Source organism: Bufo gargarizans, chromosome 6, assembly GCF_014858855.1.
Source record: "Bufo gargarizans isolate SCDJY-AF-19 chromosome 6, ASM1485885v1, whole genome shotgun sequence".
Lineage (NCBI taxonomy): Eukaryota > Metazoa > Chordata > Amphibia > Anura > Bufonidae > Bufo > Bufo gargarizans.
In genome coordinates this window covers 196927841-197072019 of record NC_058085.1, presented here as the reverse complement: position 1 = coordinate 197072019, position 144179 = coordinate 196927841, and the positions used below count along the sequence as shown (strand labels likewise).

At 44.1% G+C, this 144179-nt stretch overlaps 1 protein-coding gene across 1 annotated transcript; it reads left to right on the top strand.

The window, feature by feature from the left end:
* Nucleotides 1–59563: 59563 nt before the first annotated feature.
* On the top strand, nucleotides 59564–130523 carry ANXA11 (annexin A11). Its single transcript, XM_044296687.1, has 15 exons — nucleotides 59564–59672; nucleotides 76402–76462; nucleotides 77747–77841; nucleotides 79624–80091; nucleotides 80224–80311; nucleotides 87444–87538; nucleotides 101470–101583; nucleotides 101665–101755; nucleotides 101932–102011; nucleotides 104610–104666; nucleotides 107594–107687; nucleotides 111014–111109; nucleotides 120190–120248; nucleotides 121947–122069; nucleotides 128731–130523. The coding sequence occupies exons 2-15, from the start codon at nucleotides 76411–76413 to the stop codon at nucleotides 128788–128790; spliced, it is 1572 nt and encodes a 523-aa protein (XP_044152622.1). The 5' UTR covers nucleotides 59564–59672; nucleotides 76402–76410; the 3' UTR covers nucleotides 128791–130523.
* The last annotated feature ends 13656 nt before the right edge of the window (nucleotides 130524–144179 follow it).

Here is a 144179-nt window from a genome sequence, read left to right as displayed (position 1 = left end):
CGCCCAGCTACAGCACTAAGGACAGATTTAGCGGGATATAAATTTGAGACCTAGTATTTAGGCGCTGGGTGACAGGTATGGGTTTAGTGCCAGAATTAGACTTGGAAATACACAGTAGCGGGTGTGTGTGAAGTTATTCTGAATGACCCAATGTGCACCTTGAATATTATATACCCTTTTAGGGATAGATTTCAAATAGCTCTGATATAGCAGAAACCACTAAATTATGAAATTGCTAAATTGGGAATTGTATTTCAACCCAGAACAAGAAATGTGCTTGAACGGACACTAAATAACTCGCCCAGCTACAGCACTAAGGACAGATTTAGCGGGATATAAATTTGAGGCCTAGTATTTAGGCGCTGGGTGACAGGTATGGGTTTAGTGCCAGAATTAGACTTGGAAATACACAGTAGCGGGTGTGTGTGAAGTTATTCTGAATGACCCAATGTGCACCTTGAATATTATATACCCTTTTAGGGATAGATTTCAAATAGCTCTGATATAGCAGAAACCACTAAATTATGAAATTGCTAAATTGGGAATTGTATTTCAACCCAGAACAAGAAATGTGCTTGAACGGACACTAAATAACTCGCCCAGCTACAGCACTAAGGACAGATTTAGCGGGATATAAATTTGAGGCCTAGTATTTAGGCGCTGGGTGACAGGTATGGGTTTAGTGCCAGAATTAGACTTGGAAATACACAGTAGCGGGTGTGTGTGAAGTTATTCTGAATGACCCAATGTGCACCTTGAATATTATATACCCTTTTAGGGATAGATTTCAAATAGCTCTGATATAGCAGAAACCACTAAATTATGAAATTGCTAAATTGGGAATTGTATTTCAACCCAGAACAAGAAATGTGCTTGAACGGACACTAAATAACTCGCCCAGCTACAGCACTAGGGACAGATTTAGCGGGATATAAATTTGAGGCCTAGTATTTAGGCGCTGGGTGACCGGTATGGATTTAGTGACAGAATTAGACTGGGATATGGCCAAAAAATAAACAGACTATTGCTGGTTAAATGCACTTGGTGTGACAGCTTCACCCTGATGTAGGCTTTAGCCAAAAAACAACCACACCATTGAGGGTTAAATGCACTTGGTGACAGGCGCAGCTTGCCCCTGATTTAGTATATGGCCAAAAAATGAACAGACTATTGCTGGTTAAATGCACTTGGTGTGACAGCTTCACCCTGATGTAGGCTTTAGCCAAAAAACAACCACACCATTGAGGGTTAAATGCACTTGGTGACAGGCGCAGCTTGCCCCTGATTTTGTATATGGCCAAAAAATGAACAGACTATTGCTGGTTAAATGCACTTGGTGTGACAGCTTCACCCTGATGTAGGCTTTAGCCAAAAAACAACCACACCATTGAGGGTTAAATGCACTTGGTCGCAGCTTGTGCTGGCGCACCACAAGACACAAAATGGCCGCCGATCACCCCAGAAAAATGTGACTGACAAACGGTCTGTGCAGCCTAAAAACAGTGAGCAATTGAGGATCAGCAGCTCAATGATCCACAGCTGCAGATCGATCAGTTAATCAAGTCCTTTGGAGGAGTTAATCTGCCTAATCTCGCCCTACTGTCGCAGCCGCAACCTCTCCCTACGCTAATCAGAGCAGAGTGACGGGCGGCGCTATGTGACTCCAGCTTAAATAGAGGCTGGGTCACATGGTGCTCTGGCCAATCACAGCCATGCCAATAGTAGGCATGGCTGTGATGGCCTCTTGGGGCAAGTAGTATGACGCTTGTTGATTGGCTGCTTTGCAGCCTTTCAAAAAGCGCCAAGAAAGCGTCACAAAAGCGCGAAGAAAGCGACGAACACCGAACCCGAACCCGGACTTTTACGAAAATGTCCGGGTTCGGGTCCGTGTCACGGACACCCCAAAATTCGGTACGAACCCGAACTATACAGTTCGAGTTCGCTCATCCCTACTAATGAGGGCACTCTAGAAGGGAATTACTATTGGTGGGACTATGAGGAGTACTGTTACTAGGGGGGGCACTCATTTTTCTTCAGGATAGTATTCTGGGGTACAGAAAAGTAAGGAAGCTAAGATGTCTGTGTGTCACACTCTGCAAAGACGAGGCGGCTGAGAGAAGTGTCCGGACTGAACGAGGAAGATGATGACAGAGAAGATCTACATCAAAGGAGACGTCACCTGGGAGGCCCTGGATGTAAGAGGTACGTGCTGCTGTATAGCATGTACAGTAAAATATAAACAGTGCTAGTGTTTTCAGGGGGGGGGGGGGGGTGCAGTAGTTCAACTTAGAGAATTGGGCCATATGCATTGGTGCTTGGGCCCCGGATCTTTTGAGAACCTAGCAATGCACCTGCTACCAATATTGTCTTTTTTCGAAGATATATTGATGATCTGATGTTCATCTGGAATGGGGACCAATCATCTATAGAAAACTTCATTTCTCATCTCAATACCAATGACTGGGGTATTTCGTTTACAGGAATATATGACAACAGTAAAATAGAATTTCTGGACCTCGAGATCTTCACCCAGGATAACGAAATCAGGACATGTACCTTTTTCAAGAAGATGGAAAGTAATAGTTATCTTGACCTCAGCAGTACACACTACAGAAAATTGTCAAATATCCCATTTAGCCAATTCAAGTGACTTCGGCTGAATTGTACACTTGATGAGGACTTCACCCAACAATGTGATAACCTTGTCTCTGGGTTCAGCCAGAAGGGGTATCTAGAAAATATTATCTAAAGCCACTAAACTTACTCAATCGGAATGCCTCGCCCCTGCACAAAAACGAGGAAAAAACACTAGTAGCAATCCATATACTTGTAATTTTATTATAACCTACAATCAAAATCATGATGCTATCAAAGCCTTTCTGGGAAGGCATTGGCACATTTTAAAAAGAAACTCCATACTCAACCAATGTACAGAAGAGAGCGGACTTTGAAAAATATCCTTGCACCCAGCAAACTAAGACCAGTTAGAAATGCCACTAAGGACCTGGGTGTTTTTGCCCTCAAAGGCAGTTTCAAATGCGGCCATCAAAGATGCCTCTGCTGCAGAATGATATGTCAAAGATGAACCTTCCAGAGCCAAAATGGTGGTGAATCTTTTCCCATCTTGAGTTTCTTGAACTGTGATTCCACACGTTGCTTACTTACTGGAGTGCCCTTGTCGCTTACAGTATGTGGGTCAATTATAACTAGTCCTTTTAAGAGCAAAGTTTCTATTTTTGTTCCCAATCCTTTTTTAGTTGTGCTCATTCTCACTTCGTTTTTTATATACTAAACACCAACAAGCCGCTCTGCTAGACTGTATCCATCCTGAGGTGTGCTGCAAACAGCTGCGTCCTCAGCGTCATAGCAACGGCTCACGTGATCAAACATGTGACCTACTCTAGCTGCGGTCACGTGATTAAACATGTGACCTACTTCAGCAGTCTGAAAGGACTGCATATCCCGCCCCCCACATTAATATTCGTATCACATTACCACCAAGGCTGCGGTCACTTGATCAAACATGTCACCTACAGATTTATTTCATTTTATATAATAAAACAGTAGTAGTTTTTAAATAAAACACTCATTTTTGAGGAATCAATAGTTTGAATGTACTCTGCTGCAGTTGTTTTTTTATGAACTTGGCTGTTTAGGAATTCTGCCTTGGAAATTACGTGACTTCCCCTCCCATTGAAGGCAGCCCACAGGGGCGGTTTTTCTCATGTCTACACGCTATAAATACTCATCTCCTCATTGCACATATTATCATCTGTATAACTTGATGAAGGGGAACTGTTTATCCTCGAAATGTGTTGTTTTTATGTATACATGTGCTATCCTCAAATAAAGAAGGATTTTTATTTGAACATCACAAATACCTCCACCAGTGAATTTGCGCCTAAGCAGAACCTTCTTCACTACATGTGAGAGAACATGTCAGGGGTGGCTTTTTTGAGAAATAATGGTCGCTATGAATCTTCCATCAAGGCATCAGTTTTATTAAGGCAGTGCAATCTACTAAGCTGTATAACAGAAACTGTACCGCCAGCAACCATGGTGTGGGCGGGGAAAGGGACGGGCCTGCAGGCTTGTCTCATTCATCGTTTTCTACGCCTGGTTTAGGAGAAGAAAATGGTCTAAATGTAAGATAGCAAGGAAGCTTTTGCCTCTACATAACCACCACCAGTGCAAAGGCTTATTAACCCCTTAAGGACTGGGCTTATTTTTACCTTAAGGACCAGGCCATTTTTTGCAAATCTGACCAGTGTCACTTTATGTGGTGATAACTTTAAAACGGTTTAACTTATCCAGGCCATTCTGAGATTGTTTTTTTTGTCACATATTTTTCTTCATGACACTGGTAAAATGGAGTAAAAAAAATCATTTTATTTCTAAAAAAAATAACAAATTTACCAATAATTGGGAAAAATTAGCAAATTACCAAATTTCAATTTCTCAACTTTTATAATAGATAGTAATACCTCCAAAAATAGTTAGTACTTTACATTCCCCATATGTATACTTCATGTTTGGATCATTTTGGGAATGCCATTTTATTTTATGGGGACGTTACACGGCTTAGAAGTTTAGAAGCAAATCTTGAAATTTTTTAGAAATTTTCAAAAACACACTTTTTAAGGACCAGTTCAGGTCTGAAGTCACTTTGTGAGGCTTACATAATAGAAACCACCCAAAAATGACCCCATTCTAGAAACTACACCCCTCAAGGTAAAAAAAACAGATTTTACAAACGTTGTTAACCCTTTAGGTGTCCCACAAGAATTATTGGCAAATGGAGATGCAATTTAAGTAACAAAGCAAGGGTTAACAGCCAAACAAAAAGCTATATTTATTGCCCAGATTCTGTAGTTTTTAGAAAAAACCCATATGTGGCCGAAAACTACTGTACGGGCACACGGTAGTGCGTAGAGGGAAGGGTGCGCCGTGTGTTTTTTTGAAGGCAGATTTTGCTGGACTGGTTTATTTACACCATGTCCCATTTGAAGCCCCCCTGATGCACCCCAAGAGTAGAAACTCCATAAAAGTGACCCTATTTTGGAAACTATGGGATAAGGTGGCAGTTTTGTTGGTTTTTGGTTGCTCTATATTACATTTTTGTGAGGCAAGGTTACCAAAAATAGAAATTCTGAAATTTCATCTCCATTTGCCATAAACTGTTGAGGAACACCTAAAGGGTAAACAAAGTTTGTGAAATCAGTTTTGAATACCTTGAGGGGTGTAGTTTCTTAGATGGGGTCACTTTTATGGAGTTTCTACTCTAGGGGTGCATCAGGGGTTCTTCAAATGGGACATGGTGCCCAAAAGAAAAAAAGCCATCAAAATCTGCCTTCCAGAAACCATACGGCGTTCCTTTCCTTCTCTCACAAAGTTTGTACAGCTTCACGCCATACCTCGCCCGCTTAGAGGGAACATACTGGCGGAAAATGAGTCTCCCCTTGAAAGCAATGAGAGACTCATCAACCGCGACCTCTCTTCCAGGTACATCGGCCTCCAAACATTTGGCACCAAAGTGATTGATGACCGGCCTGATTTTGTACATAGGTAGGATCACCTTGGGGGGGACATGCTGCATTATCTGCATAATGTAGGCATTTCCGGATGGCCTCAAACCGGGAGAGCGTCATGGCCGTTCTGTAAAGTGGGGTCTGGTAGAGGACGTCCCCACTCCAGTAATGCCTTACACTGGGTTTCTTGACCAGGCCCATGTGCAGCATGAGGCCCCAAAACGTCCTCATCTCGGCTGCACTGACCGGAGTCCAGCCACCGGCCCTAGCCAAAAAGGAACCCGGGTGTTGAGCAATGAAATGTTGGGCGTACAGGTTTGTTTGCTTCACCATCAGGTTCACAAAGTGGTCACTGAAAAAAAGACTAAACTAGTCATATTTAGTGAAGCCCACTGTGGGAATCTGAATTCCTGCCCCTTTAACAGTGACCTCCACAGTGCCCTGCCCCTTTAATGCTAGGGCTACACGACGACATGTGTCACGTGACATTTTGTCTACTGATAGGGTATGGTATCGCACTGCGACATGTGACATGCTACAACTGCGACGCGACAGTCTCAGAAAAGTCCATCTTAGATGGATTATTTGCAACTGTCAAGTCGCAGTCACAGCATGTCACATGTCGCAGTGCGATACCATACTCTATCAGTAGACAAAATGTCACGTGACACATGTCGTCGTGTAGCCCTAGCATTAAAGGGGCAGGGCACTGTGGAGGTCACTGTTAAAGGGGCAGGCACTGTGGAGGTCACTGTTAAAGAGGCGTGTCCTTAAGTACCAGGACATTATGACGCACCGGTACGTCATGTGTCCTCAAGAGGTTAAGACCAGCGTCTAAAATGTCGGTCTTAATAAATGTGCCCCATATTGTTTCCTGCCCACACATTCCAGTTTGCATGACAGATGATGGAAGAGAGAACAGGGAGGAAGAGTCATCTGAGCAAGAGAAGCAGTAGCTGATGATGTTGATGATGAGAAATGATACAGTCCTACCTATAGATGTGGCTTGGCTCTTTCTGACACTTCTTGTCAATCTAATTTTTCCATGTGAGCAGGTGATGCTGCCTCATGAGCTGAAAAATAGCCTTTTTTTCTTTATGGCTATTACATCTGTTGCAAAATACAATGAAAGATCAATTGCACGTTTTTCAAGAATCCTATCATTGGAGCACATCCATCACTTACACAGAAACTGACCCACTGGGGTTGCCTTCTTAACTGGGGGATAATGGAAGGCTAAAGAATGCAGAAATGAGTTTGTTGCTTTGTCTTTCCTATGGACATCAGTAACAATGAATCCATGAATATCTTTTTTTTTTTAGGATATTAAAATTCAACTTGCGTTCCACTATATTTCTACATGAACTTAATATTGCGTTCATGTGCATTTCATTTTCTAAATCCCAGTTCAGAGTTATGTTTGAATTCCAGTAGCCTGATTGGGTGAGAATCAAGCTACTGGAGCTTACCTTATCCGGCATTGCTGTACCATTGACTATATTGGAATCCGGCGGTGAACCAGCCACTTTTCCAGCATAAATGCCAGGTTTCGGACAGACAAATACCACTGCATGCAGCCATTTTTGTTTGTCTGACAGCAGGCGTTTATGTTGGAACAGCCCGTCGGATCAGGCTACTGGATTCACAACATTACTGTGAACGTAGCCTAAGAAAGGTCTCCAGGTGCCATGTGGAGCCCTGCTAGATGAACAAAATATTCTCTTTATATATATAACACGAGAGTACTGCATCATGACAAGCTGTATTTTGTATTATCTCCCTTTCCCACAGCCCTAGGAACAGCTTATCATACATGGTGCAGAAGTCACCCACATACAGTAGCTGTGGCCTGGAGCTGCGAGAAGAGGACATCCTAAAAAAAAAAAAAGCATGTTAAATGCAAATTGTGCATGTGCAGCTGGCCTCCATTCATTTCTATGGTAGTGTCAAAAACAGTCAAGCACTTGCTCAGCTATTTCTGGCAGCAACTTAGAAGTGAATGGAGCGATGAACCGCACTTGTGTGGTGTGCTCGACGCTCATTTCTATGGAACTTCCAAAAATAGCCAAGCATGCAGCTCAGCTATTTTCGGTGCTCCCACGGAACTGAATAGAGTGTGGCAGTGCATGCACGCTGTGCCCTCTCGAACTTTGGGCTCTCCATTCTAGAGACAGTTCTAGGCCTCTGGGACTCACGCCTGTCTGATATTAGTGGCACATCCTAGTGATATGCCAGCAATGTCGAAGGCGAGACATCCCTTTTAAACCGGCTTAGCATATGTCGTCAGTATCAAACTGAGGTTCCTTGCACCCTCCAGAGGAAATTATTCTTGGGGACCAATTCCTATATTACTAATAAAGATTAATAGGTTTTGAATGATAGATATAAACCCTAGTGGCAAGTGATTAGCTACAAAGGCAGCTTCAGATAGTTTTTTTTTTTCCTCTTGGACCTTTGGGTCCCACTATGCCTTCAGTGACTGGGCCAACTGGAGAATCTTCAGAGACACTGCTGGGCTAGTGCGACCCTGTATGTTGTAGCTCTGACAAAAGATGGTAGTCTCAACACTCCTTTGTAAATAACAGGCTATAAACCTACAGATTAAGCCGTTAAGCCATTAATATGTCATTATGCCATCACTATCGTACTGGGGTTCCTAGCGTCCACCAAAGGAAATTATTCTTGAGGACCAATTCCTATATGTGTATATATACTGTATATATATATATATATATATATATACACTCACCAAAAGAATTATTAGGAACACCTGTTCTATTTCTCATTAATGCGATTATCTAGTCAACCAATCGCATGGCAGTTGCTTCAATGCATGTAGGGTTGTGGTCCTGGTCAAGACAATCTCCTGAACTCCAAACTGAATGTCAGAATGGGAAAGAAAGGTGATTTAAGCAATTTTGAGCATGGCATGGTTGTTGGTGCCAGACGGGCCGGTCTGAGTATTTCACAATCTGCTCAGTTACTGGGATTTTCACGCACAACCATTTCTAGGGTTTACAAAGAATGGTGTGAAAAGGGAAAAACATCCAGTATGCGGCAGTCCTGTGGGTGAAAATGCCTTGTTGATGCTAGAGGTCAGAGGAGAATGGGTCGACTGATTCAAGCTGATAGAAGAGCAACGTTGACTGAAATAACCACTCGTTACAACCGAGGTATGCAGCAAAGCATTTGTGAAGCCACAACATGCACAACCTTGAGGCGGATGGGATACAACAGCAGAAGACCCCACCGGGTACCACTCATCTCCACTACAAATAGGAAAAAGAGGCTACAATTTGCACAAGCTCACCAAAATTGTACTGTTGAAGACTGGAAAAATTTTGCCTGGTCTGATAAGTCTTGATTTCTGTTGAGACATTCAAATGTCCGAATTTGGCGTAAACAGAATGAGAACATGTATCCACCATGCCTTGTTACCACTGTGCAGGCTGGTGGTGGTGGTGTAATGGTGTGGGGGATGTTTTCTGGGCACACTTTAGGCCCCTTAGTGCCAATTGGCCATCGTTTAAATGCCACGGGCTACCTGAGCATTGTTTCTGACCATGTCCATCCCTTCATGACCACCATGTACCAATCCTCTGATGGCTACTTCCAGCAGGATAATGCACCATGTCACAAAGCTCGAATCTTTTCAAATTGGTTTCTTGAACATGACAATGAGTTCACTGTACTAAAATGGCCCCCACAGTCACCAGATCTCAACCCAATAGAGCATTTTTGGGATGTGGTGGAACGGGAGCTTCGTGCCCTGGATGTGCATCCCTCAAATCTCCATCAACTGCAAGATACTATCCTATCAATATGATCCAACATTTCTAAAGAATGCTATCAACACCTTGTTGAATCAATGCCACGTAGAATTAAGGCAGTTCTGAAGGCAAAACTGTTCCTAATAATTCTTTAAGTGAGTGTGTGTGTATATATATATATATATACATATATATATATATATATATATATAGACAGGTGAAACTCAAAAAATTAGAATATCGTGCAAAAGTCCATTTATTTCAGTAATGCAAATTAAAAGGAATTGCATTACTGCAGCTTAAAATTTGAATTTTGTGAAAAGGTTCAATATTCTAGACTCAAAGTGTCACACTCTAGTCAGCTAATTAGTCCATACCCCCTGAGCAAAGGGTACCTCAAAATTGTGACTTTGGGGTTTCATAAGCTGTAAGCCATAATCATCCAAATGATATCAAATAAAGACTTGAAATATCTCACTTTGCATTTAATGAGCCTGTTTCATATGTTAGTTTCAGCTTTTAACCCCATAGGGACATAGCCTTCTTTCACCTTAAAGGGTTTCTACCACCAGATTTGGTCCTATTTAGCTAACTGACACTAGCGATGTGCTAGTGTCAGCAGTCCATAACAGTGTTCTTACTTATCATCTGTCTGCTGCCGTTCACCTTAAAAACGTACTTTTATAGATATGCTAATGAGCCCCTAGGTGCTATGTGGGCGTCATTAGCACCTAGAGGGCTCCGTCCACTAACCATTTCAGCCGCCCATCACGTCCCTCCAGCCCGCCCCGCTCCTGTTGATTGACGTGAAACTTCTCAGTATCTCGTACCAATTCCCGCGCCTGCGCCGTGCGCCGTGCGCTTCTGTATTCTTCCGGCGCCGGCTTCCTCACTGCGCCTGCGCCAACTACGTTACAGTGAGGAAGTCGGCACCAGGAGCGCGGCATTCACTCACTGCGCCTGCGCCGAATACAGAAGCGCACGGCGCAGGTGCGGGAATTGGTACGAGATACTGAGAAGTTTCACGTCAATCAACAGGAGCGGGGCGGGCTGGAGGGACGCAATGGGCGGCTGAAATGGTTAGTGGACGGAGCCCTCTAGGTGCTAATGACGCCCACATAGCACCTAGAGGCTCATTAGCATATCTATAAAAGTACGTTTTTAAGGTGAACGGCAGCAGACAGATGATACGTAAGAACACTGTTATGGACTGCTGACACTAGCACATCGCTAGTGTCAGTCAGCTAAATAGGACCAAATCTGGTGGTAGAAACCCTTTAAGGACCAGGCCATTTTTTTGCAAATCTGACCAGTGTCACTTTAAGTGCTGATAACTTTAAAACGCTTTGACTTATCCAGACCATTCTGAGATTGTAAAAAATCTTTTTTGCATAAAAGAATACTTCTGCCGTTTACAGAAACACCCCATATGTGGCCGTAAACTACTGTACGGCCACACAGCTGGGCGTAGAGTGAAAGGTGCGCCGTTTGGTTTTCGGACGGCTGATTTTTATGGACCAGTTTATTTACACCATGTCCTCTTTCAACCCTCCCTGATACACCCCTGGAGTAGAAACTCCCTAAAAGTGACCCCATTTTGGAAACTACGGGATAAGGTGGCATTTTTCTTGGGACTATTCATAGGGTACATATGATTTTGGTTGCTCTATATTACATTTTTGTGAGGCAAGATTACCAAAAATTTAAATTCTGAAATTTAATCTCCAATTGCCATTAACTGTTGAGGAACACCTAAAGGGTTAATAAAGTTTGTATAATCCGTTTTGAATACCTTGAGGGGTGTAACTTCTTAGATGGGGTCACATTTAGGGAGTTTTACTCTAGGGGGGAATCAGGGGGGCTTCAAAAGGGACATGGTGTAAAAAAAAAATGCCATCAAAATCGGCCTTCCAGAAACCATGTCGGTGCCATAGCAGTTTTGGCACCGTTTTTTTTTACCGTGTTAATCTGGGGGGGTTAGGTCATGGGGTATTTTTATAGAGGAGATTCTTACGGACGTGGCGATACCTAATAAGTCTATTTTTTAACATTTATTTAGGTTTTAGACTATATTATCCTTTTTGATACAAATTTTTTTTTGTATCTCTAAAGTCTAAGAGTCATTGTTTTATTTTTATTTTTATCCGATTATCTTATGTGGGGGCTCATTTTATTGGGGGCTATATGACATTTTGATCGCTTGCTATTAAACTTTTTATTATGTAAGGTGACAAAAAAAATCATTTTTTTGCACCTTTTTTTTTTTTTTCCTGGACCGTGTTAATCTGGGGGGTTAGGTCATGGGGTATTTTTATAGAGGAGATTATTACCGACGCGGCGATACCTAATATGTCTATAAATTATTTTAGTTTTTTTGGGTGTCTCAAGTCTGAGAACCAGTTTTTTATCTGATGTCAGTGCTAAATTGGGATATAAATTTAGTACTCCATGGAAGTGTGATACTCCCTGAGGCCTCCTGCACACGACAGTTTTTTTTCACGGTCCGCAAAAACGGGGTCCGTGGGTCCGTGATCCGTGACCGTTTTTTCGTCCGTGGGTCTTCCTTGATTTTTGGAGGATCCACGGACATGAAAAAAAAGTCGTTTTGGTGTCCGCCTGGCCGTGCGGAGCCAAACGGATCCGTCCTGAATTACAATGCAAGTCAATAGGGACGGATCCGTTTGATGTTGACACAATATGGTGCCATTTCAAACGGATCCGTCCCCATTGACTTTCAATGTAAAGTCTGGAGTTCTTTTATACCATCGGATTGGAGTTTTCTCCAATCCGATGGTATATTTTAACTTGAAGCGTCCCCATCACCATGGGAACGCCTCTATGTTAGAATATACTGTCGGATATGAGCTACTTCGTGAACCTCAGATCCGACAGTATATTCTAACACAGAGGCGTTCCCATGGTGATGGGGACGCTTCAGGTTAGAATACACTACAAACTTTGTACAAGACTGCCCCCTGCTGCCTGGCAGCACCCGATCTCTTACAGGGGGATATGATAGCACAATTAACCCCTTCAGGTGCGGCACCTAAAGGGGTTAATTGTACTATCATATTCCCCTGTAAGAGATCAGGGCTGCCAGGCAGCAGGGGGCAGACCCCCCCCCCCCCCTCCCCAGTTTGAATATCGTTGGTGGCACAGTGTGCGCCCCCCATCGGGCCCCCCCTTCCTCCCTCTAATGTTAGAAATCGTTGGTGGCACAGTGTGCGCCCACCATCGCCCCCCCCCCTCCCTCCCTCTATTGTATTAAATCGTTGGTGGCACAGTGTGCCAACCACCATCGGCCCCCCCCTCCCTCTATAGCAGTAACAACATTGGTGGCAGTGTGCGGCCTCCCATTCCCCCCCCCCCCCATTATTGGTGGCAGCAGAGTTCCGATCGGAGTCCCAGTTTAATCGCTGGGGCTCCGATCGGTAACCATGGCAACCAGAACGCTACTGCAGTCCTGGTTGCCATGGTTACTTAGCAATAGTACAACAGTAGAAGATTCATACTTACCTGCTTGCTGCTGCGATGTCTGTGAACGGCCGGGAGCTCCTCCTACTGGTAAGTGAAAGGTCTGTGCGGCGCATTGCTAAAGAACTGTCACTTACCAGTAGGAGGAGCTCCCGGCCGTTCACAGACATCGCAGCAGCAAGCAGGTAAGTATGAATCTTATACTGTTGTACTATTGCTAAGTAACCATGGCAACCAGGGCTGCAGTAGCTTCCTGGTTGCCATGGTTACTGATCGGAGCCCCAGCGATTAAACTGGGACTCCGATCGGAACTCCGCTGCCACCAATGATGGGGGGGGGTTCATGGGAGGCCGCACACTGCCACCAATGTTGTTACTGCTATAGAGCTATAGAGGGAGGAAGGGGGGGCCGATGGTGGTTGGCACACTGTGCCACCAACGATTTATTACAATAGAGGGAGGGAGGGGGGGCGATGGTGGGGGCACACTGTGCCACCAACGATTTCTAACATTAGAGGGAGGAAGAGGGAGGGGCGATGGTGGGCGCACACTGTGCCACCAACGATATTCAAACTGGGGAGGGGGGGGTCTGCCCCCTGCTGCCTGGCAGCCCTGATCTCTTACAGAGGAATATGATAGTACAATTAACCCCTTTAGGTGCCGCACCTGAAGGGGTTAAATGTGCTATCATATCCCCCTGTAAGAGATCGGGTGCTGCCAGGCAGCAGGGGGCAGTCTTGTACAAAGTTTGTAGTGTATTCTAACTAGAAGCGTCCCCATCACCATGGGAACGCTTCTGTGTTAGAATATACTGTCGGAAATGAGTTTTCACGAAGTGAAAACTTAGATCAGAAAAAGCTTTTATGCAGACGGATCTTCGGATCCGTCTGTATGAAAGCAACCTACGGCCACGGATCACGGACACGGATGCCAATCTTGTGTGCATCCGTGTTCTTTCACGGACCTATTGACTTGAATGGGTCCGTGAACCGTTGTCCGTCAAAAAAATAGGACAGGTCATATTTTTTTGACGGACAGGATACACGGATCACGGCCTCGGCTGCAAAACGGTGCATTTTCCGATTTTTCCACTGACCCATTGAAAGTCAATGGGTCCGCGAAAAAAAACGGAAAACGGGACAACGGCCACGGGTGCACACAACGGTCGTGTGCAGGAGGCCTGAAGCAACCAATAATGCAGAGGCCCGGATGATCGGGGCACGTGTCACATTGAGTTGTGGTGTCCTTCCGTATACCCCCCCTGTGACACACTCTGTACCTTTTTTGGGTTTGTCCCTTCTTTCCAGTATGGGGGACCACACCTGGAAAGTGTTGGCCAGGGACGATCCGGGCGCCTACAGTTCCCGAGGTACTCCGGCCTGCTCTTTCCCGGTCCGAAAAGATCAGGGCCTTGAGGACTGCCACATAGAACTGGAGGAATGTCCCTGTGTTGCCAGCGCTCCGGGACAGCACAAAAGAGTTGTACATGGCAACCTGTACCAAGTAGACCACAACTTTTTTGTACCATGCCCGGGTTTTGCGCATAGCGTTATATGGCTTGATGACTTGATCAGAGAGATCAACTCCTCCCATATACCGATTGTAGTTGACGATACAATTGGGCTTGAGGACCGTTGCCGCGGTACCTCGCACAGGGACAGGGGTGATGCCGTTACCATGAATTGTGGACAGCATAAGGACATCCCTCTTGTCCTTATACCTGACCAGCAACAGGTTTCCAGTGGTAGGGGTACGGGTGTCACCCCTGGGGATAGGTACACGGAGGGGGAGGGCCGGGAGGCCGCGTTGATTTTTCCGCACGGTCCCACAAGTGGACGTGAATCTGGCGGCAAGGGACTGGAACAAGGGGATACTGGTATAAAAGTTATCCACGTAAAAATGGTAACTGGGTTTCTTGACCAGACCCATATGCAGCACGAGGCCCCAAAATGTCCTCATTTCGGCTGGGCCTGGCCAAAAAGGAGCCCAGGTGTTGAGCAACGAACTGTTGGGCGTATAGGTTCGTATGCTCCATCATCAGATTTACCAGTGGGTCACTGAAAAAATGACAAAAAAAGTCTGGATTCCTGATTGGCCTACAAAATCAGGAATCACGGGCTCGTATCGCTCTGGGCTACACCAGACTATTTCACCGGCAGGGTGCTCCACTGGATTTTACTGGTGGGCCGGAAAACTAGAACGAGCCCCAGAGACCCGAATAACCCGTAAACGCAGAAAACCGCAGGTCTGAATTGACCTGCGGTTTTCTGCGATCGCCAACATGGGGGGGGGGGGGGTCACAGGACCCTCTGGCACATTTAGCCCAGGTGCCTGCTCAATGATTTGAGTAGGCACCGGGCTCCGATCACCGCCCGCCGGGCGGCGGTGATCGGACCCATACATGACGTACCGGTACGTCATGTGTCCTTAAGAGGTTAAGTTGCATTACTGAAATAAATGAACTTTGCACGATATTCTAATTTTTTCGAGTTTCACCTGTATATATAGAAGTACGTATATATGTGTGTATGTTCCGCGATCACTCAAAAACGCAACCATAAATTTCAACGAAACTTGGTATACACATCCCTTGCTACCTGGAAAGAAATTTTGTGGGGTATCAGCTCTCTAGGACGTACCGTTCCTGAGATATTCCCAGAAAATGACCTGCATTAGCCAATACAAGCCTGCAAGTCTTTCTTGTCATATTCCAACTGCCATACACACGGCCATATTTCCCTTATCAGCCAATAGAAGCTTGCAGGCCCTTAGTCTCCACATACACACATTTTTACTCCAGGTTTCCATAATAAATCAGCCATTTTTCTTCACTGCTATGGGTAAGCTTTAGGCTAGGGCTACACGACGACATGTGTCGCGCGACAATAAGGGCACAATACATAGGGCACAACTATACTGTCGCACCAATGTCGCATGTCTACTGATAGGGTATGGTATCTTAGATGGATTTTTTGCAACTGTTGTGTCGCGGTCACAGCATGTCACATGTCGCAGTGCGATACCATACCCTATCATTGGACAAAATGTCACGTGACACATGTCTTCGTGTAGCCCTAGCATTAAAGGGGCAGGGCACTGTGGAGGTCACTGTTAAAGGGGCAGGCACTGTGGAGGTCATTGTTAAAGAGGCGTGTCCTTAAGTACCGGTACGTCATGTGTCCCCAAGAGGTTAAGACCAGCGTCTAAAACGTCGGTCTTAATAAATGTGCCCGATATTGTTTCCTGCCCACACATTCCAGTTTGCATGACAGATGATGGAAGAGAGAACAGGGAGGAAGAGTCATCTGAGCAAGAGAAGCAGTAGCTGATGATGTTGATGATGAGAAATGATACAGTCCTACCTATAGATGTGGCTTAGCTCCTAGAATGATGTCTTTCTCACACTTCTTGCCAATCTAATTTTTCCATGTGAGCAGGTGATACAGTGCCATATAATTAAAAGGGTTGTATCATCTCAGACAATGGGGGCATATCTCTAAGATATGCCGCCATTGTCTGATAGATGCGGGTCCCACCTCTGGGCCCGCACCTATCTTGTAAACTGAGCCATGAAAGTCGCGGAGGGCATACCATGCATGCACAGTCGCCCTCCATTCATTTCTATTGAGCTGACGGAAATGAATGGAGGGCGGCTGTGCATGCTCGGTGTGCCCTCCTTGGCTTTCATGGCTCTGTTTACAAGATCAGACAATGGGGGTATATCCTAGAGATATGCCCCCATTGTCTGAGATGATACAACCCTTTTGAGATCAGCCCCTCCAATACAGTCCCATATAAATAAAATTTTCAGTTCCCTTCTGTCAGCTCCTCCAACATACAGTCCCATGTAAATAACATCAGCCCCTCCAACGTACATTCCCATGTAAATAACATCAGCCCCTCCAACAAAAGCATGTTATACGCTTTGCTGGTACTGTAATACGCTGCGGTTTTTCAACATGAGAATCTGTGGAGAAAAAACATACGTAATCTGAAACTTGTGCAGGTAGCCTGGGTGGGGGCCAAATTATATGTATACAGTCTGGGTGGGGGCCAAATGAAATGTATATTGTCTGAGTAGGGGCCAAATGAAATATATACAGTCTGGGTGGAGGCCAAGTGAAATATATATAGTCTGGGTGGGGGCCAAATGATATATATACAGAGCGAGTGGCGGGGAGGGGGCAGGGTAATAGGGTTTCGGGTTAATAGGGGTGGGGGCTCCAAACCAAAGTTTGCCCTGGGGCCCATAGACCTCTAGTTACACCACTGCTAGTGAGCGCTTCCATAATGGAAGCGCTTACTAGTCTGCAGGAGGAGGGGGAGAGAAGCGCTGTACAGTACTTACCCCTCCTCCTGCTCGCTCTTCTCAGGGCCCGCGCTGCTGTGTCCTGGCTGCCTGCAGCATCAGGACATACAGAGAGCACTCTGACCTGACGCTGCAGGAGGTCAGGTGACTGCAGTGCCAGTCCTGAGAAGAGAAGACAGCCAGGACAGGGAGAGTGGCGACAGGTGAGGTAAGTTACTTTATTATTTTACAGTCTGTTCTGATGTATGATATGGAGGTCTAATGGGGGGTCTGGAAAGGTCTAATAGGGGTCAGGAGGTCTGACTGGGGGAGTCTGGAGGTCTGATTGGGGGGTCTGGAGGTCTGACTTGGGGGGTCTAGAGGTCTGACTTGGGGGGTCTGGAGTTCTGACTGGGGTCTGTAGGTCTGACTGGGGGTCTGAAGGTCTGACTGGGGGGTCTGGAGGTCTAATGGGGGTCTGAGGGTCTAGTGGGAGTCTGGAGGTCTAATGGGGGTCTGAAGGTCTGATATGGGGGTCTTGGCTGATTTCTGATATTGGGTCGGGGTCTTACATGGAGGTCTAATGGGGGTTTGATCTGAGGTTTAAAACTGGGGTCTTATATGGGGTATGACATAGAGGTCTAAAGGGTGTTTGGTCTTAGATTGGGGAATCTCATTTAGGGTTTTATAAGGGGGTCTGATCTGAAAGGAAGGGGGGATTTTTTTGTTCTAGCGCACAATATAAAAGGGTGTTTTTGTACTGATGCACATCTGTGTGGTACCAGTATTTTCAGGGGGACTGTTTCTACAGGAAAGTATTGGGGAGCACAGTGGGCACAGTATTGGGCGTGGCAGGATGGGGTGTTGAGAAGGTGGGAGGATGATGAAAAAGTAAGAAAGTAAATTGTTTGTTAAACTCTGCAGAGACGAGGCGCGGCTGAAAGAAGTCACCATGGCGGTCTGGTCTAACAGGAGAAGAAGAGGAAAAAGAATCTCTACATCAGAGAAGAGGTCACTGGATGTAAAAGGGAATATGTGACACTGTATTACCCTGTATGTTCTGTAGCGCTGTATGTAATGTTTTCCAAGTATGTCTTTAAAGTTGTTGTTTTTTGTGTGAGCGCTGCCTTCTCTGCTCTGTTTACCTGCTCATTACTGCAAATGCTATGGGGAGCAGGTGAACAGAACAGAGAAAGCAGCTCTCATATGAGTGCTGCCCTCTCTTCAAACAGCTGGGGTCTGGGGGCACAGAGGGCATTACTACTATGGATGGGGCACAGAGGGCATTACTAATATGGATGGGGCACAGAGGGCATTACTAATGTGAAGGGGGCACAATGGGCATTTCTACTATGGAGGGGGCACAGAGCCAGAGGGCATTACTACAATGAATGGGGCACAGTGGGCATTATTGCTGGGAAACATCCTAGGCACGCCACTCCGCTGGACACAACATATTCAGCACTGAAATGCCATATCTGCGGAAAACTTGCAATTTTCATTTTGCATTGTCCCCATCTCATACATTTCTGCAAAATAGCAGTGGTGTCAAAGTGCTCACTCTACCCCTTAATACCTTGATGGGCAGCGTTTGCAAAATGCAGTCACTTCTCGGGGGCCAGAGTCTCTACAGTTGTCAGCACAAGCGATGTAATTCACATTGGGCCTCAAATGCGTATGGTGCTCTCTTATTCCTGAGCCCTGTTGTGTGTCCAGGTATAAGATTAAGACTACACATAATGCGCTTATAAAAAGTAAGCACTGTATAATAAGTGGGGTGACTTTTCACACTGGGCATAGCAAATTGGGCACTGAAGTGGCCTATCTGTGTAAAAATAGCAATTTTCACTTTCACCATCTGCTGTGAATTTAAAATGTCACTACACCCATTGGTAAACACATGTCGAGTCAAAATGCTCACAGTTTCCAAAATGGGGTCACTACTTTATTATTTCACGGCAGACCCTCTGTAGTTGTTAGCACAAGATGCGAAAATCACCACATTGGGCCTCAGATGCCAATGGTGCTCTTTTATCCTAGGGCTACTTTCACACTGGCGTTTTGGTTTCCGTTTAGGAGATCCGTTCAGGGATCTTACAAGCGGTCCAAAACGGATCAGTTTTGTCCTTAATGCATTCTGAATGGATAAGGATCCGTTCAAAATGCATCAGTTTGGCTCTGTTCCACCTCCATTCTGCTTTAGAGGCGGACGCCAAAGCGCTGCTTGCAGCGTTTTGGTGTCCGTCTGATGAAACTGAGCCAAACGGATCCGTCCTGATACACAATGTAAGTCAATAGGGACAGATCCGTTTTCACTGACACAATCAGGCACAATAGAAAATGGGTTTGTCCCCTATTGACTTTCAATGGTGTTCCAGACATAACGTTTGGCTATGTTAAAGATAATACAAACGGATCCATTCTGAACGGATGCAGACGGTTGTATTATCTGAACGGATGCATTTGTGCAGATCCATGACAGATCCACACCAAACGCGAGTGTGAAAGTAAAGTAAGCCCTATAATATGTTCATGCAAAAGATTAGGGCCAAGTGTAGGGTGTGTATAAAACCAGGAAGCATGGCATAATAATAATACAAGGGCTTGCATTTCACACACTGAGCACAACATATTGGGCACTGAAGTGGTATATCTGTGTAAAAATTGCAATTTTCACTTTACACCAGCTGCTGTGAATAAATTTTTGCAAACACCTATGGTGTCAAAATGCTCACTACACCCATTGGTAAAATCTGTGAGACGTGTGGTTTCTAAAATGCGGTTACTTCTTGGTGGGTTTATTTTTATTTCACCCCAGAGCCTCTGCATTTGTCAGCCAATGCTGAATAAAACACCAAAGTAGGCTTCAAATGCACATGGTGCTTTTTCTCTACTGAGCCCTGCAGTGTGTCCATACAGCAGTTAATGGGATGTTTCCGTATTCATAAGAAAATGGGTAAATTGTGTTCCTGTTATCCATCGTGAAAATGCAAAGTTTGGGGCTAAAACGACATTTTCTTGTAAAATATGTACCGTATTTTTGGCTTTATAAGACGCACCTGATGATAAGGTTTTTAAGGAGGAAAAAAATATTTTTACCCAAAAGGTGTGCTTTTGGTGGGTTTTGAACTAATGGTGGTCTGTGGATGACGCACTGTTATAGGGGATCTGTGGATGACACAGTGTTATGGGAGAATCTGTGGATGACACTGTTATGGGGGATCTGTGGATGACACTATCATGGGGAATCAGTGGATGATACTGTTATGGGGGAATCTGTCAAGGACACTTTTATGGGGGGGATCTGTGGATGACACTGTTATGTGATTATAACTCCCATCATCCTAAAGAATACACTGATGTACTGTAGGTACTGTACATTGGTGTATTCTTAAGGATGAGGGGAGTTATAGTCACATTAAATATGAACACTGTCCAGGGACGGTACCAATATTAGCTTACGGTAACTGATATGACTACCGTATAACCCCCTTTATCCATAGGAATCCACCCATATACTGCAGTATATGGGTGGATTCCTATGGATGAGGGGGGTTATAGTCATATTTAATATAGACACATGCCAATTACAGAACAGTCCCTGGACAGTGTTTATATTACAAGAAAACGTAAGGCAGCTCTCACCTGCAGTAGTAAAATCACCAGAGGTGCACGGATGCCGCTCCTGGATGCAGTATATACAGTAAGAAAAAGAAGAAAATTCAGCTCTCTCCGGTGAAAAAATGAAAAACTTTAATCCAGCAAGTTTAAAATCCATACAGGTGTACAAATAGCAGTCAACGCGTTTCAGACCTCAGAGAAATATGGGTCCTTCCTCATGACAAACGTGTTTATGAAATGGGAGCTCCCTCTTAAGTAGCACATACTAACCCCAGGCTGATAGGTATCACCTGGGAGGTGGAGACCCAAGGGAGCTGGATTTTCTTCTTTTTCTTAGTGTTTATATTACGGTAGATATGACTATAACCCCCATCATCCATAGGAATGCACCCATGTACTGCAGTATATGGGTGGATTCCTATGGATGAGGGGGGTTATAGTCAGATTTAATATAGACACATGCCAATTACAGAACAGTCCCTGGACAGTGTTTATATTACGGTAAATATGACTATAACCCCCATCATCCATAGGAATGCACCCATGTACTGCAGTATATGGGTGGATTCCTATAGATGAGGATGGCTATAGTCTTATTTAAAATAAAGGTAAGTAGCAAAGCCGGTCAGCACTCGCTCAATGCACACTGTACTGGAAAAGGAGCCACCTCCACAATCCACATATATTAATGAACAGTTGATAAAGGCATGTTTGCCGAAATGCTTCCTGGTTGTAGAACATATTCTGGAATAAACTGAATTTGCAAAGACACAGCTGCTGGGATTCATTACTATCTGTTATTTAAAATAAACACTCTCCAGGGACTGTTCTGTAATTGGCATGTGTCTATATTAAATATGACTATAACTCCCCTCAGCCATAGGAATCCACCCATATACTGCAGTACATGGGTGCATTTCTATGGATGAGGGGGGTAATAGTTGTATTTAATATAGACACATGCCAATAACAGAACAGAGTTTATTTTAAATATGACTATAACTCCCCTCAGCCATAGGAATCCACCCATATACTGCAGTACATGGGTGCATTTCTATGGATGAGGGGGGTAATAGTTGTATTTAATATAGACACATGCCAATAACAGAACAGAGTTTATTTTAAATATGACTATAACTCCCCACATCCAAAGGAAACCACCCATATACTGAAGTACATGGGTGGATTCCTATGGATGAGGGGGGTTATAATCATATTTAATATAGACATGTAGGGAGCTGATTAGTGGAGGCGGGGGGTGGGTGGGGGGAGCAGGACGTGCTCACCAGCTGGATGGCCAGGCAGCACAGAGGAGAAGGGGTTCCTCCTGCTGCGCCGGATGTGGTGAGTGAAGGACGTGCGGGCTGGCGGCAGTACTGTAATGACCGGTGTCACGCACAGGGAGGAAAACAGGGAAAGCCCTGCCTAAGGGAGAGGGAAAGGTGGTGACCCCTAACTCACCTTGCGGCTGGCACCTGACTGCCCTGACGTCCCTAGACGGGTTCCTCACCCGTGCGGCGATCACGTGCCTAAACCCTGGCTTTCCCTGAAATGAGCCCTAGATAGTGAACGGGCCGGTGGGATCGCTAGTCCTCACCACTGCACTAAGAGGGAAACACCAGGGAGAGGACAGACAAACACAGACAAACACAAACACCCAGGTGGACGACAACAACTGTCCACAAAGGTCCAACAGGGATCCGGAGGGTAGCGTTCTGAATCAACAGTCAGAGAACGCAGCAACACAGCTCCAGTGGGTCAGGATAGATGTCCAGGCAGGAAGCTCTATCTCTGGCAACCAGAGAAGTGTGAGAGAGGAATATAAGGAGGTTTGGGAGTGCTGGACAAGGAACAGCTGAGGAGAAGGAGCTACGGATCCCTGAGTGAGCCAAAAGGGTTTGCAAAGCAAACCCAGAAAGCTACCATAAGGAAAACAGCCCTATCTTAAATAGAGCGTGCAGCCAACCGCTGCGACTTCCTGACCCCGGGTATAACGGAGTCAGGCGTGGTTCTCGATACCCTCGTGACAGTACCCCCCTCTCTACGAGGGGCCTTCCGGACACTCAGGACCAGGTCTCTCAGGATGAGAGGCATGAAAAACCCGAACTAACCTGTCGGCGTTTACCTCAGACGCAGGAACCCACATTCTTTCCTCGGGACCGTAACCTCTCCAATGCACCAGATATTGAAGAGAGCGGCGGACCCGACGAGAATTAACAATTTTGGATATCTGAAATTCTAGATTACCATCCACGACAACAGGAGGGGGTGGCAGCGGTGATGGTTCTAGAGGTGGAACATATTTTTTTAGTAACGACTTATGAAAAACATTATGAATTTTAAAAGTCTGAGGTAACTCCAGGCGAAAAGCCACGGGGTTGATGATGGCTACAATTTTGTAAGGGCCAATAAACCTAGGACCCAGTTTTCAAGAGGGAACCTTCAATTTAATATTCCTAGTAGACAACCACACATAGTCATTCACTCCTAGGTCCGGACCTGGCGACCGTCTCTTATCAGCCATGCATTTGTATTTACCTCCCATATTTTTCAAGTTAGCTTGCACCTTCTGCCATACCGATGAAAGAGATGACGAAAAACGTTCCTCTTCGGGAACCCCAGAAGACCCCCCCCTCTTTGAAAGTACAGAATTGGGGATGAAAACCATATGCACCAAGAAATGGTGACTTGCCAGTGGATTCCTGACGACGATTATTTATGGCAAACTCAGCTAACGGTAAATATGATGACCACAACTCTTGGTTTTCAGACACAAAACATCTTAGATATGTCTCAAGGTTTTGGTTGGTTCGCTCAGTCTGTCCATTCGACTGAGGATGGAAAGCTGAGGAAAAGGACAAGTGTACCCCCAAACGGGAACAAAAAGCTTTCCAAAATTTAGAAATAAACTGGGTACCCCGATCCGAAACAACATCGGAGGGGACCCCGTGAAGCTTCACGATTTCACTGACGAATACCTGAGCAAGAGTCTTAGCATTAGGAAGTGCGGGTAACGCAATGAAGTGTACCATTTTGCTAAACCTGTCCACTACTACCAAAATCACTGTTTTACCCGCAGACAAAGGTAAGTCAGTGATAAAATCCATTGACAGATGTGTCCACGGTCTATTGGGAATGACGAGTGGTAATAGAGACCCTGCAGGACGTGTATGTGAAACTTTTGCGCGCGCACAGGTAGAACAAGAAGACACAAAATCCAATACATCCTGACGCAACCTTGGCCACCAAAAACGACGAGACAATAGCGCCAAGGTTGCTTTACTACCCGGGTGCCCAGCAAGTGCCGAATTATGATGTTCCTTTAATAATTCGAAACGTAGGTTCAACGGTACAAACAATTTCTCTGAGGGGCAAGAGACCGGGGCGTCCCCCTGGGCCTCTAACACCTTCCCCTCCAAAACAGAGTGTACCGCAGAGACAACCACTCCTCTTTGTAGAATGGGCACCGGATCACTCACATTACCCCCTCCAGGGAAACAACGAGATAGTGCATCAGCCTTGGTGTTCTTTGCCCCAGGACGATAGGTAATAACAAAGTTAAACCTGGTAAAAAATAGCGACCACCTAGCCTGTCTAGGGGTGAGACGCTTAGCTGATTCGAGGTACAGGAGATTTTTGTGGTCCGTAATCACAGTGACGGGGTGGACTGCCCCCTCTAAGAAGTGGCGCCACTCCTCAAATGCAAGTTTAATAGCTAATAGTTCCCTATTGCCAATATCGTAGTTCTTTTCTGCTGCAGATAGTTTTTTCGAAAAGAAAGCACAAGGACGCCATTTGCCAGGAGACGGACCCTGAGACAGCACCGCCCCCACTCCCACCTCTGACGCATCGACGTCAACAATAAAAGGCTGAGAGACATCAGGTTGGACTAGTACAGGTGCTGAGGTAAACCTCTCTTTTACAGAGGAAAAAGCAACTTTAGCGGCGTCAGACCATTTAGAAAAATCAGTCCCCTTCCTAGTCATGTCAGTAAGCGGTTTTACAATAAGTGAATAATTTTTAATGAATTTCCTATAGAAATTCGCGAAGCCCAAGAACCGTTGTAGTGCTTTGAGGTTCTCAGGAAGATCCCAATCTAAAATTACCTGGACCTTCCTAGGATCCATACGGAAACCTGAGGCAGATAAAAAATAACCCAGGAATTGTATTTCCTGAATGGCGAAGACACATTTTTCAATCTTAGCATATAATTCATTCGTCCGTAGGACCTGCAGTACTTGTCTGACATGCTCCTCATGTGTTCTCAGATCAGACGAATAAATTAAAATATCATCTAGGTATATTACCACAAACCTGCCGATTAGATGACTAAAAATGTCATTAACGAAATGTTGAAAGACGGCAGGAGCATTGGTCAGACCGAAAGGCATAACTAGATTTTCATAATGCCCCTCAGGGGTGTTAAACGCTGTCTTCCACTCATCCCCCTCCTTAATACGAATCAGATTGTAGGCCCCCCTAAGATCAAGTTTGGAGAACCACCTAGCACCCGCAATCTGATTAAACAGGTCAGGAATGAGAGGAAGAGGGTATGGGTCTCGGATGGTTATCCGATTTAATTCGCGAAAATCTAAGCAAGGGCGCAGGCCCCCCATCTTTCTTTTTAACGAAGAAAAACCCTGCAGCGACGGGTGAAGAAGAGGGCCTGATGTGTCCCTTAGCCAAGCTCTCGGAGATATAATCTTTCATGGCTTGTCTCTCTGGACCCGAAAGATTATATAACCTGGTCTTGGGTAATTTTGCGCCGGGAATAAGGTTAACCGGGCAATCATAAGGACGATGAGGTGGTAACTTCTGACAACCCTTTTCAGAAAAAACATCCTCAAAATCCGAAATAAATGTAGGTAGGGTAGTTATGGAGGCGACTAAGCAATTGCTATTTAAGCAATTTTCTCTGCACTGCTCACTCCACTCCAATATCTCCCTGGCCTGCCAATCCACTACTGGATTGTGCGCTACCAACCAGGGAAGACCCAGCACCACCGGAGTGGGAAGCCCCTCCAGAACATAACCTGAAAGCATCTCGTTATGGTGGTCCCCTACCCGAAGGTGTATATTATGAACAATGTGGGTGAGGTTTCTCTGAGACAGGGGAGCAGAATCAATAGCGAATATGGGAATGGGTCTCTGTAACGTACAGAGAGACAAACCCAAAGTGCGGGCAAAATGGGCATCTATCAAATTTACCCCTGCTCCACTGTCTAAAAAGAAAGAAATAGTCTCCGTCTTATCACCAAAAACAATAACCGCTGGCAACACAAATTGCGATGTACGTATGGAGGAGACGTATACCCCCCGGCTGACATCCTCCACACAGCCTGGGGTTAGTAGTTTTTCCGACGGTCTTTTGTTTCTGAGGAAAGAAGGACAGACATTAATGAAATGACCCCTCTCCCCACAAAAAAAACAAACCCCACGCCTACGGCGAGCCTCAGGAGGACGGACCTGACGAGTAGTTCCTCCTAGCTGCATAGGCTCGTCTAAGTCCGTACAGACTAACTGCTGCTTGAGAGGAGTTACCAATTTCTCCGGTTCTTTCAACCTGTCCCTAAGGCGTCTCTCTATACGGATAGAAAGGGACATAACCGCATCAAGGGAAAAGGGGGTCTCATATAATGCAAGCGCATCCTTAACCCTTTCGGATAACCCAGAGCAGAACTGACTCCTGAGAGCCGGGTCGTTCCATTGGGTATCCGTAGCCCACCTACGGAATTCAGAGCAATACTCCTCTACCGGCCGTTCTCCTTGTAAGAGTCTCCGTAATCTTGATTCAGCCAGTGCTACTCGGTCAGGGTCGTCATATATGAGACCCAAGGCCCCGAAAAACTCATCCACTGACCGAAGAGCCTGGGAATCAGTAGGTAAAGAGAACGCCCAGGACTGCGGGTCCCCCTGCAGCAGGGAAATAACAACCCCCACCCGCTGATCTTCATTACCAGAGGAGTGAGGGCGCAGTTTAAAATATAACTTACAGGCCTCACGGAATGCCAAAAACTTGTCCCTTCCCCCAGAAAATCTGTCAGGGAGAGGGACCTTGGGTTCCGCAACAACCTGGTTACCAGTAGCAACCGCTGGGCTTGCGGTCAGTTGTAATTGCTGCTGTTGCTGGAGGACCGACGCCTTCAATCCTACCACCTCCAAAGACAGGCCATGAAATTGTTTGGACAGAGCAGCAATTTGATCCATACTGGATTCTAAGTAGATAAAAAAAAAATAATATACATTTTTTTTTTTTTTTTTTTACCTACACAAAATAAGGGCCAGAGATAATGTAATGACCGGTGTCACGCACAGGGAGGAAAACAGGGAAAGCCCTGCCTAAGGGAGAGGGAAAGGTGGTGACCCCTAACTCACCTTGCGGCTGGCACCTGACTGCCCTGACGTCCCTAGACGGGTTCCTCACCCGTGCGGCGATCACATGCCTAAACCCTGGCTTTCCCTGAAATGAGCCCTAGATAGTGAACGGGCCGGTGGGATCGCTAGTCCTCACCACTGCACTAAGAGGGAAACACCAGGGAGAGGACAGACAAACACAGACAAACACAAACACCCAGGTGGACGACAACAACTGTCCACAAAGGTCCAACAGGGATCCGGAGGGTAGCGTTCTGAATCAACAGTCAGAGAACGCAGCAACACAGCTCCAGTGGGTCAGGATAGATGTCCAGGCAGGAAGCTCTATCTCTGGCAACCAGAGAAGTGTGAGAGAGGAATATAAGGAGGTTTGGGAGTGCTGGTCAAGGAACAGCTGAGGAGAAGGAGCTACGGATCCCTGAGTGAGCCAAAAGGGTTTGCAAAGCAAACCCAGAAAGCTACCATAAGGAAAACAGCCCTATCTTAAATAGAGCGTGCAGCCAACCGCTGCGACTTCCTGACCCCGGGTATAACGGAGTCAGGCGTGGTTCTCGATACCCTCGTGACAAGTACAGCGCATACAGAGAAGCCGCCAGCATGCCCAAAGATAGTGATAGTGAATGGAAGCGTGGGCTGCTGGCATCATTTAGCATTTAGTGAAGCTGCCAGCCCGCCCAAGGTGCTGCTTAGTGCTGCGATGTATGAGCGGGCTGGAGGCTTCACTGAACGCTAACTCCCAGCTGCCCGTCCACAGTTTCATGGCAGCTCAGCAGCCGTTAGTGAGAGCTCCTGAGCTGCCCCAGCCTGCACATTGGGGGTCACCTTGCGTTTATAAGACGCACTGACTTTTGTGCGTCTTATAAAATGAAAAATACGGCAATGTTTCAGTTTCATGGAAAGTTTTCCTAAATTCTACGAAATGCCTGTTGGGCCAAAGTTCTCACCACACCACTTAAAACATTATTGGGTGGTAAAGTTTCCAAAATGAGGTCATTTTTGGGGGATTCTATTGTAGGGGTACCCGAGGGTGTCTTCAAATGAGCCATGGAGCCTGAAAATTATTCCATCCAGTGAAATCTGCCCTCTAAAATCCATATAGCACTTCTTGACTTCAGAAGCCTGCTTTGTGCCATACATTAGTTTATGAGCACATATGGAGTGTTGCTGTATTCAGGATAAGATTGGTAACAAATTGTGGGGTGCATTATTTCCTGTTACCTCTTGTGAAAATGAAAAATTTGGGTCATTGTCCTGGAACAAGAACTCTGCCTTCAGTTGATGCAATATCTATTACAGTCACGGTCCTGGGATGAGCTACCTACTAGTTTTTAATATACAGTAGGTGAATTTTTATGTTTTTAAAAACGTTTGCAAACCTTTTTAGACTTATTTTAAGTACCCCTATGAGACTTTAACATGCGATCATCTGATCACTTCTCCCATGGATTTGTACATTTTGAGATGTTTATTATTCCCACTTTTTCGGGGGTACTATCTCCCCTTGGCTAATTGGATGAGGAGGCTTATAGGCCATACATACTCCTCTGGAATTCTGGGAAGAAAGAAATGCAAATGAGCTGTTAACAAGCTCTAACTCTCAATCACAGCAGTCTACAGATGAGGTGATGGCTTATTTATTATTCAAGTCATGTCTCAAGGCCTAGTTAAAGGGTCAAAAATTGACTTATAGCTGCCTTACATCTGGTGGCAGAGCTTGTTAAGAGCTCGTTTGCATCCCTTTCTTCCCACTATAACAGATGAAAAGTGACATTGGAAAATGTTCTTTTTTTCATTTAGATCATCACACCAGAAGTTTGGGGAAATTTGTCACTCCACAGCAAAGGCAGGATTGAAGCTCTCACCATGAGGCCTCCATACTAGTACCTGACCATCATCAGCTCCCAAACAGAACCTGGAATAGTTGCTAAAGCCAACACCGTTCCAGTCTGTAGCAGTCCAGGTTTCTTATTCACGACATTACTGCAAATGAGGGCGAAGGTGTCTGACTGTCAATAGCAGGGCACATTAAGGGCACTGTGACACCAAATCTCCTTCTGCTTAGCATCTGGAAAAGGTCTGGGCAGAGACAGGGGTGTGAAATTAAGGTGCCACCTGTGTCTGGATGGGGTGCAATGAAACTGTGGGAGCTGCTCATGTTTGTCAGCGGATCAAATAACCATCTCTACTGGTGGTCTGTCTAGGCTGTCTGGAGCATAGCCAGACCACACATACCTGAAACATTACTGAATGCCAAATTTTGCAGCAATTTGACATTTCTATCTGGGTGCATTATTTCTTTGGTCAATGAGTGTATTATTTATGAAAATATCTGCATTACCAGTAATGACCACTAGGTGGCACTATTATGCTATTTACCGTATGTAAAATTTGATATTATTGAATGAAGTAATCAGTATACTTTGCTGGCATTAAGGGTTTAAGGGTTTACTAGAGCTTGAAAAAAGATAAGTAGTACATAGTCTAAAATAACAAAAGAAAAGATAAGAAAAAACAGTACTCACTTTAATCCCCCACTGTTCCAGCGTAGATGCTCCAGTCTTTGTTTTAGAACATTTGCTACTACAACTGTACCTCAGTAATAATATAAGAAAGCAGCACTGAAGTAGAGTGGAGGTAGAGCATATGGACAGTGTTTGTTCAGAGAACATGTTTTTAGGAGGTTTTTCTACCCAAAATATAATCTAACCTTATATAGCACAATCAGCAAAGGATTTAATTTAATGGAAGGAAAAGCTTAAGGGATCGTTCAAACAAAAGTTTTTTGCGTTCCATATACGGGCCATATATGGAACCATTCATTTCAATGGTTCCACAAAAAAACCTGAATGTTCTCCATATGTATTCCGTTTCCGTATTTCCGTTCCATTCAAAGATAGAACATGTCCTAGATCACGTTCCGTGGCTCCACTCAAGTCAATGGGTCGAGCAAAAAAAACGGAACACATACGGAATGTATTCCGTATGTTTTCCGTATCCGTTCTGTTTTTGCGGAACCGTCTATTAAAAATGTAATGCCCCGATTTTTTCTACATAATTACTGTGCACTGTATATGCCATACGGAAAAACGGAATGGAACCGGAAACACTACTGAAACAAAAAAACTAAAAATGGATCCGTTAAAAACGCCCGCAAAACACTGAAAAAGGCATACGGTCGTGTGAACGAGCCCTAAATGTAAGAAAGTATCCGTGGAATTTACCTTGAATCATATAAGGGCTCATTCACACGACCGTATTTTTCTGTTTGCATCTGTTCCACAATTTTCCGGCTCAGATGCGGACCCATATATTTTAACGTGACCACAAAAGATGCACACAGTGTGCTGTCCGTATCCACACTTCTGTCCCGCAGCCCTGAAAAAAAGATAGAACACGTCTTATTCTTGTCCGTTTTTGTGGACAAGAATAGGCAGCATAGGGAAGGACTCTCCAATCCGCAAAATGCGGAATGCACACGGCCAATATCCGTGTTTTGCGGATGTGCAATTTGTGGTCCGCAAAAATGTATATGGTAATGTGAATGAGTACTGTGAATGAATAATGATGGTACATATATATGCAGGCCTGAATCTTCCTGGGTGACAAAAGCTCCTATGGTTATTGCAGGTTATTTAGGTACTATTTTGAACTGTAAGGGTTAGACCACATGGTGCGGCTGAGTGCATGCGGAGAAGCCCCACTTACCCACAGTAGCTACTGGCTGTAAGAATTTACTGCAAAATTATGTGACAGGTGTGCAAAACTTGGCTATGTGGGTTCAGCCGCCTCCGTATGTTCTTACCTTCAATTGGAAAGGTCTTCAACCTGACAGACTATAAGTAATACAGCTCAAAGAACATCTGGTAGCAGGATCAACCCTATTAAACCATGAATAATAACTCATAGGGCTGAGCCTGCTGATTAACAGCATACATTTCTATCATAGATCTGTTACACCGTTACTACAAATGTATTGTCTTAATTAACATGCAGATGAGGGCTTAAGGGACACCTCCCTTCCCCCCCACTTGATTGCATGAAAAAGAGGTCAGGTCAGACACCAGAGTTGTCACCTTTCCCAGCAAAAAATACCAGCCAAGTTAAGCCACACCCCAAAGGGGCTGTGGTTTGGGGGCGTAGCTTAACATAATGTGGCTCCCAGTATTAATAGTGCCCACAGCAATATTAAGACTTCCATTAGTGCCCCAAGTAATAGTAATGCCTCCATTAGTGCCCCCAGAATTATTAATGCCCCCATTAGTGCCCCCTAGAATTAAGAATGCATCCATTAGCGCCCCCCAGAATTACTATTTCCTCCATTAGGGCCCCTCATAATAGTAATGCCCCATTAGTGCCCCCAGAATTAATAATGCACCCATTAGTGCCCCCCAATAATATTAATGCCCCCAAATGGAAGAGGTGAGTTTTTTTTTCTGCTTCTTAACACAAATGGGGGAGGGTGAGCGTTAAAGGCTGTACTAATGAGTGCTCCACAATGGAAGCACTCATTAGTAACAGTTCTGATAGAAACAAATTACTGGCAGCGGCAGGGGCACTAATATTCCGTCCTGGTCAGTGAGATATCGGTCAGGTGGCAACCTTATCAGACACTGATGTTGGAAGAGGGGGCATGGCTCATAATCTCCATTCCAGTTCATCCCAAAGGTGTTGGATGAGGTTAAGGTCAGATCAGTTAGGTTCTTCCACAACAAATTCACCCAAACATGTCTTTATGGACCTTGTTTTGTGCACTGGGAAACAGTCATTCTGGAACAGGTACGGCCTTATGTTATAAGGGAAAATAATAAAGATTGGGTCCCCATCCCGATCGTCTACTTAGCAACCATGCGTGAAAATCGCACCGCATCCGCACTTGCTTGCTGATGTTTGCGATTTGCACGCAGACCCATTCACTTCTATGGGGCCTGCGTTGCGTGAAAAACACACAATATACAGCATGCTACGATTTTCACGCAACACAAGTGATGCGTTCACCTCACGCATTGCACCTGCTCGGAAAACTCGCCTGTGTGAAAGGGGCCTGAGTGTACAATAGAGATGAGCGAATTTTTAAAACAATTCTGCACTACACTACTTTCACAGTTTATTGTTCGGTCATACAACTTACCACCCAAATGAATTTTACCTCCATGTGACCCCATTTTGGAAAGAAGACATCCCAATGTATTCCGTGAGGGGTATGGTGAGTTCGTGTAAAATTTTATTTTTTGTCACAAGTTAGTGGAATATGAGACTTTGTAAGAAAAAAATAAATCATTTTCCGCTAACTTGTGCCCCCCCAAAAAAATTATTCTAGGAACTCACAATGCCCCTCACGGAATACTTTGGGGTGTATTCTTTCCAAAATGGGGTCACTTGTGGGGTAGTAATACTGCCCTGGCATTTTAGGGGCCCTTAAGCGTGAGAAGTAGTTTGGAATCCAAGTGCGTAAAAAATGCCCTGTGAAATCCTCAAGATACTCATTGTAATTTGGGCCCCTTTGTGCACCTAGACTGCAAAAAAGTGCCACACATGTGGTATCGCCGTACTCAGGAGAAGTAGAGCAATGTGTTTTGTGGTGTATTTTTACATATACCCATGCTGGATGAGAGAAATATCTCTGTCAAATGACAACTTTGTATAAAAAAAATGGGAAAAGTCTGCAGGTAAAAAAAAAAAAAAAAAAAAAACAGGCCGCAACGTAAATTTATTAACATTAACTTTATATAACATTTGAAACAGAACATTAACTTTTATAAACTTTATTGAACTTTTGGAACATTAACTTTTTTGCTTAAATCGCCCAGAGATGTGGCGAAGTACATTATACACTTTGTCCCAGGTGAAAGGAGAGGTTTGCAGCGGCTCTGTGTGAAAGGGCCCTAAGAGCCCTGTGTGCCTGTCCTGTGTCACGCAATCCCTATACTAAGTGTACCTGTGTGTGGTACTTCCGGAAACACTTCCCTAAGCATAGGGCAGGGTGGTCAGGGTAGTCAGGACAGAAATAGCGGGTGTCATGCCTTATTCCACTCCTGCTACAGACACAACATCTTCTTCGGGTTGACACTTGGGTTGAGGTACCAGCAATGACATTGGGGAAATGTCGCTCGTGTAGACGGCTCACTACATTGGTGGTTGGGGCCACGGAACCTCCTGGATACAGGAGGTTCTCGATGATCTCTTCCTGAAATTTGATGAAGGATCGTGTTCTCCCAGCCTTACTGTAGAGAACAAAACTATTGTACATCGCCAATTGAATTAGGTATACAGACACTTTCTTATACCAGCGTCTGGTCCTGTGGGAGAGTAAATAAGGAGCCAACATCTGGTCATTGAAGTCCACCCCTCCCATGAGCAAATTATAGTTGTGGACACAGAGGGGCTTTTCAATGACACTGGTTGCTCGTTCAATTTGTATTGTCGTGTCTGCGTTAATGGAGGAGAGCATGCAAACATCACGCTTGTCTCTCCATTTCACAGCGAGCAGTTCTTCATTACACAAGGCAGCCCTCTCCCCCCTTGCAAGATGGGTTGTAACGAGCCGTTGGGGGAAGCCCCGGCGACTAGGTCGCGTGGTGCCACAGCAGCCAATCTGTTCTAGAAACAAATGCCTGAAGAGGGGCACATAAAGATGGTACCCCTTGCCAAATAAGGGTGACACCAAGTCCCAGACTGTCTTCCCACTGCTCCCCAGGTAGTCAGGACAACCGACCGGCTCCAGGGTCTGATCTTTACCCTCATAGACACAAAATTTGTGCGTATAGCCTGTAGCCCTTTCACAGAGCTTATACAATTTGACCCCATACCGGGTGCGCTTGCTTGGGATGTATTGTTTGAAGCCAAGGTGCCCAGTAAAATGTATCAGGGACTCGTCTATGCAGATGTTTTGCTCAGGGGTATACAAATCTGCAAATTTGGTGTTAAAGAGGTCTATGAGGGGCTGAATTTTGTGGAGCCGGTCAAAAGCTGGGTGGCCTCGGGGACGAGAGGTGCTGTTGTCACTAAAGTGCAGGAAACGCAGGATGGTCTCAAATTGTGTCCTGGACATGGCAGCAGAGAACATGGGCATGTGATGAATTGGGTTTGTGGACCAATATGACCGCAATTCATGCTTGTTTGTTAGGCCCATGTTGAGGAGAAGGCCCAGAAAAGTTTTAAATTCAGAAACTTGGACGGGTTTCCACCGGAAAGACTGGGCATGAAAGCTTCCCGGGTTGGCGGCTATAAATTGAGTGGCATACCGGTTTGTTTCTGCCACAACTAAGTCAAAGAGCTCTGCAGTAAAGAACAGCTCAAAAAACCCCAGTGCCGATCCGATCTGAGCTGTCTCAACCCGAACTCCAGACTGGGCGGTGAAAGGGGGAACTACTGGTGTGGCTGAAGATGGGGGCTGCCAATCAGGGTTTGCCAGCACCTGAGGGACTCTAGGGGCTCTGTGCGGTGGCTGCGACGGGGGAACTACTGCACGGGCCACTGTACCAGCTTCAACTGCCCTTCTGGTGCTCGCCACTTCACCATGTTCTACGGCAGTGCTGGTACTAGGTCCAGAATGGGCTGCACTGCTGGTGTATGCCTCACCACGTAATCCGACAGCCCCACTCTGCTGCCCTTGAAGCGGATCCTGCGCAACCTGTGGTCTAGCAACACAGGGCCGGGTACGTCTGGTGGTATCAGGGGCCTCAACATTATCGTTCGAACTTTGGGTCAGACTGCCACTGCTTTCTACAGGTTCGTATTCTGACCCGCTGGATTCGTCAGATGAGGGTTCCCATTCCTCATCCGACTGGGTCAGAAGCCTGTAGGCCTCTTCAGAAGAATACCCCTTACTTGCCATTTGGTCAACTAAATTTAGGGGGTATTCCCTGAGACTAGCCAAGAAAAAAAGCAGGCCTGTCTTACAAATGGGAGGCTAGCGAAGTACAGGAAGCCGCTGCGAATGATAAAAAAATATCAAAACAGATTTTTTTATCGCCGCAGCGCTTGTGTAGTGATTGCACAGTGATAAAAAAAAAAACATTTTGTCACTGTGGCGGGGCGGGAGTGGGTGAACACACGTGTGGGCGACCGATCAGGCCCGATCGGGCAAACACTGCGTTTTGGGTGGAGGGCGAACTAAGGTGACACTAATACTATTTATAGATCTGATTTACAGATACTATAAAAGTACCAATGCTGATTAGCGATACGCTAATCAGCGAATCAGTGACTGTGGTGGGCTGGGCGCTAACCGATGCTAACTACCTACCAAAGGGGCCTAAACTAACCTAAAACCTAACTGTCAATACTGGTGGGAAAAAAAAGTGACAGTTTACACTGATCACTTTTTTCCCTTTCACTAGTGATTGACAGGGGTGATCAAGGGGTTAATTGGGGTGATCTGGGGCTAAATGTGTAGTGTTTTGTGCACTTACAGTGATCTGTGCTCTCTGCTGGAACCAACTGACGAAAAGGAACCAGCAGAGAGCACAGAAGCCATTTAACACATTATATTTCTAAATATAGTGTGTTAAATGGCTTTTGATTTGATTTTTTAAAAGTCACCAGCCTGCCAGCGCAGATCATTGGCTGGCAGGCTGGTGACGAACTTCTCCTGCGACGATTCCTGGCCCGTACTGCGCATGTTCGGGCCGGCTTGGCGCGTCATCTCACGTCTCGCGAGATGACGCATGGATGCGTCGACGAGGAATAACCCGACCGCCCGCAGGGCGCATCCCTGCGTTAGGTGGTCGGGTAGCGGTTAAAGCTGCTACACAGACAGGATCTGTTGTGCGTCTCATTTTTCCTTCCTTCTGACAGATGAGAAGTGTCAAATAAATAATGATGTCAGCCAAGCCAAAAGCCCAAATAGTGGACCAGTCATGAAGTGGAGAAGGGTGGGAAAAGCATGAAAAGTCCACAGAGTGGACCTATGACATAGTGGTGAGGTGGAAGCAGCATGAGGAGGCCACCGAGTCGCACAATGACAGAGTCTGTAGGTGGTGGCAGCATGAGTAGGCCACAGAGTGGCACAATGACCAAGTCTAGTGGTGGCAGCAACATGAGTAGGCCACAGATTGGCACAACAACAGAGTGTGGAGGTGAAAACAGCATGAGTAGGCCACAGAGTGGCACAATGACAGAGTGTTGATCGACCAAGATACTTCTGGGGGAACCTGCCTGGCATGAACAGGCCCCTAGTAGCTACAGACAATAAAAAGACAAAGCGTCAAGATAGCTTTGAGCCCGGAAGAGTCGCAAAGTTGATCAAGATACATCACTAAAGATTTTATCGCATATAACCGCACCGCTGACCGCAGAATATATTTTGTTTTTCGACTGAAATACTTCAATAAATATTTTACCTCATATAACGGCAGCGCTGACCACTGAATCAATTTAGTTTTTCGACCGACATACTTCAATAAAGATTTTACCACATATTACTACAGCGCTGAACGCTGAATAAAATTTGTTCTTCAACCGAATTAAGTCACAAAAGATTTTACCGCATATAACTGCAGCACTGAACTGAACTGTACTGCAGCACAGTACAATTTGTTTTTCCACCAAAATAAGTCACAAAAGATTTTACTGCATATAACTTAAAGGGGTTGTCCGGGTTCAGAGCTGAACCGGACATACCCTTATTTTCACCCAGGCAGTGTGTTCGGTGACATCACCGGCTCTGATGGGCGGGCTTTAGCGCTGCCCTAGCCGTTTTACTGGCTAGGGCAGCGCTAAATCCCGCCCATCAGTGCCGGTGATGTCACCGGGGTTCCTGGCAGCCCCATGGAGAGCCCCGGTACATCACCGGATCTCCAAAAAATACCTTTGCCCTGAGTGATTTAGTGCAGGGCAAAGGAAAGCATCGGAGCATGAACTACTTCGATGCTCCTGTCAGGGGGGCTGCTGGGGGGAAAATGGAGGGATGTCCGGGTTCAGCTCTGAACCAGGACAACCCCTTTAAGTGCTGAACGCTGAATAAAATTAGTTTTTTTCACCTAAATAAGTCACAAAAGATTTTACCACATATAACGGAGCACAGAGATGGACAGGGTCTTCAGATTTCCCCCGCACTATACGGACGTCTCAGAAATGAACTGCTGCTCCCGACAGCAGCTCCTGGGAAGGTCATGGACCGTCTCGGTCATCCAGCATCTATTCGCTCTGCTAAAGGATTATTTTGAAAGTGTTCAGAAGCCACACAAAAACTGACCTTAAAGAGACATTTCAAAATGCAGGAAAACTCAGCAACAAAAACATCACAGGGACTATTAGGAACCGCTCCAGCTGTGGAAGGGCCTGACCAGAAAGCTATTCCATCAGGCCTCAGAACACCATCTAACTTTTACCCCATTCATCACAAAGGCAATTTTTTAGACACTTTCTACTCTTTAGTATCAAATGATTTCAGACAAATAAACCAGGGGGCCCTCCCGCCCGGCCATAAAAAACATAAAAAACGTGAAGAACACAATCTCAGACCACACGAGAGAGTAGCTCTCAAAAATTTACAATCTAATACGAATATTATGATAAAAAGTGCAGACAAAGGGGGTGGAATCGTGATCCAGAACAGAGAGGACTATTTAAAAGAAGCCCTAAATATACTCTCGGACACAAATTATTATAAACTACTACACAGTGACCCTTCCAACCAATACAGAGAGGAATTTGACAAACTAATAAAATCAGCGGAAACAATTTTGGACAAAAAGGAAAAAGAATACATTTTTGTAAAAGATGCTACTCTAGCGACCTTTTACCATTTGCCCAAAATACATAAGACCCTAATAAACCCCCCGGTAGACCGATAATCTCTGGGGTGTCCTCTCTGACCAGAAACCTTTCCCACTATATTGATGTACATTTACAGAAATATGTTCAAAATCACATCTCAAAGATTCCGCATCATTGATAACATCCATAAAAAATATCAAGTGGAAAGGAAACTACCATTGGCTAACCCTAGATATCTCAGCTTTATATACAAACATACCCCACAACCTAGGATTGGAATGTGTGTCTACCTTTCTAAACAATGATATAGAAATGCCCCTAGAGCAAAAAAAAAATTATCAGCAAAGGGATTGAATTTATCCTCACCCACAACATATTCTCCTTTCAGGACCAGACCTATAAACAGATACGGGGCACCGCGATGGGGACGCGTTTCGCGCCAAGCTTTGCGAATCTGTTTATGGGTAGGTTTGAAGAACATTTCATATACCAAACTAAGTTCTGGCATAAAAACATAATTTACTTTAAAAGATACATCGATGATTTGATCTTCATCTGGGATGGCGAATTATCTACAATAGAGGAATTTCTATCTCATTTAAATGCCAATAACTGGGGAATTAAATTTACAGGCACATATGACAAAACAAAAACTGAATTCTTGGATCTAGAAATCTTCATCCTGAATAACGAAATTAAAACACGTACTTTCTTCAAAAAGGTGGATAGCAACAGCTATCTTGACTTTAGCAGTACACACTACAGGAAGTGGAAGTCAAATGTCCCCTTCAGCCAATTTAAACGGATCCGCAGAAATTGCACATTGGATTCAGACTTCGACTTACAATGTAACATTCTGACATCCCGGTTCAACCAAAAAAGGTACCCTAGTAACATCATTGCAGGTGCCAGAGAAAAAGCGAATAAGCTGACTCAATCAGAAAGCCTAGCCCCACCTCAAAAAGGAGAGGATAAAAATGATCCCAACTTGTACTGTTATAATTTCATAACAACCTATAACCAAAATCATAACGCCATTAAGGAGACATTGGGGAAACACTGGCATATCCTCAAAAGGGATCCCATACTTAGCCAAATCATTCCGGAGAACCCTAAATTTACATATAGAAGAGCTAAAACTCTGAAAAACATTCTAGCTCCGAGCAAAATGAGACCAATAACACATTCCGCCAACAATGATTTGGATACTGAGGCCCCCAAAGGAAGTTTCAAATGTGGTCACTCAAGATGCGTCTGCTGTAATAGCATTAATCAACGATCATCTTTCCATAGCAAGAGCACTGGGGAAGTATTCCAAATTCAACATCACCTGACCTGTAACTCCAACTTTGTCATTTATCTATTAGAGTGCCCCTGTCACCTACAATATGTAGGCCGCACAATACAAAAATTACGTAAACGTTTTAATACACATCGTTCAAAAATCCGGAAAAGATACATGAAACATAGTGTTTCTAGACATGCGGCGGAACACCATGATGGTAATACTGTAGGGTTCACGATAACACCCATTGAACTCATTCCAATACATCTCCAAACAGACGTCCAATACATCAGACGTCGGGAGATGTATTGGATTTTTAAACTTAATAGCCTCAATCCGTACGGGCTCAATGAGGCCTTTGAAATAAACCTCTAGAAAGAAAGGATACAAACAACATTCCCTTGATGGAATGTATGAAATTGATATAAAATTCTCTCTTTTTTTTTTTTTTCTTAATACATTTTATTACATTTTTTATACACATCTTTATATACATTTTTATCTCCGTATTTATAAATTTTTTATATATTTTATATATATATGAATATTCATCACTATCTTTTACGGTCTGCACTTGAGATACATATGGATTTAAACTCCTCCCCCCCTTATTTTTCTATATTATTTTTCTATATATTTATCGAATATGTCTTTTAATTTTATATGAGTCATTTGAATTTTATAATATTTTATGATCAGTGGCTACTACATACATTCTCCTTTTGGTTAAGTATTTCTCTATACATCATATAACATATATAGAGCGCTTATAATGGGTTGAAATTAGCCTTTTAATTATAGAAATTATGGTGTGACCTAAGATATAGGTTTCCTTTTTATAGATACCATTTCCTTTTCTCTACATGAGTACTGAATATACAGATATTATGGATCGCTATAGTCTGTAAACTAACTCTGTGTCTATGGAAACCGTAAACATACAGATTCACAATGCCGTGCTGAAAGATGACAGGTCACATGACCGCATCATGCAATCATGTGACACCCCCTGCTATGGATTCCGGCTGCCAGCTCAGACTGTCTATGTGAGCATGCGCCAGCAGGGGGATCTTAACACTGCTGCTTCCGCCCGGCTAGATGTGAGCGGCGCTGAGACAGCAAACACTTCCGGATTCCCGAGTCATGTGACGCTTGTACTAGCGATCACATGACCGGGAACTATATTTTATCCTTTATGTTTGTTTTCGTAATCGGCAGCGAATTTCAACTAAATAAAGAAGCGATTCAAGCCACAAGACTGTATACAGCTAGTCACTCCAACTTAATGTTATGTATGTTAGGAACACCTGTATGGTTTGGATGACACCTGGGGATAGCTCCTCCCACAAGGGGCGTCACCCAGGTGCATCCTTTGGCGTTTTTTTTGAAAGAATTTATCTATAAATATGTTCTTGCCACAATATCTATTATATGTTTGTGAAACCTGATGAAGGGGAGCCTTTGATCCCCGAAACGCGTTGTTTCTGAATAAAAGAAGAACACATCTATAAGACTGCTTCCACTAAGTGATTTCGCGCCGACGCAGAACCTCTTTTCTTTACCACGATTTTCTTTTGGGGGACTGGACATCCCATCCAAGAGATTACAAAATCTGCGGCTGCAGTCCTGGTGCAAAAGTCTTATTTGTACTAAAGCTTACAGTAGAGTTGTGCCTGCCGGAGCACAACTTCATATGGTGAGTTTGGTTACTTCTCACTTTGATATCCTCATCCGGTGAACATATTACACTATTGTGCGCTCTCTCTCTTTTTCTGTTTCCCTGTTTCCGAGGGGAAATTAGATTCGTCCGTGACCTACATTAGAAGCCACACAGGGCCCCCATGCTGCAGATTTATCATGGAGACATCATGCAGGTTTTACCGCATATAACTACAGCGCTGAACACTGAATAAAATTTGTTTTTCAACCGCAATACGTCAATAAAGATTTTACCACATATAACTGCAGCGCTGAACGCTGAATACATTTTGTTTTTCGACCGAAAAACGCCACACTGCTTTCAACACATATAACGCCGCTGACGTCAACTGAGAATGTATTTTTCTTTTTGTACTGAAATAGACCACTAAACACTTTCAAGACATATAACCGCCGCCGACATGAACTGAGAATGTATTTTTATTTTTGTACTGAAATAGGCCACTAAACACTTTCAACACATATAACCACCGCTGACATAAACTAAGAATGTATTTTTCTGTTTGTACTGAAATTGGCCACAAAACGCTTTCAACACATATAACCGCCGTCAACCTGAACTGAGAATGTATTTTTCAGTTTGTACTGAAATAGGCCACTAAATGCTTTCAACACATATAACCGCCGCCGTTGTAAACTGAGAATGTATTTTTCTGTTTGTACTGAAATGGGCCACTAAACACTTTTAACACGTGTTAAGCAAAAGTATTTTGCTGTATTTGTGAGAGGAGAGGCTGATTACACGGCTACTTACTTGCACCTGTGAGGCCAGGCTGGGTGGGTACTAGGCTATTTATAGGCTCCTGCAGGCCTAGGCTGATGATGATTCAGCTGATTTCACTACCTCTGAGTCAGTTCTAGGATACAGCATAGAAACATAGAAACATAGAATGTGTCGGCAGATAAGAACCATTTGGCCCATCTAGTCTGCCCAATATATCTGAATCCTATGAATAGCCCCGGCCCTATCTTATATGAAGGATGGCCTTATGCCTATCCCATGCATGCTTAAACTCCTTCACTGTATTTGCAGCTACCACTTCTGCAGGAAGGCTATTCCATGCATCCACTACCCTCTCAGTAAAGTAATACTTCCTTATATTACTTTTAAACCTTTGCCCCTCTAATTTAAAACTGTGTCCTCTTGTGGTAGTTTTTCTTCTTTTAAATATGCTCTCCTCCTTTACCGAGTTGATTCCCTTTATGTATTTAAAAGTTTCTATCATATCCCCTCGGTCTCTTCTTTCTTCCAAGCTATACATATTAAGGTCTTTTAACCTTTCCTGGTAAGTTTTATCCTGCAATCCATGTACTAGTTTAGTAGCTCTTCTCTGAACTCTCTCTAGAGTATCTATATCCTTCTGGAGATATGGCCTCCAGTACTGCGCACAATACTCCAAGTGAGGTCTCACTAGTGATCTGTACAGCGGCATAAGCACTTCACTCTTTCTACTGCTTATACCTCTCCCTATACATCCAAGCATTCTGCTTGCATTTCGTGCTGCTTTATTACATTGTCTTCCCACCTTTAAGTCTTCTGAAATAATTACTCCTAAATCCCTTTCCTCAGATACTGAGGTCAGGACTGTGTCGAATATTCTATATTCTGCCCTTGGGTTTTTACGCCCCAGGTGCATTATCTTGCACTTATCCACATTAAATTTCAGTTGCCAGAGTTCTGACCATTCTTCTAGTTTTCCTAAGTCCTTTTCCATTTGGCGTTTCCCTCCAGGAACATCAACCCTGTTACATATCTTTGTGTCATCAGCAAAAAGACAAACCTTACCATCGAGGCCTTTTGCAATGTCACTTATGAAGATATTAAACAAAATTGGTCCCAGTACAGATCCCTGTGGAATCCCACTGGTAACATGACCTTGTTTTGAATGTTCTCCATTGACTACAACCCTCTGTTGTCTGTCACTCAGCCACTGCCTAATCCACTCAACAATATGGGAGTCCATGCTCAATGACTGCAGTTTATTGATAAGTCTTCTATGTGGGACAGTGTCAAAAGCCTTACTAAAATCTAGATATGCGATGTCTACTGCACCTCCACCGTCTATTATTTTAGTCACCCAGTCAAAAAAATCTATAAGATTTGTTTGACATGATCTCCCTGAAGTAAACCCATGCTGTTTTTCATCTTGCAATCCATGGGATTTTAGATGTTCCACAATCCTATCCTTTAATAGGGTTTCCATTAATTTGCCTACTATTGATGTCAGACTCACTGGTCTATAGTTGCTCGATTCCTCCCTACTACCTTTCTTGTGAATGGGCACGACATTTGCCAATTTCCAATCTTCCGGGACGACTCCTGTTACTAATGATTGGTTAAATAAATCTGTTAACGGTTTTGCCAGCTCACCACTAAGCTCTTTTAATAATTTTGGGTGTATCTCATCAGGCCCCTGTGACTTATTTGTCTTCACTTTAGACAGCAAACTTAGAACATCTTCCTCTGTAAAGACACATGCATCAAACGATTTAATAGTCATCCTTTCTAGTGGAGGTCCTTCTCCTTCTTTTTCTTTTGTAAAAACTGAACAGAAGTATTCATTAAGGCAGTCGGCTAGCCCTTTATTCTCTTCTACATACCTTCCGTCCTTTATTTTTAAGCAGCATGGTGTGGAGGCTCCTTACGGCTGGGCGACGGCAGAATGTCTCAGGAGGGCGCTGGTATTCATGGTAGGATCGGAGTTGTTGCACGGGACCCACGCTGCGGTCCACCACATGTAGTGCTCTGGGATGAAGCAGAGTTGGGCGCCAAGGGTTGAACGATGGTTGTATTGTTTGTCCGGCTATTTCAGAGGCCTGGTGGGGCCATTGCATACAGTATTGGGGTAGCATGTGCTTAGAGTGGGCATGGTTGTATGTTTTCTGGTACCTGGTTTACATGCGGGGAGCGTGTCTGCAGTTGGCTCAAGCACGCGTGCTGTGTTTAAGTGATGGTAAATGTGGATCAATGGCGGAGGAAAAAAAAAAAAAAAGGGCAAATCAGACTTGTTTGGACGAGACACACATTGCGGTATGCGCATATGCTTGGACGAAGCAGAGTTGGGCGCTAATGGTCAAAATGACTGTTGTTAGTATAGTTTGCCTGGCTGTTTAGGGGCTTGTTGGAGGCTATTGCATATTGTTATTGGTGTAGCATGTGCCTAGAATAGGTCTCTCACGCATGGCTCCGCCATTAGAGTCTCTCACGCACAGCTTCGTCGAGGTGTCTGCATTTACGTTTTGTCCTATACACCATTCACTACTAGAGCTGCGTTCATGCGTCCGCTGTTGCATTGCATTAATACTCTGTGCACTTTCAGATTGCATTCATACGGCTGCTTCATACCATGTTCTTCATGCTCATACTCAGAGCCGTGCCCATACCATGTTTTAGGCACCACTCACATTCAGAGCTGCGTTCACTCACTTGTTCTTACATTATGTGTTATACTCTGCTTCCACTTAAAGCTGCATTTCTTTAAAAAAAAAAAAAAATATTGTGTTCTTCAGTCCTGGATTGCATTCACTCAGACTGGTCTCCTTTACTTCTGGTTTGCAGTTACTCAGATTGGTCCCCTGCCCCAGTTAACCAAATAGCTCCCTAGCGGACTGTGGGCCAATAGGAGTAAGTTCCTACTATGTTTTCACAGTTGTTCATTCGTTTGTCACGACAAAGGGTCTTCTCTTAGCGAACCGTAATGCCTCTGGCTCTTCATTTTTCTCCCATCTGGTTCAATTTTGCGGTTGGTTTAATGTTTCATCTAGGCACGTGGTTCAGATCATTAATGTATATGCATTTTTTATTAGGTCTGGCTCACGTTTTAATTACTTATCATCACTGTAAGGTCATCCAGGTCAGTCTCTTGGCTTCGGGGGGCTACATGGCTTCGGGGGCCCGATGACCGTGCTTCATGTTGTTCGTTAGGGGTACAATACGGTTGTAGGCTGGTTAGCGTCTGAGGTTTATTGTCGGAGAGGGTCATGGTTATGAGAGTCCACAAGTCATACTGGTGCTGCATAAGTGGTAAAAAAAATAATAATAATAATTCGCCATTAGTCGCTCACACATGGCTTCTCCGTTCAACTTTTACACACAGGGCTCTGCCATTAGTCTCACACGCATGACTCTGCAATTAGAGTCGCACACATGGCTTCTCCGGTTTAGTTACACGTACGGCTCCGCCATTAGTCTGTCACGCATGGCTTCTCTGTTTTAGTGTTACACATACGACTCCGCCATTAGAGTCTCTCACGTATGGCTCCACAATTAGTCTCTCACACATGGCTTCTCTGTTTTAGTGTTACACATACGACTCCGCCATTAGAGTCTCTCACGTATGACCCCGCCATTAGAGTCTCTCATGCATGGCTTCTCCGTTTTAGTGTCACACATACAGCTCCGCCATTAGTATCTTATGCATGGCTTCTCCGTTTAGTTTTACACATAGGACTCTGCCATTAGACTCTCTCACGCATGGCTTCTCCGTTTTAGTGTTACACACACGACTCAGCCATTAGAGTCTCTCACGCATGGCTCTCCGTTTAGTGTTACACATACGACTCCGCCATTAGTCTCTCACGTATAGCTTCTCTGTTTAGTTTTACATATATGACTCCGCCATTAGTCGCTCACGCGTGGCTCCGCTGTTAGTCTTTTACGCATGGCTTCTCCGTTTTAGTGTTACACATACGACTCCGCCATTAGTCTCTCGCGCATGGCTTCTCCGTTTTAGTTTTACACATATGGCTCCGCTATTAGTCTCACGCATGGCTCCGCTATTAGTCTCACGCATGGCTTCTCCGTTTTAGTTACACACGACTCTGCCATCCGTCTCTCATGCATAGCTCAGCCATTAGAGTCTCTCACGCATTGCTTCTCCGTTTAGTTTACACATATGACTCCACCATTAGAGTCTCGCGCATGGCTTTTCCATTTCAGTTTACACGTATGACTCAGCCATTAGAGTCCCTCACGCATCGCTCCACCTTTAGTCTCCCACGCATGGCTTCTCAGTTAAATTTTACAGACATAAACTCCGCCATTCGAGGCCGGCTGCGTGGTCCCACCACAAGTAGGTTCCATGTCTTTTCTGCCCTCAGACCCGCTCGCATGGCTCGGTCATATTTGGCTCGCAATACAATTTTCTTGTGGTGTCTCGCGCCATTAGAGCCTCTCTCACATTGTCGTTTTCTCTGACTTTTATTTTCTAGGTTGTTGGGTTTTTTAAGCAGTCATCTCAAGCCTGCCTTTGCGGACATCACCTTCTCCCAAGGCAGGCTTACTTCATCTACAAACTCGGGCTGAGGGTTTGGTGTCCGGCCTGGGTATCGGTCTGTCTTCCAGTAGGAGGTACAGTAATAAGGCGCAATTGACAAAGTCTGTCACGTCTACAGACACGACAGATCCTATCACAACTACAGGAGCAGCATACATGGTGTATCACAACTGCATTCCCAATTTATACTCTGTTCACCACTAGAGCTGCGTTCATGCGTTGCTGTTGCATCACATTGATACCCTGTCATCTCAGATTGCATTCACAGCTGCGTTATACCGTGCTCTTCATGCTCACAGCTGGGCCCATACCATGTTTTAGGCACTACTCACATCCACAGCTGCGTTCACCCACCTGTTCATACATCACTTCGGCTTCCACTTAAGGCTGCATTTTCCTTTTCATTGCTACATCATGTTTACTCAGTATTTTTCTGGGGGAGTCAGTGCACCGCTCTGATACCGTTCCCCTGATGAACATAGCAGCTTTCTTTCAGGTTTACGTTTCTTCCCTCACTGGCGCCTGGCCCCGCCATTAGGGTCTTTCGCGCCAGGCGGTTACGAAGTCCTGTCACGACTACAGGCGGTTACGAAGTCCTGTCACGACTACAGGCGGTTACGAAGTCCTGTCACGACTACAGGCGGTTACGAAGTCCTGTCACGACTACAGGCGGTTACGAAGTCCTGTCACGACTACAGGCGGTTACGAAGTCCTGTCACGACTACAGGCGGTTACGAAGTCCTGTCACGACTACAGGCGGTTACGAAGTCCTGTCACGACTACAGGCGGTTACGAAGTCCTGTCACGACTACAGGCGGTTACGAAGTCCTGTCACGACTACAGGCGGTTACGAAGTCCTGTCACGACTACAGGCGGTTACGAAGTCCTGTCACGACTACAGGCGGTTACGAAGTCCGGTCACGACTACAGGCGGTTACGAAGTCCGGTCACGACTACAGGCGGTTACGAAGTCCGGTCACGACTACAGGCGGTTACGAAGTCCTGTCACGACTACAGGCGGTTACGAAGTCCTGTCACGACTACAGGCGGTTACGAAGTCCTGTCACGACTACAGGCGGTTACGAAGTCCCGATCCATTATCAGAGTTAAGCGGCATATGCCATCTTCTAACTTTTGGGTCCTTTATAAATAATAAGAAATAATTTAAGCAGTGGCCTGGGGAAGAAGTATAGGTGAAGTATTTGCTACCAGCAATAGTTGGTGTCCGAGCAGGGCCCTTAGCGAATGGTTGGACTTCATTAAGTCTTCCATCACATTCACCATTGTTATTTCAGTCTGCAGCTCCCGGGTTCAGACCTTCTCGTAATATGTTCATATGATCGTCAACATAGGGGTAAATCGTTTTGACTACCGACCGCTCTTTCAAAACATCAACTTTAGCTACCTCCAAAAACAACGGCACGTGACAAAGAGGTAAGGTATATAGAAGTCTCTGATATGTACGGTATATTCCGCACCTTCATCGGGTAGAGTCTTCTGCGTTCAAAGCGGGTGTCGTAATGGTATGTATATGTTTACTCTAAATAAGGTCTATGCTTTTTGGCCCCTTTAGGCTGCCCTATCGCAGCAGTTATGGCACAATTCTACTGCTTGTTGCAAGATAGGGTTAGATAGGTTAGGGACACCTTTCTGATAGCCGATCCGAGCACAAGTGTTAAGCAAAAGTATTTTGCTGTATTTGTGAGAGGAGAGGCTGATTACACGGCTACTTACTTGCACCTGTGAGGCCAGGCTGGGTGGGTACTAGGCTATTTATAGGCTCCTGCAGGCCTAGGCTGATGATGATTCAGCTGATTTCACCCACCCACCCACGCCATCTTACAGTCACTTCATATAGGGGTGGCCCCCTTTAGGCTGCCCTATCGCAGCAGTTATGGCACAATTCTACTGCTTGTTGCAAGATATGGTTAGATAGGTTAGGGACACCTTTCTGATAGCCGATCCGAGCACAAATATAACCCCCGCCGACGTGAACTGCAAATGTAATTTTCTGTTTGTACTGAAATAGGCCACTAAACGCTTTTAATACATATAACCACTGCTGACATAAACTGAGAATGTATTTTTCTGTTTGTACTGAAATAGGCTACTAAACGCTTTCAACACATATAACCGCCACAGACGTTAACTGAGAATGTATTTTTCTGTTTGCACTGAAATAAGCCACCAAATGCTTTCAACACATATAACCACTGCCGACGTGAACTGAGAATGTATTTTCATTTTTGCACTGAAATAACACACAAATAACACATATAACCGCCACACTGACTGACTGCTACCGGCGCTACTTCCGTGAACCCCTGCACCACTGCTTCCCAGGTAGGTAGGCTGCTGCGAAGCAGCTGCTCTATCCTGGGCATGTTTGACTCCCGACTTCCCACTGCTGCCACCCTGCTGACTCCCAGCCATGCTTTCAACACATATAACCGCCAACGTGAACTGAGAATATACTGTATTTTTCTTTCTGTACTGAAATAGGCCACTAAACGCTTTTGCCACAAATAAGTGCACCAGTGAAATGTGCATATTTTTTTCTTTCTATAATGAAATAGGCCACTGAACGCTTTTGCCACAAATAAGTGCACCTCGGAAGTGCATATATATTTTTCTTTTTTTTTACTGTAATATGCCCCTATATGCTTTCAACAGAAATAACTGCAAAAGTGAACTAAAAAACTTAAAGAGTTAAGTCCATATATATTTTTATTGTAGTATTGAAATATGCCCCTATACGCTTTCACCAGAAATACAGTGGGATGCGAAAGTTTGGGCAACCTTGTTAATCGTCATGATTTTCCTGTATAAATCGTTGGTTTTTACGATAAAAAATTTCAGTTAAATATATCATATAGGAGACACAAACAGTGATATTTGAGAAGTGAAATTAAGTTTATTGGATTTACAGAAAGTGTGATATAATTGTTTAAACAAAATTAGGCAGGTGCATAAATTTGGGCACTGTTGTCATTTTATTGATTCCAAAACCTTTAGAACTAATTATTGGAACTCAAATAGTCTTGGTAAGCTCAGTGACCCCTGACCTACATACACAGGCGAATCCAATTGTGAGAAAGAGTATTTAAGGGGTTATTTAAGGTGAATCTAAAATTGAGGTATTTGGTCATAACAAGGGGCATTATGCATAGAGGAAAAGAAACCAGCATTCCAAGAAAAACACCTGCTACCTACAGTAAAATATGGTGGTGGTTCCATCATGCTGTGCGGCTGTGTGGCCAGTGCAGAGACTGGGAATCTTGTCAAAGTTGAGGGATGCATGGATTCCACTCAGTATCAGCAGATTCTGGAGACCAATGTCCAGGAATTAGTGACAAAGCTGAAGCTGCACTGGGGCTGGATCTTTCAACAAGACAATGACCCTAAACACTGCTCAAAATCCACTAAGGCATTCATGCAGAGGAACAAGTACAACGTTCTGGAATGGCCATCTCAGTCCCCAGACCTGAATATAATAGAAAATCTGTGGTGTGACTTAAAGAGAGCTGTCCATGCTCGGAAGCCATCAAACCTGAATGAACTAAAGATGCTTTGTAAAGAGGAATGGTCCAAAATACCTTCAACCAGAATTCAGACTCTCATTGGAACCTACAGGAAGTGTTTAGCGGCTGTAATTTCTGCAAAAGGAGGATCTACTAAATATTGATTTCATTTCTTTTTTGTGGTGCCCAAATTTATGCACCTGGCCTAATTTTGTTTAAACAATTATAGCACACTTTCTGCAAATCCAATAAACTTCATTTCACTTCTCAAATATCACTGTGTGTGTCTCCTACATGATATATTTAACTGAAATTTTTTATCGTAACAACCAACGATTTATACAGGAAAATCATGACGATTAACAAGGTTGCCCAAACTTTCGCATCCCACCGTAACTGCAACAGTGCAGTGCGTATGTATTTTTCTTTTTTTATTGTAATACGCCCCTATACGCTTTCAATAGAAAAAACTGCAGAAGTGAGCTGAGAATATATTTTTCTTGTTGGACTGAAATAGCACACTATACGCTTTCACCAGAATTAACTGCAGAAATGCACTGCTAATATATTTTTCTTGTTGTACTGAAATACGACCCTAGACGCTTTCACCAGAAAAAACGAAAAGAGTGAAGTGAGTATATATTTTTCTTGTTGTACTAAAAAATACGCCCCTATACGCTATCATCAGAAAGAACTGCAACAGTGCAGTGCGTACATATTTATCTTTTTTTTACTGTAATACGCCCCTATATACTTTCAACAAAAATAACTGCAAAAGTGAACTGAGAATATATATATACCATTTTGTCATCCCGCAAAAAACAAACCCTCACATTAGACCATTGTCAGAAAAATAAAAATAAAATATGGCTTTCAGGTTTGTTTGTTTTTAAATGCTTTGTGTAAGGCCTCGTTCACTCTTCAATGTTTGGTCAGTGATTTCTATCAGTGATTTGTGAGCCAAAACCTGTGCGAGTCAAAACCACAGAACAGTCGCAGATCTTTCCATTATACCTTATCTCTGTGTAGGCTTCAGGCCTCGTCCACATTTCCATGTCAGTGTCACGTCCGTGAAAAAAAGTGGCCACGTATCATCTGTGAAGATGTTCGAGAAGGATCCAGGATGGGTCAGTGTGTCCATTTTTAGCCTCCATGTGTCATCCGTAATCCACTGATGTTCAGCTAAAAACTAATTTCAAGACCATTTCCATCTCTCTTTCTATGAAAAATGGATGCACCATAGATACCATCTGTGTTGTGTCTGTGATTTTCACTGACCCATAGACTTCAATAGGCGTGTTTGGTCTGCATCACAGACCAAAGTAGTGCATGTCTCCACGGTCAGTAAAAAAATACTGATGTGTGAACAGACACATTTAAATCAATAGGTACGTGTTGTCTGTGAAAAAGCAGAGGACAGCACATGTTCGTAAAAAAACAGAAATGTGGGCAAGGCCTCATTTCTGGTTTTGGCTCACAAATCACTTATGGAAATCACTGACCAAACACTAAAGTGTGAAAGAAGCCTAAAAGTGGTAAAAATAGAAAAAATTAAATTCCTGTATCTCTGTAATCACACTGACTAGCAGAATCAACTTAACATGTCATCATTCCCGCGCAGTGTACAACACAATTAAAAAAAAACAAAAAGTTGCTGCCTTTTATTTATCCTGGTTCCTAAAAAGCAAAATAAAAAGTGAAAAAAAATTGTATGTACCCCAAAAAAGAACCAATGACAATGGCAACTCATTCCAATGGTGCGCAAAGGGGCCCAAATTCTAAAGAGCACCTTTAAGATTTCACAGGGCATTTTTTACACATTTGGATTCCAAACTACTTCTCACGCTTTAGGGCCCCTAAAATGCCCGGGCAGTATAAATACCCCACAAGTGACCCCATTTTGGAAAGAAGACACCCCAAGGTATTCCGTGAGGGGTATGGTGAGTTCATGTAAAAAAAAAATTTTGTCACAAGTTAGTGGAATATGAGACTTTGTAAGAGAAAAATAAAAACTTGTGACAAAAAATAAAAACTTCCATGAACTCACTATGCCCATCAGCGAATACCTTAGGGTGTCTACTTTCCGAAATGGGGTCATTTGTGGGGTGTTTCTACTGTCTGGGCATTGTAGAACCTCAGGAAACATGACAGGTGCTCAGAAAGTTTGTAAACGCTATAACTTTTATCCAAACCAATAAATATACACTTATTGCATTTTTTTAATCAAAGACATGTAGAACAATAAATTTAGAGAAAAATGTATATAGAAATGTAGTTTTAATTGAAAAATTTTACAACAAATTTAATTTTTTTGCTAAAATTTCGGTCAATTTTGATTAATATAAAAAAGGTTAAAATGTCAGCAGCAATGAAATACCACCAAATGAAAGCTCTATTAGTCAGAAAAGGGAGGTAAAATTCATTTGGGTGGTAAGTTGTATGACCGAGCAATAAACCGTGAAATTAGTGTAGTGCAGAATTGTAAAAAGTGGTCTGGTCATTTAGGGGGTTTAAGCTAGGGGAGCTGAGGTGGTTAAGGACAGTCAAGTCCTGCCAAAACCGGGACTGACACTTAAACTCTGGTCCGGTATTTGACCTCACCTTGCTGGAAACCAGCCCAGCTGCACATGCTGAGAGGAAAATACCTGCCTTGCCAGACACAACCCCTCACTGTGTCATATACGCCCCCTTTGTTCAACCCTGAGGGGGTGGACGCATGCCAGACAATGCACCCAAAACAGGACATCCGCGTTTCCCTGCAACCGACCTGCTCTGTGTTCTACTGAGAACTTAAGGTTCTGCAGAGACAAAAACCATCTGGTGACCCGGGCATTCTTGTCTTTGGCCTGGCTCATCCACTTAAGAGGGGAGTGGTCGGTCACCAGGCAGAACTTTCTCCCCAACAAATAGTAGTAGAGAGACTCGAGTGCCCACTTGATAGCCAGGCACTCTCTTTCCACTATACTGTACCTGTTTTCGGCTGGTGTGAGCTTGCGACTTAGGAAGACAACGGGATGCTCCTCCCCATTGACTTCCTGAGACAATACAGCATTGAGGCCTACTTCAGAGGCATCCGTTAGTACCACAAACTCCCTCTTTAAGTCGGGCATCACCAAAATCGGTGACCCACAAAAAAGCCTCTTCCGCCCGATCATACCAGCGAACCATCACTGATTTTCGTCCCTTCAAGTGCCCTGTCAAGGGCACGACTAGAGCGGCAAAGTGGGGAACAAACCTCATGTAATAGCCCACCATTCCCAGGAATTACTTTATTTGCCTAGTGGTGACAGGTCGGGGCCAATTCCGTATCGCCTCTATTTTGTTCCCTTGGGGTTTGATAACTCTGCGCCCAATGACATACCCCAGGTACTTAGTCTTTTCTAACCCTATCGCACTTTATTGGGGTTAGCGGTTAGGCCAGCTTTCCGAAGGGAGTCCCCTACAGCCTGCTCTGCACTTTGGGTAGGTGACTTTCCTAGTCGGTACTGGGGATGATAATATCATCCAGGTAAGCTGAAGCGTACCGATGATTTGGACGAAGCACAATGTCCATTAGTCGCTGAAAAGTGGCGGGGGCGCCATGCAATCCAAAGGGTAAGACCTTATATCGATACAGCCCCTCAGGCGTGATGAAGGCAGTTTTCCCTTTCGCAGCCTCCGTTAAGGGCACCTGCCAGCACACTTTCGTGAGGTCCAAAACAGAAAAATACCGGGCTTGTCCTAACCTCTTGATGAGCTCATCGACTCGGGGCATGGGATACGTATCGAATTTGGAAACCTCGTTAAGTTTTCGAAAGTCGTTACAAAACCGCAACGTTCTGTCCGGCTTGGCTATCAATACTTTAGGACTGGCCCACTCACTTTTTGACTCCTCAAAGACGTCTAGCTGCAACATTAGCTGCACCTCCTCTGAAATGGCTTGTCGCCAAGCCTCGGGTACCCGGTATGGTTTTAATCAGACTTTTGCCTGAGGCTCAGTGTCAATGTCATGCTGGATTATGGAAGTGCGTCCAGGGAGGTCCGAGAACACATCCTTGTTCTGACTAATGAACTCCCTGGCCTCCAGAGTCTGTTTAAAGGAGAGGCTGTCAGCAATTTTTACTGTTCTCTTGCATCAGACAGAGGGGCCCTTACCTCTTCTCCTAGAAAACCCGGTCTTCTGTACAACAGGTTTCCCTATCTTTCCACGGTTTGAGTAAATGTAGTAAATTCTATTTGGAGTAAACCTGCTCCGGCTTGTGCCGCCCTGGATGGTGCACCTTGTAGTTTACATCTCCAATTTTCTCGAGTACCCCGTAGGGCCCCTGCCACCTAGCAGGAACTTACTGTCCACGGTCGGCACGAAAACCCGATCACCCGGGTTAAAGATCCGGACCCGAGCCTGCTGATTATAGACCCGGCTCTGGGCTCGCTGAGTTACCTCCATTTGCTCCCTAACAAGAGACAAAACTGTCTCTATCTGATCTTGCATCTGGGTAACGTACTTAATGACACTTTTATGTGAAGTGGGTTGTTGTTCCCACACCTCTTTGGCCACGTCCAAGAGACCGCAAGGGTGTCTGCCATAGAGCAGTTCGAAGGGCAAGAACACCTCATCACCTTGGACATAAAAGAGGTCCCTTGGTAGGTCAGAACCTCTTTAGGTAGTCCAACTCGGGAAAACATCTCCATTAACTCCTTAGCTATGAGTTTGGCCAAGGTATGTTGCAGTGGCACTGCCTCCGGGTATCGAGTGGCGTAGTCTACTCCCTCTGGCGGACTTCGGTACTGGGCCTATGAGGTCCATAGCTATTCGGTCAAACGGTACTTCGATAATCGGGAAAGGTACTAGGGGACTACAGAAATGTGGCTGGGGGCTAGTTATCTGGCAGGTCGGGCAAAACTTACAAAACTCTTCCACTGCTTTGACTATGCTGGGCCAGTAAAACTGCTGTAGTGTTGGTGGGCTAGATCTAATACAAGCTTGCAATAAGCCTTGGGGACCACCAACTGTTCAACAGGCTCACCCCGTAGTAGGTTTACCCAATACAACATATCCTGATGAACCACAAAACAGGGAAACACTAACTCTGCCCCAGGTTGTTGTGGTTCACCATCTACTATTAACATATTTTCCCTGGCGTGGGATAGGGTTGGGTCCCGATGTTGGGTGGTACCAAAATTATCCTCGAAGACACTGAGGTCTGCCAATTCAGGACCCGGCGGAAAGTCCTCCACGTCTCCCACCATCACACTTAGCTGGGTGGTCACCCCTACCGTTGTCCCTTCGGTCTCAGGTTCCCAGGGTTCTAGTCTCCCCCCTGAGCCAGGCCACTCTGCTAGGGTTACCCCTGTCTCATGGGTATCAGTTACTCTCATAGCAGGCCACAGTTCCGGGAAGTCTCTCTCTATTATAAGTTTGTAGTGTAAATTTGGGGCAACTGCCACTTCGTGAGTCCATCTGCCAGCCCCTGTGGTTAGAGACACCAGGGCAGAGGCATAGTCTTTTAAGTCTCCATGGATGCACATGACCTCGACTTTTAGGCAAGTATACTCTGCTGACCAGGGGAGTCCTTACTAGGGACACCAGACTCCCTGAGTCCAGCAGAGCCTCCTACCTCCACCTGGCACAGGTGGTTTAGAGTGTTTGTGGTACCTGCTGCACACAGCTTCCTGGCATATAGCGACTGACGGTAGCCATAGTTAGTATCCACGGATTCCACCTGATGGGGACAGTCAGCTCTTACATGGCCCGGCTCCTGTCAGCCAACAGACTATCGGAGCCAGGTCCGTAGAAGGTACACCCCAGGTGGGTTTAGTTGGTACAAGTCGCCGGGTCTGGGATGGAGATTTACGGGGGTTGACTACCCCCTCCTAAAAGAACCCCCTGTAACAGTCTTAGTAACCTTGCAGAGCTCCACCATTTCTAGGGTGTTGCCAGGAGACACCTGGCCAATCTAGTGCTAGAGAGGCGGTGGCAGAGCCCTCGGAACATAGCCAATAGTCTATCCAGCATCGGATGGCTGATAGTGCTGGGAGCAGGGAGAGACCAACCAGCCAGCAATACATCTGAAGCGATGTGTCCACGCGTGCACAGTGTGAGGGTAAGGAGATTTCAGAAGATAAACCATCAGATCTCCTTACCCCTGAGGGCGCACGCGCGGTGTCCGTGAGTCCACACGTGCGCACTGAGGGGTAGCGAGTTCGGATGGTGGTTCGCTGTGCGAGCTATCCCTGGCTGATAGTGTGCTTGCGCACCCATGGTATTGTGCTTGTGCTGAGGCGCACACCCCCTTCTCCAGCTGATCGCTTCACCAGAAGTCACGTGGGGTATGGTATTTTCACGGGGTAGGGTTTTTTGATAGAACACCAGCACTTAAACTCTGGTCCAGTATTTGACCTCACCTGGCTGGAAACCAACCGAGCCGCACATGCTGGGAGGAAAATACCTGCCTTGTCAGACACAACCCCTCACTGTGTCACACTGCTCTGCAAAAGACAGAAAGTGGTCTTTCCCTTCTGAACCCTGCAGCGTACCCAAACAGCAGTATACGTCCACATTTATGGCATTTCCGTACCCAGTAGAACCTGCCTGACAATTTAAAGGATGTGGTGTGTCTCAGATAGCAAATGCTGGAAACAACATATTCAGCACTGAATTGCCATATCTGTGGAAAACTTGCAATTTTCGTTTTCCACAGTCGCCTACGCATTAATTTCTGCAAAATATCAGTGGTGTCAAAATGCTCACTGTACCCCTTAATAACTTGATGGGCAGAGTTTGCAAAATGGGGTCACTTCTTGGGGTTTCATTTATTATTTCACCCCAGAGCCTCTACAGTTGTTAGCACAAGCAATGTAGTTCATCAAATTGGGCCTCAAATGCGTCTGATGCTCTTTCATTCCTGAGTCCTGTTGTATGTCCAGGTATAAGATTAGGGCCACACATAAGGCGTTTATAAAACCAGGAAGCAGCGAATAATAAGAGGGCTTGCTTTTCGCACTAGCACACGGTTGGCACAACATATTGGGCACCAAAGTTGCTATTTTCACATCTGTTGTGAATTAATTTTTGCAAACACCTAGCGTATTTTTCGCCCTATAAGACCCACTGGCCTATAAGACACACCTAGGTTTTTGAGGAAGGGGCACCTGTGGGTGGCACTGTTATGGGGTGGGGGATCTGTTGATGGTATTGTTATGGAGTGGAGGATCTGTGGATGGCACTGTTATGGGGGGGATCTGTGGATGACACTGCTATATATGTGTCATCCACAGATCCCCCCTCATAACAGTGTCCCCTAATACACCGGCCCGCCGCAGTATTAATAAATATTAATCCTTAACCTATTAAATAAGTTTAACTAAAGCTGCGCTCTCCCCTGTATCAGTACTGTACTTACTAACAAGCTTCCATAGCAAACAGAGTGGACGGCAGCAATAACATCACTCACTGACGTTGCGCGCCTGCTCCACCTGCAAAGTAATGTAATGTTTTGTAATGTAAGGTGACAAAAAATGGTTTATTTAGCACAGTTTTTATTTTTTACGGTGTTCATCTGAAGGGTTAGTTCATGTGATATTTTTATAGAGGCGGTCGATCCGGACACGGCGATACCTAATATGTATACTTTTTTTTTTTTTATGTAAGTTTTACACAATAACACCTTTTTTAAAACAAAAAAATTATGTTTTAGTGTCTCCATATTTTCAGCCATAGTTTATTTATTTTTTGGGCGATTGTCTCAGGTAGGTGCTCATTTTTTGCGGGATGAGGTGACTGTTAGATTGGTACTATTTTGGTGGGCAAACGCCTTTTTGCTCGTTGTACTTTTTGTGATGTAAGGTGACAAAAAAATTGTTTATTTAGCACAGTTTTAATATTTTACGGTGTTCATCTGAGGGGTTAGGTCATGTGATATGTTTATAGAGCCGGTCAATCCTGACGCGGCGATACCTAATATGTATACTTTTTTTCCCCCCTATTTTTTACCAATTTTTTTAACTTTATTTGGGGAAAATGACGTTTTTGTTTCTTTTTACTTGAAACTTTTAATTTTTGGGGTGAAAACTTTCTTTTTTCAACTTTTTTTCACTTTATTTTTTGTCCTACTTTGGGACTTAAACGTTTGGGGGTCTAATCCTTTACAATGCATTCCAATACTTGTATTGGAATGCATTGGCTGTATGTATGGCTGTATGAGTAACACAGTGTGTATTACTCATACAGCTTCGGGGCCTGTGAGATCCAGGGGGCTGGATCTCACAGGTTATTCACTGGAAGGCAGCGCGATGCCTTCCTTAGACATCGCACTGCCTTCCATGCCATCGGGTCCCCCCTACAGCCGCATGGGGACCCGATGGCACGCCCGATCGCGGGTCTGAAATGACCTCCCGGCGTTGTGAAAGGATGCCCGCTGAATGATCTCTGCGGGCATCCTGTCACAATTAACCCCTGCCGCGCCGCAATCTTTTTTTAAACTTAGGGCGTACCGGTACGTCCTTAACGGGTTAAACACTATTACTGAATAGAAATGGCAATCTGATAGCTTGTTGGGTCCCCTTTTCATGGTGGCCCAGTCTAACCGCTGCACGGGTCTTCCCAAAAGAGCCGCGCTCCTGCTCTAACAACCTAGACCAACAGGAGAGCCGTTCTGGGTCGTTTAACCCTGTACATGTCAAGGGCAATAGCATCCGCATCATGAAAGCTGTTAAATGGGGATTGGACTCTCTTTGTCTCTCATTTGCACCTCATCAATGAGATTGTAGGGTGTGGATGTGTATGCATGCAGGCCGGGGCCTAGTGAAGGCCCCAGGTCTGCCTATAGTGTCCCAGCAGGCCATGCCTCTCTTGCAGAGCTTGCTGGTGAATGTTAGTATAGCACTACCATTAAGGGCTCATTCAGACGGCCTTATGTTATTTGCGGTCCGCAAATATCTGGATCAGTTGTTCAGCAAAATCTTCTGTATGTCTGCAAAATAAAAAAGGAATAAAAAAGGAATGTATGTTTCCGTATCTGTTCCTTATTTGGCGGATCCGCAAAAAAACCTGAAGGTATTTTAATAAAGATTCAAAGGTGACATGACAAGGTATTAAAGTTTGCGGACTCAAATCCTCAAAATATGGACTGTATATGGAACATATTCCGCATTTTTGTGGAACCATAGACTTGAATGGGGCCACAAACCGCTTTTGCGGCAAGTATAGGGCATGTTCTATCTTTTATTCGGACATACAGAATAGGCATCTTTAAAGAAGGGGGTTAAGGCTACATTCACACGACCGTATGTGTTCCGTAAAAAGAAAAATGGATGACGTCTGTATGGCATACATTTTTTTCCGGCTCCATTGTAACAATGCCTAACCTTGTCTGCAAAACGGACAAAACTAGGACATGTTCTATTTTTTTCGCGGGGTCTACGGAACAGACATACGGATGTGGATTAAAATAAATGGGTCCTCATCCAAACCACAAAAAAAAAATGTACTGGAGACATAAACAAATATGTTTGTGTGAATGTAACCTTAAAAAAAGTTTTTTATTACACAAAAGAAGTAAAGCATTAAAAACTAAAAAAACAACAACATGTATTTGGTATTGCTGTAATTGTACTGACCCAGAGAGTGAAGGGCACGGGTCACTTTTACAGCATAGAGAGAACACTGTAAAATCAAAACTCCCCACAAAAATTCCAGCTCCCCACTACATCGTGTGCAATATTACATGCTGCCATTAAACTTGTCCCGCAAAAAACGAGTCCTATGTAAACGGGGGAAAAACCATGTTATGGCTCTGAGAAGGCAGGGAGAGAAAAAAAGAAGACTCAAAAACTCGCCAGGTTAGGAAAGGGTTAATGGGTTTGTCCACATTATTTGCGTCGTGTATTTGAATAAGAAACTGGACGAACAAGAAAGCAGCTTCAGCCCTAAATAAGAAACTGGACGGGAACGAAACCGACTTGAGCGGAGTCAGTGTTTCCAGTGGAGGCGGCGCAGCCCTCCCTCAGCAGTGTCATGTCCGCGCTCCTTCTTCTGGGCGGGACCGTCTCCTCCTCACAGACTTCCTACTGCCGAGTCCTAGCTGGAGACGGTCACTGGAGCTGCGCGGTGTCTGTAGGTAAGTGGCCATGACCGGGACTTACTATCTGCTGATCCACAGGGCGCTGGCACTATGGCTGCCCCCCAGCAGGGCACCGGCAGGTCCTGGCTGTGAGACTGGCTCTGCCCTCTTCTAGCAGCCCAGCTCCTTACAACTCGCGGAAGGCCATAGACACAGCTACCATATGAGGTCACAGGAGCCAGGCAGAAACAGAGAAACCTGCAGGTCCGTGGCTGGTGACAAGCAGTGGCCAGGGTCCCTAAAGCTGGCATATGACGGGCAGTGGCCGGGGTCCCTAAAGCTGGCATATGACGGGCAGTGGCCGGGGTCCCTATAGCTGGCATATGACGGGCAGTGGCCGGGGTCCCTAAAGCTGGCATATGACAGGCAGTGGCCGGGGTCCATAAAGCTAGCATATGACGGGCAGTGGCCTTGAAGCTGGCATATGACGGGCAGTGGCCAGGGTCCTTGAAGTTGGCATATGACAGGCAGTGGCCAGGGTCTATAAAGCTGGCATATGACGGGCAGTGGTCAGGGTGTGTATGTGGACTCCTCTCCAGACCTTCTGATTAGCTGAGGCATCCTCACCCTGAGGTGCACCCAGTCCTCCAGCATACGGATATATACATAAGGTATTGCTCACACCCTTATGCTTTTACCTCTTGACATCGTACCCTGTGTACTAATATAGTGCACCCCCCATTGTCTACTATAGCACTCCATGGCCACTCCATCAATGAGGACTGAGAGATACCGGCAGCACCGACCACGCGCGTTCACGGGTGTTGTGCCTACGTACGCACATTCTACACATTCTTTTAAATACATACTACCCTATGAGCGCCTTGCCCTCTTTTGCCACCCTTATACTTTTAGGATTAGTGTCTTTAATATCCCAAAAGCTATATGGCAAACGGATGGCGGTTGTCAGTTGTGGCCCCTCCAGCTGACAGTCGCCTGCCAATATGTGTAGAACATGGTGTGCTATGTGTGCGCGGTATCTATGTCCCTTCAAGTGTACGTCAGCGCCTACATTAGTGACTGGTTCATGTACAGCAGTAATGTACGCGGGAACAATGGCGACCTGACCGCCCTGCGCCAATAATGGGATAATTCCAGTTATAGAAGTATTATGGGAACATATAATGTATATACAGTAAATATTTGGGTCTATATATAATGTATGTACAGTAAATATTTTTGGAATGCGTTTAATGTACATACGGTAAGTATTTTAGGAATGTACATAGGTCTAGTTCATTGAGGGGTCTACATGGCTGAACTTTTTCCTGAACATGAGGTTGCGGAGCCTTTAAGGAACAGTCAGAAGATGTTTCTCACAGCCATAGATTTGGCACATTTGGAAGAAATGAGACGCTTTTCTCTGGCTCCTGCGCGAGGCTGAGGCACGCCATTAGTATACGTAGTGCATGTTATGCTTTGAGAAATCCATGCCCCTTTTTCTAGACACTTAAATAAATGGGTGTAACACATAATGGGGGAGATTTATCCAAACTGATGCAAAGGAAAACTGGCTTAGGCTACTTTCACACTAGCGTTTTAGTTTTCCGGTATTGAGATCCGTCATTGGGGCTTAATATTGGAGAAAAAAAAACGCTTCGGTTTTGTCCCCATTCATTGTCAACGGGGAAAAAACTGAACATAACTGAATGCTCCAAAATGCATTCCGTTCCGTTTAGTTGCGTTCTCATACCGGAGAGCAAACCGCAACCTGTTGTAGTTTGCTTTCTGTCCTTGGATGCGGAGCAAGATGGCATGACCCCCAATGCAAGTCAATGGGGACGGATCCGTTTTCATTGACTTTCAATGGAGTTCATGACGGATCCGTCTTGGCTATGTTAAAGATAATACAACCGGATCCGTTCATAACGGATGCAGACGGTTGTGTTATCAGTAACGGAAGCGTTTTTACTGAACCCTGCCGTATCCAGTAAAAATGCTAGTGTGAAAGTAGCCTAAGTTGTTCATAGCAACCAATCAAATTCCACATTTCATGTCTCAGAACTCCTATGGAAAATGAAAGGTGGAATCTATTTGGTTGCTATGGGCAACACAGCCAGTCTTCCTTTGCATCCGTTTTGATAAATCTAGCTCAATACATTTGACATACGGCATTTGCACCAGTTTTTCGGGCGAATTCTGGAGCCCTGTCCTTGGTAAATCTGTGTTTTGTTCTGTTCTACCAGTTTCCGCAGGATGTTACATTTCCATTACCAGCCAGGCGACACAGTTTATACTCCACATACGTTAAAGGGGTTGTCTCACTTCAGCAGATGGCATTTATCTTGTAGAGGAAATTAAAGGGGTTGTCCAAGTTATTTTTATTGATGACCTATCCTCGGACCCCCGCCGATCAGCTGGTTGAAGAAAAGGCTGTGCACCGTGCCAGCGCTGCCTTCTGTTCACTGTTTACCTGCTCGCCATTGACACCGCAGTGTTAATTACAAGAAGCCGTCCCATTCACTTCTGTGAGACGGCTCCTTCTTATTCAAGTGTATATGAACAGGACGTCCCATAGAAGTGAATGGGATGACATCTTGTAATTCCACCTGCTCAACGCTGTGATGCTGATGGCGAGCAGGTAAACTATGAAGGGAAGGCTGCTCAACCAGCTGATCAGTGGGGGTGTCGGACCCCCGCCGATCTGATATTGATGACCTATCCTGAGGATAGGTCATCAATAAAAATAACTTGGAAAATCCCTTTAATTCAAGGCACTTACTAATGTAGTGTGATTGTACATATTGCTTCCTTTCCTGGCTGGATTCATTTTCCATCACATTATACACTACTAGTTTCCATGGTTATGACCACCATGCAATCCAACAGTGTTGTTTGTGCTTGCACACTATAGAAAAAAGCATTGGCCTCTCTGTCTGCGTGTACGTTACACATCAGGGGATAACTTTTAATCATGGCACACTCCTTTATGCTGGCCGGCCGATCATCTAATGTGTATGGAGAGCCTCTCTCACTGATAGCAGATTTTGGGGGAGATAAGGATGGGATAAATGTCCGGACAGAATAACCCCTTTGATTCTGGGTTCACATCTGCAGTTTTGTCTCTGGCAGTCTGTTCCAGACTGCCGGAGTTTACTGTATCCAGCGTAGCCGGGTGCCCATTCACTGTAATAAGATCCATCTGCGGTCCGGCCACCTACCGGCATATATGTAGCACTTTTTGTCCGGCCAAGGGCCGACATGTACGCCAGTCTGTTCCCCAATCAGAAGAGACTGCCAGAATTAAGAACGCTGATACGAACCCAGCCCGAGCTGAGCAAACCTTCATCAGCCATAGTTTATCACTGAAATGTACAATGTACTCTAAATAGGGCTGGGAATAAATGCAGCGATCAGAACGTCACCTGCTCCTCCGCCATTCGGATCACTCTCATGTCTGGAGCAAGTCTTTTGAGACTGTAGAGATGTAAACAACCTTTTTACGTTCTGCCGGTCAGATGAACTGCCCATACATGTTATAGTAGTCTAAGGCAATCTGTCAGGCAGTTTTACTAATGTTGTTCCTTGCGTTACCTGTTTTCGCTGCAGCTGGCAGTGCACAGGTTAATACTGTGCCGCCGTCTTTTTCTTGCTTCTAATGCAGATGGTGTGTTTCCAGAGCCAGGAGCTTAAAAGGGTGGCATTGTGACCTCACGGGAGGAAAGTAGTACTTCAGCCAAAAGGTATTTTTTAATGTACCTTTTTGTGCAATCCCTAAATATAGCACGGCGGGCTAGGTCCTGACAGAGGCGGCATTATTCTAGTTCCTGATGGCTATTTTCCTGTGGTGTACTGGCCAGGTGACTGCACATAGCTGAAGGGGTTGGTGGGGTCCAGTTATCACAGGCATGGAGCTGCCTTCATACTGCAGGATGTCCTCATTGTACAATGTGTTACACAATCCTTTTCTATCGTGCAATAATTCTAACTGTGACGTATGAGGACCATAGGTAGTCCTGAGAGATCTGAAATGACGTATGAGGACCATAGGTAGTCCTGGGAGATCTGAAATAACCGTAGAAAGTAAGACCTATATAGTCGGTATATAAAGGGAGCTGGAATTGAGAAGCGGAGAGCAGGTGAGTATGCTTTAGTCAACAGGTGCAGCAGGCTTAGGTTTACAGTAAAAAAAAGTCCTAAACTGAACAACACCTTTAAGATATGGTGCAACAGTTCCCAGCACACATCGGCCCAGATTTACTAATGTATTTGCGCCAAATATCTCTCTTAAAAAATGACTCAAACTGGATCAAGGTTTGTTCACTTTTTTTTCCAAGACGCGTTGACCTGAGATAAACGTGGTGCAGGTCTACGCAGCCTGTCTAAGCTTATGCCACCTATAGGGTTAGTAAATCTGGGCCATTGTGCTCCAAGTGTTTGGGGCATAGGAAGATTATACAGTGTTAATGGTTCTTACCGGAATAATCAGAATCAAAACGGCTTCTTCTAATGGCCTTGGACCTGTAAAGCTGGTGGGGGATCAGGTAAGTATGATTGCCTCTGTATGGTTTGTTCGCCCTGGGGGTCTGTAAAATGTCACCAGGGGCGTACCTTTAATGTGACTCGCTAACCATCTGACTTGCCTTCTCAAGCACACTTGGCAATTTTATAGTGTTTATTATATTTTTTTTTTTCTGTAGTTAGAGGAAGCCATAGTACCTGTTGGAAACCCTTACAAATATGGTGAAAACTACAAACTTTAATAAAGAAGCACTATAACAAAAATGTTAATCTCTAGCTTATTAGAAAGATACATAATGTAAATTGCAGTGAAGGGACTAACACAGTCAGTGTTTGATCAGTGATTTCCGTCAGTGATTTTGAGCCAAAACCAGGACTGGAGCCTCCACAGAGATACAATATAATGGAAAGATCTGCACCTGTTCTGTGTTTAGAGCCGCACCTGGTTTTGGCTCAAAATCACTGATGGAAATCACTGACCAAACACTGACTGTGTGAATGAGGCATTACTGGTGGCTGTAGTTGTGAGTTATCCACTCCCTTCTGATCATCAGCTGTATGTGATCAACACTCTGACTCTCCAAATGATACAACGCCTTATATGTGGACAGGAAGTCGGGTATAGATGTACAGTTGTGGCCAAAAGTTTTGAGAATTACATAAATATTGGAATCTAAAATCTATCCGATCTAAAAGCAGTTTAGCAGCAAACTTTGTGAAAACTAATATTTGTGTCATTCTCAAAACTTTTTGCCATGACTGTACACTTTGTGGCCAAAAGTATGAGACCTGACCATCACACCTACATGATCTAGTTGGACTTCTAGGTGGCTTCCTTTTGCAGCCTTAACAGCTTCCACTCTTCTAGGAAGGCTTTACACAACATTTTGGAGTGTGTCTGTGGGATTTTTTTCCAATTACCACAAAAGAGCATTTGTGAGGTCAGACACTGATGTTTAATGAGAAGGTCTTGCCTCGCCTAAACTATTGCCACAAAGTTGGAGAAACAGAGAGCGTGATCTATATGTGAAGATTATAGACCCTCTTTAAAAACCTCAAGGAAGTGGCTTGTGGTTTTGTGATCTCTATGTTTTAAGGCTTTAAAGGGGAACTAACACAAAGAACCACCAACAAAACTTAACATAATCTCCTTATGTGTCTTTGTCAGTTGGTCTTGTTTTGTCAGATATCACAATTGCAGACCATGAAAAATAAACTAGAAAAGCAGTGCTGCATTGTTCTGTGAAGCTGCAGCCATATCTTATGCCCCCTGATTCTAGTGTATGTAAGGCAGGAAGTGTCGGAGAAGGAGGGCTGGTGTTACAGTCCCTCCAGTGACAGAGGTTAGAAGATCTGAGAGACTGGCTGCACGTTAGGTTATCTGACAGCCTAATTGTTTTCACTTGTTGCAGTGTTGTTGTTCGTAATGACCACACCTTTTGTCTCAGGTGTAGTTGTGGTCATTACTGCTCCTCTATTTAGTGTGGACTCGCACTTTATACCATGTGTTTGATATTCTCTGCCTGGATTTGGAAGAGCTGGTGTGTGGTTCTCATCCGAGTTCCTGCTCATCCATTTTCTATTGAAGATAAGTGTACTTCTCTTGGTATTTTGTTGCTCCCATTTGCTTGTTGTTTACTAGGCCTCAGGGAGACGCTGGTTTGTTCATCTGGGAAGTAACCAGTAGTCTCAGACCATGTCACTAATCCTAGTGCTTTTCAGGATTACTAGGGCCTAGGTTTCCGGTGTATGAATATTCCCACCTTCAGGATCTATTCATACTGACAGGAGTCAGTACTAGGTTTAGGGTTTCCTCAGGTGGTCACCATTTCCCTTTCCCTAGCCTTGAGGCCTAGTTCCTGGTCATTTTCCTTCTGTTGTCATTCTGGTGTTCCTGGTGTGGTCATTTTGTTGGAAGGGATCTTCTAGTAGGATTTGGTTACAACCCTGTGGAAATGTAATAGACTACATAATACTTTGCTTTTGCCTGTGAGCAGATATTGGGAAAAATTTACTAAGCATAATATGCCAGAATCCTGGCACACATTGCTCCAAAAATGGAGTATATGCATGCTTTTGTCACCTCTTGTGGCAAGTCTTTTAATAAATATTTTTATTCCCCATCTTTTTATCATTCCCTGTGATGCTACTTTGTTCTTTTTCACTGATGCCGGCGCATACAGCAGGGGTCCGGCTATCAGTGACTGCCGGACCCCTGCCACTGATCGGGTGGGCGCAGCTCCTGCACCCGCCCGATCAGCCCACCGTACATGTATGGCGTTGGTCCTTGAGTCACTTCCACCAGAGCTGTACATGTATGGCAGAGGTCCTTATGGGGTTAATCTTATTGACCAGATTCAACCATATACACACGCTAGGAGTATTTTGTGAAAACCAACCCCGTGTTATTAAAAACCTTGCCAAAAGGAGTATTTTAATCAAAAGAGTCCTTTTATACTTATCACTATTATTTTCAGAAAAATCTACCAGAATCCGAAATGGAATTACTATTTTCTATTTCTGCGTAATAAGTTTATCTATTGCCTCCCAGTATTCTGTTAAAACATGTGCAAAAATTCAGCCCCAGGTAAATCACATCGTGGACAATTAGACATTCCTCTCAACCCACATTTATTAAGCCTTACTGGTGTGACATGTAGTCTATGTATAATATTAAATTGAACCAAAAAATGATTAAAATTGTGTGACACTACTCTTAAAGAGGACCTTTCATCAGTCCAAACATTGTGAACGAAGTATCATGACATATACAGCGGCGCCCAGGGATCTCATTGCACTTACTATTATCCCTGGACGCCGCTCCGTTCTCCCGTTTATGTCCTCCGGTATGTTCTGGGACTTGGTTATAGTAGGCGGAGACTTAGGACTCTTGGTTATAGTAGGCGGAGTCTGCCCTTGTTCTGGCCAATTGCATCGCAGAGCTCACAGCCTGGGAGAAAAAAAACTCCCAGGCTGTGAGCTGTGCGCTGCGATTGGCCAGCGCTACAGCCTAGGAGAAGGAGACGCCCAGCAGAACAAGGGCAGTCTCCGCCTACTATAACCAAGTGACCGAACATACCGGAGGGCATAGCGGGAGAACGGAGCGGCACCCAGGGATAATAGTAAGTGCAGTGAGATCCCTGGGCGCCACTGTATATGTCATGGTACTTAGTTCACAATGTTTGGACCGATGAAAGGTCCTCTTTAAGTTAGTCATTATTTTTCCCCAGTCATCTGGCTGAATCCTTAAAACAGATCCCCAAACCATTTGTCCAGGGGAACGTAAATCATTAAATAGTGCATAAAGAAACAATTTATAAAATTATGAAATTTTAAACTTCTGCCCCGAATTTCCCATCAAATCATTCAAAAGTGTAGAAGTGTCTATCCGTAACAAAAATTTCCCCTTTACACTACACAGTGCTGAACGTAACTGTAAATATCTAAGCCACGATAAATCAATTATATGCGGTCTTCGTGCCAACTCCAGAAAAGGAAGTATATCTCCATTATCCACCACTTGTGCAACATACAGAATATTGTTTTTTGCCAGTACTTATCTTCAGCTAGATCATCCAACTCCTGTAAATAATAATTACACCACAGGGGTATACAATGGAGAGATTCCCTTATTTCCAACCAATCTCTAACAATGCCCCACATCTTAGTAAATAAGAAAGATCTTTTCCTTTGCCAACCTTCTCCCTTTCTTACTTCTGCGCTACAGTTTATTAGGCTACAGTTAGGACTCAGTCATAGTTGGCCAAGTGCTCATTTGGGCAACAACTTGGCAAAGTGTGAATGTGATATCAATAGCGAGAGGAGAGGAAGCCGATGCCATGTAGCTCTGACGGGTGTCTGATCTCCTTTGAGAACTAAGGACTGGATATGTTGAAATTCAGCACACCCAACTGTTCCTCCCAACATCTGACTCCTACACACTTTATATGGTCTGCTAGTCCTGCCAAATTAATTTGCTTCAGCCAATATTAATCTAAAGTCTATTGCCACCTTAAGAAGGTGTAGTGCTGTCCTATTCTTTTCTTAAAAATAGACTGAAACCCGACAGATATATTGTAAGTCTGTAGGATCCATAATTGGCCATGATGCTAATGTGAACAAAGCTTTATGGCTGTATAACACTGGCAGATGAGACTGACGATTGTCGGGAGGAAAGCGTTACTTCCCGACTATTGCCTGCTTGTGAGTAAAAGAGAGTGCTGCAATTGCATGCAGCGCTCTCCTCCTCAGTATGGGGAGGGGTGATCACTAATGCCATCGTTCATCCCCATACAGAACCATTATTTGCCGGCAGCAAAGTGTGATTAGATGGCTTGATCTGCCCCTGGCAAACTATCGTTTTTGTGACTACATCAAAGATGCAGTTTCCCAATGAACAAGCGCTTTGCTCCTTCATCAGGTAATCGTGGCACCTTTACTGAGTCAGATCATCTCTAACGAGCGTTCCTAAAATTGCTGGTTAGTGATCTGGCGATAAAGGGGGGTTTTGCTTATTGGGAATTGGAGATTTATTTCAATCTCCATCTCCCTTCCCTTCTAATACTGTTCCTAAGCTGTTGCCTTTTTTTTCCTATATAGCCCACTTAATTCTGTGTATTTTATACACCCCAGGAGTAACATAAAACCCTCACAGATACTTATGTATATAAATAGTTTACTGATAACATAAAGATGACAAAGCAATGGACATTACATAAAGATACAGACACTACAAATAACACAACAATCTCCTCCACAGTATGAGTGATCGCTAATGCCATTGCATTCCACTGACGAGCAGGCGCTTGCTGGGAAGAAACAGTTCCGTTCTGACAGTTGCCTGCTGAGTTGTCCCATCTAAAGGGACTTTTAGACAGAGCGATGTGCTGCTGGCAAACAATGATTTGGCGTTTGGCTTGTTCATCAGGTAATCGTGGCATCTACACACCGGCAGATAATTGCTAATGAGTGTTTGCAGTGATAAGCTCAGCCAGTGGAAAGGGGGCCCTCAGTGTCTCTGGGTTCAGGCAGGGCATGTAGTGTAGTGCTGGTTACTAGGCAGGCAGTCCTGAAGTGTTTGCTAGGATTGTGTGGGTGGGACTGCAGCGGATCTGGCAGCTGCTGGAGCTATTTTCATAGCAGACACTCCCTGGGTGAACAGGCTCCAGGTCCTGTTCAATACACCCTTCTCTATCTGTAACGTGCACTGTCAGAAACCTCTCCAGGAAGCTCTGCCCAATGCTCCCTACATACAGCAGACATTGCTCATTTTCTGCACTGTTACTCCTTCCCGATGTGCACATGGCCCAGGACACAATTATGCAGCTTTCATAATCTACTTCCCATAAGCAGTAACTGTGACCTCGTGTATTACCGGCGCAGGCATTTCAGGTGACACTCGATTGCAAAAATATTTTCTCATATGTTGTAAAATGTCTCTGTGCAGTATAAAGGGATCTGGTTGATGGAAGTGATCAGTCTAATCCTCTGGCTGACGGGCGTGTAAATGTGCCTAACTGACCTTACTGCCTGGGGCGGCTTCTCTCAGATAGCCTTCACATATGATGCCCACTAATTCCCCATGCCAAGCCTGATGCAAGGACCCATGGGCTCTCCTCTGTGCTGTGTGTAGCAGGGAACCCAAGGATTACTTAGAGATAATCTGTAATTAGTTGTGTTGCTTTGTGTACACTGCCCTGAGATATCATGTGAAAATGAGCAAACAATAATACTTGCATTTATGTTGTGTATTGTACATCAGGTGGCAGGTGAGAACTGGAGTTGTCGCTGTGTTAGGCTACTTTCACACTTGCGTTCAGAGCGGATCCATCTGGTATCTGCACAGACGGATCCGCTCATATAATGCAGACGGTGGATCCGTTCAGAACGGATCCGTCTGCATTATATTGTAAAAAAAATTCTAAGCGTCAAAGTAGCCTCAGACGGATCCGTCCAGACTTTACATTGAAAGTCAATGGAGGACGGATCCGTTTGAAAATTGAGCCATAGTGTGTCATCTTCAAACGGATCCGTCCCCATTGACTTACATTGTAAGTCTGGACGGATCTGCTTGCCTCGGCACGGCCAGGCGGACACCCGAACGCTGCAAGCAGCGTTCAGGTGTCCGCTTGCTGAGCGGAGCGAAGGCTGAATGCTGCCAGACTGATGCATTCTGAGCGGATCCGCGTCCACTCAGAATGCATTAGTGCTGGACGGATGCGTTCGGGGCCGCTTGTGAGCCCTTTCAAACGGAGCTCACAAGCGGACACCCGAACGCTAGTGTGAAAGTAGCCTTAGTTCCTTTAAACTTGTTTTCTTATACTTTTTGCCATTTACTCCCTCCACACTATTTCCATGGCCATGTTCTCCTGCAGTACATGAGCAGAAATGATATGATTTCCACCAACTCTTCTAGGATGGAGATGACCATGCTGGAGGTAGTCAAGAGCGTGGACCTAGTTTGTTGCTAACCATCTGCTCTTCCTTAGGGTGTAAACCAGGTCAAACTATGGCAAATGGATGATATGACTTGCGCGGTATGCGAAGGAAGGCGGGTCACAATCATCCTGTATTTTGCAAAAAGGGATGGAAGGATTGGTCAACCTTGGATTTTAACACCTTGGATTTTAACATGACTGATCCTAGTTTGTTAGGGAGATCTGGCCTATAAGCATGCATACTCGGCTAATCTCAGTTTATAGGGTAGTCTGAGGCATTTTGGTTGAATGAGATTTTGGCTCTCTTGTGTTATGTGAATCTCCAGCTTTAAATAGTAAATATCATCATGGATGGTACGTTTGCATCCTTGTCACCTGAAGATGTTATCCTATGTAAAAGCCACATATTACAGGGGACAGGTCTGTTCTCAAATTGGCCGAAACTGCACAAAATATTGTGATGGTGGGCAAATAATTAGGAGGCTGGTGTAATCATGAGTGTAACGCTATTCCTGCCCTCCTCACAGTGATAACCATATATGCCTATGGTAGCTGTCAACCACCACAGAATAACTTGGGGAAACCCTCCTATGTCTGCATTATGTATGGCAGCAGTGCAATAAATGCAATGGGCATTAATAATTGGCTTATTGCGTGTTTAATTACTCAATGTAAACTGAAATTAGGGGTGGGCGATATAGACGATATGCGATATAAACTATATAAATTTGGCCAACGATAGAGATTTTGTTTATATCACCATATCGCGGTAGAATATGGCATGCACCGCTCTCGGCACGCACCATGTTCTCATGAGACAGCACAGTGTCCCTCCCTCCCCACTGTGTGCGGCTGCTGCTGACGACCAATGAGAACAGACGAGGAGGGTAGGGACTGTGGCCACTCCGCCACCAATGAGAACAGAGTAGGTGGAGGAGGGGAGGGGCTGTGGCCACTGCACCACCAATGAATATAGTTAATATGCCTGAATACAAACGTAGTCTGCATGTGCTGGCCATATCCAATACCTGGCCTCTATTACTGCGCGCCGTGATCCCCCGAAATTAACCCCTCAGGTCCTGAGGGGTTAATTGCGGCGGATCATGTTGCACAGTAATAGAGGCCAGGTATGGGATATGGCCAGCACATGCAGGCTACGTTTGTATTCAGGGTGGCGCAGTGGCCACAGCCCCTCCCTTCTACTCCCCCTCTTCTAAGTATTATATTAATTGCAGCCCCCTCCCCCCCCCTCCACACGATTAAATCATTGGTGGCAGTGGCCCCAGGGTGGCAGCTTCTGATCGGAGCCCCAGCAGTGTAATCGTGGGGCTCTGTTCGGTTACCATGGCAGCCAGGAAGCTACCTCTGGCTGCCATAGTCGGCTCCCTGCTGCTGTGTGTACTATGCACAGGGCAGCAGGGAGAGTGTGAAGTCCTAGTCACCCTAATAGAGCTCTCTTAGGGTGAATAGGACAAGGGACCTAGCCCCTAAGGAGGCTATTGGTTATTAAATAAAAAGTAAAAAATAAAATGTTTAACCCCCCCCCCCCCCCCCCCCGAAATATAAAATATATAGCACATGCTTAAAATTATATCGCAATATAGATTTAAAGGGAACCTGTCACCAGTTTTATGGTGTCCTAACTAAGGGCAACATAAATGAGTGACTGATTCGCTTAGCAAAATGCTGGGTCACTTTCTTTAATTGACCCAGTCAATCTGCCAACATCTTGTATTGAAAAGCTCCAGCTCATAATGATGAGTCCTGAATATTCATGAGCTCCTGACTCTCCCCGCCCACCTGCTGCTGAATGACAGTTATTTCCCATATGAATCAGCAGCATGTGGGCAGGGGAGTGGCTATAGCTCTGAATTAAATATACGCTGGACTCAATGACATCACGCCGGACTCCAATCAGCTCATTAGCATGCGGCATGCGGAATCTTTGTGTGTATGTTATGAGGTAACCATCTATCAGACCAGTAAGTGAATACATCTAAGGTACTTTTAAGTAGTTAATGATTGTATATAATTAGTTAGATTATAATCAAATATCCACATGACAGGTTCCCTAAAAAGGCCGTATCGCCCACCCCTAACTGAAACCATACCTGTTGTTTCAAGGGACTTGTCATAGCATGCCTCGGTGTGTGTATATTAGGGAATATCCCTGTATCTGATCACTATATGACTTCAGCATTCGTCAGTTTTCTCTAAGGTAAAGCTAGGGCTACGTGTCGAGAACTGTCACGGCCAGGATCGCAGAGTAGCTGTGATTTCATAGAAATTAATGGGATTGCTGTGGCAGCCATGTTGTATTTCTTGCGATTGCTGTGGTGATCCCATGCATTTCTATGAGATCACCGCTATCAGCGATCCTGGCTGCGACCAATGTCACTGTGTAACCCTAGCCTAATAGTTGGAGACTAGCTATGATGTCTCTTGTTCACAGCACATGCAGACAACAGGAGATCTTGCTTGCCTTATGTTTATGTGGCACACCCTCATAATGTCACGACCATGGTTGTGGTTGTGACTCCTTGGTTCGCATGCTGTTGTCAGCGGTTTATTTTATGTTGTCTTCCACAGGTGTGGGCTCTGTATCTTGCCTCACGTGTGGTTGCTGCTGGCAACATAAGGTGGTTGGAAGTGGAGCGGCCTGAGTGGTTGCTAGGCGCTCGTCATGGCATGTGGTTGCCTCAGGCAACGTGTGGTTTAAGTGGCTTCACTTTTTATGTTTGGTGTGAGGAAGTTTGTGTGTACACTTCCCCTTTAAGTGACACCTGGTTTGGTGATGGAAGGGTTAACTCCTTTCCCAGTGTGTGTGTGTGTGTGTGTGTGTGTGTGTGTGTGTGGCCGCTTGGGCTATTTAGCTTCCTGCTGGATGGCAGAAGCTGAGGGGTACTTCAGCCATGTGGTTTTGCAGGAGTCATCCTCCTGGTTCATATACCATCCTTCCAGTAAGGTCCACCCTTGCGGTCATAAAACAGAATGTCTATTGTTAAGTTGATGTTTTATGTCCGTGTTATTTATTGCAGCTATGGATGTACTGGTTGCCTGTGTGTTTTGATGTGTGTGCTGTCTCCTTAGTGTTGGTGTGGACAGCGTATTTGACCACGGGTTCCAGTCAGCTAGGCTGTGGCAGGTTAGTGTGGAACTAGAGTAGTTCATCTGCCATATCCATATGTCTGTTTATATTCCCCTTCTCCTTGCAGCTTGGCCAGTGAGACTCCTGTTCGTCCGTGCCGAGGAGGAACAGGTCGTCTTAGGCTACTTTCACACTAGCGTTCATAGGTCTGTTCGTGAGCTCCGTTTGAAGGAGCTCACGAGCGGACCCGAACGCCTCCGTCCAGCCCTGATGCAGTCTGAATGGAGCGGATCCGCTCAGACTGCATCAGTCTGGCGGCGTTCAGCCTCCGCTCCGCTCGCCTCCGCACGGACAGGCGGACAGCTGAACGCTGCTTGCAGCGTTCAGCTGTCCGCCTGGCCGTGCGGAGGCGAGCGGATCCGTTCAGACTTACAATGTAAGTCAATGGGAACGGATCCGCTTGAAGATGTCACCATATGGCTCAATCTTCAAGCGGATCCGTCCCCCAATGACTTTACATTGAAAGTCTGAACGGATCCGCTCAGGCTACTTTCACACTTAGAATTTTTTCTAAGTTATTAATGCAGACGGATCCGTGCTGAACGGAGCCTCTGTCTGCATTAATATGATCGGATCCGTTCAGAACGGATCCGATCGAACGCTAGTGTGAAAGTAGCCTTACTCAGCTCCTAGCCCAGGGCTACCCTGAGGGCTAGTAGGGACTATAGGTTGCGGTCTATGAGCCCTCCTACCATCAGGGTTGGCTCATACGTTAGGAGTCATTTTAAATCACTAGTCAGCCGTCTAGTTGTCACTCTAAAATTAAGCAGCACTACAGTTGGGTCCAAATTGGACAGTCCATGAACTGGCGGTGCCAGCAGTGTTAGACCTTAGCCCAGCAGGCCCCTGATAATCAAGGATTTGGGAGAAATACCACAGCACTTGATGTCTTTAATGCAATTCCTAAGTTATTCACCAAGAATGAGACGTTTCGACTACAGTGAGACTCTACAAAATAACAATTCTATCACAACTGGGTAGGTATATAGAGGAGTGTTACTGAACAAACTATTTACCCTTAAAACGTCACTTTTAATAATGATGACTAAAAATATTCCCACATCAAAAAAATAATAATACATATATAATACAATTGTTGCAAAGGAGACAATTATCACAATATAGGGGTATACTGTTGTAGGCATCAGTTATTACCACAGGTGTGGTTACTCACAATACTTTGGACCTCCCTAGTGGGGGTACTTGAATGCCAGATGCTGCAGCGCTTTTCAGTGGATCTTTGAACCATCCATGGGGACACGGGAAACGACTGGAGCAAATCCGCTTGTAGGCAATGGGATACTATCCCTGTTGATCTATACTGTACTTGCCTAAAAACAGAGTAATCACCCCGAAAGGGGCGGCCCCACTTATCGGTTCATCAGGGGACCATTTCTGTAGGGTGACTGCTTGAAAAAAAATCATTGTAGTTGAAACATCGTATTTTTGGTGAATAAATTAGGAATTGCATTGAAGACATCGAGTACTGCGGTATTTCTCCCAAATCCGTAGTTATGAATCTAGGACTAGGTTTAGAAAATTTACTAGTCTCGCTCCAGCAGACAACTCCTCCTCGCTGCCCACACTCCATAGTGCAGTATGTAACCTTATCTATCAATCTCTCAAGAATAATTATATGTGAATGTATGGTAAATGGTAAGCACAGGTGGCAGACAGTAAGTGGAGAAACAGGCATTTTTCTGTGATAAGATATATTATAAAGTTTCTTATGTTCGTCATACTGATTTATGCAAAATGTATTAAAACTGCTGCTTCAGTTGAGCACCATTGCTACTCCGATTTACTGGCGATTGATCCATATATGCAGAATATTCCTTGTAAATAAATGTTTTTACACTGCATTTCCACCTCAGACATTTGTCTTAGGGCCCATTCAGACGGCCTTCGTGCTTTGCAGATCCGTAAAGCACGGATACCGGCCATGTGAGTTACGAAATTTGCGGACCGCACGTGGCCGCAACCATTGCCGCGATTGCGGGCAAAAATAGGACATATTCTATCTTTTCTGCGGAGCCGTCGTACGGAATAACTGATGCGGACAGCACACGGTGTGCTGTCCGCATCTTTTGAGGGCCCATAGAATTGAATGGGTCCGCAGACCTTTCACAAAATTGCGGAACGGGTGTGGATCTGTTCGTACGGCCATGTGAATGAGCCCTTATTCGCATGAGAGATGGCTGTGCATGTGGAGTTAGGGGAAGGTTGTCATTCTCAACATAGATGCAGGTCCAGACCCTCATCTGTCAGACATTTATGGCATATCCACAGGATTCTGAGTTTCAAATCCCAATTTTGGGGGTATTCACATGTGGCAGAACCATTATGTTGCAGAGATTTCAGTGAATGAATAGTCTGAAATCTGAGATTTCAGTGAATTGTCTGAATAGGGTTATTTTGGTGGCAGGTACAAAAAATTTGGTAAACCCCATTCAGAGTAAATTAATAGTCGCAGGAATTTCAGGAACAAACCTGCCGAATGTGAATTCAACTTAAGTGTAAGTACAGATTTTCGCTTCAGATCTCACTCCTTTTTATATATAAGGTGAAATCCTTATTAATAGGTGGCGAGATCCACAGCGAAGAATTACACCTTATGCGGAGCCGGCCTAAATGCATGCATATACAGCATTGACAGTTAACACACAACCTCTCATTTCAGGTGTAAACAATGAGTTATCCTGGTTATCCTCCAATGGGTGGCTTTCCCCCTATTCCTACAGGTAAGAAATCCAAACTTTTGTATACATACGGTCTGATTTATGTCAAATTACACTCTGACAAAAACATAACGACCAAGAAGGAGTTGATAGAATCGACTTAAACTTTCTATCTGTGAATGTAACGATGAAATAAGTGTTTAGAATATTAGTCAAAAGATACGTTTTTATTGGGGAAACCTGTACAATTGAAAGGAGGCTCTAGTACCCTGTTGGGCTGCCTCTAGCCTGGATACAAGGTGAGATACGGTTGGTCATAGAGGCATACAGGTTCTGTAAATATTGCAGCACATTTGCCTACAGATGTTGTAGCTGGGTCTGTCGAGCCTGCTAGTTGCCGAAGTTCGTGTCCTAGCTGGTCCCATAAATGCTTGATCGATGATAAATCTGGTGGCTGGGCAGGCCAAGGAAGGGTTGGAATAATCTGGTGGAGACATTCCTGGGAAACCTTTGCTGTATGTGGGCAAAAATTCATTTCTTTCTGCTGATTGCCTGGAAATGGCCTGGGCAGAGACAGGGGTGTGTAATGAATGTCCACCATCCAGATGGCACCATGAAACTATGGTAGCTGCTTGTCTGCCGATCAAATTAGCCTCTCTACTGGTGGTCTGTCTGGGCTGTCCAGAGCCTATTCACTGTGTGCGTGCCCTCATGTAACCACTGCTCCTAACAGCTAGGTCGGAACAGTCTAGAAGATAGTGGGTAGTTTACTGCTTCTTACAGTACAGTGATGTGCCCCCTCTCAAAGTCTGTCCACTGGGCATCATAAAGGCATGTCTAGCAGTCAACGATCTCTCACCAAGAGGTGCACTAACCAAAAGTGGCCTTGGAGAATCTTTTGATAGAGTAGTGGAGGAAAGCGTTTTATGCCATCTTGTGGCAAGACCCAGTGTCTAACCAGACCACACCTGTAATCATTTACTGAGACATATCTGTAGTCTGACATTACTATCTGGATGCACTATGTTGTTTGTCAGTGAGTGTAGTACTGCTGCGAGCTTTACTGTACCTGGCATGCATACATTTACCTACATTGATCCTTGACTCCCAAAAAGGTTCAGAATCATATTATATGATTTATTTATTTTTTTGTGTCTTTTATGTATTAACTTAAAACCTTTTATATTTTGTCTGTATCCTAAGGGGTTAATTTATGATTTATAGATTATTATTTTTTTTTGCCTTAGAATATTTGTGGTAAAATTTTAAGTTTGATTGTCATGGAACCAAAACAGTTAATTTTTTTTCTAAAATGTTGGCTTTTTTTTGTTTGTTTTTCTACTACAGGCAGTAACCTATGGGGTGCACCCAGTAACCAACCTCCCATTGGATTGGATATGCAGACAGGCTTCTCTCAGCAGTATAATCCACAGCAATATATGGTGAGTGCTGTCAGAAATGTAAAAATAATCTGCCTTTAAAGAAAACTGCCATTAGTGTAATTAAAGGGGTTGTATCACTTCAGCAAATGGCATTAATCATGTAGAGATAGTTATTACAAGGCACTTACTAATATATTGTGATTGTCCATATTGATTCTTTTGCTGGCAAGTTTAATTTTTCCATCACATTATATACTGCTCATTTCCATGGTTACACCTAGGATTGAGCGAATCGGGTTCAGATTGTTGTATCCGAACTCAATTAGTTTAAAAACTTGTTTAAGAATGTGGGCTCCGTCTTACTGTAAATGTATGTCCTCCGAGGAGGTCTTTCTGAAGTTTCTGCAAATATCATGAGACTTACTGCATTTTATTTCGTGTCAGATTACTGTGTCAAAACACTAAGCAGAACTTGGCTTTGTGCCTTATTAACAAAGCTGAGTTCAGCTTCGTATTTTGATACAGTAATTTATCGATAGAGGTGAGATTTGCAGAAACTTTGGAAACACCTCTGCGGAGGACATACAATCTACAGTATGGCAGAGCCCGTATTAACGTAGTTAACAGGTTTGGACACAGCAATTTGAACCCCATTCACTCCACCTTAGTTACGACCAACCTGCAATCCAGCAGCGGTGGCCCGTGCTTGCACATTATAGAAAAAATTGCTGGAGTATGTGCACTCCTATGGTCCCAGCCACCAGAGAGGCGGGCACTTTTTCCTGTAGTGTGCAAGCACGGCCACTGCTGATGGATTGCAGGGTGATAAAACCCCCGGGAAACGAGCAGTGTATAATCTGATGGAAAAATGAATCAAGCCAGCAAAGGAGGCAATATGGACAATCACATTAGTAAGTGCCTTGTAATAATTTTCTCTACATTAAAAATGCCTTTTTCTGAAGTGAGACAACCCCTTTAAAGGTTTTAAAATATAAAAATATTGGGGAGACATTTATGTTTTCTCCGCCGGTCTTAAAGGGGTTCCCCGGGCTTTTAATATTGATGACCTTTCCTCAGGATAGGTCATAAATATCAGATTGGCGGGCGTCCGACTTCGGGAATAGTGGCATGAGTGGGGAAAAGTCGCAGATTTTACCGCAAAATGCCATCAGAATGACCTTTGCAGACTGCAGTCTGCCATTTATCGCAACCTTTTATGGAACAGCATACAGGAGAACTGTTAGTAGCTAAAACTATTTGATGCAGTTCTGACAACAGGGAAAGAACTTATTTGGAAAGAACTTTGCTATGAATGCTTATTCCCAACAATAGGCTTTTATGAATGTACCACCAATTACCTGATGAACAAGCAAAACGCTCATTTATCGGGTGAATAAATTGCTGATGCAGCACATTAAATCATAATTTCTGGGCAGCAGTTCTTGTGTGAAGAACGATCGTCTGCCCAGAAATAGTGAATCTGTAGGAGAACAGGCGATAGCAGTAGCCATCTCTAGTCCCCACACTGCAGGTAATCCCTGCCCTTCATTGCCACTGACGAGCAGGCAATTATCTACAAGGAACGTTTCCTTCACGATAACTGCCTGCTCAGTCGGGATGTGTAAATCCTCTTTTAGTGAATTTACTTTTATGGCATTATGCATTCTATCTTTCTTTGTGAGATAATTAAGAAACTATAAATGTGAATTGATAGTATTTTCTGTTGATTGCAGAACTTTGTGATAAAAGATATTGAGAAAAAATATATCCATATACAAGACTTATAGAACATCTAGTTAACATTCTTGATTGTATTCATTGAATTGAATCTATTTGTCATAGACAGGAGCAGGTTTTCCATATGGAGGAATGGACCCTTCCCAAGCAGTGTATCCACCAGCAAGTGGTGGTTATCCACCTCCACAAGCACCTATGTATGGGGCACCACAGCAACCTCAAGTGCCTGGTTTTGGTATGTACCCTTCTCTAGGGGGTGGACCTCAACCAGGGTTTAATACAGGATACCCAGGCCAGCTTCCCGGACAACCACTTCCAACACCAGGACAGCCACCAATGATGGCACCAGGGCAGCCACCAATGATGGCACCAGGACAACCACCAATGATGGCACCAGGACAACCACCAATGTTGGCACCAGGGCAGCCACCAATGCCAGCACCAGGTCAGCCACCAATGACATTCCCTGGCCAGCAACCAATACCAAGTTATCATCAGGCTCCAGCAGTGAACCCCTCCATGCCGCAGTATCCATCACTACCCTCAGGAACACCTAGTATTTCATCAACAATGGTAATTTTTATATTCCATGCAGTCTCACATTTGTTTAAATCTTGCTAATCTATTATATTGTTTCTCTTTTATAAACCACAATAAGGTTAAAGTGGTTTAAAGTTAATTTGTGAATTGCTTTTTTCTATCCAGGCAAGGAAACGAGGTACGATTACTGATGCACCAAACTTTGATCCACTCAGAGATGCTGAAGTTCTCAGAAAGGCCATGAAAGGATTTGGTAAGAAAATGTGGGGAAAAATGCAGCTACCAATGTTTCGTGAGGATATCATCCTATGTCTTTACTTTGAACTTGTAATACATTCAGGCGGTTTATACTCGTAGGTGCCCATTCTAATTTTAATAAGCTTTCTTTAGTCCAAACCTAAAATCTGACTATATATGAGACATGTATAGTCCACATACCTGGTGCCCTCCAGTTCCCTCCCATGTGTTTCCTCTCATGTGCTGCCTCTGTTTTGGTCCCCAGTTGGATTCATTTTAGATCGCCTCCATCATGTCAGACTTCCTTATGTACAGTCGTGGCCAAAAGTTTTGAGAATTACATAAATATTGGAAATTGGAAAAGTTGGTGCTTAAGTTTTTATAATATCAATTTGCATATACTCCAAAATGTTATGAAGAGTGATCAGATGAATTGCATAGTCCTTCTCTGTCATGAAAATTAACTTAATCCCCCCAAAAACTTTCCACTGCATTTCATTGCTGTCATTAACCTTCTCCCGACCGCCTAACGCAGGGATGCGTCCTGCGGGCGGCTGGGTTATTCCTCATTGACGCGCTGGCGCGTCATCCCGTAAGAACTGGGATTTTGCGTGAGCGTGCGCATGTGCGCACGTTCACAGCGACGCGCGGCTGACAAGTAAATCTACAGCCTGCCAGCAGCGATCATTCGCTGGCAGGCTGTAGATGCAATTTTTTTTTTAACCCTAAAAAAGTAAATTAGACGCTGTTTTGTTAACGGCGTCTAATATACCTGCTACCTGGTCCTCCCTTTTGCTTGGATCGAGCGCCAATCCCCACCCTACACTACACCCCCCCTGTCACTTATTAACTCCTTATTAACCCCTGATCACCCTATATAGATTCCCTGATCACCCCCCTGTCATTGATCACCCCCCTGTAAGGCTCCATTAAGACGTCTGTATGTGTTTCGCGGATCCGCAAAACACGGACAAGGGCGATATGCTTTCTGCATTTTGCTGATCCGCACATTGCCAGAACTGTATAGAAAATGCCTTTTTTTGTCCGCAATTGCGGACAAGAATAGGATGTTCTATAGGCTCTACAAAAAACGCAGTGTTCGCCCGATCAGGCCTGATCTTGTGCGCACACTTGCGTTCAGTCCGCCCCACCGCAGTGACAGAATTATTTTTTTCGGATCACTGCAAAAACACAGTAAAATCGCTGTGGCGTTATAAAGATCACTTTTGAGGGGCATGGCGAGTTCATAGAAGATTTTTTTTTTTGGCACAAGTTAGCGGAAATTGATTATTTATTTTTTGTTTTTTCTTACAAAGTCTCATATTCTACTAACTTGTGACAAAAAATAAAATCTTACATGAACTCGCCATACCCCTCACGGAATCCAAATGTGTAAAAAAAGGCCCTGTGAAATACTAAAGGTACTCTTTGGAATTTGGGCCCCTTTGCGCACCTAGGCTGCAAATAAGTGTCACAAATGTGGTATCGCCGTACTTAGAAGAAGTAGGGCAATGTGTTTTGGGGTGTATTTTTACATATACCCATGCTGGGTGAGATAAATATCTCTGTAAAAGACAACTTTTCCCATTTTTTTTTTTTTTTTTTTATACAAAGTTGTCATTTTACAGAGATATTTCTCTCACCCAGCATGGGTATATGTAAAAATACACCCCAAAACACATTGCCCTACTTCTCCTAAGTACGGGGATACCACATGTGTGACACTTTTTTGCAGCCTAGGTGCGCAAAGGGGCTCAAACTCCAATGAGTACCTTTTAGGCTACTTTCACACTTGCGTTCAGAGCGGATCTGTCTGGGGTCTGCCCAGACAGATCTGCTCATATAATGCAGACGATGGGATCCGTTCAGAATGTATCCGTCTGCATTATATTGTAGAAAAAATTCTAAGTGTGAAAGTAGCTTCAGACGGATCCGTCCAGACTTTACATTGAAAGTCAGTGGGGGGTGGATCCGTTTGAAAATTGAGCCATATAGTGTCAAATTCAAATGGATCCGTCCCCATTGACTTACATTGTAAGTCTGGACAGATCAGTTTGTCTCTGCATGGCCAGGCGGACACCCGAACCCTGCAAGCAGCGTTCAGGTGTCCGCCTGCTGAGCGGAGCGGAGGCCAAACGCTGCCAGACTGATGCATTCTGAGCGGATCTGCATCCACTCAGATTGCATTAGGGCTGGACGGATGCGTTCGGGGCCGCTTGTGAGAGCCTTTAAATGGAACTCGCAAGCGGAGCCCCGAACGCAAGTGTGAAAGTAGCCTCAGGAGGGCATTTTTAGACATTTGGATTCCAGACTTTTTCTCACGCTTTAGGGCCCCTAAAATGCAAGGGCAGTATAAATACCCCACATGTGATTCCATTTTGGAAAGAAGACACCCCAAGGTATTCCGTGAGGGGCATGGCGAGTTCATGTAAAATTTTATTTTTTGTCACAAGTTAGTGGAATATAAGACTTTGTAAGAAAAAATAAATAAATAAATCATTTTCCGCTAACTTGTGCAAAAAATAAAAATAAAAAATTATATGAACTCGCCCCTCACAGAATACCTTGGGGTGTCTTCTTTCCAAAATGGGGTCACATGTGGGGTATTTATACTGCCCTGGCATTTTAGGGGCCCTAAAGCGTGAGAAGTCTGGAATCCAAATTTCTAAAAATGCCCTACTAAAAGGTACTCATTGGAATTTGGGCCCCTTTGCGCACCTAGGCTGCAAATAAGTGTCACAGATGTGGTATCGCCGTACTCAGAAAAAGTAGGGCAATGTGTTTTTGGGTGTATTTTTACATATACCCATGCTGGGTGAGAGAAATAACTCTCTGTAAAATGACAACTTTGTATAAAAAAATAAAATGGGAAAAGTTGTCTTTTACAGAGATATTTATCTCACCCAGCATGGGTATATGTAAAAATACACCCCAAAACACATTGCCCTACTTCTTCTGAGTACGGCGATACCACATCTGTGACACTTATTTGCAGCCTAGGTGCGCAAAGGGGCCCAAATTCCAATGAGTACTTTTAAGATTTCACAGGGCATTTTCTACACATTTGGATTCCAAACTACTTCTCACGCTTTAGGTCCCCTAAAATGCCAGGGCAGTATAAATACCCCACAAGTAACCCCATTTTGGAAAGAAGACACCCCAAGGTATTTCGTGAGGGGCATGGCGAGTTCATGTAAAATTTTATTTTTTGTCACAAGTTAGTGGAATATGAGACTTTGTAAGAAAAAAAACAGAATTCCATTTCCGCTAACTTGTGACAAAAAATAAAAACTTCCGTGAACTCACTATGCCCATCAGCGAATACCTTAGGGTGTCAAAGTGCGTAAATTATTTTTTTTGCACCATAGTTTGTAAACGCTATAACTTTTACCCAAACCAATAAATATACACGTATTGATTTTTTTTTTTATCAGACATGTAGAACAATAAATTTAGAGAAATATTTATATAGAAATTGAGTTTTATTTGAAACATTTTACAACAGAAAGTGAAAAATGTAATTTTTTTGCAAAACTTTCTGTCAATTTTGATTAATATAAAAAAAAAAAAAAATGCAAAAATGTCAGCAGCAATGAAATACCACCTAATGAAAGCTCTATTAGTGAGAAGAAAAGGAGGTAAAATTCATTTGGGTGGTAAGTTGTATGACCGAGCAATAAACCATGAAAGTAGTGTAGTGCAGAATTGTAAAAAGTGGTCTGGTCATTAAGGGGGTTTAAGCTAGGGGGGCTGAAGTGGTTAAAGGACCTGCTGAGATCATTTCAGTAATCCTCTTGTTAACTCAGGTGAGAATGTTGACGAACACAAGGCTGGAGATCATTATGTCAGGCTGATTGGGTTAAAATGGCAGACTTGACCTGTTAAAAGGAGGGTGATGCTTGAAATCATTGTTCTTCCATTGTTAACCATGGTGACCTGCAAAGAAACGTGTGCAGCCATCATTGCGTTGCATAAAAATGGCTTCACAGGCAAGGCTATTGTGGCTACTAAGATTGCACCTCAATCAACAATTTATAGGATCATCAAGAACTTCAAGGAAAGAGGTTCAATTCTTGTTAAGAAGGCTTCAGGGCATCCAAGAAAGTCCAGCAAGCGCCAGGATAGTCTCCTAAAGAGGATTCAGCTGCGGGATCGGAGTGCCACCAGTGCAGAGCCTGCTCAGGAATGGCAGCAGGCAGGTGTGAGCGCATCTGCACGCACAGTGAGGCGAAGACTTTTGGAAGATGGCCTGGTGTCAAGAAGGGCAGCAAAGAAGCCACTTCTCTCCCAAAAAAACATCAGGGACAGATTGATCTTCTGCAGAAAATATGGTGAATGGACTGCTGAAGACTGGGGCAAAGTCATATTCTCTGATGAAGCCTCTTTCCGATTGTTGGGGCATCATGAAAAAGGCTTGTCCGGAGAAGAAAAGGTGAGCGCTACCATCAGTCCTGTGTCATGCCAACATTAAAGCATCCTGAGACCATTCATGTGTTGGGTTGCTTCTCATCCAAGGGAGTGGGCTCACAATTTTGCCCAAAAACACAGCCATGAATAAAGAATGGTACCAAAACACCCTCCAACAGCAACTTCTTCCAACAATCCAACAACAGTTTGGTGAAGAACAATGCATTTTCCAGCACGATGGAGCACCGTGCCATAAGGCAAAAGTGATAACTAAGTGGCTCGGGTACCAAAACGTTGACATTTTGGGTCTATGGCCTGGAAATTCCCCAGATCTTCATCCTATTGAGAACTTGTAATCAATCCTCAAGAGGCGGGTGGACAAACAAAAACCCACTAATTCTTACAAACTCCAAGAAGTGATTATGAAAGAATGGGTTGCTATCAGTCAGGAATTGGCCCAGAAGTTGATTGAGAGCATGCCCAGTCGAATTGCAGAGGTCCTGAAAAAGAAGGGCCAACACTGCAAATACTGACTCTTTGCATAAATGTCATGTAATTGTCGATAAAAGCCTTTGAAACGTATGAAGTGCGTGTAATTATATTTCACTACATCACAGAAACAACTGAAACAAAGATCTAAAAACAGTTTAGCAGCAAACTTTGTGAAAACTAATATTTGTGTCATTCTCAAAACTTTTGGCCACGACTGTAGACTGATGTAGGAACAGGCAAGACATGTCCCCCACTGCCCTGAAATGAACATAGGACCTGTGTCATCAGTGATGGTCTATCCTAGAGCAGTGGATGGGGTGATGTGTCATGTATAGTCAAATATTAAATTTGCACTGGAGGGCCACTTTAGTTTATTTGTGTTTTTACCTTTTTTAATAGGCACCAAAGTAGTTGTTTTGTAAAAAATAAAATAAAAAAATTGATAATGGTAAAAGGCATTTTAAACCAGTGTTCATACATGGGGCATGCATATGACTGCATACTAATAGCATCTACATAGTATGGAATGTCTCATACTGAACACTATTTATAGCCATTCTATTGGAGAATTTGGTGCCATATGTACTGAACAGTATCGAGTGTTGTCAGTAAAGCACAAACCTCTGTGCATGATAAGATCTGCATTACGCCCTCAAATGCCAGCACCAAATGGACTTTTAAAGGTCACAGTGGCATCTGCAAGTGACGAGTTGGACCGGCCTGGTTTAAAGGGAACCTGTCACCTGGAAAAGACAATTTACACTAATCACAGTACCTTAAAGTATCTCTCATAGTGTGCCCAAAGATGTATTCATATCTTCTTTCTGCGTTGTGCTGTCTCATAAAATCGACTTGTGAAACTGTGTTTGGCACCTTTTTGAAGTCGTGCTGAAGTCACAGGGGCAGCGGCCTCCTTGACTCAACCGTCGGATAAGCCCGCCCCTATGCCGCTCCTCCGCATATGATGAACATTTTTCCCTGTAGCCGTGACCGCGCTCTTCTCGCGCATGCGTCGTGCGTGTCCTGCCACAGCATGATCCCGGCTATGGCTCCCTCCCTGGCATCTTCTTGTTCACTGCGCCTGCGCCGTTCCTATACAGTTCATTCTCGCCTGCGGCGTGAGCGCGATCACTGTCTGCTTGCACTGCAGCGCAGTGAACATGCAGATGCCAGGGAGGGAGCCGTAGCCGGGATCGCGCTGCGGCAGGACGCGCACTGTGTATGCGCGAGAAGAGCGCGGCCACGGCTACAGAGAAAAATGACCATCAATATACAGAGGAGTGGCATAGGGGCGGGCTTATCCGACGGTTGAGTCAAGGAGGCCGCTGCCCCTGTGACTTCAGCATGACTTCAAAAAGGTGCCAAACACCGTTTTATAAGTCGATTTTATGAGACGGCACAACGCAGAAAGAAGATATGAATACATCTTTGGGCACACTATGAGAGATACTTTAAGGTACTGTGATTAGTGTAAATTGTCTTTTCCAGGTGACAGGTTCCCTTTAAGGTGTCCATACTCTCAATAAAATCGTTGTCCAAACCTGCAAATTTCGTTGGGATCCACCAACTGTCTCATGGGGGTGTTCCTAATGCCAAGCATGCATATGTATGGGACTGTTGGGGAAAATAGTTGTGGGCAGCATTAGAGTGTACATCAAGTTTTTTGAAAAAAAAGGTACAGATAAACTGTTACTTAGAAGACTAAAAGGGGTTTTCTCAGCACGCAGTTTTATACTTACCTGCTCCTGGCTCGCCGTCCACTTCCTGGTTTCGGCACTCAGCAGGGGGCGGGCTCCATCTTGATTGATGTCTTTTCCCGGCCGGGCCGCGCGCTGTACTGAACACGCACGCCGAGTCCGCGCATGCGCCATCTTCCTGGCCAGTATAGTATTTGCTAGGAAGAAGTCACCAGGGCGCATGCGGGGACTCGGCGTGCGCGTTCAGTACAGTGCGCGGCCGGCCGGGAGAAGAAAAGAAGTCGTCTGCGGCCACCGCGATTCCTGAGAAGAGCGGTGGCCGTAACCAGGGGAGACGGAAGACAACAGTCAGGTAAGTATAGGTTTATTTTTTTCTAAGGGGTGGGGATTTGTTAATGAAATATATTTAGAAAAATGATCACTGTTAAATCATTAACAGATTTAACCGTGATCATTAAGATAATACCCCTTTAAATATAAATATCGTAAGCTATCATTTTTGAATTGCTGTGCACTTTCAATTAAATGAAAACTTGTATGTTCTGTTAACAGGAACCGATGAAAAGGCCATCATTGAATGCCTGGGTAGCCGGTCTAGCAAGCAGAGGCAGCAAATCAGTTTATCCTTCAAAACAGCTTACGGGAAGGTAGGTATTCTGTCTAATCAAATGCTGCATACTTCATTTTTATATTTCCATTGTTGTGTACATCATTTTCCAGATCTCTCCAGAGACATGTCTGCAGGCGCTAGGGACAGGGATAGAAAAAACTTCATTGTGCAAAAAAAAAAACAATGATTTACAATTGCAGGGAAAGATTATTCAAGGTGTAGGGAAGGCATAGGGAGGAATCATTCCACAGTATTTGTGTTGAACAGGGTTCAGTCCGGGAGGTGACAGCCTGGGTAATAGGAACAATCCGATTACATCTTGCAGCACTGACTGGGCATCCAAATTGCCATTATACAGCTCTGTAATTCCAGCAAACCGTTTTTATTAGGGTGCTGATTAATACAGGCATTAACAGGGGTTATTACAAGGTAATATTTCTACATTTTATTTGCCCTAGTGCAGTGCAGTTATATGTTCTAAACGCATTGTTTCCCAACCAGTGTGCCTCCAGCTGTTGCAAAACTACAACTCCCAGCATGCTGGGAGTTGTAGTTTTGCAACAGCTGGAGGCACACTGGTTAGGAAACACAGTTCGAAAGCATTTTTTGTTGTGTATTAGTGGCAAAAGTAAAATATATTTGCTGCTCAGCGGTGCACTTTTTTGCGTGTATTAGTGGAAAAAGGAAAAATATCTTTGCCGCTCAGGTGTGCAGTGATATATTTTAAAGCCCAGTTTGCCGTGTTTTGGTGGCGAAATAAAAATTTATTCGCCGTTCAGCGTTGCATTTATCTGTTGAAAAGCCTTTTGTGTAAAAGTAGAAAAAAATAGGGCCTAATTGCCGTTCAGCGGTGCAGTTATATATTCTAAAGCCCTTTTTGCGGTATGGACCGAATTACGCAGTGGTGAAATTTCTTATGTGAAACAGGCTTTTTTTTTGAAAATTGATGGGTGATTGTAGACTTTGTTCTGTATGAACTGATGTTACATGTTCAAAAGCATTTAGTGTAGTGGGAAAGTGGGAAAAAATGTTGTTGTGAAAATTGATAGGTTATTGTAGACTTTGTTTTGTTTTTACCGATGTTATATGTTGAAAAACCTTTAGTGTAGTGTAAAAGTAGTGAAAACACAAACCCCAAATTAATGGGTCAATAATGGTAAATGTTGGACAACCCTATAAACTAAATATATAACAACAAAAATGGGTGACCTTGTTAAAGCTTAACTTTTAAACAACAATAAATATAAGATAATAGCCCATAAGTTCAATAATATAAAAAAATATGTGCTCCACAAGTTTGCCTTGATTTCCAGTGCTCAGTAAAAAAGGAACAGTCTTACCACAGGGTCACAAAGTGGTGCCACCATTATGGTCTCCAGCATCCAAGTGCTGGGTCTCTTCGTCAGTAGAGATGGAGGGAGACCCCAATGTCGGACCTGTTCATCCCAAGATGTTTATTTTTTTTATTGTTTAAGTATATTTAGTCCCCGCTATCTGAATATATTTCCGCTTCTGAAGCGGTGTCAGATTCAGAGTGGTCAGAGCATAGAAATTCATATGCCTGCTCTGCACTGAATAATCTCTGAAGCTCAGAAATAAATTAAAATAACTGACCGTCCCTAATAGACTAGTGACGGATGCCTAATGACGGACACCCACTGACGGACACCCTCTGACCGCGGGTAACAAACGGACACAGGGTCCCTTATGAAAATAATTGACCGTCACTGATGGACGCCTAATGACTGACACCCACTGACCGCCAGTTACGGACGGACAGTTAATAATTTTTATTTCTCGCCCATTTTCCTTGGGGGACACAGACCTTGGGTATAGCTCAGCTCCCTAGGAGGCGTGACACTAAGTAAAACTGTTAAGCCCCTCCTCCATCAGCTATACCCTCAGCCTGGAGATAGAGGCTACCAGTTTTAGCTTAGTGTCCAAGGAGGCAAGACACTCCCTGCTACTGCAGGGCTGTTTTCTCCTTGTTATTTTTACTTTTTCTTCTAATTTTGTTATTTTATTTTTTCCTAGGGATACCAGAGGCGCATTAGACCTCTCTGCTCTCCCGGGGTTGAGCTGCGCCAGTGCCAACTTATCTGCACTGCTGCCTCCCCCACAGAAGCAATAGGAGGATCTGGGCAGCAATGGCTCCCCTACATCCCGCCAGCTAGGGGGTCGCCCGCACGCCAAGCCCCTCTTCCAGCTTCCTGCCACTGCGGTGCCAGTGGCTGAAGGGGCGACCCTGCTGGAAAGGACTGAGGGTGAAGACGTCGGACGGTGAGATGGCTATTCCAGCCCATACCCCGTCCCTATCTGCAGCATCTACCCCTCTGGGTAAGGGGGGCACCCGTGGTCGCTCATTCTGAGCGCTCATCTGCAGGACAATGCAGCACAGCAGCATCCTCAGCACCCCCACGCCGTTCCCCCCCACGCTGCTATCTTTCTCCCCCCCCCTCCCCCTCATTCGGGGCTGACTCCATTTTTCTCTTCTCTCTCTCCCCCTTCCCGCCGAGAACGGGGGGCGGGGCTTAGCGGTCCCGGCAGGGGGCGGGGCTTACGCGCGCGTCATTTTGGGGGCGGAGCTACGTTCTCCTTCACAGGAGACATTTCAAGCGCTGGAGGGGGCGGAGCTTGTTCCCCGTGCTTTCTGCTGAGGTTTCCCGCGCTTCCTCACTCCTGACAGGAAGCTGGGACACGGTGGGGGACTCTAACCTCCTGTGTACATCGCTCGGCTTCTGTGGGCGCTCTCTGCTGCTCTCTGCTGCTCACTGCTGTTCACTGCTTCTCTGCTGCTGCTGATCTGGGCCATCTCCTGACGTTCTTCTGAGGCACTGGTAGGACAGTTAACCCTCTCCTAACCCTCCTGGTCATAGCTGCTATAACCCTTTGTGGTCTCTATATTAGAGTACAACCACACTTCAGCATGTCAGATCCCACAGGTGCCCCCAAACCCTGGTACCATGCCTGTACCGCCTGTAAGGAACTTTTTCCGCGTGGGCAATCTGAGCCGCATTGCCTTGCATGTCAGGCCCCGGTGCAGGGCCCGCTTCCCGCTGCGCCCCCCGGTGCCTCTGAACCCCCTGACTGGGCTAGGTCTCTGTCTCAGGCGGTGGAAAGCCTTACACACGTAGTGGGCCGTCTCGTGGATAGACCGCCTCTCCCGCAGGCTGCCACAATCCCTGTCGCACCCGCTGGGACTACCGTTTCTGCCGCCCCCACTGGTTCCCTGCCTCCCAGCGAATCTTCCAGGGCCCGGCATACTCAGAAACGTTCAAGGGTTGAGCGCACATCTTCTCCAGATGCTTCGCTCTCTCCGCCATGCGTGCGAGCTCAGTCAAGTCTATCCTCTCAAAGGGATACGCTTTCTGAGGGAGAACTGGCGGATTCGGACGTGGACATGGACTCAGAGCTTCCGTCCAAATTGGCGTCCGCGGTGGGGCATCTTGTCACTAGCATCCGTGATACCTTTCAGCTACACGATGACCCCCCCAGCTCTGAACAGGCCGGCGTGTCCTTTCTCCGCCCCAAACAGGCCTCCAAGGTTTTTCCCATACACGCTGATTTTTCTTCTGTGGTATCCAAGGCTTGGACTCGGCCTAACGTCCGCTTTATTACACCCAAAAAGCTGGACATTTGTTATCCCTTTCCAGCGGATTCTGTGACCACGTGGACATCCCCGCCTAAGGTTGATCCTCCCGTGGCTCGCCTGTCCAAAAGCACTACTATTCCTGTACAGGACGGATCTTCCCTCCAGTCTGTTGAGGACCGTCGTACGGAATCCCTCTCCAAGGCCATATTTACTGCCTCTGGTTCGGCCCTTAGACCGGTCTTTGCCTCCGCCTGGGTTGGCAAAGCGGTCTCTGAATGGGGTTTGCAACTGGAACGGGAGTTAGGGTCGGACGTCCCTGTTCAGGACCTCCGTTCCTTAGCCCAACTAATTGTTCAGGCCGGAAAATTCGTCTGTGAGGCCTCCCTTGATGCGGGTGCCCTCATTGCCCGTTCCTCTGCCCTGGCAGTTTCTGTCAGGAGGGAACTCTGGCTGAAGGTTTGGGCGGCGGACGCCGCTTCCAAACGCTCTTTGGCCGGCCTACCATTCACGGGTTCCCGCCTGTTCGGAACCCGTCTGGACGAACTTATATCAGAGGCCACGGGTGGGAAGAGTACTCACCTCCCCCAGTCCAGGCCAATGGGCGCCCCCCGTGGTCGCGCTGGTTCGTCCCAGTTTTCGGTCCTTTCGCAAGCCCACCGGGTCTAGACCCGCGGCCAGTTCTTCTTCCTCTGGCCCAGCCCAGGATAGACGCAAGAAGCCGTTTTTTCGGACGCAACCTACCTGGCGCAAGTCCCAGCCTGCACGGGCTCCCACAGGCCAGCAGCCCTCTGCCTGAAGGTGCGCCCCCACCCACCCGGGTGGGGGGCCGCCTTCTCCTATTCAGGAACGTATGGCGGGCCCACATCTCAGACGCATGGGCGCTCGAGATTGTATCTTGCGGATACAAAATCGAATTTGCGTCCATTCCGCCAGACCGTTTCTTCCGATCCCGTCCTCCGCGAGATCCCGTACGAGTGGCCGCCTTCTTCGCGGCCATTCACTCTCTAATGGACAAGGGTGTCGTCGCCCCCGTGCCTCCGACGGAAAGGTTCAGGGGGTTCTACTCGAACCTCTTTGTGGTTCCCAAGAAGGAAGGCTCAGTGCGTCCGATCTTGGACCTAAAACGCCTGAACCGTTTTCTCCGACTGCAGAGATTCCGGATGGAGTCTCTCAGGTCCGCAGTGGCCTCCCTGGAAAGAGGGGATTTCATGGCCTCAATCGACATTCAGGATGCATACCTCCACGTTCCGGTTGCTCCATGTCATCACCGCTTCCTGCGCTTCGCGGTGGGGGACGATCACTTCCAATTCGTCGCCCTTCCCTTTGGTCTGGCGACGGCTCCTCGAGTGTTCACCAAGGTCCTGGCCCCTGTCTTGGCCCTTCTACGTTCAAGAAGTGTTTTTCTTCTCCCATACTTGGACGACATCCTGGTCAAGGCACCCTCCTTCTCTCAGACATCCCGCAGTGTGGAACTCACTCTGGAGACCCTGACGCGGTTCGGTTGGATTATCAACCACCCCAAATCTTCCCTTACCCCCTCCAGACGGCTGATCTTCCTGGGGATGCTCCTGGATACAGAGTTGGCGGAGGTCCGCCTTCCGTCGGACAAGCGTCTGGCCCTTCGCGGGTCGGTTCGCAGTCTCCTCCGTCATCACCGCCCTTCCCTCAGATCCAGCATGCGGTTGTTGGGAAAGATGGTTGCCTGTTTCGAAGCGGTGCCGTTCGCACAATTCCGATCCCGCACCTTTCAGAGGGCAATTCTGTCGGCCTGGGACAAATCACCGAGGAGTCTGGACAGGACCTTTCTTCTGCCTCCCCTGGCTCGGGCTTCCCTCGGCTGGTGGTTGCATATCCCTCTAAGGGGGAAGTCCTTCCTTCCACTGAACTGGCTGGTGATTACCACAGATGCCAGCTTACAGGGGGTGGGGGGGGGTTTTCCCTCCCCGGTCCGTCCAGGGCGTTTGGTCTCTATCGGAGTCCAGACTTCCAATCAATATTCTGGAACTGAGGGCGATTCTTCTGTCCCTCAGACACTGGACCCATCTGCTGAGGGGCCACCCTGTTCGGATCCAATCGGACAATGCCACGGCTGTGGCATACATAAACCATCAGGGAGGCACTCGCAGCGCTGCAGCGATGCAAGAGGTGACCCTCATTCTCCTCTGGGCGGAGACGCACGTGCCGGCCTTATCTGCGATTTACATCCCGGGGGTGGACAACTGGGCGGCGGATTTCCTCAGCCGGTCCACCATCGACCCGGGAGAATGGTCCCTGCACCCAGAGGTGTTCGAAGCCCTTTGTCTTCGCTGGGGTCGCCCCGACGTGGACCTCATGGCCTCCAAATTCAACCACAAGGTCCCCCTATACCTGGCCAGGGCACGGGACCCGAAGGCATACGGCGCCGACGCGCTCGTCCTTCCGTGGCGCGAATTCTCCCTTCTGTACGTCTTTCCTCCTTTTCCCCTCCTGCCACGGGTTCTTCGGAGGATCGCGGCAGAGGGCGTCCCCGCGATTCTAATCGCCCCGGATTGGCCCCGCCGGTCTTGGTACGCCGACCTAATGTTGCTGTTGGCAGACGCACCGTGGCCACTGCCCTCCAGGGAAGACCTTCTCTCTCAGGGACCGATCTTCCACGAGCATTTAGGCTCGCTACGTTTGACGGCGTGGCTATTGAGACCGCCGTCTTAACGCGACGGGGTTTCTCCGCGGACGTAGTCCGCACCATGATCCGGGCTCGTAAGCCCGTATCCTCTAGGATCTACTATCGGGTTTGGAGGTCCTATCTGGGGTTCTGTGAGTCCCGGAGCATCCCACCTCTCCGGTTTTCTCTTCCCACAATCCTGTCCTTCCTCCAGTCGGGTCTGGACCTGGGGCTGTGCCTCAGTTCTCTGAAGGGTCAGATTTCGGCGCTGTCTATTCTTCTCCAGCGTCCCCTGGCCCCTCTAGGGCCAATTAAGACCTTTTTACAAGGGGTGGCTCACTCTGTTCCGCCGTACCGCCCTCCAGTTCCTTCCTGGGACCTGAATGTGGTGCTCTCGGCGCTCCAATCAGCCCCCTTCGAGCCTTTACGGGAGGTCTCCCTTCGCCTTCTGTCCTGCAAGGTCATCTTTCTTGTGGCCGTCACGTCTCTCCGACGGGTGTCGGAGTTAGCGGCTCTTTCTTGCTCCGAACCTTTCCTGATCTTCCACCAGGATAAGGTTGTGCTTCGGCCTGTCCCGACTTTCCTGCCAAAGGTGGTCTCCGCCTTTCACATCAATGAGGACATCGTCCTTCTGTCGCTCTGTCCCTCTCCTTCCCACCCCAGAGAACGGGAACTGCACCGTCTGGATGTGGTCAGGGCGTTGAGGATTTACTTGGAGGTCACCGGGTCCTTTCGGCGCACGGACTCCCTGTTTGTGGTTCCGGAGGGTTCGCGCAAAGGGTTGGCGGTCTCCAAGGTGGCTATTGCCCGTTTCATTAAACTGGCGGTGTCTGAGGCTTATCGAGCCAAGGGCAGACCTCCGCCTTTCGGCGTCACTGCTCATTCCACCAGAGCAGTCGGAGCTTCCTGGGCGCAGAGGCATCGGGCCTCGGCTGAACAGTTGTGCAAAGCAGCCACTTGGTCCTCTCTGCACACTTTCACAAAGTTCTATAGGGTGCATACGCATGCATCAGCGGATGCTGCTTTGGGCCGCCTGGTTTTGCAGGCAGCGGTTTCCTGATGCTCTGGTGGTGTTCCGCCTTGGGTTTGTGGTCCCTCCCTTCTTGGACTGCTCTTGAACGTCCCAAGGTCTGTGTCCCCCAAGGAAAATGGGCGAGAAAAGGAGATTTTTGTATAACTTACCAGTTAAATCTCTTTCTCGCTCTTCCTTGGGGGACACAGCACCCACCCTTCTGTGTTTGGTTACAGGGTTATGGTCTGGCGCCCCGTTGGGTTGCTGGCTGGTTGTTTCCGTTATTGGTTGTTATCCTTTCACTACTTGGACACGCAACTGGTAGCCTCTATCTCCAGGCTGAGGGTATAGCTGATGGAGGAGGGGCTTAACAGTTTTACTTAGTGTCACGCCTCCTAGGGAGCTGAGCTATACCCAAGGTCTGTGTCCCCCAAGGAAGAGCGAGAAAGAGATTTAACTGGTAAGTTATACAAAAATCTCCTTTTTTTTATTTTATTACAGTAAATCGCACAGCCAGGACAGAATTCTGAGGGGAGAGAGAAACACACCCCATGTCCTCACTGTGTTTGTTAGTAAATATAATGGATGTGATCTCCATGATAGGTTTATCATGAAGACCACATGATCAGGGACCATTACTAATGGTCCCTGATGGTTACTGTGCTGCAGGTAGTACTTCAGCACTGGCTGGCTCCATTTTGTTTCTTTTTTTTTTTGTTTACCGGGAAAGGGGGGGGGGGGGGGTGGTGGCTACTGCCTTTTTATTAAATTTATTGGGGGCCATATTGGGAGTGCTGTGGGATCCGATCGGGGCATAATTACTTATTATCTGAGACATACTTCAGGGGCTGCGGTGGCCGGCTTATAGTGTGCGCATGCGCCGGGCCACCGACACCATCTTTCTTGAGGGCGGGGGGAGGGTGAGAATTGGGACCCAGCTTTTCCTTATGGGGAAGCTAGGGGACCCGATCCCTGCATCAGAGACTTTCTCCCTCCTGTCTTACATGAGAGGAAGGAGAAAGTTTACTGCCGGCACATTTTCGGTGATTTTCTCTGATCACTGCCTCGAGCCCTCATCTACTTCCGGTAGCTGCGGGCACAGAGCTCCAGCACTTGATTTAAGTTCTAACTTGGGCTGAAGTGCCACTGTAAAAAGGTGACGCTCCAGGCCAAGGCCCCTTAGTGACCGCCGTATAAGCACATATGGGTGGTCACTAAGGGGTTAAGAGGCACAGGTCTCTTAAACGGGTTGTCCCACAAAAAATATTTAGTAGATTTGTTTGAAACCAGCACCTGGATCTGAATACTTTTGTAATTGCATGTAATAAAAAATTTAGCATAGCCAATGTGTTATTCAAAAAAAATTATCTGTATAGCGCCACCTGCTGTTTTTCTTGTTTCTTTGACCTGCTTACTGAGATGGACGCACATGCTCAGCTTCATTCCTTAACTGCCTCCTGAGCTGTGATAGGGAGAGCATGAACACGCCCCCTTAGCTGCAGCAGAAAAGACCCTCCTCTTGAGCTGTCCGCTTGATATAAATCTAGCAGAGCAATGAATGGGGAGATCTCTGATTCCATGTCAGGTACAGGGCTGGTTTTAGATTTGTTAGAAAGAGATTGCCATGTAGTATATCATTTTTACATTAGTTGTGGGATAACCCTATAATAGATTTTGCATATTTCCACGCAGTCCATGCACCAAACTTTCAGGTCTATACCAGCTATGAGCCGGCAGGCGTGAATTCAAACTATTATTTATAGGGGTGCACCGAAATTCCGGCGGCCGAAAATATCGGCCGAAAATGGGCCTAATCCATTTCGGCCGATATTGGTACATATCGGCAGAAAATATGGTTATATACGTTCGGGCGGCCGGCCGGCGGCGCCCCTCATGCTGTGCCTCCTAAACGCTTGCCGCTCTAAAGAATCTCCGGCTCAGTGCTGCGCAGCCTGCTGTGTCTCTCTGTGCTACTGCTGTTGTTAGCGTAGCGTGGCCGAGCTCTGTTCGTTCCGCGGTACAGGAGCTTTTATTTCCTGTACCCGGCCGGACTGACAGGAAGTGCTCACTTAGTGTGCACTTCCTTTCAGTCCGGCCGGGTACAAGAAACAAATGCTCCTGTACCGCGGACCGAACAGAGCTCAGCCACGCTACACTAGAGGTGACAAGGGGGGGGGGGGTGTGTAAAAGGAGTGTGATAAGGAGGGGGGGGTATGAGTGACAAGGGAGGGGGGTAGAGAGTGACAAGGGAGGGGGGTAGAATGAGAGTGACAAGGGAGGGGGGTAGAATGAGAGTGACAAGGGAGGGGGAGTAGAATGAGAGTGACAAGGGAGGGGGGAGTAGAATGAGAGTGACAAGGGAGGGGGGAGTAGAATGAGAGTGACAAGGGAGGGGGGAGTAGAATGAGAGTGACAAGGGAGGGGGGAGTAGAATGAGAGTGACAAGGGAGGGGGGAGTAGAATGAGAGTGACAAGGGAGGGGGGAGTAGAATGAGAGTGACAAGGGAGGGGGGAGTAGAATGAGAGTGACAAGGGAGGGGGGAGTAGAATGAGAGTGACAAGGGAGGGGGGAGTAGAATGAGAGTGACAAGGGAGGGGGGAGTAGAATGAGAGTGACAAGGGAGGGGGGAGTAGAATGAGAGTGACAAGGGAGGGGGTAGAATGAGAGTGACAAGGGGAGGGGGTAGAATGAGAGTGACAAGGGAGGGGGGTAGAATGAGAGTGACAAGGGAGGGGGTAGAATGAGAGTGACAAGGGAGGGGGGGGAATGAGAGTGACAAAGGAGGGAGGGGGAGAGTGACGAGGGAGGGGGAGAGTGACAAGGGAGGGAGGGGGGGAGAGTGACATTTTTTTTAAAATAACCACTTTGGGTGGCATTGTGTGTATAATATCTATGTATTTGTTTAACTTTATATTTTAATTCACTTTCCTTTTTTTTTTACTTAAAAAAAGTATTTGGGCAAAAAGGCAGTTTTGGTTTCGGTCAAGGGCATCCTGAATTTTCGGTTTCGGACCAGAATTTTCATTTCGGTGCACCCCTAATTATTTATGCTATTTTTTGGTGCAATGTAAATCCATTGGGATGCGGAAAGCCATGCCCCCTCCTGGTAAGCCCCACCCACTTTTCTTGCCACTTGCCAATAAATGTAGCAAGAGAAGTACAAAGTTGCAAATTATGCTTCAAATACAGTGTGCGCCTTAATTTGCTACCTTTTTATGATACAATAGTGGTGTAAACACCTTGATAACTGACCCTAATAACTTTTGTGTTCCATTATGTTTTAAAGGGAATATGTCACTAGTTTTATGGTGTCTTAACTAAGGCTACTCTCACATCTGGCAGGGGATCATAAAACCTTAATTAAAAGCATCCGTTCTATTTAACCCCTTAAGGACACAGCCTTTTTACACCTTAGGACCAGGCCATTTTTTGCAAATCTGACCAGAGTCACTTTAAGTGCTGATAACTTTAAAACGCTTTGACTTATCCAGGCCGTTCTGAGATTGTTTTTTCGTCACATATTGTACTTCATGACACTGGTAAAATGAAGTTAAAAAAATATTTTTTTTGCACCAAAAAATACCTAATTTAACAAAAATTTGGAAAAATTTGCAAATTTCAAAGTTTGTTTCTCTACTTCTGTAATACATAGTAATACCCCTAAAAATTGTGATGCCTTTACATTCCCCATATGTCTACTTCATGTTTTGAATTATTTTGGGAATGATATTTTATTTTTTGGGGATGTTACAAGGCTTAGAAGTTTAGAAGCAAATCTTGAAATTTTTCAGAAATTTACAAAAACCCAATTTTTAGGGACCACTACAGCTCTGAAGTCACTTTGCGAGGCTTACATAATAGAAACCACCCAAAAATGACCCCATTCTATAAACTACACCCCTCAAGGTATTCAAAACTGATTTTACAAACTTCGTTAACCCTTTAGGTGTTGCACAAGAGTTATTGGCAAATGGGGATGAAATTTGAGAATTTCATTTTTTGGGCTAATTTTCCATTTTAACCCATTTTTTCCACTAACAAAGCAAGGGTTAACAGCCAAACAAGACTGTATCTTTATTGCCCTGACTCTGCCGTTTGTAGAAACACCCCATATGTGGCCATAAACTACTGTACGGCCACACAGCGGGGCGTAGAGTGAAAGGTGCGCCATATGGTTTTTGGAAGGCAGGTTTTGCTGGACTGTTTTTTTGACACCATGTCCCATTTGAAGCCCCCCTGATGCACCCCTAGAGTAGAAACTCCAAAAAAGTGACCCCATTTTAGAAACTACGGGATAAGGTGGCAGTTTTGTTGGTACTAGTTTAGGGTACATATGATTTTTGGTTGCTCTATATTACACTTTTAGTGCGGCAAGGTAACAAGAAATAGCTTTTTTGGCACCGTATTTTTTTTGTTATTTACAACATTCATCTGACAGGTTAGATCATGTGGTAATTTTATAGAGCAGGTTGTCACGGACGCGGCGATACCTAATATGTATACAATTTCTTTTTATTTATGTAAGTTTTACACAATGAATTAATTTTTAAAACAAAAAAAAGTTTTAGTGTCTCCATAGTCTAAGAGCCATAGTTTTTTCAGTTTTTGGGCGATTATCTCAAGTAGGGTCTAATTTTTTGCGGGATGAGATTACGGTTTTATTGGCACTATTTTGGGGTGCATATGACTTTTTGATCGCTTGCTGTTACACTTTTTGTGAAGTAAGATGACAAAAAATTGCTTTTTTTACACCGTTTATTTTTTTTTTTACGGTGGTCACCTGAGGGGTTAGGTCATGTGATATTTTTATAGAGCCGGTCGATACGGACGCGGCGATACCTAATATGTATACTTTTTTTTATTTATGCAAGTTTTACACAATGATTTCATTTTTGAAACAAAAAAATCATGTTTTAGTGTTTCCATAGTCTAAGAGCCATAGTTTTTTCAGTTTTGGGGCGATTATCTTGGGTAGGGTATGATGCATTTTAGGAATACTAAAGTTTCTGATCCCCGCGGTCAGGGACCGCGGGGATCAGAAACTTCAGAAATCGCAGCAAACCGCAGGTCTGAATTGACCTGCGGTTTGCCGCGATCGCCGACCCCCCCCCGCGCATTTAGCCTAGGTGCCTGCTCAATGATTTGAGCAGGCACCGGGTTCCGATCATTGCCAGCCGCACGGCAGTGATCAGAAATACACAGGGCGTACATGTACGCCCTGTGTCCTTAAGTACCAGGGCACAAGGGCGTACCTGTACGCCCTATGTCCTTAAGAGGTTAATACATCCTGATGGCTCAGTTTTGTATTAAATAAAAACGAAACAAACCTGAGTCAGTGGGTGCCTGATCTGTTTTTTTCTGTAACCCCAAAAACTGATCAGGCACCGTTGACTTAGGCTACTTTCACACTTGCGGCAGTGTGATCCAGCGGGCAGTTCCGTCGTCGGAACTGGCCGCCGGATCCGCCGATCTGCTGCTGACTGAAAGCATTTGTGAGACGGATCCGGATGCGGAACGACGGATCCGTCTTGTACATTTTTCTCATTTTTACCGATCTGCGCATGCGCATACTGGAACGACGGATCCGGCATTCCGGTATTCTGAATACATTCCTATGGCATTCCGGCGCTAATACATACCGGCATTCCGGCGCTAATACATTCCTATGGGAAAAAATGCCGGATCCGGCGTTCAGGCATGTCTTCAGTTTTTTTCGCCGGTGAGAAAACCGTAGCATGCTACGGTTTTCTCTTTTGCCTGATCAGTCAAAACGACTGAACTGAAGACATCCTGATGCAAACTGAACGGATTACTCTCCATTCAGAATGCATGGGGATAAAACTGATCAGTTCTTTTCTGGTATAGAGCCCCTGTGATGGAACTCTGTGCCGGAAAAGAAAACCGCTAGTGTGAAAGTACCCTTAAGCTACTTTCACACTAGGGGCAGCCTTCTCCGGAAGGCTGTTCCGGCAGGGGAAGAGCCTGCCAGGTCCATGTTGCCGCTAGTGCCCCGTGCCGCCGGCCTCCGTCAATGGGACCGGAGCGGACTTCCGGCTGCACGGTGCACTAGCGGCAGCACAGATTTGGCAGGCTCTTCCCCCGCCGGAACAGCCTGCCGGAGAAGGCTGCCGCTAGTGTGAAGGTAGCCTTAGGGTACTTTCACACTAGCATTAGAAGAATACGGCAGGCAGTTCCCGCCGGGTCCAGATATCCGTATGCTGCAGTATTTTGTCCGGTCAAATACTGTACAAGGGACGGAACGGAAGACATCCTGATGCATACTGAATGGTTTGCTTTCCATTCAGAATGCATTGGGACAAAACTGATGCCTTTTTTTTTTCGGTATTGAGAGCCTTTACCGGATTTCAATACCGGAAAAGAATAACGCTAGTGTGAAATAACCCTTTTAGGGTAAAATGTGTATGACTGTGTCTGAGGAACCATCGTATAACCGCTGTTCAACCATTAACCAACTTGTATCTAATGTATATGGCCACCTTAGGAGTTTACGGACACAGCTTTTCTATTTTTCTCCCACTGTCATACACTTAGTGGGTAAGTTTGGATCCATCTGGAAAAATGGAACAGAATAGGACAATGCTCTGAGTTTCTCATAACGTACACAAGTATCCATGAAAGAACTGTACCTCACGTGACTGCTGAGGCCTGATATGTTACAGGAATGTACTTGGCAAACTGAATATTATTTCCTTTCATATTAGGATTTGATAAAGGACCTGAAGTCTGAACTTTCTGGGAACTTTGAGAAAACAATTTTAGCAATGATGAAATCGCCAGTCGTGTATGACGCCTATGAAATCCATGATGCCATTAAAGTGAGTGCAATGCAAGGACGCAAACTAAGTAATATGTGTGATCAGAAAAGAATGGCCTCTAACCTCTTTGTATCTTCACAGGGTGCTGGCACAGATGAGGAATGTCTCATTGAGATCCTAGCATCTAGGCCAAATGCAGAAATTCTGGAAATCAACAGAGTGTATAAAGCAGGTAAATGTGCCAGGCTCCTGATGCTAATCTTGCTTTGTATTAGTGTCTTTGTACGGATCGCCCAGATAAGTTGTATAGTAAAATGCCCAGGTTTTATTCAGAATACAATTCGATTATTACACTTTCTTTCTATACATTTTGAATGAGTTAAAGTGATGCATTGTGTTTCTCTTCAGAGTTTAAGAAGACGCTGGAACAATCTCTGAAGAGTGACACATCTGGACACTTCCAAAGACTGCTCATTTCCCTTAGTCAGGTAATCCCACCTATGCACACTTACAATTGCAATAGATTTTTATGTTTGCCTGTGTTTCCCATTTATCAGCCTATTAAAAATTCTGCACGGCACAGAACATATCAATGCAGTGACATAAAGTTTGGATTGCTCACTAATTTTGTTAAAAGGAAAAAACTCTGGGAAAAACTGAGCTTGTTGATTTTTGCAAAAAACATGTAGAACTATATCCATGGTCAGTATAAAGATTTTGCCCATGAGCTATACATTTAAAGATCTGTGTAACACGTGTGTGGAAAGACATTTTTATCATTAATGTAGGAAGAGATTGTTAACAATTAGTGAGGAAGAGGTTTTCCAGTTCAATATTGACAGTCTGTCCCCAGTATCTGTCATCGGTATCTGTTTACTGGGGGTCTGACTTCCCAGCACCAGCACTGATCAGATGTTTGAAGAGGCTGCACCACTGCAGTGAGCACCCTCCTCGCATCATACCAAGCACTGTATCATTCATTGTAGGCCATGTGGCCAATTAATGTGATGACACTCGTCCACTACTACTGACCATGCCACTCACCGGAGTGCGTTAGCCACATCTAGTAGCTGATTAGGGGGTGCCAGGAGTCAGACCCCCCCCCCCCCCCCCCAGATATTACCGACTTATCCTTAGTATAGGTTATCAATATTTAACTCCTGGAAAACCCCTTTAAACAGTAATATGGCATAATTTGATTACTGTATTTTCCAGATTATAAGACACACCCCATTGTAACAAACTGCAACGGCGCATGTGGTCACCTCATTAAATACATCCAAGTAAATGTATCTTCTGTCATGGCTCCAGGGTGTCCTGCCATACATACACAGCTCTGCTAGACAAACATAATGTACATACACACACACATAGCTCTGCAGTATGCATATTGTACACATACAGCTCTGCTGCATTCATATAAACACAGTGCTGCACCCATGGCTTTAAAGCAAACACAGCACTGCTGCATTCACACACAGCTCTGCTGCATATTTATGCATACACACACAACTTTGTTGCACACACAGCTTTGCTACATGCACACACACAGCTCTGCTGCGTATGCATGCATACAGACACTCATACACATCTTTGATAAAAACTCACATTTGTGCACTAGTGCCAGCTGTATAATCTTCCTGGTTTGGCCCCATTGTCAGGCAGGGAGAGAGAGAAGAGTGCAGATTTACACCTCTCTCACTGGTTGGGCATGGCACTGTAGAAAAACTTTGCCAAATTATTAAAGAAGCAGTCAGGGAGTTCTAACACTGCAGGTCCTCCCTGACTGCAGACTGTAAGAGGCGGGCACTTTTTAGCAAGATTTTTTTTTTCTTGCTAAAAGTGTCTTATAGTCCAAAATATACTGTTAATTGAAATGTATCTTACTAACACTGACAGCATGTCTGGCCTTAGAGATGCACAGGGATCCTTGGCCAAACCAGTGCCTTTTGATCAGTATAAATTTTAATATTCGTAGTATGGTATTATTTAGATGCTGCACAGCATTTTTAGTATGTCAGATAAATTAAATGGAGCCTATCAGCACTTTTGACCATGGAGTATAAACATAACTTTTGTTGAGCTTTTCTCATCAGGATTAGTGTGTATATGAAGTTTTATTCGCCCAGATTCTACTGCTGTAAGGCTCCATTCACACGTCCGCTATTTCGTTCCGCATTTTGCGGAACAGAATTGCGGACCCATTCATTACTATGGGGCAGCACAATGTGCTTCTCGGACACGGAATTGCGGATCCGCACTTCCGTTCCGCCAAAAAATAGAACATGTCCTATTCTTGTGTGGTCCGCAAAATGCGGAACGCACCATTGCCGCTTTCTGTGTTTTGCGGCTCCATGGATCCACAAAACACGTTGTGTACGTGTGAATGGAGCCTAAGTGCGCAGGAGGCGAAGCTTCACTGTGAAGTGCTGTCTGGATCTAACCAGGAGACCACTACACATGATACGCAGAGGGAAAGGTCTGTGAAGCAGCTCAATACATAGAGCACCTCACAGTGAAGCTCTGCCTGCAGGAGCAGAATTCGGCAGAATAAAAATTCATATTCACACTACTCCTGATAGTTCCACAGAAGGTAGGTTTGTTCTGCCTTTCCCAGTGCCTACCTAATGCTGTCAGCAACATGGTCAAAAGTGCTGACACTCTACCTTTTAATGCGGGGAGCTTTTATTTGATCACTGTATGCTGATGTTACTTGAGTTGTGTCTTGTATATTGCATATACAGTTTATGCATTTACCACACTGTATATTTTTTTTTTATTACATTTTTTGACTGCTATGTGGAATCGCTACTTTAACACAATACTGTGTGGTATCTTTATTTGTAGACTATATAACAGTACACCATATCGGGAGGGTGACATAAAAACATAACAAAGGGCACCATTCAATATAAGGCCAGTCCTTTCTGAAAATCAGTTTTAATCATTTTAGTACAGCCTGCTATAATGGAGAACTACCAAAGGTGACAGTGTCACTTATGTGACAAGATGTTCCCTAGTTAGGATATGCTATCCCTTTATTATATTTTGAGTTCACCAAGTGTTTTTTATTTCTTACTCTCCAGGGGAACAGAGATGAGAGTGCCCATGTAGATATGTCACTGGTCCAGCGTGATGTACAGGTGAGAACATGGATGAATTTTTATTATTGTTGTTCTCTGGAATAGGTAGTGCTCATTCAGCCTTTTATGGCATTTCTCCAGGCTGTGCCATAAATATTTAATAAATGCAGATCCCAGAGGAGTCATGAAGGTTATGGAAACGGCTAAGCACACCTACTTTGCCGTTTCCATATCTTTCCAGATGTATGAGGAGGCTGCTGTTAAATGGTCACCTCTCCATCCATTCTCTGTCTGAATAAGGATGCTGGTGGTCACCTCAACAGATGGAACAGATGTCAGGGAACTCCCATTCTCCACATGTGTCCAACCGTAGCTTTACATGAATTTTGTCAAGAATGCCTTACTATACAAAGTCAATACAATATTGCAACATGCTAGCAAAATTCTTGACATCACAACCACTGAGTGAATAAATTTAGCATATACAAGAAAGACATCAGTTCAAAGACGAGCAACTAATGTAATAAATAGAATAATTGGACTACAATACCCCAAAAGAATATCTAAGTTAGGGTTATTTAGTTTAAAAAAGAAGGCTGCTGAGTGACCTTAAAACTATGTATACATACAGCCATAAGAATAACAAAGTACAACTTATTTTAATTCTTTTACGTATCGGAACAAAATAAAAAACAATCTGGTCCTTAAAAAGTCTTCCCATTAGATAAATACATCTTTTTTGGTAGATGATCACCGAGCGTTCGTATGAACATCTTGCAGTGTAATACTGCCGCCGATTGCCCAATGAACGAACAAACGCTCCATCATCTGGGAATCCTAGTCTTTTAACATGTGAAAAAAATGATTGTTTGCAGGTGTCAGATCGAGGTGTCTAATAACGATCTGCCGCCGCCAAGCCACACAGCGTGGGGACGAGCGATAAGGAGATCACTGCATGTAATAGCAGCAGTCTCTTTCTGAGCAAATGATTGCTGGGAGGGAACTCTTCCCTCCTGACAATTGTCTGCCACATTAATGCTTACATAGGAATTAAGAGGGTTAACTTAATTGTGACCACCTCTAAAAGCACAAGTTTTGGCAGTCATGCATGTGCTAATATAATGCCAAGAAGGAAAGACATCAGCAATAATTATAGAGAAGCAGTCGGTGCTGCCCTTCAATCTGGGAAGGGTTAATAGACCCTTTCGTATGGCTGTTGTAGAAGTCAGTGTGGGTACTAATGACAGTGATCTCACCCAGGACTGCAACTATAACAAGGGGACATTTTCTACACCTAGAGGAAAGAAGGTTTCTACACCAACATAGAAGTTGATTCTTTACTGTAAGAGCAGTGAGATGATGCAACGGTATAGAAGGTGAAGAATTCTGGAGAAGGGTCATTGATCCAGGAAGGTATTCTGATGGACATATGGACTGAACGGACATAGTTACATAGTTAATACTGTTGAAAAAAGACATAAGTCCATCAAGTTAGTTCAACCAAACAAACTTTGGTTTGTCTAAAGTGACAACATTTGCAATTCTTTAACTTTTTCCAACACCCTTGCCACTTTCCAAAAAGTGGGTGGGAGGAGGCGGGCTGCAGGCAGGATCTCTACAACCCCAACTCCTTTTACATTATGTGTGCCAGAAAACTGGTATCGATTACACCAGAAATTGAGTCCAGCTCCTGGAGGCCTGACATCTTAATAATTTTGGCGCATCTCATATTAGACCAGGACAAATTAAGACTGGCATGCACAACACCAGTCTTAATAAATCCCCCTCTATTACTGTGTTGCATCTTCTTCAAGTCTGGTTATCTCGATATCTGGTTATCACATCTTATGGTAAGTCGTACCAAAAGAAAAGGAAGGATACATCTACAATTGCTTGTCCCATAGGCGGCACATGCCATAAACATGTATGATGGGATGGGAAGGTACTTTTCTTGGTTCTCTAATTACTAATGCACTACTTACCTGAGCTAACCTTTATCTTTTAGCGTTTAAAGAGAACCTGTCACCTCCAACAAGCATCCCAACCCGTCAGCAGTACCTTAGAGTAGCCAGCAGCATGTTTGTAACGATCATTTTCTTCCTGCAGGCAGATAAAGCAGAAGCTGTAAAAACGTTCTTTAATCCCCTGCCGGCGCGCATCTCTAGTCAGGCTTGAAGTCACGGAGGCAGCGGCCTCTTGCTTCAATTCAAGGTAACCACGCCCCCTTCCCTGCCCCTTCGCTGTGACTGACAGCCGGCAGTTCGGCAAAGCCAGCTAAACTGTCGTGCATAAGCGCTGTCAATCACAGGGAAGGGGGCGTGGTTACCGTTTAAAGCAAGGAGGCCGCTGCCCCTGTGACTTCAAGCCTAACTAGAGATGCGTGCCAGGAAGGGGATTAAAGATAGTTTTTACAGCTTTTCCTTTATCTGCCTGCAGTAAGAAAATTATCATTACAAACATGCTGCTACTGGCTACTCTAAAATACTGCTGCTGGCTTAGGATGTTTGTTGGAGGTGACAGGTTCCCTTTAAGACCTTGTATTTGCATATCCATAGTGAATTAATGTGCACTTAATGAGTTTGCAGACATTTGGCATTTTTCCACTTTTCTTCTTAAGATTCATGAGTAATATTTGCCAGCAGGAACCACTGAAACATTTGTGTTCATTCTCCAGTAATTGAGAGCAGTCTGATGCTTTTGGGCGTTCCCACCCTTTGGTGCTGTTTTATCTGTAGACAAGCCGGACATCTGCTGCAGGTCAGCAATAGTTTCTTCTGCACCTCTGGGTGTTACCCTGAAGAGTCAGTGACGGCTGTAAACCAACTCTATATGGATTTTTTACCCTAGAAGGAAGTGATGATAGGTTTTTTAACTGAATAGATGATCACTTTATTGTGATATTGCTGCTTGTCACTTATCTAGGATATGTTTCTGGTTTGTATATGGAGATAAGTATGTCTTTTCTCTGTGTTTGTGTGTGTTTATAGGAGTTGTATGCAGCTGGAGAGAATCGTCTGGGAACAGATGAGTCCAAGTTCAATGCCATCTTGTGTTCACGCAGTAGGGCACACCTTAATGCTGGTAAGGAAAAGTATTGTTTTGTTTGCTAATAAAAACAGTGTTTTGTTTTTTTATTATTAAAAGAACACGAAATTAGAAAACACCCAAGAAAATAAAACAAAAGTAACAGTTCCTCCCTTAATACCACTCTCTCTTGTGATCCTTTCTCATTTCATTTCAATGCAAACTGTGAAAAATAAGAATTTTTTCTATATGTGCCCGAGGAGATCAGGCACCCCATACAACCTGTAGTCCAACAGAATGAGTGTTGTCATTTTATCTTTGCTCTTGATATAAGTAATGGATTGATGTGTCACAAAATGGCTGCTGTTTTATTTTTCCATATCTTTATGTATAAAAAAAATGGTCCCTTTTATTTTCCAAAGGAGCTCTGAAATTGAAAGGTGGAATCTGATTGGTTGCTATGGGCAACTAAGGCCATTTTCCTTTTCACCAGTTTTGATAAATCTCCCCCTTTATGTTCTCTAGAAATCATTTCTAAGCAGTCATGTCATTTTCACAATCAGGATTACAATGACAGATAACACCACTGTTGGAGGCTGATGGCCAAGGATCTGTTCAGAATACAATAGATACTGGAAACGGCTGACTTTCTCCCTACACAGTGACCTCTCCACATGTGCAATCAGAAAGAAAAACTGATTAGATGAAGAAGATAGTTCAGTATCCAGTGTATAATGAAAAAAGAATCACTTTACCACGAGCTCCCATCTAAAGCATTTATGGCATATCCACAGGATTAGCCATTAACCAGCAGTATGCAGTGTGTGCATTTAATGGCTCCATAGGTCACATTGTTTATCCAAGGCTCTAGCTGAAAGGTATGCCCATCGGATTAATGGTTAATCTGTTAGGGCTAATTCACATCTTCAGGCAAATAAAATTAATAAAAAAGGATAGTCAAATAATACAACGTTGCTTATTTAAATTCAATGGAAGAAAATGTAGACCCTTGATTTGCTCAGAGCATTGTTTTTTGTGGTCCCATATCAGGCAGAGTATAGGTGGTTATGTGTCAGATCTGATTGTGTAACTGTTATTTCAGGATAAGGTTATTCAGAATAAGCTGCTGTGCTTGTACATGAGGAATATCACTACTTCTGGCCATTATATGACTTGTACCTAACATTTCTAGCAGTTTTTCCTAGCAATCCGTCTGTAATTCTAAACGTTATGAGCTGGTGGATGGAGACTAGCTGGAATCATGTCTGCCCAGATAAACAGGGGATCCTGCATCCCAAGTCTCTGTAGCACACCCTCAGAAACAACAGCAGTAATGGAGGGCAGTCAATGATATACTGACAGCACTTAATTCAGATAGTAGATCACTCACTATTAAGTTTTAGTCTCTGTCTTTACCTGTCTCCAGCTACCCCTCCATGCTTCTCCCCCTCCGCTCTGTAGTGTCGGAATTTAAAGTGGCCCTGGAAAAAAAACTAAAAGTGGCCCCGGAATATATATTTTTTAAAGTGGCCCCATGTTGTTGGCGGGTTCAAATTGACAAAAGGCAGAGCCAATAAAAGTAGGCAGGGCCAGCAATACTGTAGTGCAGTACACAATACTGCCGCCCAACCACAGCATTCATCTCTATTAATGTCCTGAGGATGACAATACAGTTGAATGCAGGAGGGCAGTTTCTGTTGCCAGCCAGGTGCATAAATACTTGATCCTGTAGGTCTGTAGCTTCTGTGTACTCATCCTTCAGCAAGCGGGCAGGGGTTGTCCGCTTTTGTAATATCAATGACCAATTCTCAGGAAAGGTCATAAATATCAGAGCGGAGGGGGCTTGACTCCCAGCATCCTCGCCGATCAGCGGCTTGAAGAGACCGCAGCGCTCGTACTAGCACTGCCTTCTCTTCACTGTTTAAATGCTTGTCGTCAACGTCACAGCGGTGAGCAGGTGTAATTACAACTCCGCCATGCCCTTTCACCTCTATGGGATGGCTCTGTCCTATTTACTTAAATAGCAAGGAGCCATTCCATTGACGTGAATGGGATGGCCTAGTTGTAATTATACCTGCTCGCCGCTGCAGTGTTGACGGCAAACAGGTAAACGTTGCAGAGAAGGTAGTGCTTGTACTAGCGCTGCAGTCTGTTCAAACAGCTGATTGGCGAGGTTGTCGGCAGTCTGCCCCCTGCTGACCTGATATTGATGACGTATCCTGAGGATAGGTCATCAATATTACAAAAGCGGACAACCACTTTAAGGCCCCCCATTATAAGGGCCGACTGTGCAGTCTATTTTCAAGAAGGAAACATTATTTTCAGGTAGCTGCCTGCTCCTTAAAGGAGACGAAAGCTGTATTTACGTTCAGCAGTCATGTCCTCTGTATGGAAGTGAGTATGCTACTGCAATCGCTCATTATCATACAAATTCATTGTTTCTGGGCAGCCGATCACCGTTTCTGGGCAGCAGATCATGCTGTGTAAACAATGATTTTGGTGTCTAAATCAACAATGCTTTCTCCCAATAAACAAGCGTTTGCTATTCCTTCATACCTCTCCATACACTTGTACGCTCAGACCACTCAGATTTTAGACCGCTCAGATCAGGTTATAGACTCTTTAACCCTTATTACAATTGTACCTTTCTTTTATGTGTCCCTCATCCAGATCATGAAAAAACACTTTTTAAATGTATGCAAATTAGCTTCTGAAGGTGCCCAGGCGCTTCTGTCCTATTACCTCCTCCTCTGCCTCCAGACGGCGGACGTCACGAGCGGCAAGAGAAGAAGTCAGGCTGGGAACTGGCCCGCACCTTCACACTAATGGGCAGAGGAACAGATTCTCATATTGCGCATCCGTCGGCCTCTGGTGCCGCTCGTGACTTTCGCCAGCTGGAGGCGGAAGAGGTAATAGGACAGAAGGGCGGGCCAGAGGTGTGTCCCAGGGCACCTTCAGAAGCTTATTTGCATACGTTTAAAAAGTGTTTTTTTCATGATCTGGACGAGGGACACATAAAAGAAAGGTGCGGTTGTATTGAGTTGAGGGTCAAATAGTCTATAACCTGATCTGAGCGATCTAAAATGCTCAGATTAGGTGAAAGACTCCCTTTAAGCAAGTGAAAAAGCGTACCAAAAAACAATATATAAAAAAATATTTTTGTGCTGCTTTTGCAAGAAGAAATGATAAATATGCCTCTAAATATGTGCTTGGATGATACAGGGAGCAGTTTCTTCTTAAAAATCAGAATTTAAATGTATTACCATAATAAAGCATAATATACCCAAATGCCAGTATTCTACTGTGTTCATTTATTACATATATTACATATATGGTTTCTGTAATATAACATATTGTATTACATATACGGTTTCTCGCCTCAGTTTTCTCCGAGTACCAGAGAATGTGCAACCGGGACTTGGAGAAGAGTATCTGCCGTGAAATGTCCGGGGATCTGGAGAGAGGCATGCTAGCAGTGGGTGAGTGACTTTTTATTAAGCACATCTGAGGATCAGGAGCTAGAAAGAGCTCATACAAATATCCCTGTCATCTACAGATATCTGTAAAGTAGACACTATACAGTCCATGAGTTGCAGATTTCAGAGAAATGTACACTACTGCTGCTTTCAGCAAAATTGACAGGTTGTGGAGAATAACTTAAAGGGGTGTTCCGGTTGTAAAAAGTTGTCCCATATCCACAGTATAGGGCATAACTATCAGATTGGTGGGTGTCCTACTGCTGTATTGCACTTGGCTATCTCTGGCGCTCCCGTAGAAATGAATGGCACGCTTTTTCGACCAGCCGCTCCATCCATTTCAGGATGGCTCCAAAGGTTGCGCGGCCCCTGTTTTCGTGATTGGTGGGGGTCCTATCCTCTATCCTGTGGTTTGGGAATAATTTGTTATAACTGGGATACCTCTTTTAAAGGGGTTCTCCGGGAATAAAGAAAATTAAAATACTTAAATATTACTTTATTATAAATATATTCTCAAATGCCTTTCATTAGTTATAATGCCTTGTTTTGTCTGGGGAGTAATCATCAGTGGAAATAAAATGGCCGCCGTCCTATTAGTACACATAAAACCTGTCCTAATCATACAGCAGGACAAATTACTTCACAACACTGAGCTAAAGAGCTGCCACATCCTCCTCTCTGCTCATTAGGGATTATGATCCTGAATACAGCTGATAAGATCTTCAGCTGAATATCTGTAGGAAAGGAGTTTATGAGGAGACATGAAGAACAGGGAGGAGAGTGGGGATAATGAGCAGCAGCACTTGTATGCAGTCTTTATTACCACAGTCTATCCTGTCCGTCCTCTCTGTACTTCATGTCTCCTCATGAGCTCCATTCTAAGGCTAACTAGTGTTAATATTTTCTGGTATTGAGACCCGTCATAGGGTCTCAATACCGGGAAAAAAAAAAACGCTTCAGTTTTGTCCCCATTCATTGTCAAGGGGACAAAACGTAACTGAACAGAACAAAATGCTCCAAAATGCATTTCATTCCGTTCTCATACCAGAGAGCAAACCCTCAGCATGCTGCGGTTTACTTTCTGTCCTGGGATGCGGAGCAAAACATCCGTAATGACCCACAATGCAAGTCAATGAGGAAGGATCCTTTCTCTCTGACACAATAGAAAACGGATCTGTCCCCCATTGACTTTCAGTGGAGTTCATGATGGATTCGTCTTGGCTATGTTACGAATAATACAACCGGATCCGTTCATAACGCATGCAGATGGTTGTATTATCAGTAACTGAAGCGTTTTTGCTGAACCCTGCCAGATCCAGCAAAAACGCTAGTGTGAAAGTAGCCTTCAAGGGGTATTCCCATCTCAGACAATAGGGGCATATCGCTAGGATATGCCCCATTGTCTGATAGGTGTGGGTCCACCGCTGGGACCCACACCTACAATAGGAACGAAGCGGGAAGCGCTGTGGCTGGAGGGCCCTGGATTTCCCAGGGTCCGTCCACCACCAAGCGCTGCTCCCATAGAAGCGAATGGGAGCGCACCATGCATGCGCGGCCCATGCTCCCATTCATTTCTATGGGGCAGATGGCAATAGCCAAGCCAGCGCTTGGCTATATTCGGCAGCCCCATAGCAATGAATGGAGGGCGGCCACGCATGTGCAGTATGCCCTCCATTCATTTCCCTGCTCATTGTAGGTGCGGGTCCCGCACCTATCAGACAATGGGGGCATATCCTAGCGATATGCCCCCATTGTCTGAGATGGGAAAACCCCTTTTTTAAAGAGATTCAGCTGAAGATCATATTAAACTATATTCCGGATCATAATCCCTGACAACTAGGAGAGGAGGATGAGGCAGCTCTTTAGCTCAGTGTTGTGACGTAACTTGTCCTCCTGTGTGATAAGGACAGGTGTTGTGTGTACTAATACATTTTATTTATCCTAATGATTGCTCCCCAGACAAAACAAGGCATTATAACTAATAAAAGGTATTTGGGAATATATTTGTAATATTTAAGTATTTACATTTTCTTCATTTCCAGAGAACCCCTTTAAGGGCAGCCTTCTCTGTCTGTGGCTCTTGACATTGCTAACTCACGGTACCTTAAGCAGCAGAATGATACTGCTCCTGATACTGGTGGGAGCAGAAGTGGAGTTTCAAGTAGGGATGAGCTAATTTCATGTTTAGAAATTCGTTTTTCGGTTTGGGTTGTGGTATAATGTGAATTGCGTTATTGATTCAGTTACCACGGACCATAATGCAATTCCCTGACGGAATGCCTTTAGAGGCATTCCGTTATTTATTCCGTCATAATAGAAGTCTATGGCCTGCATAACGGATCTGAAGGTATTCCGTTATGCATTCTGCAAGGGAATTGCATTATGGTCCGTGGTAACGGAATCCATAACGCAATTCACATTATACCACAACCCAAACCGAAAACTAATTTCAAAACATGAAATTCATTCATCCCTAGTTACAAACTCTGTCACCTGCTCAGTGGATGGAGATGTGTAGTTCCAGTGCTGGTTTCCAGCACCGAAGCTACTCTCAAACAGTTCGTTGGCGGGGTCTTGCACCCCTGCTGATACCACTCTAATTCAAAATTGACCAGAATTTTAAAAGATGTTTCCTTCGTTTTGTGACTCCATGTATTATCACTAACTTTATCACAGAGGCTGAATGAACATTTTAAAGAGTTATCTACTTGGCAGTCTGTTCTGGCATGCCCTTTGCTAGCAGTGTAAATGGTCCAATTGCAGGGGCAGTTTCAGTATACCGATGGGCACTCTGACCAGTTGATTTATGGAATACAGGCTGCCATTAATTGCATTTGCATTCTGCTAGCAACATTTGCAAGACAGAAATTCTATATACTCTGTAGGCTATTGGTAATTTTTTAGCCTCTTTTTTTCTTGGCTGATGTATGATTTTTCTGCATATATGTATGGTCTCAGTTTATAACTAGTTTGTTGATGTTAATGCTGGTAATCTCTCTCTTTCTTGCTTTGATCACATATTAGCTTCCAGATGATGTCTGGTAATTCTTAGACTGCCAATAACTTCCAGGTGTCATTGACAGTATTGCAAGGATCCATTGTGTTCTGTGTCCATGCATGTATGGTTGCTGTGCTGTGTCTTTCACATGCTCATCCTCTTCAAAACTCCACATTTATCCCATTTTACAGTATTTTTGGAAGGAGTTTCTAAAATGCTATGGCTTTAAATGTGCCATGAACTTTATTTCATTTAGTTGTAGAAATCATTTTATCCTTCATATATATCTCAAATTCAAATAATATGAAATAGTTATTTAAATGCTTATCGTGTTTCTAAAACAAAGAAATAAAAAGACGCAAATGCTATAGAAAAAAAAAAATACTTGCTCTTCAATCTCTTGCTGATCCAAAACTGATGGTCTGCTGAGGCCACTGATTCCCAGCTGCCTGTAAACAGAGGCACTGCCAGAGCATTATCACTGGATCGGCAGGGAAGTGAAGAGGTAAGCAGCGATTTTGTTTTTTCATTTTATTGCATTTGCATTTTAGTTATATAATCTTTTAATTTCCATATTTAGTTATTTTCTTGAATATTTTTAATGAGACAATCCCTTTAAAGTGCAGTCTTGACATCCAGCTCAACATGCTGCTTGTGGCCATGTTCATGCTGAAGCCATTCATTGGATGTGACTATGCCCATATTGCGCAGGATGTCAGTACTGCGGGGACTGGAACATGAGCACAGTAGAGGCAGCGCGGAGGACTGGAGCGGCAGGGAACACATAAGTGTGAATCTTCTGTTTAGAGACGCATACTGTGTGCACTTGCTAAAAGCGTATTTTTCCCAGAGAAACCCTTTAATGTGTTACATATTTTGAGAATTTCCCAATATGTAATTGCCAGTGAATTACTTGCAGTGCAGGGATTTAGGCAACAGAGCAAAATCAATAACATTTCGACATATGTGATGCATTTAATGTTCTGCTAAACACTACTAATAAGGATAGAGTAATTTACGTTCAAATTAGATTAATAAATTCTCATCCTGAAAAAACGTTTAAACAAAAATAATAAACTTTTAATAAAGGTCTTTTTGTAAAAAATTATCTGGGCTAACACCCTCTACAGTCTAAAACAAGCAAACCGGAAACATTGCATATGCAGAGGGATTTAGGTAATTACTATACACATCAATGGTGTCCTGATTAATGATCTGTGGTTTCCTGTCATTGGATACATTCACCCATTTTCTATTGGTGAATTTATAACAAGCTCACATATCACATGAAAAGGCCACTGCAGGTCAACATGCTAGGTGCACAGCAAGCCCACTGATAATATCACTTCCCAGTGTCAATCCATGTATCTGGGTGTAAGGGAGCCGCTGGAAGAGCACTGTAAATGGACTTATGGCAGTGTTACACGTAACTGCCATCTGCACTGCAGATAAATATCTAGCAATGGTATAGGCTGGCGTGGACTCAGTTTAGGTAGCACACGCTTATTCACACTGCAGGTAAGTATCTGGCAATGTTATAGGCAACTGCTGTCTGCCCTAGAGGGCGTGGACTAAAGTTGGATAGAACACTCTTATTTACACATAAGGCGCTCAGGCAATTGCCCTCTGCCCTAGCTGGTGTGGACCTGGGATGCGGACCAAAACTGACCTTTCTGCGTGGAGAAACCTCTCGCACTTCATCAGGGGCCCAAAAATGCAGTGGCACAATGAACAATTACATAGCCACACTGTAGTGTGCGTGTTTCGGCGCTGTAGTGGCCGCGAGCGGCCCATTATATGCCGGACTGAAATAATGTCAGCGGCGCACGGAGCGAATCGGGGATGTATACATCCAACACGCCCCCCGACTCAGCCGCCACGCAGATATGGTAATGCAGTTCGGGAGGGAGTGCGCATGTGCATTGAAGGTACGGGGAATCTAGATCGCGGGCCATTATAAATGATCAGATATATTGACAATGTATTTGTACCGTGGAAAGGGACCCAAGATACATTTGTCCAATTTGTAACTGCACTGAATGTGAATGACCTGGGTCTATTCTTTACATCAGAGATCAATGAGCACGAAATCACGTTCCAAGATCTTACCATTTCTCGGGGGACAGAAGGCAGAATTTTCACCAATCTGTTCAATGGCAACAAATAGTCTCCTGCGTTAGGACAGTGGACATCCTTTTGCCCTCAAGAAAGGGATCCCTAAGGGACAATATTTGAGGGCAAGAAGGAACTGTTCTGAACTAGGTAACCTTAAAGGGAACCTGTCACCTGGATTTTGGGTATAGAGCTGAGGATATGGGTTGCTAGATGGCCACTAGCACATCTGCAATACCCAGTCCCCATAGCTCTGTGTGCTTTTATTGTGTAAAAAAAAACGATTTGATACATATGCAAATTAACATAAAAGAGTCAGATCTTACTTGTGTGACCAGAGAAGAGTCATATTTTCAAGCTCTGACTCATCTCAGGTTAATTTGCTTATGTATCAAATCGTTTTTTTTACACAATAAAAGCACACAGAGCTATGGGGACTGGGTATTGCGGATGCGCTAGCAGTCATCTAGCAACTCATGTCCTCAGCTCTATACCCAAAATCCCGGTGACAGGTTCCCTTTAAAAGAGCTGCTCGTGATCTCGGATCCCGGTTCAGTGACCAAGGATACCCACAGGAAATTCTGAAACAGGCTTTCCACCCATCTATGTGTGTCAAACAGGAATAACTTTTAAGTCCTAAAGTAACAACACAGGACGAATCCACCCCAAGAATAATAGGCACCTATGACAAAGCACATAAACAGATTCGAGAGATTTTTCAGACACATTGGTCAATTTTACAATCTGACCCTGCCATAGGAGGTTTGGTACCCACACGTCCACTTGTCACCTATCGACATAGTTCAAATCTACGTGATCATTTGGTCCACAGTTTCTATCAGGAACCAACATCGGCAACATGGCTAAAAAATAGCCTTATGGGTACGTTTCCTTGTGGCTCTTGTGTGGCATGCAACAACATAAGGGAAGGCACGTTTACAAGCTTTGTTACCAATGAAAGATAAGGTCTTTCATTAATTGTAGATCCACAGGGGTGGTGTATTTACTTACGTAGACTACAATATGTGGGCAAGACGAAGTGCGAGCTACGTAGACTAATTGGTGAGCATTTGTTGGATATTAAAAACAACCATCATGTATGTGATCATTATGACTGTAACCCAAATGCTATTACATTTCAAGGGATTGACCACGTTAAAAGAGCCATGCGCGGAGGCGACATTGATGTGACACTACTCCGCAATGGATCTTTAAATTGCAGACATCCTAAGGGACTCAATGAAGCAATCTCATATGCTTGTTTTATCGAATAAATGACAAGCTCTTTTTGTGAGATCAATTCAGTTATATCAAATTGTCTGAGTTCGGCAGATAATTATATGCCGTATCACACTGCAATATCACGTATGTTCTGTCACCCTCAGTCTATCAATGTCTTTTGACATAGGTGACATACATATATTTGATGTTTGATATTATAATAACAGCTGCTTTAAGACCTTTTGGATATGTACCCTAACTGGCTTTGATACTCACTTTTGATATCTGTCTAATTTATTCTATGTCATACTGCTAAGGCTACTTTCACACTAGCGTTCTGCTGTCCGCTCGTGAGCTCCGTTTGAAGGAGCTCACGAGCGGAGCAGAACGCTTCCGTCCAGCCCTGATGCAGTCTGAATGGATGCGGATCCGCTCAGACTGCATCAGTCTGGCGGCGTTCAGCCTCCGCTCCGCTCGCCTCCGCACGGCCAGGCGGACAGCTGAACGCTGCTTGCAGCGTTCAGCTGTCCGCCTGGCCGTGCGGAGGCGAGCGGATCCGTTCAGACTTACAATGTACGTCAATGGGAACAGAGCCGCTTGAAGATGACATTATATGGCTCAATCTTCAAGCGGATCCGTCCCCCATTGACTTTACATTGAAAGTCTGAACGGATCCGCTCAGGCTACTTTCGCACTTAGAAATTTTTCTAAGTTATTAATGCAGACGGATCCGTACTGAACGGAGCCTCCGTCTGCATTAATATGATCGGATCCGTCCAAAACACGAACGCTACAGTGCGGCTATGCAATTGATCAATGTGCCACTCCATTTTTGGGCTCCTGATGAAGCGTGAGAGGTTTCTCCACGCATAAACGCGTTGAGTGCATGATATGTGAATGAATGTGTGCTATCTAAACCAGGTCCACGCCAGCTAGGGCAAACGGTCATTGCCTGAGTGCCTTATGTGTGAATGAGCGTGTTCTATCCAACCTTATTCCACGCCCTCTAGGGCAGATGGCAGCTGCCTATAACATTGCCAGATACTTACCTGCAGTGTGAATTAGAGTGTGCTACCTAAACGGAGTCCACGCCAGCTAGGACAGATAGACACTGGGAAGTGATATTATCAGTGGGCTTGGTGTGCACCTAGCATGTTGACCTGCAGTGGCCTTTTCATTTGATCTGTGGGATTGTTACAATATTCACTGATACAAAATAGGTGAATGTATCCAATGGCAGGAAACCACAGATCATTAATCAGGACACCATTGATGTGTATGGTAATTACCTAAATCCCTCTGCACATGCAAGGTTTCCTGTTTGCCTGTTTTAGACTGTAGAAGGTGTTGTCAGCCCCGAGAATTGTTTTCAAAAGGACCTTTATTAAAAGTTTATTTTTGTTTACACGTTCTTTTAGGCTGAGAATTTAATGTTCTACTGATAGAATTGGAGGTAACCCTTAACTACAGTCAGCATTCTGCGAATTTAAAGGGCAGAGGGTTTAAGCTGGCCATCACTGGCTGTTCTCCTTTATTACCCATATTGTTCCTACTTGTAATGGCTGCAATTTGGTTAATGTTAGGGTGTATTAGCCAGTGTCTCGTAATGCAGTACCCTACTTTATTAGTCTAAAATGCCTTCAAAAGTGTATCTTCACATTAAAAGGTATTTATCCACTGATGATGCCTCAAAACAAATACTTCATTATTATAGTGCTTTCCTGGTACTTTAGAACTTAGGGGGTAATTTTTAAGACCGGTGTTTCAGATTCCAGTCTTAATAAACCCCTATACCTGGCAGTGGATCCACCTGTTATGAAGAGGGGCCGACCCCTTCCTAACTTCATCAGATCCACTGCCGCTTCTAAATGTAAGTCCGCTTCCGAGCTGTCTTAGATTTAGACCTTTTTCTATGCCTGAAACAGTTGTAGAAGACTGTAAATGATCCCCATACTGTCATATTTTATGACACTCAAAATTATTTGCTCTTTCCTCATCATATGCTTTATTTATGTTTTATACTAGTGTGATCTGTTGTGGATTTCGCCACAATTCTGAGTCTAATATTGTCACATATTTTAAATGGATTTCGCTCTATGCTTTGCAAATAGTGAAATCCGCAGAAAGAATTGACTTGCTGCACATGTCAATTTATGCATGGAATATTTCAGCAGTGTGTGGATGAGGACTTTCGTCAAAATCCCATCTATCCTGCCTGCAGGTCCAGACCGAGCATCAGCAAAATTGTCACAACTTGTGCACCTATCTTGAGGGGTATATATATACCGTATTTTTCACTTTATGAGACGTACCTGACCATAAAACACATCTAGGTTAATCAGACCTCAGATGATTAGTCCTCCAGTAGGCATCAGATCAGACCCCTAATGTTAATCAGACCTCATATCAGATCTCCACTCTTCATCAGACTTCAGATCAAACCTCAATATTCAGTAGACCTTGGGAAATTCAGCACGCTGCACAATGACCTGACATTGCCAAACCATTGTGCAGTACTTTCTGGAAGATGCACTCTACTGTGTCCTGTACAACGACGGGCTGGTGAAAGACCATGGAGAGATGAGTAAAGCCAGCACCAGGGGTGCTGTAGTTACCGCTACCCTACTGTGTACTAATTAGCGCTTCCGGAAGCGCTCATTAGTTTTCGCTTTTTAAAACACACTACCATTTTCCCCCAAACTATTATAGCACTGGGCTGACTTTAACATTCACTGTACTTTGTGTTTTTCAGTAAAATGCCTTAAAAACACCTCAGCTTTCTTTGCGGAACGTCTCTACAAAGCAATGAAGGTGAGTGTACAAGACTTTCTTCTAAGCATATATCTGCATCTGTAAGGCTACTTTCACACTTGCGGCAGTGTGATCCGGCGGGCAGTTCCGTTGATCTGCCGTTGACTGAAAGCATTTGTGAGACGGATCCGGATGCGGATCCGTCTCACAAATGCATTGCAAGGACTGATCCGTCTCTCCACTTGTCATGCGGACAGACGGATCCGTCTTGTACATTTTTTCTCATTTTTACCGATCTGCACATGCGCATGCCGGAACGACGGATCCGGCATTCCGGTATTCTGAATGCCTGATCCGGCGCTTATACATTCCTATGGGAAAAAATGCCGGATCCGGCGTTCAGGCAAGTCTTCAGTGTTTTTCGCCGGAGTGAAAACCGAAGCATGCTGCGGTTTTCTCTTTTGCCTGATCAGTCAAAACGACTGAACGGAAGACATCCTGATGCAAACTGAACGGATTACTCTCCATTCAGAATGCATGGGGATAAAACTGATCAGTAATTTTCCGGTATAGAGCCCCTGTGATGGAACTCTATACCGGAAAAGAAAAACGCAAGTGTGAAAGTACCCTAATAAGATGAGCCTTGGACAAAGAGAATCTAACCCAAAAAAAAATTTCTGCAACATTGTACCAATATTTATCGTTTAAGAATATAGCATATTTTGTTTTAATGATGCAGACAATTTTTTTTTTTTTTTTTTTTTCATTTTTCTAGCAACATAGGCATCATGTGGACTTTTGTGGGATAATTTGGATGCATAGTGGGGCAATTTTTTGCACAAGTCCCGGTTTGCACAAAAAAAGTTTTGTCATGCTCATGAGTGGACGTTCATAGCAACATAGTAACAGGACTCCTATTTCAATGCTGCCATAAACCACTTTCTTTTGAATCTAGTTCCTGCTACTTTATAATTCAGAGGTCTGTGCCACTCTGAATATTTTCCTGATGAGCCAGTAGGGTGAACATGTAGTTGAGAGAGTTAAGGCTGTACTACACAGCCTGATGTGGTTGACAGGAGGGAAGAGTTCCTTCCTGGCAATCGCCTGCTCGCTAGCAGAGGAGACTACTGGTATTACATGCAGCAATATCTGAGTGATCACTAGGCCATCACTCGACCCCATGTTGTATAGTGGTTTTCTGGTGGCAGATGGTTATTAGACACCACAATCTTCTGCCTGCAAATGATTTTTTAACATGTCAAAAGATTTGGATTGCCCGAAGATCATGTGTTTGCATGTTCATCGGGCAATAGGCGGCAGTATTACACTGCCAGATGCGTTCATGCGAATGCACATTAGCAATTCTCTGCCAGAAAACTGCTAAGGGCAAACACAGTTGTAGCATCATTAAATGGGTTGTTAATCTTCAGGGTGAGGGTTGTTTTCAGAAGAATTCCCCATGTAGTTGTACCTGCGGAGGGAAGTATACTTACCTGCTCCCTGAAGTATACTTACCTGCTCCCTGAAGTACTTCCTTTCCACAATGGAAAATGTGTTGTGTGGGACGGGGTAAAACAAATATATTTCTCGTCCAACATAGTGAAGGTAAAGAATAGGATTTTACCATGTGGATTTGGGGACCGGACTCCTACATTTTATTTGTGTTTTTCTTGCTTCTATATTGCTAGTGACATCTTTATTATCAGGGTCCTCAATATCTAGAGACTGTGTCAGTTGTGCATTTGTTCTTATGTGTAGGGTGCTGGAACAAAAGACAAGACTCTGATCCGTATCATGGTGTCTCGGAGTGAAGTGGATCTGCTAGATATACGTCAGGAATACAAAAGAATGTATGGCAGATCTCTATACACAGATATCACGGTAAGAAAAGACATGTAGCAATGGTGTACTTCCAATGGAGACAGTAGGATGGGAGGGAGGGGAGGCAAAGCCATCCAGCCCAGTTAATTTTGCGCTCCACAAACCGTGGATCCGCAAAAAACGGAAAGGCGCCCGTGTTGCCTATTCTTGTCCGCAAATCGCAGACAATTTTGTGGTGCAGCGGAACGGAGCCACGGATGCGGACAGCACACGGAGTGTTGTCCGCATCTTTTGCTGCTCCATTGAAATGAATGGGTCCGCATCCAAGCCGCCAAAACGGCGGCTCGGATGTGGACCCAAACAACGGTCGTGTGCATGAGGCTTTACCCTTGTGGCCATCACCACCACCACTATCCCTTCACATGTTGCTTTTTTCCCACAGTTTGACAGTGCAACAAAACCAAAAGTTTTTCCTGTAATTTCACATACATTGCAGCACAAAGGACATGTAAAAGAGGATAGTGGATGCAAAAAAGTGCAACCTTGGAATAATCCATAAAGTACAGGACCTTTGGGCCACCTTTGCATTATGACATATTCACAATAGGTGGATTTACTGCAGATTTTCTGTGTGGATTCCAAATGGAAGACCTGCAGCCAACTCTACAGTGTAATGTAAGTTAATAAAATGTATAAAACCCCATTCACACATTGTGGACAAATCAGCATGAATTTCAAATCCACAAAAGAAATATGTTCATAATGTCAATAGTGGAATTCTCAATTAGTGCTGCTTAAACCATAGGGTGTGATAGAGTTGTTGAATACTATGTTGGAGCAGGAAGTTACGGCTGCCATTAGGAATTTCAGGGCCCCATACAAGCAATTCGTATCCCTCCCCGGCCCTTATAACATTCATAGCTATAACTTTTTTTTTTTTTTTTGCATCAGGCCATTTTGCCATACACATAAAGTAAGATTTAAAAGCGCCTTTGGGGGCAATTTTGTATTATGATTACACTTTACTTATTTTGGATAATAAAATCATTTTTTCATTTGGTCTTTATTAAAAAATATTCAGCCGTTCTGTTACAAAGGGTAAACTGTTTATCTAGCTTTGTGAATCAGACTTTCACTTTGTGCCGGTCATCGAATAAACCTTATCTCTAAATTGCTAAAAGGTCATAAGCATTTATTTAAGCCATATTCATATTAGTAAGATAAGAATTGAGCTATAATGTTATAATGTGTTTATAAGGTCAGAGATGAGGAGCCACAGCTGACGGGCAACAGCATAAACACAGGACAGCTACTAGAGAATCTCTGCTGTACAGAGAAGGGTTCAACATTTATTAATAAAGACCAAATGAAAACAATATTTTAGCTCAAAATGAGTACCATTCAATAATAATAATTAAAATATTGCTCCAAAAGGTGTGCATAGCCTTTAAATTTATATCAAATTTTATTATGGCTTAAATGAAGGGAAAAAAATGTTTCAAAATTTATTAACACTGTTTACCAGTCACTAGGGATGAGCGTATCGACTTCAGATGAATCATTCAAAGTCGATTTGCATAATACTTTGTTTGAATACTGCACAGATCCAGCGCTCCGTACAGTATTAGAATGTATTGGCTCGCAAGACTTCACGTAACTTAATAAATTCATTTCTACTGTAAAAAAACATTTCCCAACTAGGGTTCGGTTCCAAGGTACCATTTGGGAAGTGTTTTTTTTACAGTAGAAATCAATTTATGAAGTTATTACTCAACTTCGGCTCACAGAAGCCAATATATTCTAATACTGTACAGAGCGCTCGCTCTGTACAGTATTCAAACAAAGTATTATGCGAGTCGACTTCTGATGTTTCATCCGAAGTCGATTTGCTCATACCTAGTTAGCATAATTACAGGGATAACAAACAGTGATATTTAATAGTATATATGTTACAAAAATACCTTTATTGTAATGGTTTTTGCTCTGCTATTTTTTATTTTTTTTTGTAACAATAACTTTGCCGAAAAATGTAACTTCCAGCTTTTCTTTTACTTTACGAAACAGTAATACTATTACGCCTGTGAAGAAAATAGTAATACTGTTTAGTAGCTTTTTAGGCACTGAAAATCCTATCCTTGTGACAGTGCAGCTCTATAGTGTAGTGTTAAGCCTCCTGGTGCAGAAAGTTTGGGGTTCAATCCCCAACAGAGACCTACAAACTATTTTTTCTGTAAAGGTTATCGCACAAAAAATGAACTTTTACTTTACAGCTTTTACCTAAAAAAAAAATGGAAAGTAAAACTATTTAATATTATGCCTGTGCAGAAAATAGAAATACTGTTTAATACCTTTAGGGCACAGAAAATCTTATTCTGCCGTGCAGAAGGTCTTGGGTTCAACTCCCAACAGAGACAGGTGAAATTTAAGGTGGTTTGTATTTAGAAGTTACGTTTTTAGGGGGTCTGGAGTGGGGTTGGTATTTGTTTAGAGCAGAGGTCAGCAACCTCCAGTACTCCATTTGTTTTGAAACTACATCTCCCAGCATGCTCCATTCACTTCTATGGGAGTTCTGAGAACAGCTGAGCAAGTGTACATGCTGGGAGTTGTAGTTTCGCAACAGCCGGAGTGCCAAAGGTTGCTGACCCATGGTTTAGGGAGTATGACCTGGGGTCTAGTGTGAGGTTGAATTTAGGGGATCCTGCCTGTGGTTATTTTGGGGTCTATATTTATCCTGGTGTCTGCATTTATTCTGGGATCAGTTTTCATTCTTGGGCCTTTATACAGAGTTATATATTCAGGTCTGGGGTCTGTATTTATTAAGTAGTCTGGTCTAGTGTATGTATTTGTTCTGGAGTACATGTTTATTGAGTGCCCTGTAGTTGTTTAAGGTGTGTGGACTGGGGTCTGCATTTTTATAAGGTCTGGTCTAGGGTTTGTATTCAGGGGTCTTTTTACTTTGGGGTACAATGTCTGTATTTGTTTTGGAGTATGGTCTGATTATGTATTTATTTCTGGATGCTGGGTACCGCTGTATGAAAAAGGGCAGTCTAGTACCTATCATACTTTTTTTTTTTTTTTTTTTTTGTTCAATGGGGCCACCACTTTGCTAATTTAACCTATGAACACATTTATTATGTACGTCAGGAGCTTCCCCAGTGTACATGTTAACATATATCACAATTGTGATGCGTGCTTTGCCTTACTCCATGGGGTTTTTATTACTTGTTTGGCATGTAGTAAAAGGAGCACTATTGCAGTGTGGTTCCTAAAGGGGGTATTTTGCTGTATGGAGCGGTATTTTGGCAATATTACTATTTGGGGCACTATTGCTGTCTAGGTCATTATTTGTTTGGCCATATTATTTTTGGGGATACCATCTGTCACAATTATTTTGGGTTCATTTGTCACTATTATTCACTTCTAAAATAATTAGACAGCAACAGGCACAGCACTGAAAGTAGAAGTAGATTGCTAAGGGTAGTGAATAGGTGTGGTGGAAAAGTAAGTAGCCAAAGATGTATGGTAAGCAAATTCTAAGTTGCATTGTTGGAAGAATTCTTCATGGCAGGGCCTGATAGTGAAGAAAGCAAACATCTCCAATCACAGATGTTAGCACCAGTCTGCTCCATGTCCAAGTTTGTTCTCATAACGGAAGGGAGCTCACCTTCCCACCAATATTGATGCATTTGAAGGAGACTGGCTGTTTGTCTAAGCCGGCCCCATTCTCCTTTATGGCTGATGGAGACACAGAGAAGGTGCTCTGTCTCTCTATCAACCGTAATGGAGAATTGGACTAGTTTAGCTTTTCTCTCAGACATACAATCAGCTCCCTTTAACCACTTCATGACCGCCCATAGACTATAAACGTCCTATGGGCGGTTGTTTATCTCTGATCGGACATTTTAGAGCAGTGACGGCAGGGCTCCCCAGAGAGAAGGCACGGACAGTATTTTATATTGCTGTATACACAGCGCTCAATGAGCGCTGTGTATACAGATCAGGAAATGCTATGTGCTTCCTGTCCCGGTCCGGTGGTCATGTGACCGCCGGGTCCGGGAGAGTGCAGGAGCTGTCGGGTCTTCCTATGATCAGCCCTGCACGGAGGCGTACAGTGCAGTATACTGCTGTACAGCCTCTTTGGGGGGGTGTATTTACCCTGTACCTGGGGATACTATGTCAGCCCCAGTTACAGGAGAAATCAATAGTGAAAAAAAAAAGTGAAGTTAAATGTCCCCCAGAGGTCTTGTCTGACCTTATGGGGGACGCAAAGTGTAAAATAAAAAATTGAGTTTTATAAAAAATAAAAAAAATTAAAATTAAAAAGGTTTCACCTGTAAAAGTAAATAATAATAAAAAAAATTAAATAGAATTTTTTTAAAAAATAAATTAAAAAAATAAATTAAAATAGGCATATTTGGTATTGCCACGTCCATGACGGCTGGCTCTATAAATATATCACATGATCCACCCCGTCCGATAATCACCATAAAAAAAAAAAAAAAAAAACGGTGTCAAAAAAAGCCACTTGGTGCAACACCAAGTGATCAAAAAGGCATATGTCCTACAAAATGGTACCAATAAAACCATCACCTCATCCAGTAAAAAATGAACCCCTACATAAGAAAATCACAAAAAAAAAAAAAAAAAAAACTTTAGCTCTCTAGACATTAAAACATCATTTTTTTTTGTTTAAAAAATGCTGCTATTGTGTTAAAGTGAAATAACAAAAGTATATATTAGGTATCACTGCGTCTGTAACAACCAGCTCTATAAAAATGTCACATGACCTAACCCCTCAGATGAACACCGTAAAAAACTAAAACAGTGCCAAAAAAGCAATTTTTGGTCTTTTTACATCACAAAAATTTCAACCCCAAGCGATCAAAAGGGCATATGCCTCATCCCGCAAAAAATGAGATCCTAAGACAATCGGTCAAAAAAAAAAGAATGACTATGGAGGCACTAAAACATCATTTTTTTGTTTCAAAAATGCTATTGTGTAAAATTTAAATAAATAAGAAAAAGTATTCATATTAGGTATTGCCACGTCCGTAACGATCTGCTCTATAAAAATGTCACATGACCTAATCCCTCAGGTGAACGCTGTAAAAATAAATAACTGCTAAAACAACCAATTTTTTGGTCCCCTTGCCCCATAAAGTGTAATAATGAATGATCAAAAAATCATATGTACCCAAAGATGGTACCAATTAAAACATCAACTCTTCCTGCAACAAAAGGAGCCCCTGCACAAGACGATCGGCAGAAAAAAAAAAAAATGGCGTTCAGAAAATGGAGACACAAAAACTTTTTTTTTCCAAAAATGCTTTATTATGTAAGACTGAAACAAGCAAAAAAGGTTGCCATATTTGATATCATCGCGTCCGTAACAACCTGCTCTGTAAAATTAGCATATGATCTACCATGTCAGAGGAATGTTGTAAAAATTCAAAACCGTGCCAAAACAGACATTTTTTGGTTGCCTTGCCTCACAAAAAATGGAATATAAAGCAATTAAATATTAGATGTACCCCAAAATAGTACCAATAAAACTGGCACCAAAACCAACTAGTTTCCAAAATGGGATCACTTTTTGGGAGTTTCTACTGTAAGGCTGCATCGGGGGGCTTCAAAAGGGACATGGCATATCTAAAAACCAGTTCAGCAAAATCCGCCTTCCAAAGACCATATGGCGCTCCTTTTCTTCTGCGCTCTGCCGTGTGCCCTTACATCAGTTTACAACCGTCCCATTGAAATTAATGGGATGGCTTGGGTGTAATTACACCTGCTCACTGCTGCAGAGGCGATGGCGAGAAGGTAAACAGTGAAGAGGAGGCAACTCTGGCACGGCGTGCGCCTCCTCTTCAAACAGCTGATCGGCAAGGTGCCGGGTGTCGGACCCCCACCAATCTGATATTGATGACCTATCCTGAGGATAGGTCATCAATATAAAAGCCCGGAGAACCCCTTTAAGTGAAAAAATATTTTATGAGATATCACTTTCTGTTTTAAAAGCAGAGAAATAAAAAATGAAAAAATTGCAAATTTTTCGAAATTTTTGGTAAATTTAGGATCTTTTAATAAATAAAGGTGAAATATATTTACTCTAATTTACTACTGTCATGAAGTACAATGTGTCACGATAAAACAGTCTCGGAATGGCTTGGATAAGTAAAAGCGTTCCAAAGTTATTACCACATAAAGTGACACATGTCAGATTTGCAAAATTAGGCCTAGTCAGGGAGGGGGTAAATGGCACGGTCTGGAAGTGGTTAATCATGTCACTAGTCATGTGGTTGCACTGGGCCTAAGACATCTGAAGTTGCACTGGGCCTAAGACATCCGAAGTTGCACTGGGCCTAATTATATTTTAAAATGACAGCATTTGCAGTTATGCTAGCCCATGCTATAGATTTGAAAACTGTGCAGATTTTTTTCACAATTTTAAATGAGGGTTTGAAACCCCTATTCACTTAAATTTCACCATAGTTTGCTGCAGAATTTCTGTGTGGAGTCCATGAACAAAATATACCTATTGTGAAAATGTCTTAATGCGCAGGTGGCCAATGGTCATATCAGCATCCAAATACACATCAGTATGGAGGCAGGGTGTTTATCAAAATATTATTTAGGGGCCCAATATTTTCTAAGAAAATCCCTGCACAGAACACAAAGTATAATGTTTTAAAATTGGAATGTTGTGCTTGCTCCACTTTCATAGAGTGACACATCTGGAGACTACAAGAAGATCCTGCTGAAGCTTTGTGGTGGCAATGACTGAGCGGTGTTCCTACCTTCTGACTCAAGGACTCATCTATGTTTTTGTCTCTTATTTTCTATGCTTAGATGCATCATGAACTCACTGCCCAGGATTCTAATATAAAACCCTGGACATTTAGCTCCTCAGTGGTAGCTTGCACCTCTACATGATCTGTATATAGTCGTTTTAAAGAAAAGCACAATCCACAATTCCTTTTACTCTGTTTCCTCTTATGGGTCCATTCACACATCCGTGTGTGTTTTGCGGATCCACAGATCCGCAAAACACGGACAGCGGCAATGTGCGTTCTGTGTTTTGCGGACCGCACATTGCTGGCACTAAGAGAATATGCCTATTCTTGTCCGCTATTGCAGACAAGAATAGGACATGTTCTATTTTTTTCAGGATCGGAATTGCGGACCCGGAAGCGCGGATCTGCAATTCCAGATTTGCGGCCCCGTAGAAATGGATGGGTCTGCAATTCCGTTCCGCAAAATGCAGAATGGAATTGCGGATGTGTGAATGGAGCCTATTAGGTTGTGTTCTGGTTCAGATAAATTTTTTTATTATATATGTGAAAGGCAGGGGTCTCTGCTACAGTATGTATTGGCAAATCTCAACTTTGCTGAAACCCTCTTTTTCCCCAAGAGGTTTGGTTCCGCATTAAATATTTTACTGTATGCATGTGCTTTTTGTAAGTAGAACATCTTTCTGGTGACTACAACATAGACCCAGAATTGAATATGATTGTGCCATGTATGCTTGGAGAACAGAGGGGTGGTCTGGGATAGTACTTTTTAATTCAATAAAGGCTAAGTTCACACCACCGGTACTGATCCAGCATGTCAGTTTTAGTTAATACTTTTATTTTCCTGAAATAATTCTGAAGCACTTTTCTTAGAAGTTCAGTATTCTTCCATTCCCCTGTTATTCCTCTTAAATATTCATTAATAAATTAATAACTAGGTGTTAAAAATTCTCTTGCCAAAGAGTATGTACCTACACAGTTTTTCATGGCCAGTACTGATTGCACGGTGTCAGACTATGTAGGGACACACACTAACTGCTAATACCAAGTTGTCAATTTATTGATAAATTCCCAGCAGGAATAATAGGAGCAGCATACTGCAGAGTTGTAAGAAAAGATGCGCAAGACTTGTGTGGAGAATACAAGTATTTCCTAAAAAGAAGACCTGTCAAGAGAAGTGACAGGTCCTTGTTAAATGGAATGTCTTTTAAAAAGATCCCACCCTTCTTGCAGTGTATGAAAGCACTGGAGTGGTGCTTGTAAGTTCATCGCCTCCCTTATGATCAGGAGAAAGGGTTTTGACATTTAATGCAACTCATTCTTTATGAAAAGGCGGGTAAATATGAAAAAGTCCCTTTGGACATTTTGTTGTCTCATGAATAGATGTATATGAGCTGCAAAATATTTGCTTTGAAGTGTGCTAGAGTGATAAGTGAGAGTGACATAATAAAGTGTACCAGGGATCATAATCTATCAAAGAATATTGTTAAAATAAAAACAGCCTTTGTCAAACAAACCTGCAATGAAATTTGTGTGTAATGGGAATTTCACTTGGTGATCCGCTAGCCTGACCAGAAATACTAATATTTCATATTTTAGAATTGGTCTAACATGTTTTCAAGATATTATATTGTGCCTATATTATGTCTTTATGTTTAAAATTTATATATCTACAGATGTTTACAGATATTTCATGTGTGATTAAATATGTACTATTCAAATTCTGCTGAGTTTATATGATTTCTTGAGTTTATATTTTTTTTTATCCAGTCCAGAAAAGTTGAACCAGCTGATATCCTTCTTAGATATAGTTTTTACTTTCGGTGAATTTTTCTTCCTTACTAATCTCATGTGTTTTACCAATGGGAATCATAGCAGCCCTTCAGTATGGTGGCATAGGAATTAAACATTTGCTGCCATATTCCACCACAAATTCTAGTTGATTGCACAAAATATTCCCTAAAACACCGTACACTTCTTGCTTACACAACAAACTTTATAGTGGCTCAAGCTCTGAACAGCAGCTTAACGCACCCAGTGCTTGTGCAGAATAGGATGCTTTTTATGGATACTGGGACTAAGCTCTACACTGTATACATAAGGTATAGACAGGCAGCTAGGGGCCTTCTAACTACCTGCTGTAGTAAAGCATGACCAGTGCAGGAAGGCGCAAGGGTCCGTAGTTGACGGAAGGTATGTGTCACCGAGGTTCCTGGCCTCAGTAAAGTAAGAGCTGGTATTTTTAGGTGTCAGCGGCAGCTAATGCTGATTGACACTTTACTATTTTAGTATGGTTGTATAGCTGATCCAGGAAGGCTCTTACTGGGAGTAGGCAAAGTGCCGGGTGGGTGACTACTCCCCACATTCCACGCCGGGTCTTGACTGGCCTATAAAAAATCCAGCCGGCAGTGTCAGCTGGAAGTGATTACCTCTCTCTGACAGAGGAGCTCTGGTGTGGATACTGAGCTCTGTGTTGGGCTGTAAGGCCCCATGCACACGGCCGTGTTTCACGGCCGTGTGCGGGCCGTGGAACCGCGGCCTGGATCCCTCCTGAGAGCAGGAGCGCACGGCGTCACTGGTTGCTATGACGCCGTGCGCTCCCTGCTGCCGGCACAGTACAGTAATACACTGGTATAGATCATACCAGTGTATTACTGTATTGCGGCGGCAGCAGGGAGCGCACGGCGTCATAGCAACCAGTGACGCCGTGCGCTCCTGCTCTCAGGAGGGATCCAGGCCGCGGTTCCACGGCCCGCACACGGCCGTGAAACACTGCCGTGTGCATGGGGCCTAAAGCTGAGACCTGTGTCTTTGGAGTGCAGGCCACCTAAAGCCTGCGTTTTTACTGCTAGAGGCAGAACTGCCGACAAGGTGACTTTTTTTATGCACAAACTTTCTACTGTGTGAACATACACCAACCTTGCAAAGAGTGTTTTTGTTTGACCTTATGTGTGAATAAACATGGACATTTGAATTACAAACTTGTACTTTGCCTCTGTACTGCACCCACTTATCCTAACTACCAGAGCGAATCCCCACACCAGCTATACAGTTCAATGGGCCACAGCAAGCAGATTCTGGGTGTTTAGGAAGTATCCCAATGAAATGGCCGACTGGGAACCTTCTAACCTAAAGTTGTTATTATTTGTGTATTTTACACATAAGAATCCGTTCTCTATTTACTTTTGTGGGAAGAAAATTCCATGTGATCTTTTTTTTTTCATTTGTGCAGTAGTTTGTAAAAATGTACACTTTATTTAGGGGTTTTTTCTGACGACAGGTGCATTTAGTATATATAGTATACTATATATTAGTGTGTGTGTGTATGTATATATATATATATATATATATATATATATATATATATATATATATATATATATATATAGTATAGGAACAAGTCGGTCAGGAAGTGAAAAATCATATAAAGACTCAGAGGTTTCAGAAAAACCTCTATTCTCTGCATATCGTACAAGTGAGTACATCCAGAACCTTACTGATGCGCATACAAAGGAACAGTCTCTTAAACCTGAAGCAAAGGAATTCAGGCCGAGATCAACATACCCCCTGAGCAAGCCCAATCAACCACATTAGGTCAGCGGCTGCCAGCAAACCAAGAATGAAGCACCAGAAACCCCTAAGAACAAAAAACAAGTGTCCCATTACCTCAACCTATAGATTACATGCGCGAACAACAATGTGCAGTGGATGTCACCAAATATCTCATCCGCAAATAAATAGTTGGCTCAGGCTTTCTCCAATTTGATGACTGTCCTAAAAACTATTGAGCATGGAAATCTTCCTTTCTGAATGCCACTGAAGGTCTGAACTTATCTCCAGCAGAAATGCTTAATTTAATGATAAAATGGCTTGGTACTGAGTCAGCAGAGCATGCTAAGAGAATGAGAAGAGCAAACCCGTTCAACCCTGTAGCAGGACTCAACATGAACTGGAGAAGACTAGAAGAAACGTATGGATCCCCAGAGGTAATAGAAGGAGCACTGTTGAAAAAAACTTGAAGTCTTTCCCAAGGTGGGCTACAGAGACAACGTGCGGCTACAAGAACTAAGTGATCTACTAGAGATAGAATATGCCAAAGAGGATGGCTACTTGCAAGGACTTTCGTATCTATATACAGATAGAGGCACTAACCCCATAGTAGAGAAACTACCCTCAAATCTGCAAGACAAGTGGATGTCTGTGGCAGGTAAATTCAAAGAAGATTATGGTGTTGCTTTTCCCCCTTTTCTATGTGTTTTCTAGGTTTCTCAGACAGCAAATGAAAATCCGAAGTGATCCCAGTTTCGCCTTCACCACCAGTGGCAATCAATCACACAGACCTGTGATACCTCACAAACCTCATGGTAGGACCTCTGTATCCACACACAAAACAGCTGTACCTTCAGAAGTCACAGACTACCAAAGCACCCACAAGGTACACACCATAAAAAACCCTGATAGACATTGCCCAATACACAAAAAAACAAATCCACAAAAAAAAATGCAAAGGCTTTAGAAGCAAACCCATTGCAGAGCGGATATCCTTCCTTAAACAAAACGGCATCTGTTTCAAGTGCTGCGGATCTACTTATCACATTGCCAAAAACTGCAAAATACTAGTAGAATGTACAGAATGTGGCAGTGAGAGACCTATTGCAGCTTTGCACCCTGGCCCTGCTCCTACCCCACTAGAGACTGTAGAACCCAGGAAAGATCAGGGCAGGGAGCTACAAGAGACCCCACTTTCTTTGGTAATGTCTAGTAACATAGTACATAATGACGAAAAAAGACATTTGTCCATCCAGTTCGGCCTGTCATCCTGCAAGTTGATCCAGAGGAAGGCAAAAAAAAAGCCTGTGAGGTAGAAGCCAATTTTCCTCACTTTAGGGGAATAAAAAAATTCCTTCCCGACTCCAATCGGGCAATCAGAATAACTCCCTGGATCAACGACCCCTCTCTAGTAGCTATAGCCTGTAATATTATTACGCTCCAGAAATAAATCTTGAATTCCTTTTATGTACTCACCATCGCCACCTCCTCAGGCAGAGAGTTCCATAGTCTCACTGCTCTTACTGTAAAGAATCCTCTTCTATGTTTGTGTACAAACCTTTCCTCCAGACGCAGAGGATGTCATCTCGTCATAGTTACAGTCCTGGGGATAAATAGATGATGGGATAGATCTCTGTACTGACCCCTGATATATTTATACATAGTGATTAGATCTCCCCTTTTTTTCTAAAGTGAATAACCCTAATTTTGATAATCTTTCATGGTACTGTAGTTGCCCCATTCCAGTTATTACTTTAGCTCCTCTGGACCCTCTCCAGCTCTGCTATGTCTGCCTTGTTCACAGGAGCCCAGAACTGTACACAGTACTCCATGTGTGGTCTGACTAATGATTTGTAAAGTGGTAGGACTATGTTCTCTTCACTGGCATCTATGCCCCTTTTGATGCAACCCATTATTTTATTGGCCTTGGCAGCAGCTGCCTGACACTGGTTTTTGAAGCTTAGTTTGCTGTTTATTAAAATTCCTAGATCCTTTTCCATGTCAGTGTTACTGAGTGTTTTACCATTTAGTATGTACGGATGACTTGCATTATTCCTTCCCATGTGCATAACTTTACATTTGTCAGTGTTAAACCTCATCTGCCACTTATCTGCCCAAGCCTCTAGTCTATCCAGATCGCTCTGTAGTAGTATACTGTCCTCTTCAGTGTTAATTACTTTACACAGTTAAGTGTCTAATTGCACTGAAGTATGTGGACAAGGCAAAAGTGCACGATCATGCTCTAAAATCTGTTTAGTGACTGTGTATCCCACTGGCAAGAGAGACAGGGCAGTGAAAATGTATGCAGTGCTAGATGAACAGAGCAGCAGATCCCTTGCAAAGTCAGATTTCTTTGATATCTTTAACCTTAAGGCAAGTGCAGTTCCATACACTCTAAGGACATGTGTGGGGACAATTGAAACCACAGGGAGAAGAGCTACTGACTTTGCCATTGAATCCTTCAATAAGAAAGTGCAGTTCCCACTTCTTACCCTAATAGAGTGTGGCATGATACCTGACTACAAAACTGAGATTCCCTCTCCAGAAGTATCCCATCACCACCCTCACCTCCGCTCAATTGCTCACCTTATCCCAGCTGTTGAGACAGATGTTTCTATCCTACTTCTTGGGAGAGACATCCTTCAGGTACACAAGGTGCGCCAGCAAATCAATGGACCTTACAATGCCCCCTATGCACAGATACTTGACCTGGGGTGGGTCTTTGTAGGAGAAGTTTGCCTGGGGACAGTGCACCAGCCTGACAACATCAACACCTTGAAGACGTCTGTGTTAACAAATGGACGCACATCCCTTCTCAGTCCCTGTCACAACAGCTTTGTTGTCAAGGAAAGCTTTGGCAGGTCAACACAACACTGTGACTCTTCTACACTATATGGTAAAGAAGAAGTCAATTCCAACATTGAGATAGACAATCTAGGGATAACAGTGTTCCAGAAAACTAAAGATGATGATAAACAGGCCCTCTCTATAGAGGATCAGACCTTCTTGCAGATTATGGATACAGACGCTTACCAAGATGACAATCACAGTTGGGTGGCCCCTCTCCCCTTTCACACACCCAGACGTGTTTTGCCTAGTAACAGGGAGCAAGCCATTAAGCGTTTGCATTCACTCAGCAAAACACTGCAGAGAAAGCCAGAAGTGAAAAAAGATTTTACAATAAACAATACTTTGCTAGGTGTCCTCATGCGCTTCAGAAAAGAGCCCGTTGCTTTCATAGCAGATGTGCAACAAATGTTTTATTGCTTTCTTGTTAGAGAAAACCACAGAGACTTTCTACGTTATCTCTGGTACAAAGACAATGACATAGACAAAGAAATTGTCGAGTACAGAATGAAAGTGCACGTATTTGGCAATAGCCTCTCTCCTGCTGTCGCTCTATATTGCTTGCAAAAGGCTGTCCAGAAAAATGCAGAGTGTTATGGACAAGAAGCCAAACACTTTGTATTGAGACATTTCTATGTAGATGATGGACTTGCTTCTGCTAGCACACCTGAAGATACAATTTCCATCCTCAGTAAAGTAAAGCAAAGCAAATGCTGGCAGAATCCAACCTGCATCTTCATAAAATCGCTTCCAACAGCCATTAAGTAATGGAATCCTTCCCTGTAGCAGAGCTAAGGACCTTAAAGATCTTTGCCTAGGTACAGACGCCCTTCCCCTGCAGAAAAGCGTAGGCCTGATTTGGATCTAGAAACAGATAGTTTTGTTTTCAGAGTTTCCTCAGAGGAAAAGCCTTTTACACATATAGGTATTGTATCCACCTTCAATAGCCTCTATGATCCCCTAGGGTTTGTATCACCTGTGACAATAAGAGGTAAGGCCTTAGTTCATGAACTATCATCTGGGAAAAGTGGATGGGATGCATTGCTTCCACAAGAGAGACTAAGTGAGTGGGTTCAATGGACAGAATCCTTGCAAGCGTTAGAGCACCTAAAGATAGATGCTATGTGCCCGTATCTCTATCATCAGCTTGCAGGAAAGAACTATGCATCTTCTCAGAAGCCTCCACCACAGCTATAGGTGCAGTAGCTTACTTGAAAGTAATTGATGCAGAAAACGTTTGTCATGTTGGATTTGTCAAGGGAAAGTCCAAATTAAGCCCTAAACCAGCCCACACGATTCCTCGTTTAGAGTTGTGTGCTGCTGTACTTGCAATCGAAATGTCTGAGCTAATCACAGATGAACTAGACACTGACTTTGCTGCTGTTAAATTCTTTACTGATAGCAAGACTGTCCTAGGGTATATTTGCAACACCACTAGGAGGTTCTATCCGTATGTCTCCAACAGAGTGAATAAGATTACAAAGTCAAAAGATGGCAGAGCTACCAGAGGAGGCAGCACAGACAGTAAACGATGGGCAGTCCTTTTCACTTGTTTGTCCACCCGAGCTGTACACATAGAGCTACTTGAAACCATGTCAACATCAAGCTTTATTAATGCCTTAAGGAGATTCTTCTCAATTTGCGGCCTAGCAAAACTGCTCCGTTCTGACAAAGGAACAAACTTTTGTAGGAGCCTGCAAGGAACTTAACATTTGTGCCAGCGAATAACAATTGCAAGACTTTCTCCAAGACAGAGGATGTACATGGGTCTTTAATCCTCCACACTCCTCACACATGGGTGGTGTCTGGGAGAGACTTATAGGTATTGCCAGGCGAATCTTGGACGCTATGTTGCTACAAACCAAAACTGCTCTGACCCATGAGACATTAAGCACCTTTATGGCAGAGGTTACAGCTATTATGAATGCCAGGCCTATAGTTCCTGTGTCCTCAGACCCAGATACACCTATGGTCCTTACCCCAGCAATGTTGTTGACTCAAAAGGTGAACTCTTTGTCTGCTCCATCTGGAACCATAAGTACAACACAAGTTCATGCTAAACAATGGAAGCAAGTACAATTTTTGGCAGACACTTTTTGGAAAAGATGGAAGAGAGAGTATCTGTCAAATCTGCAACGCCGTAGGAAATGGACTGAGGATCGCCCAAATGTAAAAGTGGGTGATGTTGTTCTGTTGAAGGACAGCCAAGAGGGAAGGAACAAGTCAATACTCTACCAAGCAGGGATGGCAAGGTTAGGAGGGTGGAGGTCAAGATTGTAAAAAAGGGGACTTCCAAAATTTATCTTAGACCTATAAATGACGTCATAGTTTTAGTTTCAGATTAGTTGGGATTTAATTTTCCTGTTTATATGTTTTTTCTGCATAGCAGTAGTTATTTAGGCAGTGACATAATAAACTATGCCAGGCAGGGAGTGTTCTGCCCATTTTGTGCATAGTAAATGTATGTAATGTGCTGAAAAGATTATACTGTATTGTTATGTTTGACGTTTCTGCCATCTAGTGGTCAAAGTTAGTTACTACTTTGCCAGAACTTTACAGGACGTGTATTTTTCTCAGAGTCAGTAAATTTTAACCTGGAACTGTATTTCCTCTATTTCATGACTACTCCTTGATCTAGCAGGCTGCATGCAGAGGAGCTCTTTATCTATTCCTGGACTTATAATGGAATTGTCTGTGAGTAATCTCACTGATAGATTGTGGCTGCTGTATTATGTTTAACCCCTTCAGGACCTTGGACGAGTATACTCGTCCTGGAGCAACGGTACTTAGCGCACCAGGACGAGTATACTCGTCCTGGCATTAAACTGTCACCATGTCTGCAGACATGGTGACAGCACTGAGTGCCGGCTGTTACACACAGCCAGGCACCCAGGGTCAATGCCGAGGGGGATCCTGTGACCCCCCCCATAGCGGCGATTTCTGCAAACCGCAGGTCATTTCAGACCTGCGGTTTGCAGCGCTTTATGTAGTTTCTGATCCCTGCGTTCCCTGACCACAGGGATCAGAAACTTAAAAAGTGGCCAGTCAAAATTTTTTTAACCCCCCCCCTGCACCCCTGAATGCATTTATGTCAGCAGGGGGGGCGGTTTGTGGGCGGTGCGGGCAGTTGCGCCTCCCGCTGAATATTCATTGGTGGTCAGTGGTACCAGAGTGTCAGCATATTGCTGCGATGTCAGCCGTTTAGCCGTTTCACCCTTTCCATACCGCGGTCCGTACGGACCGCGGTATGGAAAGGGTTAAGTCAGGGAGCTCCCTCCCTCTGCCATCGGGGGGCTGCTGTGCCTTTTGCAGCCCCTAGATGGATGGGGGGACAGAGGGAGGGAGCTCCCCTCCTTCCCCTTCCCCGTCTGCTCAGTTGTGGCAGACGGGGAAGGTTCCCATGGCAACAGGACGCCTTCTCAGGCGTCCTGCTGTCCATGGCGCTGAACAGATCTATGCTAAAAGCATAGATCTGTTCAGTGTAAGTAAAATACAGTACAGTACAATATATATTGTACTGTACTGTATTATACAGACATCAGACCCACTGGATCTTCAAGAACCAAGTGGGTCTGGGTCCAAAAAATGTAAAAAAAAAAGTGAAAAAAAGTAAAGATAATAAAAACACATTTATCACTGAATAAAAATTTAAAATATAAAATACACTACACATATTAGGTATCGCCTCGTCCGTAACGACCTGATCTATAAAACGGTCATGTTACTTTCCCTACACGGAGAACGCCATAAAAAAAAAAAAAAAACGATCAGGAAATTTTAATTTTGCCCACCTTACTTCCCCAAAAAGGTAATAAAAGTGATCAAAAGAGTCGCATGTACGCCGAAATAGTACCAATCAAACAGTCACCTCATCCCGCAAAAAATGAGCCCCTACATGAGATAATGGCCCAAAAAATAAAACTATGGGGACACTATAACATGATTATTTTTTTTTTTTGTTTCAAAAATATTATTGTGTAAAACATAAATAAAAAAAAGTATACATATTGGGTATCGCCGCGTCCGTATCGACCAGCTCTATAATAATATCACATGAGCTAACCCCTGAGATGAACACCGTAAAAAATAAAAACTGTGCTAAATAAACCATTTTTTGTCACCTTTATATCACAAAAAGTGTAATAGCAAGCGATCAAAAAGTCATATGCACCCCAAAATAGTGCCAATCAAACCGTCACCTCATCCCGCAAAAATCATACCCTACCCAAGATAATCGCCCAAAAACTGAAAAAACTATGGCTCTTAGACTATGGAAACACTAAAACATGATTTTTTTTTGTTTCAAAAATGAAATCATTGTGTAAAACTTACATAAATAAAAAAAAAGTTGACATATTAGGTATCGCCGCATCCGTATCGACCGGCTCTATAAAAAAATCACATGACCTAACCCCTCAGGTGAACACTGTAAAAAAAATAAAAATAAAAACTGTAAAAAAAAAAAGCAACTTTTTTGTCATCTTATGTCACAAAAAGTGTAATAGCAAGCGATCAAAAAGTCATATGCACCCCAAAATAGTGCCAATAAAACCATCACCTCATCCCGCAAAAAATGAGACCCTACTTTAGATAATCGCCCATAAACTGAAAAAACTATGGCTCTCAGACTATGGAGACACTAAAACATATTTTTTTGTTTCAAAAATGAAATCATTGTGTAAAACTTACATAAATTAAACAATTGTATACATATTAGGTATCGCCGCGTCCGTGACAACCTGCTCTATAAAAATACCACATGATCTAACCTGTCAGATGAATGTTGTAAATAACAAAAAAAAATGGTGCCAAAAAAGCTATTTCTTGTTACCTTGCCTGTATTTTTGAGGATTAATTTTATTATTGAACAACAACCATGTTCTCAATGAACCCAAAAAACTCATTAATATCAAAGCTGAATATTTTTGGAAGTAGTTTTTAGTTTGTATTTAGTTTTAGCTATTTTAGGGGGATATCTGTGTGTGCAGGTGACTATTACTGTGCATAATTACTAGGCAACTTAACAAAAAAAATATATATACCCATTTCAATTATTTATTTTTACCAGTGAAACCAATATAACATCTCAACATTCACAAATATACATTTCTGACATTCAAAAACAAAACAAAAACAAATCAGTGACCAATATAGCCACATTTCTTTGCAAGGACACTCAAAAGCCTGCCATCCATGGATTCTGTCAGTGTTTTGATCTGTTCACCATCAACATTGCGTGCAGCAGCAACCACAGCCTCCCAGACACTGTTCAGAGAGGTGTACTGTTTTCCCTCCTTGTAAATCTCACATTTGATGATGGACCACAGGTTCTCAATGGGGTTCAGATCAGGTGAACAAGGAGGCCATGTCATTAGATTTTCTTCTTTTATACCCTTTCTTGCCAGCCACGCTGTGGAGTACTTGGACGCGTGTGATGGAGCATTGTCCTGCATGAAAATCATGTTTTTCTTGAAGGATGCAGACTTCTTCCTGTACCACTGCTTGAAGAAGGTGTCTTCCAGAAACTGGCAGTAGGACTGGGAGTTGAGCTTGACTCCATCCTCAACCCGAAAAGGCCCCACAAGCTCATCTTTGATGATACCAGCCCAAACCAGTACTCCACCTCCACCTTGCTGGCGTCTGAGTCGGACTGGAGCTCTCTGCCCTTTACCAATCCAGCCACGGGCCCATCCATCTGGCCCATCAAGACTCACTCTCATTTCATCAGTCCATAAAACCTTAGAAAAATTAGTCTTGAGATATTTCTTGGCCCAGTCTTGACGTTTCAGCTTGTGTGTCTTGTTCAGTGGTGGTCGTCTTTCAGCCTTTCTTACCTTGGCCATGTCTCTGAGTATTGCACACCTTGTGCTTTTGGGCACTCCAGTGATGTTGCAGCTCTGAAATATGGCCAAACTGGTGGCAAGTGGCATCTTGGCAGCTGCACGCTTGACTTTTCTCAGTTCATGGGCAGTTATTTTGCGCCTTGGTTTTTCCACACGCTTCTTGCGACCCTGTTGACTATTTTGAATGAAACGCTTGATTGTTCGATGATCACGCTTCAGAAGCTTTGCAATTTTAAGAGTGCTGCATCCCTCTGCAAGATATCTCACTATTTTTGCCTTTTCTGAGCCTGTCAAGTCCTTCTTTTGACCCATTTTGCCAAAGGAAAGGAAGTTACCTAATAATTATGCACACCTGATATAGGGTGTTGATGTCATTAGACCACACCCCTTCTCATTACAGAGATGCACATCACCTAATATGCTTAATTGGTAGTAGGCTTTTAGAGCCTATGCAGCTTGGAGTAAGACAACATGCATAAAGAGGATGATGTGGTCAAAATACTCATTTTATATGTATATATTTATTTTTTGGTGTCTGGGCTGCCACCAGGGCGGCTAACTTTTTACTGGATATATGCGCATAGATAGAATTATCCCTAACATAATTTTCTTTTTGTTCCGCAGGCAAAAACAATTCATCTTCCATTTTAGTTACTTTATCTAGCCATTCTTTATATTTTTGTTCTGTGGGGTCTTCAACATATTTTTTTTCTTGCCACTCCGCCTCCTGTTCTAATTCCAATATTTTCCTCCTCATGCCCTTCTTATATCTTACTGTATATTTTGTAAAGATCCCTCTAATGAAGGCCTTAGCAGCCTCCCAAACCACGTTAGTTCATGCTGAACCCTCATTTATGTCAAAATATTCCCTAATCTCTCTCAAAATCTTATTGTGTATTCCCATTATGTTTATCCATCCTATGCTTATATTCATCCCTCTTTTTTCTCCCCTTTTAGCCATTTTTAAACTTGTAATAATAGGATTGTGGTCCGATATACCCTGTTGTCCATACCTAACTCGCTCAATGTCCAGTGACCTTTTATTGTTTGTAAAAACTAAATCAATCCGTGATAAATTCCTGTGCGTTTTAGAGAAACAGGAATCTTTAACCCCGAGTGCATTACTCTCCAGATATCTATCCAACCCAATTCTCTGTGATGCTTTTTAATTTGGATCCAGTGCATTTCCCCTGTGTTTTACCTAATCTACATCTATCTAATTCACCGTACATTACATTGTTAAAATCTCCTAATACCAAAAGTGATTTATCTCCCGCATAAAGAGCAAGATCGTGAATTTTAAGTAGGACCTCTATTTTAAAGGGTGGCGGTATGTAAACATTTACTATCACCCATGCCTTTCCTTCTAATATACAATCCACAAGAACATAACAGCCTTCTTTATCTATCTCAGTGCCTACTACTTTAATGTCTATATCTTGATGTATTAATATGCTCACCCCCCTCGCATATGATGAATAGACTGAGTGAAAGGAATGCTGCATCCAGGATCTACTCACCCCTCCTACCATCTCGCTTGTCAGATGTGTCTCTTGTAAACAGACTATAGCAGGGAGCGACCTTTGTATTGCATCAAAAAAAAAACACCCTCTTCACACCCCTATGTAAGCCGTGTACCGGGGTGGGCTCCCCAGGATACAGCGAAGTCACAGACATGGAAAGCGACACTGACACCAGCTTAATATGCAAGAACAGAAACTTTACTTATGCAAAAAAGTAATATCACAAACATAACCAAAACAATGCAAACATGCATAGAAAAACGCTATATCCCGGACCCACAGTCAATGTCCCTGCCCACTAGACAGGGTTAGCCGATGGTGGACACAGCAGAGCCTGCAAGTCGTGCTGTGCCGTTACAGAGGACACACCTAGCCGGTGGCAGACGCAGCAGAGCCAGCAAGTCAATAACTGCGCTTCAGTCCAGTACAGAAAAGCCTAGCAAAATGATATAATCCTAACTAACTAACTAATGCGAGGCCTAGGCTAGTCTTTGTTACTTCAGGCACCGCACAATATATTACAATCCGTAACCGGGTGCACTGACCTACGTCCGTTCTGGGCCTGAGGATGCAGCCTACCAGGGATGGCCACCAACCTCCCAGTAACCGTGCGGCCTTGCTTGATGATGAGGCTTTCTGTCCACACACTGAACTGGTCTTCCTGGGACAACCTCTCTCTTTTAAAAGAGCTGGATTCAGTAAGGGTATAACAGTCACTCTCCTTCTTTTGAGTGTCCATTAACTGCCGGCCATCTGCAAGCCAGGATGGAATCGGATTTAGTCCCTCACAGCACAATCCTTCCACCATGTCAGATCACCACTTCCTGCTCTGTCTGGCACACACAGCATAAGTCATCAGCATGAGTCATCATCTGTTTTGCATATTCAAATCCCAGAGTGTGCTGGCTGTAGATGCAAAACAGTGGCCTCTAGTGCCCGGCCGGAACGCCAAATGACAGTTTCAGTACAAACATTAAGCAGAAATAGCTGTTTCACAATCTCACACCTACTCAATCCCCTATGTTCCATGAGATTATGCTCATAAAAACCTATTGATACTCACTACCTGTCACCTAGATCTTAATTACCTATGAAGAGGAAAGGGGGGGAACGAGAGATACCGGGAAGGAGAGAGTAAAAAAAAAAAAAAAAAAGCAGCTGAGGAGTTGCCCTTTGCCCACCCCATCCCTCCCTCCCCTGAATGACCCAGAGTACCATCTAACCCTGGCTCTCTTCCTTAGCATTACTCCCTCCCTGCCCCTCCCCAGCCCGCTGCACCTCAGACCTTTATCTTTTCTTTAATCCATTCTTCCACCGCCCCAGCGGACTCAAAAAAACAAGTTCTATTCTCCCATTCTATTCATAGTTTAGCTGGGAACATCATAGAATACTTTACATTCTTAGAGCGCAAGATCTTTTTTACATATATAAAGTCGCTTCTTTCCTTTACCGTCTCCCTTGCATAGTCTGGAAATAACATTACCTAAATACTCCAGCCTTCCTTTCTTCCTGGACTCACTCACACATCATGATAGAGGTTGGTTTGACTATTGTGTGATGTGTGGCTGCCCTGATGCCCCCTCCATTGACCACACTGTGTTACCATGGCCACTGATACGC

Bases quoted from the DNA above. Each gene is read 5' to 3' on its own strand.
- ANXA11 (XM_044296687.1), top strand. From the start codon at position 76,411: ATGAGTTATCCTGGTTATCCTCCAATGGGTGGCTTTCCCCCTATTCCT. The intron at 102,012-104,609 runs GTAATCCCACCT...CTTACTCTCCAG, and splicing joins TGCTCATTTCCCTTAGTCAG to GGGAACAGAGATGAGAGTGC. The intron at 122,070-128,730 runs GTAAGAAAAGAC...CCACTTTCATAG, and splicing joins CTCTATACACAGATATCACG to AGTGACACATCTGGAGACTA.